The 144,179-nt window shown below is 45.1% G+C and overlaps 1 protein-coding gene across 1 annotated transcript; it reads right to left on the reverse strand.

Moving 5' to 3' along the window:
* Positions 1-545: 545 nt before the first annotated feature.
* On the reverse strand, positions 546-62,042 carry RRP15 (ribosomal RNA processing 15 homolog). The gene is made up of 5 exons (XM_030194645.1): positions 61,927-62,042; positions 46,638-46,909; positions 40,168-40,265; positions 39,103-39,304; positions 546-2,042 (listed from the first exon to the last, which is right to left on the reverse strand). Exons 1-5 carry the CDS (start codon positions 61,988-61,990, stop codon positions 1,926-1,928), a joined length of 753 nt encoding a protein of 250 aa, XP_030050505.1. The 5' UTR covers positions 61,991-62,042; the 3' UTR covers positions 546-1,925.
* Between the last annotated feature and the right edge of the window lie 82,137 nt (positions 62,043-144,179).

Genomic DNA, 144,179 nt, shown 5'->3' on the forward strand with positions numbered 1-144,179 from the left:
TGTATACTCGAAACTTGCAATATGTGATTTCTTTGGTTAGGTCATCAATCAAAGGGGGATAAGGGGGGAGGGGAAAGGTTGTAATAAATAGTTGGAAGGGGGAGGTATTTTAATATATAAATTTGATGACCATTACTGTGGATGTATACCGGTGATGTTTTTGATACAGCTGTTTTGTATGTGCCTTTGTGAAGTTGTATTTTTGAATTTTGTCATCAATAAAAACCGTTGAAATTTAAATTCTCATGCCTAAAAGCTGGGCATGGAACACAGTGCTATGCATTATCCTACAAACAGCGCCCAACTCGGAGCACAGTTTATCGAATAGCACTCGCACACATTTTTGAGACACCAAATTTTGGGCACCATTTACTGAATTCAGACCAAGGTGTCTGGGGAAAAAAAAAGCAGCAGCCCTATGCACTGTCAAATTTTTTATTTTTATTACATTTGTACCCCGCACTTTTCCACTCATGGCAGGCTCAATGCGGCTTACATATACAGGTACTTATTTGTACCTGGGGCAATGGAGGGTTAAGTGACTTGCCTAGAGTCACAAGGAGCTGCCTGCCTGAAGTGGGAATCAAACTCAGGTAGCAAGTATTGAATTCCTGTGTGAATTTTCTTTGCTCTAACCTCAGGGTGGTACCATAGTAAGTTGAGAAGCTCAAACAGTAGTGCCTGAAGTCAGTATCCCGTAGGACATAATGGGGGGGACAGTGTAAATAAGTAACTGTATAAGAAATTGGAGTTGCTCTGTGTTTTTAGATTGATATTTTGATTTAATAATGGATTAAATGTAAGCAATATTTTGTTACCAATTTCTTAAAAGTTTAAAACAAAAAAACTTCTTTGGGAAAAACATTCCAGTATATACACTGTCTTGAGTACTTTTTATGTGCCATTATAAATGGATGTGTGTGTCGATAATTACAAAAAGCACACAGACAGTGGGCTAGGGAGCTTCATTTGTACTGATCCCTTTCTTAGCTTGTACAGTTGTAGTATCATGTGACACAGCTTGGCTCCTTTTGGATTACCGCAGGACAGGAATCTGCCTGCCCAGCATTATATGGGCAGTACTACAGACACATATGTGAGAGGCTTTGGATAGCTATTTAGATTTTTACTCTGATCTTCTCACTGAAGAAATGTGATGACACATGGAGACAGAATACTCAAAGTAATAGGTCTCTCTCCCTCCTGCCCAAAACGTTGTAGGGGAAAACCAAAGGTTATATGAAAAAAACAAACAAACAAACAACGAAGCTTCCTGAACTGCATGTTTGAAGGGTAATAGTAGTCTTGGGGGGGGGGGGGTGGATTCTGTTTGATTTTATATACTTCAAAGGCCTGCAAAAGTTTCTTTTTTACAAATGGCATGGCATGCCTATAGTTTATGTTAAATTACCTTAACTGGTGTAAACTCCCATGTCATGTGACTTGACAGCTCAAAGTTCTAGAGTAGATTTAGCATCTTCTGGCCTCTTAATTTAATCTGAACCACAATGAAACTTGCTTTTTAATTTTGCCTTTTCTTTTATAAAGCAAGGGGGAAAACAAATTCATGTTTATTTTTCTTTTGCACATATCTATTCCCAGAATTAAACAAAAATAAAAGATGAAAAGTAAAACAAACACAAAAGAGAAGAAACCCATGTTCTATGGGAGTCTGTCAGGTGCTACTGCACCCTGACACAGAAAGTTGTTAAAAGAAAATTTGTCTGAAGTACTTGTGCTGGGCATTGATACAGTTTGATAGGAAAATAAATAGAAATTTTTTGGTGTGGACCCTTCCTCAGGCATGTGATTTGCTGCAAATTCCTTACTGAAAGGCTTTCATCACTTCTGCTCCATGCTTTGTCTTCCAAGAACACTTGGGGGTCCTGAGAGCTCACTCCAGGGCACTATTGGCTCAAGGAATATCATTGGCCTTCCTCATCATCGCTCTCTTTATCCCAGTCCTTCATGGTGGCTCCCATCATAAAGTCATCACGCAGAATGCGCCACTCAGGTTTGTCTCCTGATTCTGCCACACCTTGCTGTGAACACAAAAGGAAAGAAAACAATCCAGAGCTGAACAGGAATTTAACTAGTCCCCCACCCCCCTCTCCAAAAAAACAAAACAACAGTAGCCAGGAGTACACCAGAAAGAAACACCACTCACCAATGTAAATTTATCTAAAAGAGAAAGTCTATTTGTGCTTGATGCCAAGACGTCATGCACTGGCAGGAGTTTGAGCTAATCAGAAAACTGACTTTAAAATAAGGCAACTGAAAGAATAAGAAAGAAATATATTTTTCATGGACTGAATACACAACCTTATTTTTGGCATTCAAAGTAGCCCCATGATATCATTTATTAACCCCCAGGTGTTGCTTCATTAGAACACTTTCTGGCATATGCTAACACTGCAAATATGGATTTAATTAAAGTTTTTTCCTTGAACAGATCTAATGGCTAGCATTTTAAGTGACTAGAAAACCGAATCCCGAATCTCCCTTTATTGGCTCATTAACTCACTTTAGTGTGATATAGTATGAAGCCACCACTAAGGAGACAGCACTGCAAAAAAAAAAAAAAAAAAGTAACACCTATTATTCAGAATGGGCTAACTCTGAAGGAACACTTTAGAGAGACCTTTTTAAAAACACACAGAAACTAGCTTTAAATAAATTGACAAGAATGTGGAAAAAGATGGAAGCAAAGCACAGTGCAACATTGCCATCTTGTGGAAATACTGCTGCAACAATTTAGAGCCGAATTACTAGCAAAACAAAGAACTGAATTACATGCAAGCACTCATATTAAGATGAGAAGGTTCTGCTAATAGCAGTTGTTTTTTTTTTTAATATTGAAACTTTTAATTGCAGGCCAAGCAGAAGAATGGGCAACACCCCAGGCAGTCCAAGGGAGAGGAAGGCTAGGAAGATCTGATTATGTGGCCAGCCATCCTGGACTTCAAAGCTGTTTGCCAGCATGCAATGCTTGTGTTCTGACTGCTTAACACTTTGGCACCCTGGCGCAACTGCCCACTCTATGACCAATCCAACCATACTACCTGCACTTGCTCTTGTCCATTGCTATTCTTTTTTCTCTCAGAAGCATTTATTAAGGAAGTAATGTTTAAACCCCACAGCAGCTCACAGGGCCTCATGGTCAGCAGCTCCTGCCAAGCATATTTCCAGAAGGAAACCCCCCTGCACAGTTTCCCTTTGAAAATGCAGGGCTGACTGGTGTTGTGGCTGTGCAGTACCTGTGAACTTTACACTTACTCTAAAAGAAGGTACATAATTTGTGCCGAAAAGCACAGGCAGGGCTTTAAAAAAAATAAAATCTCTGCATGCTGTCTGATGGCTCTGCCCTCCACCTGCCTTTCCCTTTGCAGTGCAGACAGTTTTACTTACATAGGTGGAAGGCAAATGTCATCCGCACTCCCCCCCCCCCCCCCCCCCGCAAGTGGGGTTAGGGTGGTGGACTTTGGTCCTGGGGAACTGAGTTCGATTGCCACCTCAGGCACAGGCAGCTCCTTGTGACTCTGGGCAAGTCACTTAACCCTCCATTGCCCCATGTAAGCCACATTGAGCCTGCCGTGAGTGGGAAAGCGCGGGGTACAAATGTAACAAAAAAATTTTGCTCAGGTAAATGCTTAGCTACCCCAGAAATCTATTTTGGAAATCATCTAAGACCGCAAAAACTTTTCAGCACCAGAAACCACAGAACAGGGTATGGCTGGTGGATCCAGTGGTGAAAACTTTGAAAGGGCCAATTATAGTCTCTGCTCTCCTGAGCGCTTAGGATTACTGGGAAAATGACTGAAAAGCAAGAAGATAGGCGAGGAGGAAAGGACATGAAAGCTATAGAGAAAAGCAACCAACATGAACCCTATTCCTAGCTCTAACCATTTTCTCTGCTCTTCTTCCTTTTTCTTTTTTGCACCAGCTCTTATCACAGTAGCAGACTGTTCACACATGTTCTACTTTTTTGTTGTAGCATTATATCTAGTTACAATTGGTATTTCCCTCTTTCCAGAAAGTTTACAATCTAAGCTTCTACCTGAGGTAATGGAAAGTGAAGTGACTTTCCCAAGGTTACAAATACTGTTCGCGGATCTGAACACTGGCTTCCTGGGTTCTCAGGCTGCTACTATAATCTCTAGGCGTACTCTGTCCAGAATCAGTGTTTCTTCACACACAACTCTTTTCCCGCCCCTCAGAGGTAGTGTTAATAAACTAGAGACATTGACTTGATGTCTCTTGCTTCATTGCATCTTTTTTTCTGTGGGCGTAAGCGGGTTTGGAACATATCTCCCTGAAAGTGGTGGTATGAAGTACCTCCTGAAGTGCACATGTAAACTTCGCCCTTCAACTGTCAAGAGACGAAGCACAGATATATTAGTTTTCCAGGCATACAACATTCACAGGAAATATCCAGAATTCCATCATGTTAGGTTGATCTTATAACCCTGTCGTTTATCTCAGCCCTTCAAAAGTCTAGATAGTCTAGTGTGAATTCCTCTATTTGAGGATGTTGCTAAGAAAGAAGTTAAGACAGTGGCAAGTGGGGTCTTAAAGGGATAAATTCAGTTCCAAAAAAAAAAAAAAAAAAAGTTAAAATAATTCTCTCTGGATAAAATACACAAAGTACCCTTCTCTTAATGTTTACCAATTATCCTTGGCTCCCCTTAGTCTCCCATACTTTTTAATGTTTATATGATGTTTGGGGGGGGGGGGGGGGGGGGGGGATGGTCATCAGACATGACCATTCACTTTTATACATATGCAGTCAATATTTCATTTTATTACCAATTTCGGTATTTTCACACTGCAGAAATTTAGCCGACTATTCAGAAAAAGATCTAGGCATCATTGTTGATATGGTGAAATCCACAGCTCATTGTGCCGCGACAATCAAGAAAGTATATAAATCGCTCAAGTATGTAACTCACACACCCTAAATATATAGAAGTTGCATATTTATGCAAAAAGAAAAACCGATAAAACACGTCCACATACATATTGCACATATGTTTGGTAGAAGTGGCGTGCGTCTGGTGGCGCTATACAAATGCTAATAATAATAACAATACTGTCCGACATGTTCATCTGTTTCTTTTATTTCAGCGCAATTATTTACTGTCTGCACCCTTTCAGGAACCAAACACAAGTCCTATACTACTGACTTTAAATTAAAAGACATTGCCCGTGCACAGGAAACCAGCAACAGAGCAGCAGCCAGAGAATTTGAGGCTGGCGAAACCTCCGTTAAAAAAATGGAGGAAGGCAAAATCTGAACTGGAAAAAGATTAACTCACACAAATGCGCACACACACTGCAGTCCCAAAGAGAAATGGCCTCAATTGGAGAATGACTTGAAGGAATCGATTCTTGCTCAAAAGGAAAATGTTTTTCCACTGGGGCGATTCGGATGAAAGCCATGCATCTGGTGAATAAAAGCATCATCCAGCATTTTAAGGTTGGTTTTATATATTTCGGAAAATTTCTAAAAAGAAATTGTCTGTGAGAATACAAACCACTGAAGTTCAGCGGCTTCCAGATGACTGGGAGCAAAAGGCAACATACTTCAGAATGTTTGTAGCTGATGAGATATCTGAATTGGGAACATAGGAGCCGGCTCTTTGGTGCTTGAGCACCCCCAATATTGAGAACATTCCCTATATATGTCCGGGGGGGGGGGGGGGGGGGGGTTATTTCCACTGGGCTTAGCACCCCCAATAATTTTGAAAAGTTGGCTCCCATGATTGGGAATCATGCTCATGGATATTGTTAACATGAATGAGGTACCTATGGCATTTGACATACCTGTCACAAGAACAGTAGCAGTAGTGGGCAGTAAAACCGCTGCCATTTGTACTACAGGGCATGAAAGGACATGCTTTACAGTAGTCCTCACTTGCACTGCAAATGGTGTTCAACTGAAGCTGCTTGTAATTTTTAAGAGTCACCATGCCCCAAGAACCATTACCCAATGGTGTGGTGGTCCACTGCTATAAAAATTGATAGATGCATACTGATTTGATGAAGCTATGGCTAGAGAAATGCTTTTGAGAAAGACCGGGTGGCTTCTTTTCGAAGAAATCCTTGCTAGTGTTCGATTCTATGATGGTGCATAAAGAAAGAAAACAAAAAAACTATTCAGAAGATGATCGATTCTGCTGGGGTAAACACTGCTATTATTCCAAGAAGCCATGACACATACCATTTACGACATTTGCAGGGAAGAATGGATGCAGACAGGAATGAATACTGCCATGCTATCTGGGCACCTGGAAAGAGCTACATAAGCACAAGTATGCAAACAGGGGTCACGGCATGGAACAAAATAAAGCCGGAAACTAAAACGGATTTAAATGAGCAGGAATATCTGGCCAAAAGCAGTCGGATGATGACAGCAATGGTGTTAATGACAGCACTGATGACAATGCTGACCCTCTAGGCGGCAGTGTCATTACAGAAGAACATTTGTAGGCAGCACTTCAGTATTTTACTGATGACAGTGACAATGAAACTGACTTTAAAGGTTTTGAGGAGTCATCAGGTGAAGAGTCAGGATGATTAAGGATGTTATTTCAGCCTAAGTAGACTGACAAATATTTTAGATAAATATCGCCACTTGGTTATTTATAAAGTGGGTCTAAAGGTTGGTGCTATTACAATAAAATGTTCTCAAAAACATTTTGATTGTAACATTAATAGCTGGGCCTAGCACAGCAATAAATTTGTGTCAGGATTGTGGTAGTAGTATGGCTGATTTTTTTTTTTGCCCTGGAAAACACCATTATATGGTACGTTCTTCAAATATGCCTATGGTTATTAGTTCAGAATGGCAACTAATGATGGCAGACATTGTTTATACAGCCAGTTTTGAAAAAATATGAAATACGAAAAATGTAAAACCAACATGTAAGAATAAACTGGTACAGTATGCTCACGCATCAAATCTGTTTTTTCTGTTCTGTGATCTTGCCAGGTACTTGTGACCTGGATTGGCCACTGTTGGAAACAGGATACTGGGCTTGATGAACCTTCAGTCTGTCCCAGTATGGCAATGCTTATGTTCATATAACGCATACATTATGTGGTGAATTCTATATATGGTGCTGAAAAAAGCGCCATCTATAAGCCGTGCTTAAAGTTAGGCACGGTTAACAGAATAGTGCTTACACCCCGGAATCACACCTAACTTTAGGCATGTCCATTTGCACCAACTGAAGCGTGGTGCAAATATACGTGCCTAAATTAGGTGCATATCCCCCCAATTCTATAACAACACATGAAAATGATAGCAACGCCCCCATTCCCCTCCCATTTCCACACCCCCTTTTTACTTCCGCCTAAATTTACGTGCATAAATTCAAATTAAATCTAATTAGTGCTAATAATTTCTTGTTAAAAACCAATTATTGACACTAATTAGTGGTTAGGGTGGTGGACTCTGGTCCTGGGGAACTGAGTTTGATTCCCACTTCAGTCACAGGCGCAGCTCCTTGTGACTCTGGGCAAGACACTTAACCCTCCATTGCCCCAGGTACAAATAAGTGCCTGTATGTGTAAGCCGCATTGAGCATGCCATGAGTGGGAAAGCGCGGGGTACAAATGTAACTAAAATAAAATAAAATTTAAAAAAATTCAATCAAATTGAGCACGCAAATTGGGCACATGTGCAATTTTTGGGAACTTTTATAGAATTAAGAGGTATATGCATAAAAAGACAGTAAATAGAATATTGGGAACTATTAGAGAAGAAAAGGAGAATAAAACAAGATATCATAATGCCTCTGTATTGATCCACGATACGACTGCACCTTGAATATTGTGTACAGTTCTGGATATCATAGCTCAAAAAAAATTATAGCGGACTTAGAAAAGGTACAGAGAAAGGTGACCAAAATGATAAAGGGGATGAAACGAGGAAAGACTAAATATGTTAGAGCTTTTTAGCTCAGAGAAGAGATGGCTGAGGGGAGATCTGATAAAGATCTATAAAACAATGAGTTGTGTGGAATGAGTAGCCATGAATCCCTTTCCAAAAAGTACAAGAACTAGGGAGCACGCAATGAAGTTACTAAGTACTACGTTTAGAATAAATCAGAGAAAATATTTCTTCACTAAAAGTATAATTAAGTTTTGGAATTCATTGACAGAGAATATGGTAAAATCTGAGGATCAGAGTGAAATGAAGATTGTGCTGAAATAAGCTGATTACTTGTTCATTACTTGAGACAGCTGAAATAGCGAAACTCTGGCCATAGTTGGTGTGACCGATTCACTGAACCTTAAGAGCATCCTGTCTTTTTAAAGAAAAAGCTAGGTGTTTGATATAATTTTGTCACATTTATTTGGGTGGATCCAGTTAAAACTGAACGCGAGCGGAGTCTTAATAATTTTCTGTGAAAGGGTTTTTTATGCCTGTGAAGATAATTGACATTGTTTAAGTCCTTTTCACCTTGAAAGAATTCTAATTACGGATGGAGACAAGGATGCTGAGGCTTTTTCCCTTTCATATTTACTGTACTCCATGAGGGTGCACTCTACCCTTCAGGGCAGATAAAAAGAGACCACATACTCAAATATATACAGAGGAACACAGATAACATGCATGCACTCTTTTGTTTGATCTGTGAAATTAGGAAAAGGCAATATAAAAGTTATAGAATGGCCTGAACAAATAAAAATTAGAAAACAGGTTAAAAAGAGCTCCAAACTGGAAGAGCCCTGGCCCAGATGAAGTAACCAGTCTTTGGCTTAAACAGGTAACAGGTAATATCACTCTACAAAATCTTGGCAAATTGCAAAAATTGGTTGGTCAAGCAGCCACACTTAGCACCACCACCACAATGACTAATACACGGTTGCCCAACCTCGGTCCTCGAGGGCCACAATCTAGTCGGGTTTTCAGGCTTTCCCCAAAGAAAATTAAAAAAAAAAAAAAAAATATATATATATATATATATATATATATATATATATATATATATATATATATATATATATAACATACTGCATTTTCACAAAGTGTGCAAAGACTAATCCATATCACCACAAGAGAAAAGACAGATGTCACACAAATGCGCAACAAAACAGGACAAAAAGCTCCTCTGAAAACGAAGACAAAGTCTTATCACAAGAGAAATGCTAGAATCTAAACAAGGATTGAAGAAAGTTAAGTATCGCTGAAGCAGTTAAATACCATGTTGTGATAGCATAAAACAAACCAAAAAGAAGAAAACTGGCAATGAAACATTACTGAAAATGTATTTGTGTAGCAATGACCATGCAACCCTGTCAGGCTGCGCTTGTCAAATATATACTTTCGGGAGGGAACAATGAGGCTATAAAACCAATATCCAAATCGCAAAATCTTGCGGCTGAACACAGATGAACTTTGAAAAAAATATCAAAAGCAAGCACTGAAACTAACTATTGTAGCCCCTGGGACACTAATGTATGACATGTCCTGGAGCCCTTCCCCTCTCCACTAAATAGTGTCTGAACTGCCCTGCCAAGAGCAAAAAGGAAAACTAAGATGCCATCAACTGAGCAATGTTTGGCTGCATTGTGACCTGATAATTTGGTTCTACTGAAGAAATTTTTTGCAGCTGTCCCTCAAGATGAACTTCTGACTTGTTTTGTTGTGAGTTTACATAGGTAAATTAGCAGCAGAACTCTCATTTCAAAAGCCATCCCTCGTGGTTCTCTTCCTCCAATCCCTTTTCATCTGCATCCAAATATTTTTGTATAGTCATTGTCTTCTCTGGCTGAGACAGAGGGAGACGGGATCTTCCAGCCAACATAGTGAAATCCAAACCATCCAAGACTTTACAGCAACATTAATACAGAACAGTATTTGCAGTGATAAAATCAATGCCTTCAAGCAATGGAATATGTCAAAAGGAGAAACAAAAATGGTATTCCATCTGTTGAGACATTGTCATTCTGTCTCTACAGAGCTCCAATTACATCCCAATACTATTTCACTTGGAGCAGAATTACCTGGAACACTGTCAAGTTCACTTCACAAGGTGGTAAACAGCCAAGGCAAGCAACAGTATTTTCTGTCTGAAACCCTGCAATAATGCACTCAGCTCAGGCTATGAGTAGCACTTAAGTGAAATTAATGCTTTCCACCATCTTTTGGGTGCCAAATGGAAAGGCACTTAAATACTATTTTAATGAGAGAGTGCTCTTAATTTGTTTACATAGCAGAGTAGGCAGCAGGAAGTGTGTGTGTGTGTGGACGAGGGACACTATGAAGAGACATGAACAGAAGCTACAAAGTACATGAAAGATAAAGATGAAACCCTATCAATCACAGTTTAAAAACCCTTTAGTGTCCAATGTTCCCGTAATAAGCCATATGGGAACAGATTGATGGGAACATTGGACACTAAAGGGTTAACGGGACTGCTGCAGGGGGAATCAGAACACTGCTCTGGCTGTTGAGCTCAACTATCAGAACAGACCAAGCTGACGGTTCTGGTGGGAATATGCCCAAAGCCTGGGCCACTAAAAAGTCTGGAAAATTGGAAGGCTTTAACTCAAAAGCTACCTATTTATTTATTTGGATTTATTTACCGCCTTTTTGAAGGACTTCACTCAAGAATAAATCAAACATGAACAATAGGCAATTACAGCAGTAAAAATATTCGAAAACAATACAAAGCATGGCATGGTATACTAGCAATAATAAACACAATACGTAATAGAACATTATAACTGGTAGTGAAGGGTAAGGTAAAGTTGTAACATGTAGATGGGTAAGAAAGTAGAAAGAATTAGAAAGTAAGGTGACTGATTTGAAGAAAGTTGCACATGGAGGAGGGGATAAACATGTCCCGCTGCAGTATGTGCAGCCCAAGTCACTACAGAACTTGAAGGAAACTGCTTCTGCAGCAATACCACAGATAATACCCTGTTTCAGAACACAAACCACATGACCTGTTTGCATACACTAATGGAACATTTGCAATTGCACTAGTCTGTCTACCCCTTGCTGCTTTCCAACAGGGCTGACAAAAGCAGCGAGCAGCTCTCTGCATGTGATTCGCTTTGGCAATCGCTCTGTATTTCCAAATCGGTAATTTTTACCGATGTGGAAATAAAGAGAGATTCTTTAAGGTGAGCTTTGTGTGTCTGGTCCTCAGTGGCAGAACCAAAAAAGAGAATGAATAGCTGAACACATGAGTGGAACCAACTCTTGCAACCATATTTTGGTATCTGGCACTATCTGCATCACACTGTTAGGAACACGTCGAGGTTTCACTTTTGTTTTGTTTTTTTACTTTGCATACATACAAAATCAGCAGGGTCTGGCTTCACTTAGCTAATAAGTAAAGATTTTACAGCAAGTGACAATGAAACAGGAACCACATCTGAGTACATCTGAGCTACTGAATTAGAACTGACCTGCATGTAGCGCACATGACGAGTTGTCTGACACAGGCAAACTGTATAAAACCACTATCTTCAGAAACACACACTTAACTGTACCCTCTTACAGATCTAATCTGGAGGGTAATTTCATAGAAGGTAACCAAAGCATGAAAGCCAAATAGGCATCTATTTCAAGTTTATTTTATAAAAGCATAGTAACATAGTAGATGATAACAGATAAAGACCTATACGGTCCCATCCAGTCTGCCCAACAAGATAAACTCAGTATAAGGTATGATGTGATACTACATATGTATCTGTGTCTTTATAACATACTTGGGCAAAAGCAGTGGAAATTGTGCCTAGACTGATGCACTGGACATTTATACCTGCTTAGGAGCAAGAATAAACATTTATCAGTAATCATGACTCCATCCATGTTCCACCCAAAATCCACCCCTGAATATGCCTACACCCTAGTTGCATAAAGTGCTGAACATACTATGATCTACCTAATTCCCAGGGCAATTCTATAAGAGGCGGTTCATAAGTGAAAAATCCTTAATAAAATCCTCTCTCAACTAGAATACTGAGAGCATCCCTCTAAAAAGTTCTTGGCAATTTCCTCAATAGAATAGGAAGGAAAGAGGGTTGGGATCCAAGGAATCCATCTACGTCATAAGGTTCCTTAAGCAAAAGATTTAAAAAAAAAAGAAAGGGTAAAAAGTTTAAAACCTTTAGTCTAATCCAAGTCTTTGTTTTATTGGCTTTTCCTGAACTCTAGTTACCACAGGTTTTTTTTTTGAGGGGGTACTTGGGAGTACTGAGTACCGGCACCTTTTTCCATTGCCTGCCAAAATTGACCCACGGTCCTCAAGTTTTAATGAAAGAGCTCAGGCTCCACACACCAATTCTGCCTTGTCATAGACTCTGTGACTAGTTGCAGGGGGCCTGGCTACTGTGGGGCGAGTCCCTCAGTAATCAGCCCACCCCTGAAGGGTGGCCTGGCTTTTGAATACAGGCACCTTTTTTGTTACCATCAAAGTCCCATATGCAAATTGAATGCCCTCATTGAAAGTGTTCCTATCCTGCATTCACATTAGTAGAATTAGCACACAAGGTGGGAGATTCAGTCAATGAACGTTGATACTGAGGGGAATACAAGGACACCCAATACTGTGTGCGTGGAATCTCTTTTCCCACACTCTTCCTCTGATTTACAGTGGCAGCATACATGGTAGAAACGTGTAAAGTAATGTCGTATGCACACCCCACAGACTCAGATACACCACACTAAATACACTGAAGATCAGAATTCAGCAATAAAACCACTACACCAACGTGTGTTGGAATCAGGAGGGGGCAAAAAAAAGTTTAAAAAACACTTCATTCTTTCACAGCATTGTTAAACACTGGGCTGAAAAATCAATTTCCTCCAGCTGTTTGCATTTGAATATATTTATAAGAAAGGAAGACCTTTCACTGATCCTGCATAAAACCTAAGGAGTTTCAAAGGTTTACAAGTCCTGGCTCACAGATGCTGCCTCAGAGGCATAATTTTTAAAGTCCAGCTTTCCCTTCTTGGAGGTTTGGTGCTTTGCAGAATCTGGGACAATTTGATTTTGCTACAAACTATCCGGGAATTACTTCATACCCTTTCCCTACCCGCTCCTTCCCACTCAAAACAAATTCAGTCCATGTGCTCTTATACTAAGCATGGAAAGGAGGTGAGAGGTAAGTCAAGCGTGCAAACAGCACAAAGTTGTGAGAAAGAAGGAATTCTTCCTTCTCCCTGCTCAGTCTGGAAAACAACACAGACAAGGCACCGATGTTCTCCCTTCTTGGCACTGCCTAACAGTGCAGGCACCAAAAAAAGTCTTGGTAGCAAAGCACTGCAAACAAACCTGCATTCACTCCTACAAGAATTCAACTGCAAAGTGCACTGAAGATAGAAAAAAATAAACTCGTCAGTAGAACGAGAGGACATGAAATGAGATTGAAGGGGGGCAGACTCAAGAAAAATGTCAGGAAGTATTTTTTCACGGAGAGAGTAGTGGATGCTTGGAATGCCCTCCCGCGGGAGGTGGTGGAAATGAAAACGGTAACAGAATTCAAACACGCGTGGGATAAACATAAAGGAATCCTATTCAGAAGGAATGGATCCTAAGGAGCTTAGCCGAGATTGGGTGGCAGAGCCAGCCGGTGGTGGGAGGCGAGGATAGTGCTGGGCAGACTTATACAGTCTGTGCCAGAGCCAGTGGTGGGAGGCGGGGCTGGTGGTTGGGAGGCGGGGATAGTGCTGGACAGACTTATACGGTCTGTGCCCTGAAGAGGACAGGTACAAATCAAAGTAGGGTATACACAAAAAGTAGCACATATGAGTTTGTCTTGTTGGGCAGACTGGATGGACCATGCAGATCTTTTTCTGCCGTCATTTACTACGTTACTGCTCCTCTGGCTCCATTCTTGCTAAACAGAGATTACCCTACTTTTATTTTTTTTAATTTAATTATCGTAATAAGATAGTAGAACCTACAAATATTCCAGTCTTTGCCAAGGCTACTAGATGTATATAAGAATGAGCCACAGAGATTTGGCTCTCTGCAACAGTAGCTACTCCTAAGAGGGAGACAGTGCTCTGGAGTTCAGTTTCAGAGACACATGGTGTGAGAGCTCTGCAAAATAGAGATTGAGATTATTGACCCCCAGTACCTCCACTTTATCCCAGTAAGTTCTGCTCCTACCTCTTTGGAGATATTGGAGACTAAGACTACAAAGTCAAATCCACAGTATGTTGGTTTTTTGTGTCTGAAAAGGCACAAAACAGACCTGCCAACACTCAACAAGGTGCCAGCTAAGGAACGAAAGGCCCAACAGGATGCTATGATGGTGGAAATATAAATAGAAGCTATGACAGAGGTGCAGAGAGAGTTGGAAAATTTAAATAGGTGACTTTCTATCTCACAAAACAAAATGGAGGAGATGGCGGAACGTACAATGCAATTGGAATTCACTGCACAACCGACAGCCAAACACCGAAGCTACCTTCAGACTAAAACTAGGAGTGGAAGACCACTCTACCTGCACTCGTAGAAATAACATCTATATAATGAGTGTAATAGGAAGCACTGAAGTGCAGACACTATGGCTTTCTTGGTACCACTGTTATGCAGCATTTGGGTATCCTATTTACACAGCCCTTTGGGTTCGAAGGAACTTGGGTTCAATCAAGACCTGTGCCTAACATCAAAAATCCAAGGTTCGTAGTTGTCAAGGTTTTACAAAATCCTCTGGTGTCGCAAGTTTTGATGAAGGAGAAGCAGAACATACTGTATTATCAACGTTGCAGATTACGGATAGCCCCAGACCTACCTAAAATGATGCTGCAGAAGTGAAAAGGACATTTTGTATGAGCTATTTGTAAAGGATTCTAACACGTTTTGAGAAATTTTTCTGTTATGAGCAAGCTTAGTGGTATGTTACACCTACCACCATCTTTTGAAAGCTCTGACTTACCTTGACTCAAGATTCCATACAGATGTGATTATCTAAATGCTAAAGATTGTTTTGAAAACTTCACTTGGAACATAAAGAACAAAAAGCATGTTTCTTAACTTGAATCAGCATAATTTTTACAAAAAAAAAAAAAAAGTGTTTGGCTTCCTCAAATAACCTTAGTTTCTCCTACAATCCCAAGTCAAAGATTAATTTAAATCTTGTCAGCACAAAATTCCCCGAGAGCATAATATGTTTTCAGTTTACCATTCACCAGAGTTCACCATGGAGGAGATGCAACACAAAAGGATATTCACATGTGGACCGAGCTAGGGGTGGTTTTTATTTTATTTATTTATTTATTTGTATTTAGCTCATGACTTTCCAGTATTAGTTCAAGGTCAGTTATATTCAGATACACTAGGTATTTCTCTGTCCCTAGAGGGCTTACAACCTAAGGGAGTCCTTTTATTAAGCTGTAGGAAAAAGGGCCCTGTGGTAGCGGCAGGGGCTGTTTTCCCGCGTGCCAGGGCCATTTTTACCACAGCGGGTATAAAGCCATCCAAAAAAATAGCCGCCTCCCCCCCTTGCCGCTGCCCCCCTGCCACTTTTGACCCCCTCTCCGCTGCAACCACAAAATCCCCCCGCCACTTTGGACCCCTCCTGCCGCCGCAGCCCACGTCCGCCACTTTGGACCACCACCGCAACCACACCCCCCCCGGCTGCCGCCACTCGCTGGCCCCCCCTGCCGCATCAGGTACCTTGTTTGCTGGTGGGGGTCTCCAATCCCCGCCAGCCGAAGAGTTTTCTTCAGCGCCGGTCGACTCTGGCGCCTTCGTTGTGGGATCATCTGTTTCTGATGCCTTACGTCCTGCACGGGGCTAAATGCACAGTGCAGGACATAAGGCGTCAGAAACAGATGATCCCACAACGAAGGCGCCGGAGTCGACCGGTGCTGAAGAAAACTCTTCGGCTGGCAGGGTTTGGGGACCCCCGCCAGCAAACAAGGTACCTGATGCGACAGCGGGGCGGGGGGCAGACGAGTCAAATGTAGAGGGGGCCAGGGCGTAATCTGTGGGGGCCCATGCCCCCGTGGCTATACCCCTAGCTCATAGCCACAATAGCGTTTTCACTTCTGCAGCATCGTTTTAGCTAAGTCTGGAGCTATCAGTAATCTGCAACGTTGATATAGTATGTGCTGCTTCTCTTTAGCCTTCATCAAAACTTGCAACACCAGAGGATTTTGTAAAACCTTGGCAAAACACACAATTTATTAATATTTAGGTCACAGATTGCAACTGAATCAAGGCATGTCATATACATAACGACCAGTAGCAAATGACATCGTTCATACGATTAAGGAAGGTGCAGAGTTCAGCCACTAGCTTTCATAACAGAATTTGCATGAAAGAAAATGAAATACAAATCTGAATCAGTAGAAGCCAGGCCAGCAGAGATAAGGAGACACACTAATAATGTGAAACGTCTCATGGAATACTTACGCACACACACATGCTCAATTCAGAATGATTGGAATGTTTGTGACCAAGCGAGGATAGAAGGGAGGGGCGGTTTGAAAGGGGCAATTCTTTAACTTGTCTATTAGATTGTAAGCTCTTTGAGCAGGGACTGTCTGTCTCTCTTTGTTGTTAAATTGTACAGCGCTGCGTAACCCTAGTAGCGCTCTAGAAATGTTAAGTAGTAGTAGTAGTATGCTGCAGGTGCTAAGACCCTCTTAGCACCTGCAGCATAGAAACATTGACACTGGAAAACACTGTGGAACACCCTCTTCCACAGAAATGCACAGTCATTTTTTTTTGGGAGGAGGGGGCTTCATTTTGTTTCATTTAGCAGTATAGACTGTATTCTTGGGAACCAATAATAGGCCTGTCCAAGGCTGTGCATGTCAAAATTCTCTGGAACCCCTGGTTCGATCTGGCCCATTTCTAACTTGATGTGTCTTTTGCTCATTTGTTTCTACCATGCAAAATGTGGTCCCATTCTGTATTATGTTGCCCCCAGAGAAACAGACAGGCATTTTTGATCCCTTATGAACATTTTCTTTCCAACATATTACTGGGTTGGAAAGAATACAAAAGAAGTTATTGGAAAAGGATCATCATAAACTACTTAGCTAAAAGCAAAGAAATTGGAAAGAAAGAGGGGCAGTCAGCTTTTTTGAAATGTAGACAACTACAGCTGAATTAAATCCTATTACTAAGTGGCGGTAAACCCAACGCAGGCTTACCGCTTGCTATAACAGAAGTACCGCCAAGCTACCGCAGCAGCCGGCTGTTAGCCGGGTTAGCGTGGGAGCCCTTACCGCCACCTCAATGGGTGGCGGTAAGGGCTCCCCCCTCCCCTGAAATGGCCGCGTTGCAAGTGCTTTTACTTGCTGCCCAGCCATTTCCTGCAGGAAAGCGAGACCTTCCCTTTTACCAGCTGCAGTAAAAGGGAACCTTGGCCTGAAGCTCACTGTCCCTGCGAGCTGAAGTAACCACCACCAAAATCAAGACCTTCCAGATCAAGTACTTCAGATGACAGAAATCTAGCAGTTCAAATGGAGCTTTCACCAGCTGGGTAAGGAAGATGTTGAGGTCCCATGACACAGGCGGAGGTTTGAAAGGGGGCTTTGTCAAAAGCAAACCTCTTATGACGCGAACAACTAGAGGCTGTCCAGAGACGGGCTTACCTTCTACACAGTGATGGTAAGCTCTAATTGCAACAAAGTGAACCCTTATAGAATTGACCTTAAGACCAGACTCAGAGAGGTGTAGAAGGTATTCAAGCAGGGTCTGTGCAAGGCAAGAAATAGGATCTAGGGCCTGCCATCACACCAGACGGCAAACCTCCTCCATTTGAAAGAGTAACATCTCTTAGTGGAATCTTTTTCTGGAAGCCAGCAAGACCTTGGAAACACCCTCTAGAAGATGCAAGGAAGCAAATTCTACGTTCTCAACATCCAGGCGGTGAGGGCCAGAGACTGGAGGATGGATGGGATGCAGAAGAAATCCCTAGTTCTGCATGATGAGAGGCGGAAAACACTTCAATCTCCAAGGTTCTTCAGAAGATAACTCCAGAGGGAATCAGATCTATCTGGACCAATATGGGGTGATTAGGATTGTGGCTTCCTCGGTGTTGCCTGAGTTTCAGCAAAGTCTTCCCCACGAGAGACATACACAAACGTTTCTGGCAGACAAATTTATAAAACTTATTTCTGCATATAAACCACCATTTTACATTGTGAAGTGACACGAGAATTACCCTCTTAGGAGGGAATTCAATAGATGGTGCCGAATTTTCGGCGCTGGAAAAATTGAGTGCTAAGCGCTATTCTATACAGGGTGCTCGTCTTTACACTCCCCTGGCCATGCCCCCTTTTTCAGATACTCGTGATTGAAGTTAGGCGCCATGTTTTATAGAATAGCGTGCAGCGAGATGCACACACAAATGTTTAAGACTCACAATTAACATCAATAGTTGGTTGTTGGCACCCAATAATTGATGTTTCCGAGCTCATTTGCCAATTTATTTGCACGCGCATCTAACTGTGTGTGCATAAAGTTGTGTGTGACATATAGAATCCGAGTGTTTGTGATGATGCTTAAAACACTCAGGAAATCGTAGCTGTAATTCATAATACATTATTAGCTCTTCTGATTCAGACAAATGTGAGCTCATAGAAAGCATCTCATATACTGTGAAAATAAATTGCTTTAACTTGGTGGCTCGCTCTTCCCCTCTCCCTCATCCCTAGTGTGATGACTGTGAAATTCCTTGATGGTATGAGGAATTGGTTATTAATTTACTTTAAATACCTAATATACAGGCACTCCTGGCAGTGTTATCATTGGGTGATGACGTTTGAGTTACATTGCCAAAATATTTGAACCTTAGGATAGGTGTACTATCTATGATGCAATCACCCTTAAGGTCACAATTTCTTCAGTAAGGATCAGAAGCTTTCAGGGATGTTAGTATAATCGTTACAAAGGTTAAATACCATCCATACATAGTTTGGGATTGAATCTAGAAAAACAAGGGGGGGGGGGGTGGAGAGACATAATAGGCTCAAAGAGAAGTAAGATACAAGATTAACCCAAGGAACTATTTCTTCAGAGACAGGACGTTACATACATGGAACACCATGTACTCTCCCCTGGCCCAAACATCTTGCCCAGTACAAGATCTATAAGTTACAGAAGCCTGCATAAACTTAGCTGGAGAGCAGAAGTTTATTTTTAAACATGTCATTTCTACTGTGTATGAACTATTTATCCAGGTATAAGGTACTGATAATCACTCTCCAAGAGCCTGATTTACCAAACTTTAACCACTCCCCCCCCCCCCCCCGTCCCAACAACACACACAAAGACACAGAATGGGAGTAAATCTTAGTAAATCTGTCTCTAAGAGGCAGATGCACTAAAGCTAAATGAGCCTTTAATGACTCTCCAACGAGGAAAATTTGATCCGTTGCATGCATCAAAGGGCTTTTACCGAGGAAGCCAGCAGCTAACGAAAACGGAATGGAGATGAGCAATTAGTGTGAAAACCCCATTGAAACGACATGCACTAACCTTTTCCGATTGCCTTTACGCAGGAAAAAGGCAGGAAAACTAACGAGAGGTCTGGACCACTCGTTAGGTCAGCTCTGTGGCAGGAAAAATCATTAAGAGAAAAAATAAACAAACTTTGAGCCAATCCCAGCGCATTAGCAGAGCTAAAAGCGCTGTGATTGGTCCAAAGGACGTCAGAAAAACAAAAATAAATAAAAATAAAAAAAGGATCGGGAGGGGGCAAGGGCGCTCATCAGGAGCGTCCTGTACGGACGGCCTTGCCCCCCCCCCCCACTTTCCGCCGCTCCCCCCACCCCGAAAAAGCAAAATTCGAGCAGCCCCTGCCCCCCTCCCTCCCTTCCTCACTACTCTGTCACCTCAGCTCCGCCTCCCGACATCCTCCGTCCTGTGCCCCGCCCCCTTTTGGGGTCGTCGCCGCCATTCCCCTCTTCCATCGGGCCCCCCTCCCTCTTACCGGGCCCGTGCAGCGCCTCTCTCCTCTGTCCGAAGGCGCTGCACGGGCAAGAAGAAAGCTGATGGCTGCCTTCGCCCAGCTTCGATGGCGCGTCTTTCTCCTGCTGGGCCCGCCCCTGTCTGACGTCCCTACGTAGGTTACTGACGTCAGACAGGGGCGGGCCCAGCAGGAGAAAGACGCGCCATCGAAGCTGGGCGAAGGCAGCCATCAGCTTTCTTCTTGCCCGTGCAGCGCCTTCGGACAGAGGAGAGAGGCGCTGCACGGGCCCGGTAAGAGGGAGGGGGGCCCGATGGAAGAGGGGAATGGCGGCGACGACCCCAAAAGGGGGCGGGGCACAGGACGGAGGATGTCGGGAGGCGGAGCTGAGGTGACAGAGTAGTGAGGAAGGGAGGGGGACCGGGGCAGCTAGCATTTTGCTTTTTCGGGGTGGGGGGAGCGGCGGAAAGTGGCGAGCGCGGGGGGCAAGGCCGTCCGTACAGGACGCTCCTGATGAGCGCCCTTGCCCCCTCCCGACCCTTTTTTTTAATTTTTATTTTGATTTGGGAGCCATGTGCTTGTGATTTGACTGTGTTTTGACTGTTTGTGGCATGCGCAGAGCAGCTAACATAACGCTTGGCTGCTCTGCGCATGATTTGGGGGCCGATTAACGATGTGTATTGTGATTCTTTGGTACATTGTACGTTTCAATACCGATCTCAGCATGTGTGACTTTTTTTTTTGGTGCATTTTTCGTTATTTTAAAATCGTTAGGGACTTTAACGATTTAGATTTTTTTACGTTTGGTTGCTGCATCTGCCTCTAAATGTTTACTTTCATGACTTTTTCCACCCCTTTCCATTCCCTTAACAGAACTATCTGTAGTTTTATTTATTTATACAAAATTAACTGTAAATTCCTTAGACAAATATCTCTCTAAATATATTTTAGACATAACATTCACGTATTTTTCATTCTCCAAATTTTTATCACTTTATGTTAGCTACAAGCTTCACTCATTATTTCTTAGGCACCAATAAAAAATAAACACTCTATTATCTAGGCAAGCACCCAGAGTGAATACCGTAACTCAGGTGTGTCATACTCCAATCGTGGAAGGCTGTAAACTATTCTGAGCTGCAGGATATCCATATTGAATATGCAGGAGAAATATATTTGCATATAATGGAAGTTGTACATACAAATCTCTCTTGTGCACATTCATTAAAGATATCCTGCAAATCTGACTGGTTTGCAGCCCTCCGGGACTGCAGTCTGACACCCTTTCAAACCCGCTCAGCTTCAAATGGGATAAATAGAGAAAGCTACTTTACATATTCATACGGCTGAAAGTGTCCTGGAAGGTTCATTTTGAGAATACTAGCAAGTTTCAGTAAAATCAAGTAGAGGGGAAAAATATTAATAATGACAAACTCCCTTCCAAAGGGACACCACCTTGCTGTGGTGGAGGGGCTTTTGTATTTCAATGACAGAGGGCCATGCTGTAGGGTCACTCATATCAAACAGGCCTCCGAGGAGAAACCAGACAAAAAAGTGTGTCCCACCAGGGCAAGTTGGCTGACTGAGAACACGTGTGGCCGGCAGCTCCGTGGTGATCTGCTGTGTTAAACCACGCAGGAATAACATGGTGAAATGCAAATGAAAATATGCTCCTGTGTGTCTGCAGAAGCATTACCTTCAAACTTGGTTCATAAGACCCTGGAAAAAGCTTTGTTGCAATGGTAAGCAAGAAAGGAGCCAGAGGTAAGGAACTGGGTGAGGAAGGATCCTTTCCAGCAGTATTGGAAATCTCGCTGAGCCCTGGTCTATGTGAGACTCCCCCCAGACCAAGAAGAGGAGGAGGACTGTGGTGGATACCAAAGAGTGGTATCGTTCAAACTGGCATTTTCGTCTCTATGGAATGAGATCACAAAGCTTCTGCATTTCCCAACTTCTCTCGGGAAAGACAACTTAGGAGGAATGCCTTATGGTCCTTAGACCTCAGGTGGTAGCCCAAGGAGGGATCTTTTTCCTATAATATCCGTGTAAATATATTATTAAGTTTGGGGGTAAAACATGAAGAATTTTGTAGAAACCAGGTCTCAACCGATCCCTCTTATAGTGAATACACCTGTTAACTGAAGTCCACTTAAAAGCTTTATTTCTGCTATATTAAGAAATTACTTAGAAGTTATTATTTGGATTTTATTCTGATAGTGACTTCCAACTTTCCTTTTCTTGCACTTTATCTTAATTAATGGGGTTAGAACATAAGAACAACCATATTAGGTCAGCCCAATGGTCCATTTAGCCCTGTATCCTGCTTCCAGCAGTGACCAATCCAGGTCACAAGCACCTGGCAAAAACCCAGTTAGTAGCACCATTCCATGCTACCAATCCCATGGCAAGCAGTGGCTTCTCCGATGTCTATCTCAATAACAGACTATGGACGTTTCCTCCAGGAACTTGTCCAAACTTTTTTTCAACCCAGATATGCTGACCGTTGCTACCACATCCTCTGGCAGAGTTCAAGAGCTTAACTATTCTTCGAGTGAAAAAATATTCCCACCTATTTATTTTAAAAGTACTTCTATGCAATTTCATTGAGTGTCCCTCAGTCTTTGTACTTTTTGAATGAGTGAAAAATCGATTCAGCTCCACCCACTCCATACCACTCAGGATTTTGTAGACCTCAATGATATCCCCTCTCAGCCGTCTCTTTTCGAAGCTGGAGAGCCCTAACCTCTTTAACCTTTCCTCATATGAGAGCAATTCCATCCCCTCTTATAATTGGTCATTCTTCTTTGAACCTTTTCTAATTCTGCTATATCGCTGCCACGCGGCAACCAAAATTGAACACAATATTCAAGGTGAGGTCACACCATGGAGCGATACAGATGCATTATATTATTTTTGGTCTTATTTTGAATCTCTCTAATTCCTAGCATCCCGTTTGTTTTTTTGGCTGCTGCTACACACTGTACAGAAGATTTCCGTGTATTGTCTACAGTGACACTTAGGTCTTTTTTCTGTGTGTTGACTCCTAAAGTGGACCCTAGCATCAGATAACTATGATTCGGATTATTCTTCCCAATGTGCATTGCATTTATCTACATTAAATTTCATCTGCCATTTGGAAGCTCAAGCTCAGTCTTTCAGTTTCCTGAAGTCTTCCTACAATTTTTCACAATCCACATGCATTTTGACAACTTTGAATAGTTTCGTGTCATCTGCAAATTTAATCACCTCACTCGTCGTTCCGATTTCCAGATCATTTATAAATATGTTAAACAGCACCAGTCCCAGTACAGATCCCTGCGGCATTCCACTATTCACCCTCCTCCACTGAGAATTTTACCATTACCATAAAGTCACATACCCCTCACACCTTAAATTAGGTTAGGAGTGGATTACATTTAAGAACACAACCAGTTCAATAAAACTGGGAGCTTACAAAGCAAAGAGAACATACAATCACTAATAAATTTAATCAAATTAAACTTTATAATACTTTGTCATATATAATTTTCTTCACTATTGCAGTTGAATAGATGATGTGTTTTTCTTTTGCTTAGATTTATATACTCCTACTGATAGAATGCATTTTTTTTCAAGTTTTATACTTGTGGTAACACTGAATTCAAATATTAAAAAAAAAAATGACAAACTGACCAGGGAATGACAGGCCAACTGCTTTAACTCTTTCTTTCAGCTAAATTTTTGATACTCTTTACATCTTCTTTGTACATTAAGTAATGCTGAATATCCAAGGCAATATGAGCACATAATTTTAAAACAACAGTCTTGGTGATTTGTTTCACCCTTTATTTTCAGCTGGTCAACAGACAAATTTGTGTCTCCATAGAAGTTTTTAGATGTACACATGGTGGCTACCATCTACAACAATAATCAACAACAAACTACTGGAAGACGGGAGACTACCAAATTCAAGTTCACAAAAATAAAAATCTTAAGGGTCTAGGTTAGAATGGGATTACCACCCACTAATGAATTCTAAAAATAAAAGATCCTGCAGCCTCCTCATCTGCTAGTTTTGAAATACCAATAAAAGCAGAAAGACTATGACTGTTTCACGCACTGAGCACTGCTATACCCACCAACTATGAAGCAGCACTGCAGCAGGAAAGATGAGCACTGGTGAGGAGGAACAGAGCAACTGAAATATTTTACTGTACCATATCACCAGGGCACATTTATGAGCAATGCCAAATTATTTCTGTATTCAATTTATCTGTGGATTCAATTTTTTAACAATATTTTATTTTCAATGTGTTCATTTTTAATGTTTGTGTTTTTGAACAATAATGATCACCATGACTACTAAAGTACATTTAGCCATGCTCAATTAGGTCGGTCTGTTTATATATTCGTGATATTATTCTTTTAGTTTGACTTAATATGATTGTTTATCCATATGTTTATTATGTATATTTAAGATAACTGATGTCAAGTTGCATATCTGTCTTTTTATGTATATTTTTAATAATTTGTTATACATATTTTTAATACAATTTGTTACACATGTTGAATGTTATTGTTCATATTATGATGTTTTATATTTTAATTTATTATTTTCAACCAAGTTATATTGTACTGTATGTGTTTTATCAAGACCCCTGAGGCAGGCGTTGTTTATGCCGAAACACGGCCCGTGTCAGGTCTGATCTCAATAAAGGACTCCTGTTGTCTCTGTCTTGAAGGCCCAGTTGTGCTTATAGTATGCTTGTTTTGTATACTATATTACCCTCTCTAGGTGCTGTGTCCATATCAGCACAGAAAATAAGAACGAAGCACACAATGACACACCACAAAAGAAAGAGCGCCTATCACGTCAGACAACAGCAGAACTCAAGGGAAACGTTACAATCCCCCCCAATGTACTTGAAAAAGTCTTCATAGCCAGGGTGCCACTGCTCCAGAACAGTCTATAAATTCAATTAGGGCTGTTGGATGATTGAAAATGTTAAGCACAATTACTCTCACAATTAAAAAAAAATTAATCTCGAGTTAAATGTTATTACTTCAAGTCAACCTTCACACACCCTGCATGTATAGTAAGAACCAAATAACTAAACAAATAACTAAAATGCCTGTACAGCACACAATGCACTTGCTTAGAACACATACAGATTTTCAGAGAATGCTTATGTCTCTGACCCCCGAACCCCCCCACCCCCCCCCCTCCACACACACAGCAATCCGCCATCTCTTTCACTCTCTCTCTCTCTCCCTTCCCTCTTCCACATCCAGACGTTTTCTGAACTTGCATGGGTCCTGGGCAGCATCTGCAATGCAAGCAGACTTCCTCCACTAGCCCCAAGAGCTTTCCTGCAGCCTCATCCCACCCTCACCCGCATCAGAGGAGGTGAGACACAGCTGCAGGAAGGGGCAGACAGAAAAGCCTGCTTGCACTGTAAATGCTGCCCATGACCCAGGCAAGTTTAGAAAATGGCTGGAGGGGGAAGAGGGAAGGGAACAAGAGAACTGCCGGACTGCCGAAGGGAGGGGGGTATCTGAGATACAATGTCCAGTAAAATTAACAAGGCACCCAGACATAATAGCCCTGACAAAACAGCCTTGTGACAAAATAGCCCTTGACAAATCAGCTCCTAACAAAATAGCCCTTGACAAAATGCCCCCCCCCCACAAAAAAACCCTTGACACAACAGCCCCTATAAAAAAAAATTACACATCACAAAAAAGATGATAAACTACCAGTGAAATCTTCACTGATAAAGGCTCCTACCACTATTGCATTGGATAACGCATATATAAATAAATAAAATTCTATAGCTACCAACTGGTATTCATGATGCGTTCTGCTGTTTAAGGAAACTATTCTTCCATCAACATGCTAATTAAAAAAAATATGTGTCATTTTCATAGCCTTACCAACCTTATCCTGTTTGGCAAGGTAAGATTATTAGGAAAAAAAAATGCAGTGCCATATTCTGGCCAGCCTGATCAGGCCCTTTGGTCGGGGGGGGGGGGGGGGGGGGGGCTAATTTGTAAAGGACTATATTGAGGGCAGGCCCATTTTGACAGTGGTTATGTCATGTCAGGGGCTATTATGTCGGGGGCCATTTTGTCGGGGCTATTTTAACCGGGTACCATGGCAAGACTACAGCAATTTATAAGACAGCAAAATTAGAATATTAAACAGAGAAAGAGCTTGAAGACGAAGGATAAATATCACCTTCCCAGTTTGAAAAAACACGTTAACTTCACTTTACAAAAAAACCTTAAGCAGCAGTTGTGAAATCTGGTCCCATCATCAGTACTAGAAATCTGCATATGCTATAAAAATAACTCCTGCAGAACACAGAAAGGTATGCAGAAACCAACTGGACTGCCTCAAGAATGTTAGCGCCCACCCAGGTTGTTCACATTACTGAACAGAAATATTTCCACACCGCAGGTGTACTTTTATGGTACATTCCAAAGAGCTGAAGAGATATAATGCAAGCTGAAATTATGTCTCTCTTCATCTTGTGCTTGCTGATTAAAAATTTCATCTTCCCCTAGAGAGAATGCCTAGGTCCTAGATTATGACGGCATACCATTTTCTCAAGATAATGATTAAACAGAAATCAACAAAGGAAGAACAAAAAAAATGGAACAATCACACCGCCTGCAGGAGGTCCCAGCTGTCCTTACAGCAAGCAGGTAACTAGTCAGAAAGGTAAAATTATGTATCATACCTGATAATTTTCTTTCCATTAATCATAGCTGATCAATCCATAGACTGGTGGGTTGTGTCCATCTACCAGCAGGTGGAGATAGAGAGCAAACTTTTGCCTCCCTATATGTGGTCATGTGCTGCCGGAAACTCCTCAGTATGTCGATATCAAAGCTCCATCCGCAGGACTCAGCACTTAGAGAATTACACCCACAAAGGGACACTCTGCCCAGCTCACCACCGCCGAAACGGGGGAGGGGAATTAACCCAGCTCATCCCCACACAAGTGGGGGAGGGGAATCCGTCCACCTCATCCCCGCGGAGCGGGGGAGGGACACCACACCCGCCGATGCGGGGGGATCTGGCTTATCCTGCAACCGCAACCGCGGGAGGAGCTGACTGACCCTAACACCGCCGAAGCGGGAGGGGTACAAAGCTGCCCTACAGCCGCACGAAGCGGGAGGGAGTGCCGGCAGAATTTAAGTCTCAATCCAGCCCCGTAAAACGGAGGGGAGAGGAATGCAGCAGCTCACTGTAACACAAACTCGTCTCAACTCTTGAAGGATCCAAGTGAAAAAACTTGAACACGAAGTCCTCCTGAAGTAACTGAAGACTAAACTTGAACCTAAAATTCAACCAGAATATAAACAGTACAGATATCTGGGAGGGGCTATGGATTGATCAGCTATGATTAATGGAAAGAAAATTATCAGGTATGATACATAATTTTACCTTCCATATCATCATGCTGATCAATCCATAGACTGGTGGGATGTACCGAAGCAGTACTCACCCAGGGCGGGACATTGAAATCCCTGACCTCAACACTGAAGCCCCAAACCGGGCCTCCGCCCGAGCAGCCACAGTCAAGCGGTAATGCTTGGAGAATGTATGGGCTGATGCCCAAGTTGCCGCCTTGCATATCTCTGCCAAGGAGACGGACCCGGCCTCTGCCATCGAGGCCGCCTGAGCTCTAGTGGAGTGAGCCTTCAGCTGGATAGGCGGCACCTTCCCCGCGGCCACATAAGCCGCTGCAATGGCTTCCTTGACCCATCTTGCCACTGTAGGCTTAGCAGCCTGCAGACCCTTACAAGGACCTGCAAACAGGACAAACAGATGATCCGATTTCCGGAAATCATTGGTCACTTCCAAGTATCTGATGATAACTCGTCTCACATCCAGATATTTGAGAGCAGAGAATTCCTCTGGGTAGTCCTCCCTACGAAAGGAAGGGAGACAGAGCTGCTGATTCACATGGAAGCGAGAAACAATCTTGGGCAGGAAGGAAGGCACTGTGCGAATAGTCACTCCTGCCTCAGTGAACTGCAGAAAAGGCTCTCGACATGAGAGTGCCTGGAGCTCGGAAACTCTTCTGGCTGAAGTGATAGCCACCAAAAAGACTGCTTTCAACGTCAGGTCTTTCAGAGATGCCCTCGACAAGGGTTCAAAAGGCGGCTTCTGCAAAGCTCTTAGTACCAGGTTGAGATTCCACGCAGGCACCACAGAGTGCCGAGGAGGGCGCAGGTGATTAACTCCCTTGAGAAAACGCACCACATCTGGCTGCGAAGCCAGGGAAGCACCCTTCAGGCGGCCCCTGAAGCAAGCCAGGGCCGCTACCTGGACTTTAAGGGAACTGAGCGACAGGCCTTTCTCCAGACCTTCTTGCAGGAACGCCAACACTGAAGAAATTGGAGCAGTGAAGGGAGAAAGTGAGCCTGCGTCACACCACGCTGCAAAGGTACGCCAAACCCTGGCGTAAGCAGTAGAAGTAGAGCGCTTCCTCGCTCTCAGCATAGTGGCGATGACCTTGTCTGAGAAGCCCTTCTTCCTCAGACGCTGCCGCTCAATAGCCAGGCCGTAAGACCAAAGGGGGAGGGATCCTCCATCACCACGGGACCCTGATGCAACAGGCCCTGCTCCACTGGCAGCCGCAGAGGATCGTCGACTGAGAGCCTGATCAAGTCCGCATAGCAGGGACGTCTGGGCCAATCCGGACCCACCAGGATTATCCGGCCCGGATGCTTTGCCACCCGGTCTAGCACCCTGCCCAACATGGGCCAGGGCGGGAACACATAGAGAAACTCTTGTGTCAGCCACTGTTGGAGAAGAGCATCTACTCCCAGGGATCGAGGGTCCCGTCCCCTGCTGAAAAAGCGCAGCACTTGGCAATTGGCCGATGACGCCATCAGATCTAGGCTCGGCTGGCCCCAGCGCTTCGTGATGTCCAAGAACGCCTGAGCAGATAGCTGCCACTCTCCGGGCTCCAAGGTATGGCGACTGAGAAAGTCCGCCTTGACATTCATGACTCCGGCAATGTGGGCCGCTGACAGCTGTTCCAGGTTCGCTTCCGCCCACTGGCATAGATTCATGGCCTCCTTGGCTAGAGGGGCGCTCTTGGCGGTTGACATAGGCCACAGCCGTGGCATTGTCCGACAGGACCCGTACTGGCTTCAACGCCAGTACCGGGATGAACTCCAAAAGCACCAACCGAATGGCTCTGAGTTCCAGGAGGTTGATAGATCACTTTGCCTCTGCAGGAGACCAGAGCCCCTGCGCTGTCCTTCCCAAGCAGTGGGCTCCCCAGCCCGACAAAGAGGCGTCCGTCGTGACAACAATCCACTCCGGGGTCACCAGAGGCATTCCTGCAGACAACTTGTCTGTCTGCGTCCACCAGCTTAGCGCCTTGCGCACTACTGGGTCCAAGGGAAGGCGCACAGCATAATCCTCCGACATCAGAGTCCAGCGCTGCAGCAGAGAGTGTTGTAGTGGTCTCATATGAGCCCTGGCCCAGGGCACTACTTCCATCGTGGCCGTCATAGAGCCCAACAGCTGCACATAGTCCCAAGCCCGAAGAGGAGAGGCTAGTAGGAACTGGTCCACCTGCGCCTGAAGCTTGACAATCCGATTGTCTGGCAGGAACACTCTGCCCACTTGGGTGTCGAATCGAACTCCCAGATACTCCAGGGACTGAGTTGGGTGCAGCTGACTTTTCTCCCAGTTGATGATCCACCCCAGGGAGCTCAAAAGAGCAACCACCCGGTTCACAGCTTTGCCGCACTCTGCATAAGAGGGGGCTCGGATCAACCAGTCGTCCAGATAAGGATGGACTTGTACTCCTTCCTTCCTCAGGAAGGCCGCGATGACCACCATTACTTTGGAGAAGGTCCGCGGAGCAGTAGCCAACCCGAACGGGAGGGCTCTGAACTGGAAGTGTCGGCCCAGGACTGCAAAACGCAGAAAGCGTTCATGAGGAGGCCAGATGGGAATATGCAAGTACGCTTCCTTGATGTCCAAGGATGCCAGGTACTCCCCTGCCTTCACTGCCGCTATAACAGAGCGGAGAGTCTCCATGCGAAAGTGCCGAACTTTCAAGGCCCGATTGACCCCTTTGAGGTCGAGGATAGGCCGTACAGAACCTCCTTTCTTTGGTACCACAAAGTAAATGGAGTAACGCCCCTTGCCAAGCTGATTTTCTGGCACCGGAACGACCGCACCCAGGCGGATCAGATTGTCCAAGGTCTGCTGCACTGCCACAGCTTTGACCGGAGACTTGCAGGGAGAGAGTACAAACCCGTCTCTTAAGGGTCGGCAGAACTCTAGCTTGTAGCCGTCTCTGATGACTTCCAGCACCCAAGCGTCTGAAGTTATTGTGGTCCACTCGCCCAGAAACGAGGACAGCCGTCCTCCAATCTGCACTGGGGCGTGGACCAAGGCCCCGTCATTGGGTACGAGACCCTGGGGGAGGACCGGAGGGAGCACCTCCAGGACGGCGGTCCTCTGCGAAAGGAATGCTGCTTGGGGGAGAAGTTCCTCTTGAAGGAAGAGGGGGCAGAGGAGCCCGACCTGCCCGGCGGTACCGACGGGCTTCCTGAAACCGTCCTCTGGAGGTACCGGGGCGAGTACTAGCCCGAGCCCTGACCTCTGGTAACTTCTTGCCCTTAGACGTGCCGAGATCGGTCACGATTTTGTCCAGCTCGACCCCAAAGAGCAGCTTGCCTTTAAAAGGCAATCTAGCCAGGCGGGATTTAGAGGCGTGGTCAGCAGACCAATGCTTCAGCCAAAGCCACCGCCGCGCAGAGATTGTCTGAGCCATGCCTTTAGCTGAGGCCCTCAAGACATCATACAGCAAGTCTGCCAAATAGGCTAAGCCCGATTCCAGGGCCGGCCAATCAGCCCTCAAGGAATGATCCGAGGGGGAAGCCCGCTGCACCATAGTCAGGCACGCCCTGGCCACATAGGAGCCGCAAACTGAGGCCTGCAAACTTAAAGCAGCCGCCTCAAAGGACGACCTTAAGGCCGCCTCCAATCTTCTGTCTTGGGCGTCCTTTAGGGCCGTGCCACCTTCCACCGGCATTTTCTTAGTCACCGCAGTGATTAAAGAATCCACGGTAGGCCACAGATAGGCCTCACGTTCACTTTCAGGCAAAGGATAGAGGCGGGACATAGCCCTAGCCACTTTAAGGCTCGCTTCCGGGACATCCCATTGAGCCGAAATTAAGGTGTGCATGGCATCATGCACGTGGAAGGTTCTAGGCGGGCGCTTCGTCCCCAGCATAATGGCAGAGCCAACAGGGGCTGAGGGAGAGACGTCCTCCGGAGAGGAAATCTTCAAAATGCCCATGGCCTGCACTAACAGGTTGGGCAAATCCTCTGAGCTAAAGAGCCGCGCTGCAGAGGGGTCATCCGCTCCATCCGAGCGGGGATCCGTCTCCTCCAAGGAATCCGCAAAGGACCGTTGGGAGAACTCAGATACGCTGCCCTCATCTACATCGGAGGAGACAAAGTCCTCCAAGGCCTGGGAATCAACCCGAGGGCGTTTACCTCCGGGGGCCTCAACCTCTTTACCAGACGAGGGAGCAGGGGCAGCGTTTTGCATAAGGAAGGCCTGATGCAGCAGCAAAACAAACTCTGGGGAGAAACCCCCCAGACTGTGCACTTCCGCTGCCTGGGCTACAGCCCTAGACGCACCCTCAACCGGCGCTCGCAAGAGCGGGGGAGAGACATGCTGCGCATCCAAGATGGCGTCCGGCGCGACACTCCGCGAAGGAGCCGCGCGGGAAGAACGGCGCTTAACTTTAGCCGCTTTTGTGCCGTCGCCCAAATTAAGGGCGTTCATGGCATTAATGTCTCCTACCTCAAGGGCGGCCCAAGAAGAAGCCGTCCGAGCCGCGTGGCCAGCCAAGATGGCGGAGGCGAGCAGCGGGGGATGGGCATTTATGGCGGGAAAAAACGCCATACCGGAGGAAGGACCGGGACACTCATCGGTCACGAAACTGTCACCCAACAAGGGCGAATCAGGCTTTAAGACCCCCGCATCACCTCTAGAAGCGCCCAAGCGATCCGGGGAGCGACTCTTTGCGCCCTCGCCCTCCGACGCCATATGCCACGTGGAGATCAATCAGGGAACCCCATGCCCGCTATAAAAAGGTAAAAATTACCTGCTTTCCGCTCCGAGCTGTAACGACCTGGTGTCCCAGTGAGTAGCTGCAATAAACGTTTAAATAAACGTCGAAATAAACGCCTTTAAGGACGTTCAAAAATTTTTTTTTTTTTTTTAACGGAGCCAGCGGGAGGGGGGAGAAAAGGAGGGACCTGGCGCCACCAGGTTTGCACTTGCTCAAGAAGAGCCCTCAACCCCAGGCACTCAACAAAACCTAAAAATTAGGCTTGGAGGCCTAGCCAGAGCTGCTGCTGTGTGTGACCACCACCTGCTGAGATAGAGAACATACTGAGGAGTTTCCGGCAGCACATGACCACATATAGGGAGGCAAAAGTTTGCTCTCTATCTCCACCTGCTGGTAGATGGACACAACCCACCAGTCTATGGATTGATCAGCATGATGATATGGAATGAGCACTGTAAGAAGTCTAACTTTCTATCCTTAGGAGGGAATTTTCAAAACTTTTGTGAAACATGCATTATATATGGAAATAGTAAAATGGCTCTTACAAAAACCGGGCTTGAGCATACACAAGTGAAAAAAAAAAAAAAAAACAGCCAACTGCAAGTAGCACCTACTTTTATGTCATCTACCCTCCCAGAGGGCCCAATTAGTAAACAGGGTAGTTAATGTACGTATGTATTTTATAAAACACTAGTAACAAAGGCCCGTTTCAAATTGCAATGAAACGGGCGCTAGCAAGGCTCCCCTCCGTCCCTTTGTGTCTCTGGACCCCTACAGCCTCCTTGCGAATGTGCTGTGACCCTGGCCCTTTTGGCACGCCCCCCAGCATCCGTGACCGTTCCCTTCCCCCCGATGTGTCTGTTGCCAGTGCACCCCCTTCCACCCCCACCGATGTCGTCGCTGCCGGCGCTCCCCCCTCTCCGAAGGCCCCCTCCCCACCCCACTGACCTGCTGAAACAGAAGATTTCAGCGTCATGTGAATGCCCCTGCAGTAGGAACCGATAGAGTAACGTGTGCTCCGCCCTCGACGTCATCGCGTTTTGACGCGAGGGCGGAGCAGAGCTACAGTGCAATACAACGTTGGAGCTGAGAATGTGCTCCGCCCTCAACGTCATAACGTTTGACGTGAGGGCGGGGCCCACAGACTGTGATTTTGTGAGGCTTCAGAGCTTCGAACTTACGAACCTGGATCAGTGACGTCAGTGCAAATAGAACGTTGAGGGTGAGTTTTATATATATAGATTATTACACATATACCTTCTGATCGTATAAACTTGCGTGCACAATTTCATGCATAACACTGGATATCGTAGGGGGTTAATTGTTGGCACTAATTTGCAGTTATGAACGTTAACTGCTCTTGGTCGGTACTGTACAAATTGAGCACAAAAAATCCATAGTGAACAACTGCAAGAGAGGCATGATCTGCGAGGAGCATGGGGACGCCGCGAATTGGGTTTCTGCCAGGTACTTGTGACCTGGCTTGGCCACTGTTTGGAAAATAGGATACTGGGCTAGATGGACCATTGGTCTGACCCAGTATGGCTACTCTTATGTTCTTAGCACTATCCATGCGGGTTATAGAATACCAGCAACTGCTGTGGTGCACAGCCAAAGCGGTATTGCAGGGCGAGATTATAGCCTATACTGAAGCTAGACGTAAAAATGTAGCAACAAGCATACAACATTTAGAATGGGCATTACAAAAGGCAAAGCATAAATCCCTTGATCGCCCATCGCGTACTGCGAAGGAAACTTATCTAGCACTTCAGACAGCTTTGAATACTCTGCCTCCACCCCTGGCCCACCCCTAACGTAGCCAGTTGGAGGATGGCTGGTTAGTGGTGATAATTCTGTAGCACTAACTGGTTAAGTGCCGCTGAGTATCAGCTACCAGTTTGCACAGTGGTGTTTAATCAGGCTGGAGCCTCTCCTGCTTGGCTAAACCATTTTGAATAATCGACCCCTAGGTTTTTACTTCCATTCAAAGTGATCGAGGGATTGAGTTCCAAAGTAGGAGCACAGCGCAGAAAAAAGTGCTATGGAGAGTGAGTGCAATAAAATATTAACTGTGTGGTTTAGTTAACGTTTTACTTCTTTATATGAGCTTCAATAAAGGAAATCCATTTTAAAAACAGATTTCTAAAAATTGCTAAGCAAAGAAAGGAAAATATAAGCCTCTTTGTCTCTAATTGCCTTCCTAGGACAGACTGAAGGTCCATCAGACCCAGCATCCTGCTTACAACAGTGGCCAATCCATGTTACAAGTACCTGGCAAAATCCTAAAACAGTACAATACATTTTATGCTGCCTGTTGTAGAAATATAACAAAATATTTAAACACACATGAATACAAGTGTATTGCTTCTTCAGCTTATTGAGAGTGGAGTAGTCTCATATGTAACACACGATAGAGGTTATTTGATTTTTCACCCACTGACTGGGTGTATTATCTGTGTGTATTGTCTAATCATTGACTGAACCTCCACCACCCTTTGCTAATCTTATATATGAAGATATATTTCTATTTATCAATATGCTATCATCTAATTTTATACAGCACTTAGCTTGAACAAGTTGGTGCTCTTAAAACCCCGACGTACACTGGTATTGGAATATTTCCATATCAGTCCTAGAGTGATGAGTAGGCACCAAGTTTAACATTTTTTTTTTTTTTTTTTTTTTTTTTTCAATGTTTTTCAATTTTCTCCATTTCCTAATATATAGAAAAATCTTTTGATATGTTAAAACTTTTGCCACAAACAAATGGTTAATCAAGGAGTGCTTGCTCGAGACATACAAGATGAATATCAACAGTGGCAGTTTTCTATACTAGTCTTAGACAGGGCTTTTATTTAGTTAGAAGACTGTGTTAAGGACTTTTATTTTGAAGCTAGCTTCACAACCAGCTGGCATGGCTGAGCACTAACAAAAAGACGCCGTGGCCATTTTTGAGAGAGACAGAGTAATGCTGCAGTTGCACTTGAGACTGTTACTTGGTAAGCTAACAGCAATTTTATTTAGAATACAAGTAATTATACAACTAATATGCCTTTTAGAACTATTTTGTAAGTAACTTTGTGCTGCATCTTGTTTTTGGTTTTAGAACTGGTGACTCCCCCTTGAAAAAGTAGCCACGAAACGGGGACCTGTCGGGGTTTTAAGAGCACCAACTTGTTCAAGCTAAGTGCTGTATAAAATTAGATGATAGCATATTGATAAATAGAAATATATCTTCATATATAAGATTAGCAAAGGGTGGTGGAGGTTCAGTCAATGATTAGACAATACACACAGATAATACACCCAGTCAGTGGGTGAAAAATCAAATAACCTCTATCGTGTGTTACATATGAGACTACTCCACTCTCAATAAGCTGAAGAAGCAATACACTTGTATTCATGTGTGTTTAAATATTTTGTTATATTTTGATGCTCGACAGAGCATAGGCACAATTGTTTGTTGTAGAAATAAGCAGTGGATTTTCCCCAAGTCCATCTAAATAATGGCTTATGGACTTTTCTTTTAGGAACTTATCCAATCCTTTTTAAACCCCACTAAGTTAACTGCTTTTACAATTACAACATTACACGTTGAGTGAAGAAATATTTTCTCTGGTTTTAAATTTTCTACTTTGTAGCTTCATTGTGTGTCCCCTAGTCCTAATATTTTTGGAAAAAGTAAACAAGCATTTCACGTCTGCCTGTTCCACTCCACTCATTATTTTATAGACCTTTATCATTATCTCCCCTGAGCAGTCTTTCTCTAAACTGTTGAGCCCTAACCGCTTTAGCTTTTCCTCATAGGGAAGTCATCCCATCCCTTTTATCATTTTCGTTGCCCTTCTCTGCATCTTTTCTAAATCCACTATATCTTTTTTGAGATGCAGTGACCAGAATTGAACACAGTTTTTGAGATGCGAGCGCACCATGGAGCGATAAAAAGGCATTATAAAAGGTCCAAATTTTTGTTTTCCAATCCTTTCCTAATAATACCTAAAATTCTATTTGCTTTCTTAGCCGCCGCTGCGCACTGAACAGAGGGTTTCAACGTATAATCAACGATGACACCTAGATCACTTTCCTGGTTGGTGACTTCTAATGTGGAACCTTGCATCACGTAGCTATAGTTCGGGTTCCTCTTTCCCACATACATCACTTTGCACTTGCTCACATTAAACGTAATTTCTCAGACTTGTAAGGTCCTCTTGTAATTTTTCACAATCCTCTTGCGATTTAACAACTTTGAATGTTGCATCATCAGCAAATTTAATTACCTCACTAGTTACTCCCCTCTCTAGGTCATTTATAAATATGTTAAAAAGCAGTGGTCCCAGCACAGACCCCTGGGGAACCCCACTAACTACCTTTCTCCATTGAGAATACTAACCATTTAACCCTACTCTCTGTTTTCTATCTTTTAACCAGTTTTTAATCCACAATAGAACACTACCTCCTATCCCGACTCTCCGATTTCTTCTGGAGTCTTTCATGAAGTACTGTTGGTACAATCTTCAATTCCATGAAATCAAGCATTTTAGTGAACCGTATATCAAAATTAAATTTTTAGATTATCCATCCACTGCACCACCATTAACTTTTCAACCAATAGGTAAAATATTATGTCTAGCACAGATTTTAATTCTAATCACCAAACAACTTCAAAAAGAAACAATGGAAGAAAATTTGTGCTTTTTTTTTTTTTTTTTTAATTCTTTCAACCTCAACACATTGTTGGAAAGAAATTATACATAATGGGTCAAAAATATCTGTCCACCCATCCGGGCACAAAATAACTCTCCAAAATAGGACCAATTTTGGAATGGAAGAAAATGGGCCAAATCAGAGAGGGGTTTTATAGAACTAAAGCCAGCCAAAAGTGGCCCAATGCACTTCTATGAAAGAAGTAGTTCTAGATTAAGTAGCATAGAAACTTTGATAGAATGAAACAAAGGAGGTTGTTCCTTTCAAACTGTCTCTCCTCTCTTCTGTCCTCTGCTCTCCCGGGTAGACACACAAAAAGAAGACAGATACATACATATAAAGAAGGGCAAGTTCTGTATGCATTCTCCATCATCCCTGTCCCCTCTTGCCATACCCCAATCCCCATTTGGCTGACTTAATGATTCAGATGTGTTTTTATTTTGTTGCAAATTCTATTGTGAAACCTACTGACTGAACTATATTCCCTTATTAACAGTTGCTATATACAGTGACATCTAGTGACTGAACTGTATATATATATATATATATATATTTTTTTTTTAAACTATTATATTTACTGCCAGCTAGTGGTGGTAAAAGCACAGCTGCAAGTGTTGCCTTGTAACAGAATAAGGCCCAGTGTGTCACTATAAGGGTTATGCTCCTAAACAGATTATGCTCTTAATTTAAGAGCGTAAATTATGCTCATAAATTAGGAATATAAACCTTATAGAATAAGACCCATATTGGTTAAATGGTAAAATCCATTCTTTGAACTCTAATGACATCTAATGATTAAATACATTAATAAACTTCGTTTTGCTTTATTACTCTTTACAGAGTGGCTGGAAAGAATTCCATGAACCATACACCACATACTTTTTCCCCTATTTTTTTAAATTGCCCTACCAATTATCTTTATCAGTCTTTTAAAAACTCTACAAAATTGCTTCATATATTTTAAAATGATTTTAATAATTTTATGCCAATAAATCTAGGAATTTTAAAAGATCATGAGGACAGCAGCAAGGCAAGCAAATTTTGCTTTTGTGTTTTGAGTTTTAAAAAATAAGAACATCGACCCACATATTTTGAAATTGGGAGGTGTCCGGTATATTTTTTATGAACCTAATCTTGAGTGACTGCGGATCACTCTTGTCCATGCCAGCTCCAATCTCAAAATGGTTGAAGCACTATCGTGATACTGACATTGGAAGTCACGGCAACCATTTTGACTGCAGAAACAGCACGGACAAGAGCAACTGAAGACTACTCCGGTCCAGACGAGCCACTAGACCACCATGATGGTAAGGCAGCGGTGGTGACCTAAGGGTGGATCCAGGAAGAAGTGGCGACTCTCTCAGTTGGGGTGGGGGGGGGGGGGGGGCAGACGATCCAAGCCATGGGACATAAGCACAAAAAGTTTTGGTTTCAATCAAAAATGCACTTGTATTTTTGGCCAAAATCAAAACAAAGGCCAAATGCAGATTTCAGGCCAATTTCGGCACCAAAGCTGAAACAAATCAAAATTCAGTTGGTCTCTAAAATGGGTTTCCAGGACAACTACAAGAAACATTCATCAGCTATCTCTCAATGGTGCCTCACAGGTCCTACCGGCCAGCCACCCAACCCCTAACCCTTCCATTCTTATAAAAATGCAAGGCAGTCCTACTTTAAAGGTTCAAAAGTCAGCAATTTGACTAAGGCACAACACGAGTGCTTTGAAGATGATGCATCAAAGCACCAGGTACTGCAGGCTACCCAGGTCTGCTTCCACTATCACAGAGGCAGAGAAGACTGGAAAGGATACTACCAATTCCCTAAGCAGAGCTCTGCAGATGAAAGCAAAGACCCCTCCATCTACAAAGTTTTGGATCAAACTCCTCTAATGGGTATTTTGGGGAAAGAGAGCCCCAAAACACAAATGGCCTTTGCTTCTACCCTTCATGACTGAAACAAAAACAAACAAAACTACACCCGCCACTTGGCAAGGTAGGCTTCAGCTGACGACTGTCCCCTTGGCAGGTACTGCTTTCTGTTCTCTTCATTCAGTCTGTCAGACTGTCAGTTCACAGCCAACCAATACGATCAAATATCCATACAACTTCTTCTCTTCCCCCTCCACACACAAAGTTTTGCTTTACCTGACAAACTATTTTCTATTAGTTCTTATTCTATGGAGAGTCCAAGTCAAAACTCTAGACTTCTGTAGAGCAAGCAGTACAATGGAGACTTTATCCAGTTCCCAAAAATCTAGCACTGCCTGATAACTTACGGAGGCCAAGCTGGCACTCAGTGTGCCTTGTCCAGCCTTCACTATATGAAATCATCAGCTAACGATTCTAACTGTGGGCTTCAGAGCTAAGAGCACTGCTGGTTATGGGGTTGTCATACCTTTTTAGATTTTGAAAGTTTTTCTATTGCATTCTTCTCAGTCTTCTTTCCTTCCTGCCCTCTCAAAACGCTGATGAAGTCTCTCTTGGTGACAGATGACATGAGTTTGGCACGCCTCCTCTCCGAAGTGCCTGCTTCCTTGACTTTCTCATCCATATTGCTTTGGTGCTTACGCACAGCATTAAATAACTGCACAACCCCTCTACAGGAAGAGAAAAATAAAAAATGTTGGGTAAAGACCAGGGGAGATGAAAAGTTATGTATGAAAAAGAAGACGGAGGAGAATGAGAAAGGAGTGTTCTTGGGGAGACAGGCATCAGCCTTATGACAGGGTGCTGACAAAGGAGATGGCAAGGCAGGAATGAAAGTCTGGGGAGGATAAGGGAGAGAAGGAAGGGATTTAGGATGGTGTTTTGAGTTTGAATGTGAAAGCGTGGAGGATCAGCTGTTAAGTTCTGACACTGCAAAATGTTATTTATTTTACTTGTTGCATTTGTATCCCACAATTTCCCACCTATTTGCAGGCTTAATGTGGCTTACATAGTACCGTTGTGGCGAGCGCCAATGCCGGTATGACAAATACAGAGTGGTAGTTGTTTTAAACATGAGTTACAGAATGAATTAAGTGGTTAAAAGGAGAAATTAAGTGTCCTAGTTTAGTAGAAGTTTTGTTGTGTTGCGTGTTTTGGGTATTTAAGTGGGGAAAGGTATTTATGAGGGGGAAGGTGAGGAAAAGTGATCCTGGAAAGAAGAACTAAAACAGTGTTCAAAGGGTAAGGTGAGGGAGGATATACTAGAAAATGTTGAACGTTGAATATGATGGTACTGCACTGCTAGCGCTATGAAGGAACAACTAGGCACTGGCTTGTCTATGTTTTTTGTTGGAAACTAAAGACTTAATAAAACAAAAACACCGTGTACCCTTACTAGAAACATGCATGATTTAAGTTATTTGGCTCTCACCACTCATTTCTTTGCAACCTATGAATTCAGCTGGTATCCCAGCATACACATAAATTGTCATATTTTTATTCTTCAAAACTAAATTTATCAAACCACCTCTACCTTGTGGCAATCCTCTGAAGATTTCGCTCTGATTCTTTGTCTCTGACAACATCTGGCTTCACCCTGGACATCAGCTCCCACTGCCGCTTTTTATCGAGCTAAAACAGTAGGATATGTAAAAGAGATATTAATGATTTGAAAAGTTTATAACACTTAAAATTTGTTAAAAAAGCAAACATTAAAATTCATCTATAAAACATATGTTGCTGATAGTGATTAAACCCCGTTTACCAAGCTGTGCTAGCTGCTGCCACATGGCAATTCCAACACAGCCTGGCATTAGCACATGGCACACGCTAGCATGGCTTAGTAAACATTTGATTGCTTTTCCTCATCACAAATGTCACTGTAACAGACTTTGCCTTAACAGTGAAGTCATCCATAGTTGTTTAGGGTGAAAGATGACCACAGCTCCATCAAGCGAACCTTCTGATCGGTCACACCTCTCTACCTCCAACCCCACTTTCTCCCTGTGCTAATGCTGAAGAACATAAGCATTGCCATACTGAGTCAGACCTAAGGTCCATCAAGCCCAGCATCCAGTTTCCAACAGTGGACAATCCAGATCACAAGTACCTAGCAAGATCCCAAAAAAGAAAAAAAAAATGATGCTGCTTATTCCAGGAATAAGCAGTGGATTTTCCCAAATCCATCTTAATAATGGCTTATGGACTTCTCCTTTAGGAACTTGTCCAAACATTTTTTAAACCCTCCCAGCAACATCAGATGCCATCACCTCATTAACCCTACTTGCCAACAGTGAACACTCATAACTTGAACAGATGCAAGCTCTGTCTTATATTTGTGTAAGGTGTTACGTACATCTAAAAGCACTATAGAAATGATAAACAATAGTAGTAGTAGTGGTATGCCAAGATCTTTAACAGTGTTGGTATGATAAAAGAGGGGTCATTTTGATATAAAAATGTGGGGCTTTCTATTCATCGACATGTACTTTGGTATGTGACAAATCTGAAGAAAAATGCTTTATGGTACCCAGTTATACTATTTTTATATTGATATTTTTATTAAATAATGTTATGTTATTTTAATATAATTAAGGCTTCTGATTCTAAGGGCCCTTTTTACTAAGCCACGCTAGAGGCGCATTAACATGCGCTCTGTAGATGCCCATAATATTCCTATGGGTGTCTACAAAGTGAACACTAATTTTTAGCACACGCTAAAAACGCTAGTGCACCTTAGTAAACAGGGCCCTAAGTTTTAACCGATAAAAACACCAATTAACCCCCCTCAGTTTCCATGCAAATGTTCAATTATGTTGCAGGGTATTCAATATGCATTTTATGACCCTACTCAATTAGAGAAATTCTTTTCTGATCATTCTAAGCAATAGGACTCTGGATATTTTTGAAAGGCTAATCTACTATAGAACACCTTTGTTGTGACAAGGGTTATGTCTCTTCTTGATTACTGTTTGTATTTTTATCTCTTGGTTTATTTCTTCGTTCTCTCTGTGATGTGGGCTAGATATTAATATTTAATTATGTGTTTACTTTGATACGTGCCTCTATTGAGGCTAATTTCTGTTTTTGATTGTTGTATTATGCAATATATACAATAAAATTAAATAAATAAATAAAAACAACAATCCTCCTGCAAAAAAATAAAGTAAGTGTTCACTGGATACAAAGCGGGGAAAAAAAAAACACACACTTCCACTCCTCCCCCTGCCTGTCTTGGATCCTCTATTCTGTTTCTGTGCCTTTTCCAAACTGACAACACGTCGGCTGCGCAAAGTTGATTCATTGGAGAAAATACCCAGCAATGGCATGTGTGCTGCATCAACACTGATTTTTGATACTAAAAATCTATGGCCAGTCAGTACGTTTCAGCAGCAATACTAAATACATAGGTTTTATATACCATCAAAACAAAATGGCTCATTCATATCGAGGATAAAGTTTAAACTGGCCTGTTTGATTGTTAACTCTCCAATACTACTACTACTTAACATTTCTAGAGCGCTACTAGGGTTACGCAGCGCTGTATAGATTAACATAAACTGACATAAAGGACAGTCCCTGCTCCAAGGAGCTTACAATCTAAAGGGCGAAACGTCAAGTAGGGGCAGTCAAGGTTTCCTGAATAGAGGTATGATGGTTAGGTGCCGAAGGCGACATTGAAGAGGTGGGTTTTGAGCAAGGCTTTGAAGATGGGCAGGGAGGGGCCTAGCGTATGGGCTCAGGGAGATTATTCCAGGCATGGGGTGAGGCGAGGCAGAAAGGGCGGAGCCTGGAGTTGGCGGTGGTGGAAAAGGGCCGTTTAATTTATTATTTGGGTTTCCATCTGCTTTTTTGCTCAGCAAAGAACAGTGCAAATCTTTTTTACTACTACTACTTATCATTTCTAAAGCGCTACTAGACGTACGCAGCACTGTACACTTGAACACGGGAGTAACATTTTGTATTATAGATTTCCTTTAAAACAAATTTAACCTCTAATTCTATATAGTGCACTAGAAGCCTGGTGCCAGTTAGGTGCCTAACTGTCACACTACAATGGAACGGGGATGGGATTTGATATACTGCCTTTCTGTGGTTACAATATAAGCGGTTTACATATTATGTACAGGTACTTATTTTGTACCTGGAGCAGTGGAGGGTTAGGTATCTTACAAGGAGCGACAGTGGGAATCGAGCCTAGTTCCCCTGGTTCTCAGGCCATTGCACTTCCATTAGGCTACTTCTCCACAATGGCAGTTACGCACTAAAACAGTAGTGAAACAGCAGCTACACATAAATAGGCGCTTTTCTGTAACTTGGTGCCTAACTGCTCTAGCGTGTAACTGCAAGGGGGAAGGGGTATGAACGTTCCTACCATTCCAGCGTTTGCTTTATAAAATCATGTCAGTTGTGTGCGCTTATGGAGCCTCACTTAGGCACACACGTTTACGCCTGCTGTTGACGTAGTGTAAAACATTCACACCTAAATTTAGATGCGTCAGTGTCAGCTCGTTCTAAGGCAGTGCTTCTCAGCCCAGTCCTGGAGGCACACCTAGTCCCATCGGGGTTTTCAGGATATTCACACTGAATAAACAGGAGAGAGATTTGCATGCGCTGCCTCCTTTGTAAATCTATCTCTTGCAAATTCATTGTGAATATCCTGAAAACCTGATGGGTCAGGGTGTGTCTCGAGGACCGAGTTCAGAAGCACTGCTTTAAGGGATTGGGCATGCAAATTTCCGTTACAGAGTACTAGCTTAGTGTTTAGATTTTTGGCACTAACTTCTTTCTTTCTAGAATTGCCCCCCCCCCCCCCCCCCCCCCCCCCTCCTCAGTGTAATGAGGTGTTGTTGGTTTGAAAGCCAGAGCTTGGTCTTTGGCAGAACAGGAACATATTTGAAGAAGCTAGGTACTAATTTTTTGTTTTCCTTTTCTCGCCATTTTTTAAAATCTCTTCCCTTCTCCCTCCTATCCTGTAGCCTCTTCTCACTGCAGCCGGACAGCAGGGGTGTTCAGTGAGTGACCCAGCAACACGGGACTGACCTGGACTGCGTTTACTCCTCTGTGGAGCCTGCCTGCTGCTGCTGCTTTTCTCTTGAGTCAGCTCTGAGAGTAGCTGCAGCTGTTGGGTATTGCTCAGTGTTAAGTGCTAGGCAGTGAAGTTTAGGTTCCTGGGATTTTTTTCCAGCCTACTCATAGGTCCATCAGATCACATTAATTAGCCTTCCTTGTATTATATAGGTACCAATCAAGAAAAAGGGCTCTTGTGTAAGAGAGATGTAATCTGAGATTGCCATGTCTAGAAAACTATAAATTTATATGGTCCTAATAAAACAGGCACATTTTTTACCCCCGTTTACTACCTCTGTCCTCTTCCCCCACTTTGAAATATAACAGGTCTGAGCTTAACACCCGGTAACGGATGCAGTTGAACTTTAGGGTAAAGAAAGAGATCTTGCAGTATGGAACAGAACAACATTCAAAATCGAGGATTTCAAAAGCTACTGTGACTTGTGCCAGTAAAAATGGGAATTTGTACATGAGAGCAAACAGGTCTCGGTGTGTGGATTCAGATGACACACTTGCCTGCTAGGCAGCTTTCTGGTTTATGGGGAAGATAAGAATCCTGTGGCTTTGCAAGTGGAGCTGTTCTGATGTTATACTTGATTAGACACATCTGGATTTGTGAAGTGGAAGAGAATGGCCAGAGGTTCTTGTTAAAATGACCAGTTAGCTCTCCTTATATGGCATACTCATCCATTTCTTGTTTTGCCCTGGTTCATGTGTGGATTTGTCTAATTTGGGACTAAATGTTCACAGATGCAAGGTAGTAGCTATACTGCTAGATAGCGCATCACACACATATGAGACATTCCAGCACTTACAGGGGTCTTTTTACTAAGCTGCTCTAAAAGGTCCAGTTTTTATTTCTGTCATTAATGGCCACACACTGATTTCCAAATTAACACATGGCAATTACTATCTGAGCCCTTACCGCCTCCTGTGTAGTAGGTGATAAGGGCTCTCACACTCTACTTGTGCAGTAATTGCCCACATTGCCCGATTCTTCCAGGTACGCCTGCTTCCCACTCCCCGTGCTAGAAAATCTCAACAATATAAGTCCTACAGAATAGGAGAAATACTCCCATCACTTTATATAAAAAATAAAAATAGTTGCATACCTGTTACAGACAACAATCCTGCAATTGTTTTCTTTAAAGAAGTTTTAAGAGCCTTGTGAAAAGTAAAATATATCTTAGGGCCCTGTTTACTAAAGTGCGCTAGCATTTTTAGTGTGCTAAGCTAACTGTGTAGACGCCCATAAGAGTATGGGCATCTACACGGTTAGCATGCGCTAATACTTATCTCTTGTTTGTCCTGTTTGTCTGTCCTAATTAGATTGTAAGCTCTGTCGAGCAGGGACTCTCTCTTCATATTCAAGTGTACAACGCTCTGTACGTCTAGTAGCGCTTTAGAAATGATTAGTAGTAGTAGTATGGGCCTGGTTCCGCCTGCCTGAAGTGGACTGCACCCACTAAAATTGCTCCAGGGCTGTGATGGACCTGAGTATGACATCTGAGGCTGGCAATCATTAATTTTGAAAGATTTTTGAGGGTGGGAGGGGGTTAGTGACCACTGGGGGAGTAAGGGGAGGTCATCCCCGATTCTCTCCGGTGGTCATCTGGTCATTTCAGGCACCTTTTTTGTGCCTTGGTCATAAGAAAAACACAACCAGGTAAAGTCGTCCAAGAGTTCGTCAAGGACCTTGTTTCTTTCGATTATGTGTCAAAGACGTCCAAGTGTTAGGCACGCCCAAGTCCCGCCTTCACTACGCCTCCGATACGCCCCCGTGACAGAAAGCAGTTGGGGACGTCCAAAATCGGCTTTCGGTTATACCGATTTGGATGACCCTGGGAGGACGTCCATCTCCGATTTATGTCGAAAGATGAGCGTCCTTCTCGTTCGAAAATTAGCCCAATAGCCAGTTAGGCATTGATATTCAGTGCCAACCCAGCTATGTTTAGCAGTTAAAACAGGCCACATAAATAGCAGGCCTATCTTTAACTGCTAAAAAGTTAACCAGTTAGCACCGAATGTCGGCATAACTTTTTAACAATTAAAAAAACCCTGGATATTCAATGCTGACCGCCGGAAACAGCCCAGCATTGAATATCTGGGTTTAACACTGGCGGCAGACAGCAAAGGTACTGCCCAAAGCCGGCTGAATATTGCCAGTTTAAGTATGCAGTGCTAAGGTGATTTATTGAACAGACTAATTTTCAACACCAATTCACATACTATCAAAAAGTAAGATGGACAGTTCTAATACCTTAAGTTGTGGACTTTAAAGTCCCAAGGAAATGTCTATAGTTTATGCAGAATGACTGCCCAGTAAGTGATAACCAAGAGGGGCGCCACACAATTGGTAACATACCCTAGCCACTCTCCATGGCAGGCCAATGGAGTGGCAGATTAGCTTAAGATAATTTGCCTGTTTCTAAGAACCAAGAGGACCGCCAGTAATCACATGAACTGCTTGAGCTAAGTGCCCACGTCACAACAACTTTTGTTACAGGATGAAGTTAGTGTGTATGTGAATTTTAATTCTGCAGTTTAAACACACTTCGAGTATCTTGGTGAGGCGTCAAATACATTTGTTTTGTTTGGTGTCTGTGGCGAGGGGGGGGGGAATTATTTTACCTGCCTCCCCCCCCCCCCCCCCCCAATGTCCTACCTAATACAGATTTGTCAGCCCTGGTTCCTTTACCGCAGGAAGTAGCAGGGACTCCTCACCTGCCTGAGCCCGTCTCCTCTTCCAGGCATGAGTACCAGGTACAAAATTTCAGGCACTTAGGAAGCCTGGCACCTGAACGTCTTCCTAATTTGCTGACACTCCTATGTTCAACGAAAATTTGAATCCTATCACTTTTAGCTACCACCATCTTTACTATTAATCAATTCCAGGCATCCATTACCTTTCTCAGTAAAGCAACTGGAACGTACCTGTCTCTTTTCATCCAATCTTCTCTGTTTTTCTTTTCCTCTTTCCCTCTCCAGCTTTTTGTTTTTAAGCAGGATGATGGGCTTGCTTTCTGGGGTCTCTTTGCCAAGGATTCTTGCCATGGCATCTGCCCAGCCAGCGTTTTGATCTTTCCTGGATGCTGCTGTGTCTCCAGCCTCACTATCGTCTTTGTTCTTTCCATCACTGTCAGCCTCTCCTCTTTCGCCATCTGATGAAAAGCTGTCATCCGCGAAACCCAAACCGCTTTCAGAATCTAGAGAATGAAAGAAAAATAATTAATTTTAAAAATAGTGGAAATATGATTTCCACAGAGATTAATAGTAAGGACGTGTTTCCTAAAGTGCATGCAGTTAGCTCATGAGCATAACTGTTACAGCACAGTCATGACTGTTTTTTGTGTTACCTACATGCCTTGTTATAAGGGGGAAGGGGGAGTGGGTGGGTGGGTTCTTGGTAGAAAATGGACATGGAATGCATACTGCGGTAAAGTAAAGCAATGTGCAAACTGTCACTTGTGAAGTTAAGAGGCAACAAGTAGATCTGTGTTAATTGCAAACACACCAAACCAAACAAACAGAAAGGGTAACCAGCATACACAGAAATTACACAAACAAAAAAAGCAACACTGGGCCTTCAAGACTAAGACAACAGGAATATTTTATTGATAAACTAGGAAAAAATGCCCGTTTCTGAGCGGAATGAAACGGGCGCTAGCAAGGGGCCCTCTCCCTCCGTCCCTCGAAGCTACTTGCCTTGTTCGCTGTGGGCCGTTTCGGCCCTCGAGTGTCAATAGCTCCGCCCTCGACGTCATGACGTTTTGACGCGTCATGACGTTTTGACACGAGGGCGGTGCAGACACTCCAGGGCACACCGGATATCTTGGGCGCCTCAACTTCCGTGGAGGCTTCAGAACGTTGGGGTTGCCTTTTATATATATAGATGACCCGACATGGGCCATGTTTCAGGGTTTGAATGTAAATAGAATAAAATGTGTATGTATCCAATACCTCCGAATGTGAACGTAAAAAATCTTAAAACCATTTCTGTTCCATGCGTTTGGAAGAGCAGTTTGGGCTCGCCATCGCATTGCTGGTATTCGACTACCTCACCACCTGGATGAGCCAAATTCAAGACCCCTGATGACGCTTACACAGCGAAACATGAGCATGTTGGGTCCTGGTCGTATGGTGGAAAGATTATAAGGATATAAGAAAGTGAAACTTTAGAAAAGTGCTACAACGATTTAATGCACTATGGACAGTGAAGACGGGTTATGCCCGTAGCCTGGATGTGTATGACTGTTATCATCATTGACAATACAATGGTTTGCTGCAGGAAAGAATACTTTAACTTTACAAGTTGGTGACTCTGATCCATTGAACGCGATGTGAAAGAAGTTTGCTCTTGTGGGAGACTCCAATTCACTGGATATCTAAATGATTAAAGAGTAGTGACCATATGTTGTTGAGAAATTTTGATATGATGAGAAATTACCAGATATATGTCATTTAATTGTGTATTGAAAGAGTATTTTGGAAAAGTGTTTATGGTTTTAAGTGTGTTGGTGAATGAGAGTATGTATGTAGTGATTGATGTATAACAATGGGTTAAGGGAATGGATTTAATTTTAGTAAGGTTATATTAATTCATTAATAAAGATTTTTTTATAAATGTTAAACGGTTACTAGTGAGTAATTTGTAGTATAATGTGTAACCAATTATAGAGTATAGACCTTGATTGGGTTTGTGAAAACCATTTCTGTGAGACACGCTTGACTTTAAGATTTTTTTCCGTTCACATTCGGAGGTATTGGATACATACACATTTTATTCTATTTACATTCAAACCCTGACCCCTGAGGCAGGCGTTAACGCAGAAACACAGCCAGTGTCGGGTCATTTATCAATAAAATACTCATGTTGTCTTAGTCTTGAAGGCCCAGTGTTGCTTTTTTTGTTTAATTGCAAACACACAATGCGAAGTAAAGAACATTCCTGTATAATAGCTACATAAGGACAAGCTGGGAACATCCCCGGGAGTTAGTGCACAATTTTTCTGTTTAGTGCACATTAACTTTTACTTGTAACACGTAGTAAGTACTACTACTACTACTACTACACAAAACATTAATGCACGATATACAGCAGGCTTTTAAATTTCACAAACACAGCTTTTGAAAAACGTTTTGTCGCCAATGTAATAAACTGACGATTTGCAAATTATCAGAGTTAAAAAAAAAAACAAAAACAAAACCAACACCATCTATTTCCACACTTAGGGTTGATCCAGTCCTGGGCTTATCTCAATGCATGCAAGGACTTGTAGCCTGGCTTTTCTTAGGGAATCCAATGGGCTAATCAGAACCACAAGTCCCTGCATGCAATGGGGTAAGATCAGGATTGGATCAACCCTGTTGGTCGAATCTGGATCTAGTTGCCAATCCTATCCGCATTGGACTCTCTCTTCTTTTTCCTTTCCTGTCAGTATTCGAAACTCAAAGGAGATTGGCTCACGTACTAACAAAAGGGCATTAGGAGAAAAAAAAACAAAAACCTCCCCCCGAAAAAGGCTATGAAGTCTAAGGAACACTGAGCCAAAGAGCCCTTGAAACTGCAGCAATCCAGGGGATGATCAGCTACTTGGTCTCAGGTTAATGTCCAGTGGCATCCTCTTTGATAAATGGTAGCATCTGAACCCCAGAGGTGCCAGTGCCCAGTTAACAGTGCCTACCGAGAACAGCGAAGGTTGGAGGGGAAAGGGAAGGAGACCAAGGCCCACTTGGGCCAGCAGGGACTTTTTATTTTTTTTGACTACATCTAGTCACCTAAAGTGAAATGCTACATTTCACTTTAGAAGACCCTTTGGCTCCTGCACTAGAATCTTTCCTATAGATCTGGGACGTAACAAAAAGATTCAGTGCTAAAAGAAAAGTGAAAAAAAAAAAGTGCCAAAATTTAGCATCGTGCTTCACATTAGGACTAGTTTCTGATTTTGCCAGTTTGCAAGCCAACCATCCTACCCTTTAGTGTGGTGGTTTTTACTACAGATTTTTCTATGCTAAACCCTTACTACAACGGATTTAGGATTAGCATAGGAAAATCCACATTAGAATGCTATGCTAAAAGATAGCACAAACTTATTACAATGGCCCCCTTTATCCAGCAATGGTTCCACAAGCATTCATTCACAGTTACTTGGGAATTATAATTCTATTTTATCTCCCCTGCCTGCTCTCTCACTAGATGTTACTGCTGCACAATGCCCAAGACCACTTGCACTCCCACCACCACAGTGCTGTGAAACCTGTCTCAGAATACTCACCCAGGAATTGAACTCAGGTCTTCCATACCGTACTGGAGCCTAATGGTTAGCGAAGGGAACACAGAACATGGGGGACCGGGTTTCATTCCCATTCTAGCTCCTTTTGACCCTAAGCAAGCCACTTAACCCTCTCTTGCCCCAGGTACAAAAACTAGATTTGAGTCCAGGGACAGAAAAAGTGCCTGCATATGTAAACCACCAGTGAACCATCAGGTCACATCACAATCCACATACATTTTCAATATGTCTTAATATGGAAGAATTAAATCCTATCTGATAATTTTCTTTCCTTTAGTCATACCAGACCAATCCAGATGAATGGGTTATGTCCATCCAAAGAGGTTAGATTGAGAACAGGAGACGGTACGAGGCTATCTAGCCCATTTATGGACTGAAGCCAGTAGGCGTACCTTGCTGGCAGTAGGTGGAGTCACAAGTACACACAAAACAAAAGCAAATGCTATTGAAAGCAATAGGAAAAGATTATTGGAAATAATGGACTGCCTATGTGTGGTCCATCTGTAAAAAGTCAACAGCTGTTCCAATTGGAAAGGCAGTGCCTTAAAATGTGGAGGACAAAAGATTTTTTTTTAATTTTTACTTATTTGACAGCTTTTTAATTTATTTGAAAGTGTCCCATATGTAGATACAAATAAATGTCACTAAAACAGCTTCAAAAATTATTGTAGTTAGTATTTTGTAGGCTGTATTTTGTGCTCATTTTTCTACACTGTTCTATACAATACAGTAATACATGGGTAAATTTCAATGAGGGATGGGTTCATCTTAACTGTTGTTGCAATCTGCCTTGAAAATTCTGGTGTTATAAAGATTGGAAGTAAAATTAAACACTCTCCTTCATTGGGACATATGGAATCACATCTTTACCTCATCTCTTTTGTACAAATGGATTATTCTGTTTTGAGCATGTTTCAGGGACAAATGGTTTTCAGAAGTCAAAATAATGAAAATAAACATTTTCTTTCATGCAGGTCTCTCATTTGTTCAACTAAATGGGCTATTAACCCCCTAATGCAGACCATTGTTTTTCTTATATTTTTTTGTCCTTGTGATGACTGTGCCAAAACTGGAAATACAGTGAGACAGAATAATAGAATTCAGTAACATCCAAAACTTATTAATTAACATTATAAATGTGTTCGCATTTGGGTAATAACTGAGAAAATGTTGTTGAAAACCAGCTTGAAGAAATAAATATATATCACAGAACTGGAAAATATTGGCACATTTAGACTGACTCTGGATGTGAAGGTAGCTCTGCCCTCATTATTTAATATCTTCATCTTCTCTTTTAAATACTAGTAATAAACAACATTAAGTGCATTTTTATAATATATCACTGCATTCCACAAAACAAAAGGAGCAAGCTCCCACAAACCATCGGTTTTACTTGGGTTCAGGCAGTTTGTTGTGTTTAGCCCATTCTTGAATTGATGTTAGACAAGTGATCAGTTTATTCAAGGCTGTAGGTAAGTCAGGTTCAATGGGTATGAGTAGCCACACATCATCCGCATAGATGTAGAACTGAATGCCCATTGACCGAATCAGCTCAGCTAGTGGCTTGAGATAGATATTGAAAATGGAGATTCCTTGATGACAAGGAATCTCCATTTTCCCCAAACATCCCAGACAAGTCATTCAATTATTAATGTCAAAAGGATGTTGTCATTGGGCCTTTTATACCCACGGTACTTTATCACATTTCTGTTGCTCTTTTGTTTGTTTAAATTTTGGTCTAGTTTTATTTTGTTTTCCTCTTCTCCCAGCCTCTCTTTCCACCACTTCCACCCCTAATCCCTCTTCTCTTAGGGGCTCATTTTCAAAGCACTTAGACTTACAAAGTTCCATAGTAACTTAAGTGCTCTGAAAGTATGGTCCCACATGTTTCTCCCCATCTCTCCAGTCTCTCCCTGGACCATCCCAGCAGCAGCCACTACACCTCATTCTCCCATACCCCATCGCAATTTGCATCATCTGGCCTGCGACCCATCGGTATCTCTTACCACTATTAACAGCCTAGGAATTTTCCAGCCCTGCAAACTACATTTCTAAAATATCACTCTTCCTAGTTTTCAAATGTATTGAGTATCAATGTATTTTCCCCAAGATTGAACTTTTTTTGTTGTTGTTGCTTCTGGTGGGATTAGCAAATGTTTTTTTAGTAAGACACAATGTTTCAAACAGTGAAATAAACTTTTTAAATTAAAATAACTTGTGTTATACAAGGGCATAAAAAGCATTATCAACTTACAGCAGGGTCCAATGGCTTGTTTCTTTTATTAAAGCTGAAAGTACTCTTCCTTGGAAAAGATATCCTAGCATGATGTTAGCACTACAATACTGACATCTAGTGTTGTATGGAAAATCTCTAAAAATCAGGCTAATGGAAAAAAGGAATGCATCATTATTTATTAATTTGTTTCCTAGTACAGCTTGATTTCCTGTGCACCCTATCAAAAATGACCTTTTCAAAGTTGATGACATTTATTAGAAATGGCTTTTGAAACTCAAGGCTTTGTTCAATGATGTACCGCACTGTTACAAATTTGCACATTGAAGGATCACCCATTGCAAAAGCCTGCTTGCTTTTCATGCAGGATAAAAACAGCATGTTGCAACCACTTAAGCAGCACTACTACTACTACTTAACATTTCTAAAGCGCTACTAGGGTTACGCAGCGCTGTACAATTTAACATGGAAGGACAGTCCCTGCTCAAGGAGCTTACAATCTAAAAGACAGGTGTACAATCTAAAGACAAGTGTGGAGTCCGTCTGATAGGGAATACTATATTTCACAAAAGGTTAGGTGCCAAACGCAGCATTGAAGAGGTGAGTTTTAAGCAGAGATTTGAAAATGGGTAGGGAGGGAGCTTGGCGTAGGGGTTGAGGAAGATTGTTCCAGGCAAAGGGTGAGGCAAGGCAGAATGAGCGGAGCCTGGAGTTGGCAGTGGTGGAGAAGGGAACTGAAAGGAGGGATTTGTCCTGTGAGCGGAGGTTACGGGTGGGGAGTATAAAAGACCTTGCCAGGGACCAATAGAAGTGTAATGGTGCCATACTGGTTAACTTGACCATCATTCTTCAGATGTGTTGACTGGGAAAAGTCAAATTAAGAAAAGTCTTGCTATGAAATGGAAAAAAAAAACATTTTGACTCATGTTGTACAATGTAGACATCTTGTGCACACAGGCAGACCTACGTCCTCTAGTATTCACTTAAAAGACAGTAACATGGGGGGATTCCAAGATGGCCGCTGGCTTCCGCGACTAGCTGCAGCACTATCCCTTGCTCATGCCTAAAAGAAGAGGAAGGGCTGCTGCCCATGCCCCCCAGACCCCTTCCCAGATACCTGGACCGATTGATCGGTTTCTTTTGCTGCAGAGGGCTGGTGGAAGTGATCCCGGGACTCCCCCGAATTTAGACGCTGGCGATGGTGAGGAGCCTTCGGCGTCTTAAGGGCTCGAAACAACTCTGAGTCCCGAGGAGAGAGCTCCGCCCCCGCAACCAGTAGCAACGAGTTCCCCGTTCTTGGGGGCGACGGCGTCCTCCCGAAGGGGTTTCTCGACGTCGGAATCGCCGGAGACCCAAGAACAGCTTGCAACAGCGGAAGATAAGAGGTTTAACCCTCCTGAAGATCCTCGTTTGCCTGGAGAGATCTTGCGGGGAATGGAAGCGATAGGGGAGAAGAAAGCTGGACAAGGATTCACTTTTCCTGCTGACTTGACTATCAAACCGAAGGAGGTAACGTTAGATTCATTGTGGGACCTTATGTCCCAGCTGGGACAAATGTTTCTTTCCTATGTAACTACACAAACTCAGCAAATAACAGATATGGAACAGAAGATTGAAAAACTACTACATGGAAATGATTTAGAAAAATTTTCTTCTAGACTAGATACAATGGAACAAAAAATTCAAAAGATTGAGAATATACAACTGACTATTGTTAAAGATGTATCTAGCCTAAGAATTAAGACTAAGAACTTTGAAAACTATACCAGGAATCAAAATCTGCGCTTTGTAAATTTCCCTCAAGTACCTATGATAAAGCCTGGGGATATGTTAAGAAGATATTTACTTGAAAATCTTTGTATACCAGAAATTAATTTACCACCATTTTCAACTACCTTCCTCAAAAATTGCCTCAACAGAGTTTGAATGTAACAGCTCTTCTTGAGACATCGGATACTCAACAGGCTACGGCGGCAACTTTGGTTGCAACCGTGGCCTTAGCTCCTGACAAGGCATGGTTGTTCCAGATGTTTTTTAAGCATAGGGAGAAACCATTTCTTGGTTTTCGAATTTCCTTATTCCCGGATTTCTCAAGAGAGACTCAAAAGAAAAGGAAACAATTTCTCACAATGAAAATAGCAGTAACTCAAGCAGGAGGTACCTTTTTTTTGAGATACCCCTGCAAGTGTATAATAAGGTTTGATAATGTTAAATACGTGTTTACGGATCCGCCTCAGCTTTCAAAACTTATCGCTTCCAAGATCACATCTGGAGTTTCATAAATTTTGAATCACCAATCCCTTCGTGAAAGCTATTTTCTTCTATTTAAATTTTCCTTTTGATTTATCTCCTCTTTTTTCTTAAGATCTTGGAATCTTGTTTGTAGACTTGAGTGATAAAATTGGTAGATGATGATTATGTCTTAAGCATTATGTAAAAACATTTCCTTTAATTCTATCACTTTCTTTTCAAGAGGTTGTACTTGATTATAAATATTGTAAAGCAATTAAAAAAAAAAGTAACATAAGACTCAATATCACCCAGCCCAAAGGAATGTGGGTGGCCAGTTAAATGAATCAAAGGTAACACAGAATTTTATCAGTTATGCAAACAGCAAATAAAATATGCATAAATATGTTTAGCAGTTGGTCACCACATTGAGCCACTGCTTCCAAACATTTTATCAGATATGACCCCATTCTAAACACTTCTATTTTGTTTTCGTCATCTGGAGTCTTGAATTTTGATATCTACTTCCCTCATCCACTTCCTCTCCCCCAGCCAAAATAATAGCAAGGTTGGCAACAGTTAGCAGAGGACCTTGGTTTCAGTGTACAAACACTCACAGACCATGGGTTTCCAGTCTAACAAGACATGCTATATGATGCCTGCTACTACTGGAGGTCAAGAGGGAGAGGCAGCAGCCCTATTTCCATTGGGGTCTCCATCTACATTTTGTGAACAGTTATACTGAGTGCATACATTCAGCCACGCAAAGTCATGAACATGGTACTCAAGTGCAAAAGATCAGATTGTTCCCTTCTTGCTGCTGGATTGATTTATCTGTATTTATTTATGCATTTATTTGTTGCATTTGTATCCCACCTTATCCCACCTCTTTGCAGGCTCAAAGTGGCTTACAATACATCATGAGTAGTGGAGGAATGTTAGTAAATAAACATTTAGTATTACAGAGTATTGGTCAGCATGATGATAAGTAAACAAAGTTATAGTATTGTCAGGAAGCACCTCTCCGTGCTGTCCGCTCTCAACCCGCACCTCTCCGTGCTGTCTGTCTTCACCCACACAATTGGGGCTAATCCACCTCCTAAGAGGAACTGCTCCTGCTCACTTGCAAAAAGTAATTATTCACAGTACCAAATTTATCCTGCAGAGTACTTTATTACACCGCGGTACCAGTGGGAAAAACAGTATGTTCACTGTACCACAGCTGTTGGTCTCCGTGCACTTTGTTTCACTTTTCCAACACACCAAACAAACAACAGTTCAGTCTTAGAATTAGCTAAAGACTTGGGAAAACCTGTGGTTCAGTCTATTCCTCCGCTACTCTCTGCTACTGCCTAGGAGTTAGAGGCATTTTCACCACCCTCATTTGCCAGACACCAACACTCTGACAACCTCCCACAAATGTTCAGACTGACCTCCTTCAGGTAATTAATTCCCACAGTTCCATGAAGCCAGACCGCATCTAGGCAATGTCACTTAGCGGCCCCAAATCTCTGGCTTCTCTCTCTCTGCAGTCTCTTCCTTTTCCACCTCCCTTTGTCCTGAGCAAAATAACTCCATTTGCTCCTCACCAACCTCTTTCCTTTCGCTTTCCTCCCCTAGTTCAATCTCCTCCCACTCCATGGAGTCCTCACCCACCCTCTCTCCCAGGTGCTGCTCCTCCCCCTGATTATCCTCCATCTCCCAATCACCCCCTGACTCTACTACCTGCTGGGAGTTGTGGTACTGTTTCTCTTGTTCCCTCCTTCCTTGCAAGTGTTGCTGGGCTCTGTAGTTCTCTTCCCTTTTCATCAGTCTCCTACTCCCTTTTCCCCTCTGAGGGTTTTTCTTCTTTCCCCGCTTACTGTCCCTATCAGCTTTTCTCTGCCTTCCTTCTACCTCCTCCTTACAGTATACAAGCAGATATTTGAGAAACAGTTCTAAACATAGATAGGCGAGTTGTGCATATTCACATTGGTTGATCTTTGTGGTATGCTTTATTAAAGAAATGGGTCTTCAGTGTTATGCGGAAGTTCGTTCTTTCGTAGATCGATTTTAAGCTGCGCGGCAGTGCGTTCCATAACTGTGTGCTCAGGTAGCTAAAGTTTGATGCGTGCATTAGTTTGTATTTCATTCCTTTGCAGCTGGGGAAGTGTAGATCAAGGAATGTGCAGGATGATCTTTTGGCATTCCTAGGTGGTAGGTCTATCAAGTCAGACATATAAGCTGGTGCATCTCCATGGATGATTTTGTGAACTAGTGAGCATATTTTGAACGTGATGTGTTCCTTAAGTGGGAGCCAGTGTAGTTTTTCTCATAAAGGCTTGGCATTTTCAAATTTTGGTTTGCCAAATATGAGTCTAGCTGCAGTGTTCTGGGCTGTCTGTAGTTTCTTGATTATTTGTTCTTTGCAGCCGGCAAATAGTGCGTTGCAGTAGTCTAGATGACTGAGCACCATTGATTGTACCAGGTTGCAGAAAACACTCCTTGGGAAGAAAGGTCTTATTCTTTTTAGTTTCCACATTGAGTGGAACATCTTCTTGGTTGTGTTTTTCACGTGGCTCTCTAGAGTTAGGTGTCGATCAATGGTGACTCCAAGAATTTTTAGGGTTTCTGAAATAGGAAGGTTTAAAGTTGGTGTGTTAATGGCGGTAAATTCTTTCTTGTTGTGCTGGGAGGTGAGTATTAGGCACTGGGTTTTTTCTGCATTGAGTTTTAGCCGAAATGCGTCCGCCCAGGAATGCATGATATTGAGACTTTGGTTGATGTCATTGAAAATTTCTTTTAGGTCTTGTTTGAATGGGATGTAGATCGTTACGTCATCTGCATAAATGTATGGATTAAGGTTTTGATTTGAAAGTAATTTTGCCAAGGGTATCATCATCAAGTTGAATAGAGTTGGCGAAAGGGAGGATCCTTGTGGTACTCTGCATTCAGGTATCCACCCGGCTGAAATAGTCGAGTTGGATGTTACTTGGTATGATCTTGTGGTTAAGAATCCCTTGAACCAGTTGAGGACGTTGCCTCCGATTCCAAAGTATTCAAGAATATTTAATAAAATTCCGTGATCAACCATGTCGAAAGCGCTTGACATGTCAAATTGTAAAAGTAGTATGTTCTTCCCAGACACAATCGTTTGTTTGACTTTAGTCATGAGAGTTACTAATACTGTTTCGGTACTGTGGTTAGACCGAAATCCTGACTGGGAATCGTGAAGTATTGAAAATTTATCTAGATAATTTGTAAGTTGTTTGGTCACCAACCCTTCCGTTAATTTCATCGGGTTTCTAGAGAACTTTGAAACTGGGTATTCCTTCTTTGAAAAAGTTTGGTTTAAATCTATTCTCGAAGCCTCTTTTCCATGTGTTGGAGCTAGACTATGGAATAAACTTCCTTTAGATCTGAGATTTGCATTTTCTTTTTCCTCTTTTAGGCAACTGTTAAAGACCTATTTGTTTGACTAAAATTTTAAGTTAGCTTTTTTAAAAAATAAGTTTTTGCTTTTGATGACATTGTTGTTTGGATATTTGTTATTTTCTCAAGACCAAACATCCCAATAAAACAACCAAATTAAGGACCCCAATTACTAAGTTGCACTTTAGGCACGCTAATGCTAAAGACACCCACAGAAATATATGAGTCATTCCGTGTCAAGTGGACCAATTTTAAAGGTCGTCCCCACCTCACCATCTCAGATTTTGATGAAATTTGGTACATAGTTTCTTTATGATACAAAACTAAGCTGTGCAAAATTTTAGTTCAAAAGACTAAAAATTGGAGGTTCTAGGGGACCTCAAGTAAAGGGTTGCAAAATGTCGCCTGAGCAAAAATGACATTTTGGGCCAACTTCCAGAAGCTGTAAAACTGGAAGTTTTAGTAGTACAAGGGGGCTATTTGGAGAACCTGCACTACTTTTAGGGCTTAATGAACTGGCAAAACCCCATGTTCCTAGTCCTCTTACGTTTTGAATGGTTTAGGCTCAAACTTTGCCAAAAAAAACCCGGCAAAAATCAATTTACAGCGATGTTGAGGCTGCTGTAGTTTCTAAACTAGTTGGCCTTTCAGGTTGATTTTTGGTAGGTGTACTAAATGCACGGCTGTAATGAGGCATTTCAATTTGCAGCACTTTCCTTCAAGTGGTTGAAAAATTATAAGCGTTCAAAGTTGGTATAAAAAGCATTTTTGCCCATTTTGGGCTATCTTTGATGCCCAAAATTTAAATGAAATCACCAACGAGATCAACCAAAGCCTCCAAATAATGCACCCCTGGGCAGATGCATTCCAACTAAAACTTAATGCAGAAAAAACACAATGTCTTGTACTCACCTCACAACATAACACAAAAAACATCACCACCATAATCACACCATAATCACAAAACTTGAAAATTCTCGGAGTCACCACTGATCGAAACCCTACTCTTGATACCCACTTGAAAAACACAACGAAAAAGATGTTCTACACCAAGTGGAAACTTAAAAGAGTAAAACCTTTCTTTCCGAAATACATCTTCCGTACCCTGGTACAGTCAATGGTAATAAACCATATGGACTACTGCATTGCACTATACGCCGGCTGCAAAGAACAGACAATCAAAAAACTCCAAACTGCCCAGAATACAGCCGCCAGACTCATATTTGGAAAAACCAAATATGAAAGCGCAAAACCCCTAAAAGAGAAACTTCACTGGCTTCCATTTAAGGAACGCATTGCGCTCAAGATCTGCACGATTGTACACAAAATCATTCATGCAGATGCCCCAATCTACAAGCTAAACCTCGTGGACCTACCTCCCAGAAACGCCACAAGATCATCCCGCAAATTTCTCAACCTGCACTACCCCAGCTGCAAAGGACTTAAATACAAGCTGGTGCACACCACTACCTTCTCTTACAAGAGCACGCAGATATGGAATGCATTACCTACAGACCTGAAAACAATCAAAGAAACAACTATCTTTCAAAAATCTCTGAAAACATTCTTCTTCAACAAGGCCTACAATGAGAACCCATAACCTAACTAAGGCCACTCAATTATGAACGCATATCTTCTATAACTACTCTATCAACTCTCTTCCTTCTTCCCTCTCCCCTTCCTTAATCGCTAGACATTAATAACTGTATCCTATATCCTGTTATAACAAAGTTATCAAATCTATGTAAGCCACACTGAGCCTGCAAATAGGTGGGGGAATGTGGAATACAAATGCAATAAATAATAATAATATTAGCCGCCAAGTTCATACAAAGTTAATGCTCAATAGAAAATAAATCTGTTGACTGCCTATGTTTCATTATTGCTACCAAGTATTACATATTATGGACATTTGCTTTAAACTTTGATTGTTTTAATTTGTTTATCCAGACTTTACATGCACATGGTATTTGCTTGTTGAACCCAAAGGTGAAACATAAGGGTGGTTAAACAATTTGGTATAAACCGTTGTGCTGTAGAAGTTGTTGTTTACTTTTGCCATGTGTATGGATGCCTGTTCTGGTGTGTGCATGTGATAATATCTGAATAACTGTCTATACATATGGCTATGATTTCTTAACATTCGGCATCATTAAAAGGAACAGACTTTTAAATGCCCAATTGGGTATATATGCCAATCTCAACTTTGTTAAATGTTTCAGACGTATCCAGCGACCTGCTCCCATGATGTTACTGAATTCTATTATTCTGTCTCACTGTTATTGCCAAATGTAAGCCACATTAAGTGTGCTTTGGATAATGTGGGATATAAATGCCAAATTAAAAAAAAATCCTTTATCCTCCACCACTGCCTATCCAACTGGATGGTGATGGCAAGGAACGTAAGGGCCCTGTTTACTAAGCCGCGCTGTAGGAGCACAAACAATAGAGACACCCATTATATTCCTATAGGTGTCTCTATCGTTAGCGCACACTAAAATGTTTGTGCCTACAACGGTGGCTTAGTAAACAGGACCCTAAGTTTGGTACAGTGAAGACTAACTCAAAATAACCTGCTCCTTAGCTGGGCTCTAGTACTACCATATTGAAAATGTGACTGTAACATGCCTTTGTGGTTATGTTCCACTAATAATTAAAACATTAACTGCCTAGGATTATATAACCTTTGTATGCATGATTAGGAACAAAAACACACAATTATTTATGCAATATCATAATTCCTCATGTACAGCCACAAAACATCCTTTTAGGGTGGATAGTGATCACAGTGAGCTCCTTTTATCAACAACCAGACAGATAAAAGTTTTCAGTTCTGGCACAGCATGTCAGCACAAGAAAAAAAAAAAAAAAAAAGAAAACCAATGCACTGCATTGAGGGCTTATAACCCATTTAGTTACGTTTAAATAAATGAGAGAAATGCATGAAAAAAAATTATTTTGACTTATAAGCGTGCTCAAAACAGAATAATCCATTTGTGTATCTAAAATGTAAACTACAAAAGAGATGAAGTGAAGATGTGATTCCATGTGCCCCGAAAGGACATCTTAATTTTACTTCCATTTAATTTAAATGTATTCCATCTTTATAACACCAGGCTTCCCAAGGCAGATTACAGTAATAGTTATGAACCCATCAGAAAACAGGACATCCTCACTTACATTTAAGCCACGTATTACTGTGTTCTATAGAACAGTGTAGAAAATTAGCACAACAGTTTATTACTGCTGGTTCTACCAGCTACAATAATTTTTTTAACCTGTTTTAGTGAGACTCAATTGTATTTCATGATATGTATCTAGATATGAGAAGCTTTCAAATAAATAAAAAAAAAAAGATCCATTATCCTCCACCTTTCAAGGCACTGCCTATCCAATTGGAACAGCTTTAGACTTTTTACAAATGGACAACACATAAGCAGTTCGTTATTTCTAATAATCTTTTGCTATTGTTTTTTTTTTTTTAACAGCGTTTGATATTGTTTTGGGTGACCTAAAAATGACGGCAAACTCCGCCTGCCTTCCTCCCACATAATGGGCTAGATAGGCTCATGCCATCTCCTGTTCTCAATCCATCCTCCTAATGGGTGGGCCCCTAGAACCACGACCTCACCATCACCAATGTTTTGTCCAACACTGCAAGCATCAGCACTGCAGCTAAAGGGGGGGGGGGGGGGGGGGGGGGGGTACAACCAAAAAATGTGTTCTGCTGGGACAACCAAAAAATGTGTTCTGCTGACTCTGGGGAAAGACTTTAGTTTGCACAACTGAAATGTTGTTCAAGAATCCTCTAGAAACGGCGAAACTTTGCTCTAAATTCAGACGCACTATACAATCATAACAAGAGCTCAAAGATATTTTGCTCTATGGAATTTTTAACACTATCTATCTACTAGTGGTAGGGTGCCGGGGGTTCCTTCAGAGTCCTCCTAGTGCAAGGTAGTCCAGCACTGCAGCTACGAGACAGAGAGGAACGAGAACCCCGCAGACATCAAGCTGTTAGAGCCAAAGTGAAATAGACATGAAAGTGTCACATTACCGCTCCTACACCGGCGCGATCGGTTGCTGGAAGTTGCACGTGGAACCCTCGTGGGCGCTGCCATCTCCACCGGTCCGGAAATGGAATTCAGACGATCGGGAATGATGCGGCGAGCAGCTGTGTGGAGGCCGGAAAAGGAAGCGCAAACGGGGGATTCTGGGAAATGTAGTACGTCTGCCTGGGCTTGTCATTAGAATAAAGGGGACATGGGAGTTTAAAACTACAACATCCAGGGAGCACATTAGTGTTTGAGATTGAGAAATGTTGTAAAAAGGAAAAGGCCGCCAACGCCGATGATAAACCAGAGCGAGGAAAAAAATTATTTTACTGGGGAAGGGAGTGAGCGACTTTGTGGGATTATAGGTGATTGGGAAGTGATGTTTGTTTGGGGCATGTTTTTGTTTTTCTTTTTAACTCATTCTTGTTTATTTATGTTCCTAGTCTAGCTTTCTCCATTTATTAGCACTACAAGGCACCAAAGTACAGAGTGAGAGGTTAAAATACAATGTTGTGTTCATGGATGTAGCAGGCTATGGTGCTCATTTTCAAAGCACTTTGACTTAGAAAGTTACATATTTATTTTCAAAGCACTTTTACACATTTCCATAGTAACCTATGGAACTTTGTAATTCTAAGTGCTTTAAAATGAGCCCTATAGTAATCTATGGAACTTTCTAAGTATGCGCTTGGAAAATGAGCTCCTTACTGTAACTAGGGATGCATTTCTGAGATTCTTTAATATGTAACTTGTCAATTTGTATTTCTTATCTTATCATTATTTTTTATTCTTTAATTTATTTAGGGATGTATTTTGATCAAAATTTGTAAATGCCATTAGTCATAGGATTAAACGTAAAATTCAAGGTATGTTATTTACAGAGATGCCAAGGGTGGGCCATCCCAAGCTGGAAATTTAAAGCCAATGAGTGAGATTTCTCTCACAGGCCCCTGCCATGTATTAAACTAGCGCTAGCTAGAACAGACAAACAAGAGATAAGGGAATATTAAAGTGAGGATGATAAAATAAGGGTTCTGAACAAGTGAATAAGGGTTAGGAGTTAAAAGCAGCATCAAAAAGGTGGGCTTTTACCTTAGATTTGAAGACAGCCAGAAATGGAGCTTGACGTACCGGCTCAGGAAGTCTATTCCAGGCATATGGTGCAGCAAGATAAAAAGAACGGAGTCTGGAGTTAGCAGTGTAGGAGAAGGGAGCAGATAAGAGAAATTTACCCAGTGAATGGAGTTCCCGGGGAGGAATGTAGGGAGAGATGAGAATGGAGAGGTACTGAGGAGCTGCAGAGTAAATGCACTTATAGGTAAATAAGAAGAGTTTGAACTGTATGCGGAAACGGATAGGAAGCCAGTGAAGTGACTTGAGGAGAGGGCTAATATGAGCATAACGACGCTGGCGGAATATTAGTCGTGCAGCAGAATTTTGAACAGATTGAAGAGGAGAGAGATGGCTAAGTGGGAGACCTGTGAGAAGCAAGTTGCAATAGTCTAAGCGAGAGGTGATAAGTGTGGATGAGGGTTCTGGTAGTGTGCTATTTTTTTCTACCTTTGTTGTCTGGTAATTTTACTTTTCTAATCGTGTTGGTCTCAGTCTCTGGTTTCTGCTTTCTTCTGTCTTCTCTTAACTGTCTTACCAGGGTCTCCTTTTCCATTGGCACTTCTGTTCTCGCCATGTCCACCATCCCTTCTCTTGGTATCGCTATCCACCCTCCCAGCATCACCTCTGTGTCCTTGCCCCTATCTTGCTGCCACATTGAGCATCTCCTCCCTCTGTGTCCATATTCTTGCCCTGTCAGACATAACTTCTGTGTTCCTATGTCCACCCCACCCCATCATATCAGCATTTCTCCCTCCTGTCCCCTGTGAGGTCAGCATCTCTCCCTCTCTTCCCTCCTGCACACCCCTCCTCCCCCCAGAGTCCAGCAAGTGTTCCTCTCGCTTCCTTCACTCCTGTTCTGTCTCCCCTTTGGAGTTCCAGCACCTCTCCCTCTCTCCTCATCATCTTGGCATCTCTCTTTCTCTCCTCTCCCCCCCCCCCCCCCCTCCTCATCCTGGCATCTCTTTCTCCCTATCTCTTCCCCTCCTTCTTATCCTGGCATCTCTTTCTCTCTCCCACCCCCATCTTGGTATCTCTTTCTCTCTCCCCCCCCCCCTCCTCCTCATCCTGGCATCTCTTTCTGCCCCCCCCCCCCATCCTGGTATCTCTTTCTCTCCCCCTTTCTCATCCTGACATCTTTCTCTCTCCCTCCTCCCCCCCCCCCCCCAATCCTGATATTTCTTTCTCTCTTGCTCTCCCACCCCCACCATCCTGGCATCTTTTCCTTTACCCCCCCCCCCCCCCCCCGCCATTACCATCCAGGTGCCTTTTACCTTCCCCCTGATACTATCTCCCTTTCCTTTCCCTGCTCCTCAGAGGCCCAGCTGGCATCTCCCACTTGCCTGCTACTACGGTCTGCCGAACTTGCTTGACACCGCCAGTAGTGCTGAATAAACGTTGCTTCCAGCCAATGTGGGGCTTTCTGCCGCTTCTGCCTCCTCTAATGCTACTTCTGGTTTCTGGAGGCAGAAGCAGCAGAAGAAAGGCCCCGCGTTGGGTGGAAACAACGTCTATTCAGTGCTACTAGCAGTGCCAAGCAAGTTTGGGAGCCAGGAAAATGAGAGCGCTGGGCCAGGCTGCAAGAGTAGGGGCAGGAAGGGAAAAGGCAAGCAATGCATGAGACTTACACGGTTATACATGTGAGCTGAAGTCAGGGCCCAAATGTGTGTGTCACACGCCAAATGCGCGTGACTTGGTATATCTGTATTTAATTATTTTTGTTCCCACTGGAGCAGCTTGTGACACTGGGCAATGGAGGGTTAAGTAACTTGTCCAGAGTCACAAGGAACTGCAGTAGGAAAATAAATAAATAACATACCTTTAATCACAATTGAAATGTTTATTGAAATGCATCCCTAAGTAACCTATGTAACTTTGTAAGGCTATGTGCTTTGAAAATGAGGCTCCACATGTTTTAAATAAAAAAAAAAAGATGATAACTTATTTATCCTCTGAATAACAAGATTGGAGTGGTGTACTCGTTGTAGTCTGTGAATAGACAAAGGGACTCATTTTCAAAAGAGAAAAACGTCCAAAAAGTAGCATAAATCTGCATTTCGATATTTTTCTCACAAAAATGTCCAACTTGGTATTTTCAAAATCAATTTTTAGACATTTTTCTATGAAGTCCATCAGAAGTGTGTTTAAGGGGGGCATTTTAAGGGCACTATCAAGGCATTCCTAACACTTGAACATTTTTCCGCCATAATGGAACAAAACAAAAACATCCAGGGTTACAAGTTTTGGTCTAGACCTGTTTCATTAACGAATAAGCCACAAAAAAGTGCTCTAAATGACCACTGGAGGGAATCAGGGATGACCTCCCCTTACTGCCCCAGTGGTCACTAACCCCCTCCCACCCCCAAAAGTGGGATTAATAACAATACTTACCAGCATTTATGCCAGCCACAGGTTATACTCAGGTCCATTAGAGCAGCATGCAGGTCCCTGGAGTAGTCTACTGATGGGTTCTTTTTCTAGAATTGATATGTTTTGGATGGAAAAAGATCAGATACCTAAGGTTAAACTTTCGCCACAGAACCAGGAACTCCTTCAGACCACACGCCTTTCTGTTGCCTCTTACCCTTGGGAGTTGATCAGAGAGGTCGGCAATACTGGAAGTTCAATGATGCATTATTGGAGGATGACAATTTTAGAAAGCAGATTGGACAAACTAAGACTTTATGACTCTTACTAATGATGGAATAATTAGCTCAAGCACCCTATGAGAATGCTTAAAACCTGTTTTCAGGGGAAGACCTAGTTTGCCCCCTCCCCCAACTCCCCCTTCATTATCTCCTCAGACCCTTGCTGAATTCTTTCACGACAAGGTTCAAAAGATAAACCTTGAATTCTCTACCTCGCCACCTCTCCCTCCACTAGTCCGTTCCCCTCTCTCTCCTTCCCCTCATTCCTTTTCCTCCTTTCCTGAAGTTACTATAGAGAAAACTACATTTCTCCTTTCTTCCTCAAAATGTACCACCTGTTCCTCTGATCCCATTCCCACCCACCTTCTTAATGCCATCTCACCTGCTCTTATTCCTTTTATCTGTCACATTCTCAACCTCTCACTTTACACTGCAACTGTCCCTACTGCCTTTAAACATGCTGTGGTCACACCTCTCCTTAAGAAGCCTTCACTCGACCTTACTTGTCCCTCTAATTACCGACCCATCTCCCTCCTCCCTTTTTTCTCCAAATTACTTGAGTGTGCTGTTCACCACCGCTGCCTTGATTTTCTCTCCTCACATGCTATTCTTGACCCACTACAATCTGGTTTTCGCCCTCTCCACTCAACCAAAACTGTGCTTACTAAAGTCTCCAATGACCTATTACTGGCTAAATCCAGAGGTCAATATTCCATCCTCATTCTTCTTGATCTTTCCGCTGCTTTTGACACTGTCGATCACAGGGTGCGGAACAGAGAGGGTCTGTACTGCGCATTTCTGAGGGAGGGACACCGCCGTCTAACGCTCCCCCCACCCGAGTCGCCGCCGCCACCCACCTTCTACCCGGTCGGGCCCTCGCTCCACTATTGAAACAGCGAGGGTCCGGGAACGCAGCACTGAGCTCTGCTGAGCTGCTGACATCGCCCTTCCTTCTTCTTCTCTGCCTCTGTCCCGCCCTCAACGACGTTCCGTCACACGAGGGCGGGACAGGCAGAGAAGAAGAACGAAGGCCGACGTTGGCAGCTCAGCAGAGCTCAGTGCTGCGTTCCCGGACCCTCGCTGTTTCAATAGCGGAGCGAGGGCCCGGCCGGGTGGAAGGTGGGTGGTGACGGCTCGGGGGGGGGGGGGGGGGGCTCGAATTCGGAGGGGGAGGGGCAGCGGCGAACTCGGCGGCAGGGGCGGGCCTTTCAACCCCCCCTTCCTATAATAGCCCATTTTTACGGGCTCAAAGGCTAGTATATAATAGATGTGTAAGGGTTACAATAAAGGAGAGGGGGCTTGATAAATCTCAGATGATAGAATGAAAATTAAAGAGGCACAATTACTTGAGATCAGTCACAAACTAGAACAAATGAAACAATCTACTTTTGAATATAGAAATAGGGCAAGCCGCCTTTTTATACAGAAATTACAGCAGTTCCAGAAATGTAACTTTATTCACAAAATCTGTGATAGTGAGGGGAAAGAGATTAGAGATATGACATGTGGTGGAATTCTACACCAGCCACTATAATCTCAAGAAGGGGGCTGATGAGGCATGAATTGACTGCTAGTTTGCAGGGGTAACACTGCCAGAGGTGACCAATGCAGAGTGTAGTATACTGAATCAGCCCATTACTTACAGTCCTGCTATCCATTTGTTCCCTAAAGGAAGGCAAAATCCCTGAATTTGATGGATACACAGTCATCTTATGTAAACTCTGAGCTAAAACCCTGGTGCCCTTGTTAGTGCAGGTGTATAATGATTAGTTAGAAACTGGGGAGTTACCCTATACTATGCAGGTTGCTGGGATCACTGTATTACACAAGGAAGGGAAGGACCCACTGCTATGTGGACCTTATAGGCTTGTATCTCTTTTGGGAGTGAATTTTAAAATCTTTTCAAAAGTTTCAACTGCTAGATTGATGACAATTATGCCTAAACTTGTTCAACCCAGACAGGTTTTGTTCCAGGGATACCACGTGGCCGGTAATATTCAGAAAGTGCTTAACTTTATTTGGGGAGCGAGAACGGAATGCAGATCTGTTCTGCTTAGGCTGTGTATGTGGAAAAAAACATTTGACTAGGTATATTGGTCTTTTATGTTTAGGGTTGCCGAGAAGATGGGACTAGGGAACATTTTTTACGTTTGATTCGGGTGATCTATACTAAGCCTCTTTCCTATCTAAATAGCAGTGCTGATTACACAGAAAACTTTGAGTTGTAGAGGAGTCCTCCTTTTTATATTAACTATGGAACCTATGGCCGATAGAGGGTGAAAGATCAAACATATAAACAGCAAGTGACCGACTCACCTGCAAATGCGCAGTAGAGTCGGAACGCTGAGAGTGTAGAAGTCCAAGCCCCGCCTCCACCAGCAGTACAGCCCAATAGGGAGGAGGGCTTGGACATGGGCGTGGAAATCGGAGGAGGAGGGAGCAGGGAGGGAAGGAGGGGGCGGAACTGAGGGAAACAGACGCTGGGGGGAGGGCAGGGGAGAGAGCAGGGTTGGTGGACAGGGGGGGGGGGGGGGGGGAGGCCATAGAAAAACAAAAAACTAGCCCGTTGTTACGGGCTTAACGGCTAGTAATAATATAAAAGGGAATAGAGTGGGCCTACAGGCTAGTTACTCTTGGAGAGCCACCATCTTCCTTGTTTGCTTTAGAACAGGATCTTAAGGAATATGGGGAGGTTTCATGTTTTAAGATGAAAATCACAAAATCAGTGATACTAAATCTGACTGTATCTGCCTAGGACATATCAGAACTGAAGGCCAAATTTGGGTATACATGGGCTAAAGAACTTATCAAATATTTAGGTGTTAATTTACCAACACAGGTACCCAAGCTCTTCTGCAACTACCTACCCCTGTTGCAAAAGGTAGTTCAAGATTTGGTGTGGGAGATTAGTGGAGGTTAAAATGGTAATTCTGCTTTTCCTGTTTACCTTTTTAACATCCTACCTATTGAAGTACTCAGTAGAAGAGGGTGGGAGAATTTATATGATAGGGTAAGAAACCTAGAGTGGAGGAGTAGCCTAGTGGGTAGGGTGGTGGACTTTGGTCCTGGGGAACTGAGTTCAATTCCCACTTCAGGCACAAGCAGTTCCTTGTGACTCTGGGCAAGTCACTTAACCCTCCATTGCCCCATGTAAGCCACATTGAGCCTGCCATGAGTGGGAAAGCACAGGGTACAAATGTAACAAAAAAAATAGAGTACAACATATACTGTTGTACAGGACTAAAACTCAGGAGGGAGGGTGTCTAGCAATGCCCAATTTTACTAATTATTATGAGGTGCCCATTGAAGGCTTTACTAAATTGACAAGAAGCTGGAACAAGAGCAGGTGGGGCAGCCAGACTTCTGGCAGAGATTATGTGATCCCTTTGATAGGGGAGCAAGTATGAAAAATTATCAACTTTTTCACTAGGATAACATTCAGAATTTGGGGAAAATGTAAACTGGGAATGGTGGGGAAGGGGAAATATGTCTTTATCCTGTTAATTGGCAACACAATCTTTCTAGCTGGTACGCCTGACAAGGGTTTCAGGACATGGGTGGCAGAGGGCCTGCAATGTGTGGGACAATTTTTGGATGGGGAGCATCTTGTAGCTTTTGAAACATTCCAAATTAAATATCATTTTAAAATGACAGAGCGATATCAGTATCAAGAAGTATAGCATTTTCTACAACAAATAATAGGGAGACAAATAGGTATCTAAATGCGTGCTTGTGAAAAATGAAGAAAAAGCCCTCAGAAACCGTGGGTAAAATACCCAGGGTTTAGTGCGCGGTTATGTTATTTTTATAACACACGCCACGATTCTATCATAGGGCAAAAAACTTCATTTTTTGGTAAATTCACTGTTCAATAGCCTCTAATGTGGCTTATAGAATGTGCCTTTTCGTGAATATATTTTTTCTTTTTTTCAATAATTATTTAACAATCCAACATTGTCTGTTGTACTTAGCTTTGAGAGCTGGGCACTCTTCAATATCTGTTCAACGGGAACCCGTTTCGCCCAAAACCTGGCTTCATCGGGAACGGAGTGCTTTAAATGTGCTGAAAACAAAGTGCAATAGATGCAAAAAGTTGTTATTAAGGAAAGAAATATAACATTAGCACATTAAATTTCACCTCGCGATCAAACATACTTTAGTGAAAGCGTACAGCATTTCAAAAAATGGCGCCTCGGCGTTCCTATGCATTCAATCGCCTGAAATACTTGCGCCTGTGTTACGTACTGACGTCACTGTTGTGTGTATGTATTGCGCAATGACGTCAGTAAAAGTTGTGCCAATCTATGGAACTGTTAAGCCCATTTGGCTCTAAAGTGTCAAAGTCAAATATCCATCTAGTTTCCCTTCTCAACAAAGTGAGCTTGCGATTCCCTCCTCTATGATGAGCCTCTATATGATCTATTGCAAAACATTGAAGCTCCTCGAACTTGTGTTGGTAAGAAATACAATGTTCCACGATAGGTTCTTTGACAGCACCTCTACGAATGTTAGATCTGTGTTCTAGAATTCTGACCCGTAGAGGTCTCGTTGTCATGCCTATATAGAATTTTTTGCAAGGACAGCTTAGGATATACACCACATGATCAGATGAACAGTTCGTGAAATGCACTAATTTGTGAATTTTTTTGGTTCTGGGATTGATGACTTGTTTCATTTGTTTGGTTATTTTGCATATTTGGCAATGTCCACAACTATAATGCCCCTGTATTTTCCTTTCGCTGGTGGTTAAAGGTCTTACATCGGCGGGACTGATGATTTCTTTGATATTAGTTGTCCTTGCATATGCAATACGTAAATCAACATTTTCAAATGCACTGGTGGATTTCATAATGTCCCATCTATTTTTGATCAAATTCGAAAGGAGAGGACTATGTTCATTATGTTGCATAACCATTGTAAACATTGTTTCATCCGTTTGGTGTGCTGGTTTACTGGACATAAGTAAACTTCTGTCATTAAATTTCGCTCTGCGATATGCTTTTTTCAAAACGGACTTGGTATAGCCTCTCATAGATAGATCATTCATCAGTTGTTTAGCCTGAATTTTAAACATAGAAGTATCTGTACAAATGCGTCTCAGTCTTAACAATTGAGAAAACGGAAGACTGTTTTTGAGGTGCTTGGGGTGGCAACTGGAACTATGTAGAAATGTATTTCTGTCAGTATTTTTCTTATACACTTTAGTGATGAATTTTTTTGAGACGATATTAATCTCAACATCAAGAAAGTGTATATGATCTGGTGAGTGTTGTTCAGTGAATTGAATGTCATGATTACAGCTGTTGAGCCATATCATGAATTGTTGGAGGTTAACCAATGAACCCCCCCCAGAGCATGAAAATGTCGTCGATGAATCTCCACCAATGTATGATAACTTCTTGGAAAGGGGACTTTGTGATCCAAGACGATTCAAAGCTGGACATATATAAATTTGCTGTTGATGGGGCAAACGTGGCCCCCATCGCCACCCCACTTGTTTGCAGGTAGAATTTATCAAGAAACATGAAATGGTTTTCTTTCATGGCTATCCTTGCCAATGTCAACAAAAATTCTGTAGGTATTGTATGTGGTCTGGGTCTCTTATCAAGGACAGATTGTATTGTGTCTAAAGCCTCATCTTGTGGTATGGACGTATATAATGAACATACGTCCAATGTGACCATTAGAACATTGCTATATCTGTCAAGGTCCACATCTTGAAGTTTGCATAGGAAATGTGTAGTGTCTCTAATATACGATGGGTATTTAGGAACCTCTTCTCTAAGAAAGGTGTCGACGAAGATCGACAAGGGTTCGAGGACAGAATTCTTACCAGATAAAATTGGTCTGCCTGGTGGATTAATCAGTTGTTTGTGTACTTTCGGTAGGAAGTACATCACTGGAATGATTGGATGTTTTGAACAGAGAAATTTTTTGTCTTTGATGGTAATATAACCATCATTTAATGCTTTATTGGTTATTCTATTGATAAGAGATTGTAATCTTTTAGTTGGATTTAAAGGTATTCTTTTGTAGTACGGTATATCATTCAATTGTCTTAGTCCTTCATTAATGTAGTCTTGTCGATTTTGAAGGACGATTGCGCCACCTTTATCAGCTTTTTTAATGATGATTCCTTTGTCATTTTTCAATTCTTTTAATGCATTCATTTCTTCTGTGCTAATATTATAGTTCTTCCAATGTAACGGGCCACTCTTCTTTTTCAATTTATCCAGATCTTTAAGGATCATTGTTCTAAAAGTATGTATGGCCGGTATTGGTGGAACTGGTGGTTTCCAAATAGACTTGGGTCTAACGACTGTTCTGTCTGGAATGTCCTCGCAATTATGAAAAAATGATTTAAGTTCTAACTTCCTGATGAATTTTTCCAAGTCTATGTGAAATTGAAAATCATTGAAATGTGTTGACGGGACAAAAGAAAAACCTTTTGTAAGAATCGATTTCTCTGTGTGTGTTAATTCTCTGTCAGATAAATTAATGACAACGGACTCTATCTCTGAGACCTGGTCCACGGTCTGTTGCGTTGACCTATCTGTCCTCTGTTGTTTCCTTTTCCTTTGCGTTGAAATCTGTTTCCTAAAAAAGCTTGTTTGTTGAGCCCATCGGAGTCTCCACTTGTACTAATGGATGATGATGAATCATAATATGCAGTGCGTTTTTTATCAATAGGCAAATCGATTTCCTTATTGCTCATCCAAGAGTATACATTGTTTGTGGAGTAATCTCTCTCATCCCTTGCTAATTTCTTTAATTTCGTTTTTTTGATATTTTCTCGAAATTTCTCGATGCTTTCTTTGAGCTCAAGATGTTGTTTTTCAAAATCAGTTAACGCAATGTCACTTTTGATTTTGGTTAGCTCAGTATCTAATTCTGCTTTAAGATTGTTTAAACTATTCTGACTTTTCTCAATGATTAATAACATTAAATCAAGTGAGCACTTGTTTAGTATCTTATTCCATTTATCTACAAAATCTTTGTCATCAACAAAGCACTGTGGTGCCTTGTTGATCCGCAGACCGCGTGGAATTCTTTCTCTTTTGCAGTATTCAATCAATAAACCACTATTTAGATCTATTTTTGTAATATTCTTATATTTGAGGGTAATGTCATTCCAACCACCATTGGTAGGTATACCTAGTACACAATTTGATTGACTGCACTTTTTGTCCTTTAGATTGTAAGCTCCTTTCTCTGAGGACAAGCAGGCTGCTTGTTCTCACTGATGGGTGACGTCCACGGCAGCCCCTCCAATCGGAATCTTCACTAGCAAAAGCCTTTGCTAACCCTCGCGCGCCGATGCGCACCGCGCATGCGCGGCCGTCTTCCCGCCCGAAACCGGCTCATGCCGGCCAGTCTTCTTTTGTCTGCGCTCGGTACGGTCGTGTTACGCCGCTCGCGCCCCTTAAGTTGACCTCGCGCGTCTCTTTTGACTTTTCGCTACAAAAAAAAAAAAAAAAGAAAAGGATTTCGGAAGAAGACCTTTTCGGTCTTTTTCCCTTTCCTCTATTTTCAGTCTTTGCCCCGTTAAGTTTCTTTTCGTCTTCGGGGTAGGCCCTTTTGAGGCCTCGGGTCGTATTTTTTCTCCCCCTCTTTTTGGTGCCTACCGCAATTATGAGTTTTGATTTCGCCGGCGTGATTTTTCCGCCCATATCATCGAAGTCTCCCAGCGGCTTCAAGAAGTGCACCCAGTGCGCCAGGGTACTCTCGCTCACTAACAGGCACACGTCGTGTCTTCAGTGTCTGGGGGCTGGGCACCGCCCGCAGGCCTGTAGTCTGTGCGCCCTTTTACAAAAGCGGACTCAGGTAGCGAGATTGGCCCAATGGAACGTTTTGTTCTCGGGCTCTTCGTCGGCATCGGCACCGGGAGTATCGAGTGCATCGATGTCGACAGCGTCCAGACCTCCGTCCTCGGCCGCGAGTGCATCGAGGCATCGACCCTCTGCATCGGGGCTGAGACATCGGAAGGCTGCGTCGGTGGTACCGGGACCTCCACTTCTGCTGATGTCGTCGGACGGTGGTGCTTCGACTGGAGTGCAGGTGAGGGCTGTCCATTCCCCTGCTGGTGGGTCTCCCCCTACCCTGAGGGCTCCTGCGGTACAGCCCCCCCCCCCCCCCCCCCGAGACCGACCTTCTTCGGCCTCGGCCCCAAGGAAGCGACGGCTGGATTCTACGTCCTCCTCGTCGGTGCCGGGAAGCTCCGGTGACATGCTTCGTCCCAAAAAGTCGAAGAAGCATCGACACCGGTCCCCTTCCCGTATCGGCACCGAGAGCTCTGGGTCGCCGAGGGAGTCGGCACCCAGTAGGCATCGGCACCGAGAGGACCGCTCACCCTCTGTTCAAGAGGTGTCGATGCGCTCCACTATGGACAGCCCGGAACAGCCTCCACGCCCGGAACAGACTCTGACATCGACACCTGCATCGGCTTCCATGTCTTTCTCTACAGCCGCTCTGCACGAGAGACTCCGGGCCGTTCTCCCAGAGATCCTGGGAGAGCTGTTGCGCCCTTCTCCTCCGGTACCGGGGGTGCTTGCGCCTCCGGTACCGTCGAGTGAGGCGCCGGCTGGCCCCTTGCCCGGGGTGAGGTCTCCGACATCGGTGCCACTTGCGGTACCGACTGCGGTCGCCTCCCAGGAAGGCTCCCCGACGACGTCGGCGGAGGGAGCTTCGCCGGTGCGGGCGAGGGAGTCTACCTCTCGACGCCCACACCATGGACATGGTTCCACGGAGTCGAGCCGGGCACGGCTTCAGACACAGGTCCGTGAACTTGTGTCTGATACCGATGGTGAGGCCTCGTGGGAAGAGGAGGAGGACATCAGATATTTCTCTGACGAGGAGTCTGATGGCCTTCCTTCGGATCCCACTCCCTCCCCTGAAAGGCAGCTCTCTCCTCCCGAGAGCCTGTCTTTTGCGGCCTTTGTCCGGGAGATGTCTACGGCCATTCCCTTCCCGGTGGTTGTGGAGGACGAGCCCAGGGCTGAAATGTTTGAGCTCCTGGACTATCCTTCTCCGCCTAAGGAAGCGTCCACAGTACCCATGCATCATGTCCTAAAAAAGACATTGCTGGCGAACTGGACCAAGCCATTAAGTAATCCCCACATTCCCAAGAAGATTGAGTCCCAGTACCTGATCCATGGGGACCCAGAGCTGAGGCGCACCCAGTTGCCTCACGACTCTGGAGTTGTGGATTTGGCCCTAAAGAAGGCTAAGAGTTCTAGGGAGCATGCTTCGGCAGCCCCCGGGCAAGGACTCTAGAACCTTAGACTCCTTTGGGAGGAAGGCCTACCATTCTTCTATGCTCGTGGCCAAAATCCAGTCTTACCAGCTCTACACGAGCATACACATGCGGAACAATGTGCGACAGTTGGCGGGCTTGGTGGACAAGCTCCCCCCTGAGCAAGCCAAGCCATTTCAGGAGGTGGTCAGGCAGCTGAAGGCGTGCAGAAAATTCCTGGTCAGAGGGGTGTATGACACCTTTGATGTTGCGTCCAGGGCCGCTGCTCAGGGTGTGGTGATGCGCAGACTCTCATGGCTGCGTGCCTCCGACCTGGAGAATAGGATCCAGGAGCGGATTGCGGACTCGCCTTGCCGTGCGGATAACATTTTTGGAGAGAAAGTCGAACAGGTGGTAGAGCAGCTCCACCAGTGGGATACCACTTTCGACAAGTTCTCCCGCCGGCAGCCTTCAGCTTCTACCTCTACAGGTAGACGATTTTTTGGGGGAAGGAAGACTGTTCCCTACTCTTCTGGTAAGCGTAGGTACAATCCTCCTTCTCGACAGCCTGCGGCCCAGGCTAAGCCCCAGCGCGCTCGCTCTCGTCAGCAGCGTGCGCCTCAGCAAGGCCCCTCGGCTATCCAGCAAAAGCAAGGGACGAGCTTTTGACTGGCTCCAGCAGAGCATAGCCGACATCCAAGTGTCAGTGCCGGGCGACCTGCCGGTCGGAGGGAGGTTGAAAGTTTTTCACCAAAGGTGGCCTCTCATAACCTCCGATCAGTGGGTTCTCCAAATAGTCCGGCAAGGATACACCCTCAATTTGGCCTCAAAACCTCCAAATTGTCCACCGGGAGCTCAGTCTTACAGCTTCCAACACAGGCAGGTACTTGCAGAGGAACTCTCCGCCCTTCTCAGCGCCAATACGGTCGAGCCCGTGCCATCCGGGCAGGAAGGGCTGGGATTCTATTCCAGGTACTTCCTTGTGGAAAAGAAAACAGGGGGGATGCGTCCCATCCTAGACCTAAGGGCCCTGAACAAATATCTGGTCAAAGAAAAGTTCAGGATGCTTTCCCTGGGCACCCTTCTTCCCATGATTCAGGAAAACGATTGGCTATGCTCTCTGGACTTGAAGGACGCCTACACTCACATCCCGATACTGCCAGCTCACAGACAGTATCTGCGATTTCAGCTGGGCACACGTCACTTCTAGTACTGTGTGCTACCCTTTGGGCTCACCTCTGCGCCCAGAGTGTTCACGAAGTGCTTGGCTGTAGTAGCAGCGGCACTTCGCAGGCTGGGGGTACATGTGTTCCCATATCTCGACGATTGGCTGGTGAAGAACACGTCCGAGGCAGGAGCTCTACAGTCTATGCAGATGACTATTCGCCTCCTGGAGCTACTGGGGTTTGTGATAAATTATCCAAAGTCCCACTTTCTCCCAGTGCTGAAACTCGAATTCATAGGAGCTCTGCTGGATTCTCGGACGGCTCGTACCTATCTCACAGAGGCGAGAAAACAACTTGTTGTCCCTCGTCTCGCGGGTGCAAGCATCCCAGCAGATCACAGCTCGGCAGATGTTGAGATTGCTGGGCCACATAGCCTCCACAGTTCATGTGACTCCCATGGCACGCCTTCACATGAGATCTGCTCAATGGACCCTAGCTTCCCAGTGGTTTCAGGCTGCTGGGGATCTAGAAGACGTGATCCACCTGTCCATGAGTTTTCTCAAATCCCTGTATTGGTGGACGATTTGGTCCAATTTGACTCTGGGACGTCCTTTCCAAATTCCTCAGCCACAAAAAGTGCTGACTACGGATGCGTCTCTCCTGGGGTGGGGAGCTCATGTCGATGGGCTTCACACCCAGGGAAGCTGGTCCCTCCAGGAACGCGATCTACAGATCAATCTCCTGGAGTTACGAGCGGTCTGGAACGCTCTGAAGGCTTTCAGAGATCGGCTGTCCCACCAAATTATCCAAATTCAGACAGACAACCAGGTTGCCATGTATTACATCAACAAGCAGGGGGGCACCGGATCTCGCCCCCTGTGTCAGGAGGCCGTCAGCATGTGGCTCTGGGCTCGCCGTCACGGCATGGTGCTCCAAGCCACATATCTGGCAGGCGTAAACAACAGTCTGGCCGACAGGTTGAGCAGGATTATGCAACCTCACGAGTGGTCGCTCAATTCTCGTGTAGTGCGACAGATCTTCCAGGTGTGGGGCACCCCCTTGGTAGATTTCTTTGCATCTTGAGCCAACCACAAGGTCCCTCAGTTCTGTTCCAGGCTTCAGGCCCACGGCAAACTGGCATCGGATGCCTTCCTCCTGGACTGGGGGGAGGGTCTGCTGTATGCTTATCCTCCCATACCTCTGGTGGGGAAGACTTTGTTGAAACTCAAGCAAGACCGAGGCACCATGATTCTGATTGCTCCTTTTTGGCCGCGTCAGATCTGGTTCCCTCTTCTTCTGGAGTTGTCCTCCGAAGAACCGTGGAGATTGGAGTGTTTTCCGACCCTCATCACACAGGACGAAGGGGCGCTTCTGCATCCCAACCTCCGGTCTCTGGCTCTCACGGCCTGGATGTTGAGAGCGTAGACTTTGCCTCTTTGGGCCTCTCGGAGGGTGTCTCCCGTGTCTTGCTTCCAGGAAAGATTCCACTAAGAGGAGTTACTTCTTTCTATGGAGGAGGTTTGCCGTCTGGTGTGACAGCAAGGCCCTAGATCCTCGCTCTTTTCCTACACAGACCCTGCTTGAATACCTTCTGCACTTGTCTGAGTCGGGTCTCAAGACCAACTCTGTAAGGGTTCACCTTAGTGCAATCAGTGCATACCATTACCGTGTGGAAGGTAAGCCGATCTCAGGACAGCCTTTAGTTGTTCGCTTCATGAGAGGTTTGCTTTTGTCAAAGCCCCCTGTCAAGCCTACTATAGTGTCATGGGATCTCAATGTCGTTCTCACCCAGCTGATGAAACCTCCTTTTGAGCCACTGAACTCCTGCCATCTGAAGTACTTGACCTGGAAGGTCATTTTCTTGGTGGCAGTTACTTCAGCTCGTAGAGTCAGTGAGCTTCAGGCCCTGGTAGCCCAGGCCCCTTACACCAAATTTCATCATAACAGAGTAGTCCTCCGCACTCACCCTAAGTTCTTGCCGAAGGTTGTGTCGGAGTTCCATCTGAACTAGTCAATTGTCTTGCCAACATTCTTTCCCCGTCCTCATTCCTGCCCTGCTGAACGTCAGCTGCACACATTGGACTGCAAGAGAGCATTGGCCTTCTACCTGGAACGGACACAGCCCAACAGACAGTCCGCCCAATTGTTTGTTTCTTTTGATCCCAACAGGAGGGGAGTGGCTGTAGGGAAACGCACCATATCCAATTGGCTAGCAGATTGCATTTCCTTCACTTACGCCCAGGCTGGGCTGGCTCTTGAGGGTCATGTCACGGCTCATAATGTTAGAGCCATGGCAGCGTCGGTAGCCCTCTTGAAGTCAGCCACTATTGGAGAGATTTGCAAAGCTGCGACGTGGTCATCTGTCCACACATTCACATCTCATTACTGCCTGCAGTAGGATACCCGACGCGACAGTCGGTTCGGGCAGTCAGTGCTTCAGAATCTGTTCGGGGTTTAGAATCCAACTCCACCCCCCTAGGTCCATGTTTATTCTGTTCCAGGCTGCACTCTCAGTTAGTTGGATAAATTGTTAGGTCAATCTCAGTTATGTCCTCGCCGTTGCGAGGCCCAATTGACCATGGTTGTTGTTTTGAGTGAGCCTGGGGGCTAGGGATACCCCATCAGTGAGAACAAGCAGCCTGCTTGTCCTCGGAGAAAGCGAATGCTACATACCTGTAGAAGGTATTCTCCGAGGACAGCAGGCTGATTGTTCTCACAAACCCGCCCGCCTCCCCTTTTGGAGTTGTGTCTTCCCTTCTCTTTGTCTTGCTACATATGAGACTGGTTTCGGGCGGGAAGACGGCCGCGCATGCGCATCGACGCGCGAGGGCTAGCAAAGGCTTTTGCTAGTGAAGATTCCGATTGGAGGGGCTGCCGTGGACGTCACCCATCAGTGAGAACAATCAGCCTGCTGTCCTCGGAGAATACCTTCTACAGGTATGTAGCATTCGCTTTGAGCAGGGACTGTCCTCTGTGTTAAATTGTACAGCGCTGCGTAACCCTGGTAGCACTTTAGAAATGTTAAGTAGCAGTACACCCCTAGAGGATTGTTACAAAATTAGGTGTTCTAAAGGAGGAATTACTTGGTTCTATAATGCTTGGGTAGACCACCGTGAGTCCATGCCTAAGAGCATACAATGATGGAACGAAGATTTGGGGGTAACATGAGACCTGCCTCACTGCTCATTGGCGACAAGTATTTGACAATATGTCTAAGGGGATAGGATTTAGCAATATGTTGAAAAACAGCTATAAGATGCTCCTGAGATGGTATCCCTCCCCCCCCCCCCCCCCCATCTATGCAAAGATTCCACAGTGGTGGTAGGAATGTGACCAAATGAGGACTTAAATACACATATGGGACCAAATTCTATAAATAGCGCTGAAAAAGAATGAGCTACGCACTATCCTATAAATGGCGCTGAAATGTGCCATTTATAGAATACCCTTACCCCAAGAATCTATCACGCCTAGTGTTCTGCGCTGAAATCCAAGCATATTTTATAACAACGTGCATAACTTAATTGACTTAAGCTAATCAGCATTGATAACAGCACTTAAGCAATAATGAGCACTAATTGGCAATAATTAGAATTTACGCGCACAACTTGCTAAGCATATTCTGTAATGCAGACAGCCTAAATTCTAATGTGTGCAGCCAAAAATGGGCATGGTTATAGGTGGGGAAATGGGCATTTCGAGGGCATTCCAAAATTTACACACACTGTTATAGAATATGACCCTCTGTGTCTAAATCTATACACTGGTATTCACAACAAGTAAAATGTGGCCTAAATGGACACAACCAAATTTAGTCATGTGGAGAGGCACTTGGCATATTCTGTATACCATACAGAAATGGAAGCCTATTCCATAAATTTAAGCCTATTCCATACTAGACGTATTATTTTACCATGTGGATTTTTCAGGTGCCATGTATAGAATCTAGTCCTTAGCTCCTAACTTTAGACGTGAGGATTTATACCAAGTAAATGCTGGTGTAAATCCTCACGTCTAAATTACACACAGATCCCCCCTTATTCTGTAACAGTGTGTAGAAATTCTAGGAATGCCCCTGACAGGCCAATGACCCTCCCATGGCTGCGCCCATTTTTTGGAGCCATGTGTAAAATTTACATGCAGATCCCCACAAATAAAACAGCATGCGTAAATTTCTATTAAGGCCAATTAGTGCCAATAATTGATTATTAGCACCCAGTTATCAGCACTAATTGGCTTGTTATTCAATTAAACCACATACAAATTTGGTGTGTGCCCAAATTTGCGTGTGCAATTTTAAGCGCCATTTATAGAATTTGGGGGATGGTGGGAGTGCAAGTATTGCGGAAACGTTTTTGATTATCTAAGCCTAATGTTGGTGAAAGTTTTGAAACCCAGACCTAAGGTGGCTCTTTTGTGAGTGAGGGCTCTTTCCCTTACCACAGATGAGAATCAGCTGATGAGGCAAAGTATGATATGCTGCCTGAATGGCCATAGTGCAAGGCTGGAAGGTGGAAAAAAGCCCAGAGACAGTTATTCATTAGAAACTGATGACTATTTATCTGATATGAAGACTTACTGCCCTTAGAAGTAATAGAATAAAACATTTTGAGACAATATGGAAATCATTTAGGGGCCCTTTTACTAAGCCGCGTAAGTGTCTTTGTGTGCCCAACGCATGCCAAAATGCAGTTACCGCACAGCTATCACGTGGCTCTTGCAGTAATTTCATTTTTGGCTTGCGTCCGATATGCACGGCTGAAAAATAATTTTTTTTCTGACATATGCCAAGTGGCATTTGGTGCTTAGTCATTACTGCCTGGTTACCATGTGAGACTTTACCACTAGGTCAATGGCTGGCAGTAAGATCGGAGACCCAAAATGGATGCTCAGCAATTTTGATTTTGCCACACGTCAATTTCGGCAAAAATGTTAAAAAGGCCTTTTTTACAGGCACGCTGAAAAATGGATTGGCTTGCACCCAAAACCCACGCCTACACTACTGCAAGCCATTTTTTAGCGCATCTTAGTAAAAGGACCCCATATAGACTGACGAGAGAAAATAATATACAACAAAACAGAAGCACCCAGCTCTAGAGGAGGTTCCACATCTGTAGCGCTGTGTTGTCTTTGCTTATTCACCGATTTCATTTCTTCAGCATCATTCAATTCAACATAAATATCACTCAAGTTTCAGGCCCTCATATTTACTACATTAGTAGCCAATCTTAAGACGAGAATTAAGCTTAGGCAACAAAGTTTTAATTCTCCAATTTGACATGTCTAGTGCATTTGCTACAGGAGATCATAACATAATTTTAAACATACTTGACTATTATGGAATCTGTGGAACTGTCTTGAAATGGTTCTCTGGACTTTTTAAATCCAGGTCTTACCAAAATTAAGCAACTGAGTACTATCTCGTCATCGGTTTCTTGTAGTGGAGTGCCACAGGGTTCTCCTCTGTCACCTATTCTGTTTAACATTATGATGACTCCTTTAGGCCGTTTGCTAGAATGAAATGGGTTTTCAGCATTCATATATGCTGATGATGTGTGTGTGTGGTGTGGGGGGGGGGGTGAGTTAGAGGGGGTGGGGAGGGGCATCATGGAGGATAGGTGAAATATGGAATTAGCTTTGTATATTAGAGATATTATGATATCCTTAGAGTTATTATGATATCCTGGAAGGAGCAACAGGACTATGTTTATAAGATACTGTATTTTAGAAGTATTGTGTTCTCTAAAATTCAATTTTAAAAAAGGAGGTGTTCTTCTCCCTGCTGGGAGCAATATGTGCTGCATATAAATCCAACTCCATAATGAAATCTTTCATTTTTTATTTGCATTTGTTGGCCTATTTTTTATTGCAAATGGGGCTCTAAATCTTGCTTTTGGAAATGAGTAGAGCACTGTTTTGTGAGTGCATGTGTGCAAGAGAAGCTATCAATAACGTTAGTTATGAAAACCTGATCAGTAGTGTTTTTAGACCATTAGCCATTCAGCTTTATTTATGTCTCCTTCCAGGCAGGAGTGCAAGCCAGTGTTTAGAAGATAAAAGTTTGAGAAAGAAGTAATAGATGAGGGTCGTGCCATTCTTCATAATGGAAGCTTATTATTTTAAATGCACAAATCTTGCAGGGATGCACCTGCAAGGCCTTGATTATTGATCTGACGTAATTCTGTCAAGAGCTAGAAACACTTTGTTTACTACTGCTATTTTTAAAGTTTATTTACAGAACATAGTCATTGTACTCAGCACTGTACAAGATAAATCATGTTGTTACACGTTCCTTGTGCCAAAAGCCTCAATCTGAATTTTAACACCAGGATTAAAAGGCCTGATTTCAATTTTTATATGCTGCTATACTGGCTAGTAAAAGTATTCACACACTCAAAATATTTTTCATATTCTGCTGTCTAAAAATACACTTCAAAATGTATAAAGTTATTTTGATGATCTATCTTTGTACAAGAGGCATACTGAGGGCGGGGCGATGGGGGTGGTCCGCCCCAGGTGCAGGAGGGGTGCAGGGAGTAGCCACATGGTTGCTGGCTCCCTCTGCTTTTACTTCCTGTTCCGGGACAGAGGGAGCAGGGAACCCGCGGAGCCAACAGCTGTGCGGCTGCTTCCAGCACCCCAGTAGGTAAGATTGCACCTGGGGGAGAGGACTTGGAGGTGATGCGCCGGGGGGATGACATACTGCACTCGGGGGGGGGGGGGGGGGGGTCGTGCTGCACTCGGAGGTGGATGGATGGCACTGCACCCGGGGGGGGGGGTACGTAGTGGCAATCCGCCGCAGGTGGCAGCCGACCAAGGAACGCCACTGCTTTGTACTTCTTTGTCCATGCCTTATTGGGGACAAATTTAGACTGCTGTAGAACAAGAGGATATAAAATGGGATTTCAAAGGGGTAAGCTCAGGAGTAACATAGAAAATACATTGTAGGCCTTTTACAAAGCCACGCTACCGATTCTCGGTGTGGCAAATGAGAGGAAGCCCATTCAATTCCTATGGGCTTCCTCTCATTTGCCGCGCAGGAATCGCTAGCGCGGCTTTCTAGAAGAAGCCCATAGTAACATAGTAAGTGACAGCAGGTAAAGACCTGAACGGTCCATCCAGTCTGCCCAATAGTCACATTCATTATCAGTTCAAGATCAAAATCAACAATGAATGTGAGATTATGTACTTGATCATGGTCTTTCTTTGGTGTTTCTGGGACATATACCATAGAAGTCTATCCGGCTGTGTCCTTATGTTTCAGGTACTGGAGTTGCCATTGTAATGGGGGTCCGCTTCCTCCTCTTGGGTGGAGCCGGCAAGCCTGCGGGCTCCCAGGGTTCCAGGACAGAATACTGCTGATACTGGGACTTGGGCCAAAGTATTTTATTATCAAGGCAATTTCATTCGAAAAATCATAATATATTCCTCAAAACAAAAGGTACAGTCCTCATGGGTTAATCCTCAAAAGAAAAAGGTACAGTCCTCATAAGGTAATCCTTCAAAGAATAAGGTACAGTCCTCATAAGATAATCTTCAAAAGAAAAAGGTACAGTCCAGGTCCCAAATCCCTCCGCAAATGTTTAGCTCCTCACGAGTTCAGGCCCTCTACTAGGCTTTAGTGTTATGATTCTGTTGGAATTTCTGCTAGTCAGGGGAATGCTTGGGACCGCTCCTGATTGGTCCGTCAGGGGCTGGGCTGATGTCAGTCTGATCTACTTAAGCTCACCCCTCCCGTCAACCCCTGCTTTGGCGTTTTCTCCGATTCTGCTGAAGCCTTACCTGTGCTCTGTCTGAGCTATTTGCTCTGTGCTTGTGTGGAGTTGTTCTCCTATGCTGGCTTGCAGTTTCCTATTGTTCTGTCTCTACCTGTGTGTGTCTAATTACCCTTCTCACTACACCTGGGTTTCTCTCTTTGGCTCTGGTACCATGTGGTGAGTCCCTCCTCCTTCTGTTCCAGTCTGTTTGTTTTGCTTCCCTTCAGAGTTCCCTTCCTGCTGTGTTTGTTTCTGCTTGACAGGTCCTGCCCCTGGTTTCTCTCCATGGGGGTTGTTTGTTTGTTTTTTCATTGTTCTCCCGATTACCTGTTGTCTGCAGTATTCCCTTCCTCTAGTTACTGTCTGTATGCTGACTGTGGTTTAACCCTTTGTCTACAGAGCTTCTCTGCTTCTGGCAGTTCTGTTTACTGCAGCTCCTGGTGTGACTGGTTCAGTTCTTTCTTCGTTGTATTACCTCCTTTATTACAGAGCCCTGTCCCTTTCTGTGCTGGTGTGTGTGTTAGGCTCTGCACTCCGTTTTGCAGACTTTTCCCTGTCTGCTGAGGGACTCTGCCTACAGTATCTTATGACAGTCCCTCACTTTCTTTGTGTGTGGAGGGCTACGGCTTGACGAGTTTCTGTGTATGCTTCCCTTCCTGATTGCCCTATCTTCCCTTTTCTGTGGTGCAAGTTGGTTGCTGCGTGTGTGTGTGTGTACAGGGCTTGGTAGCTGGGATAGGTGCCTGCTCTGCCTTGGCCTAACCCCTACACTAGGCCTCGGCCGGGGCCCAAGGGCTCACAACCAGGAAATGATTTGTAGTAGTAGTAAGAGTCCAGCCCACTTCCCATAGGGCTCCTTAGTTCAGAAAAACTCTTCATTGACAGTCTTTGCACCTCAAATTAATACCCTAAATCACCTGCTTTTTTACACAGCACAGAGGGAACCCTGTCAAAAGCAGGGTTGGCAGTTTCTCCCACCTCTCAGCACCATGTCCAGTGTGGCCTCCTCCACTGCCTTCATGTGCTGGGCAGGGCAACCTTTGAATTCTCCCATTCCATGTTAGCTGGCTCCTCTCCCTTGGGCAGCTGTAGTGGCAGGCTACTTCCTTCCTCCACATACTCCATGGAATCTCTTTCTCCCTTCGTCTCTCCTCCCCCCTGGTGACCGAGAGCCTCCAGGAAATCATGCTCTCCCCTTCTCACAGCTGGGGGGGGGGATTATGTACTGATGGTGAAGCCAGGGAAACTGAGCTTCATCTTTCCCTCGCCCTCTAGTGGGGAAGGCAGTAACAGGCTCACCCTGCCTCGAGCCATTGCTCCCCCTGCTGGGACTGGGAATCCATTCTATCTTTTTAGGTCTACTCTCCTCACTCATTCTTGCAAGGACTTCTGGGACCCGTAGTTCTGGGCTCAACTGCTTCACTGGGGAGTCTCTGGGGCTTGCCTTGTCACACTGTCAAAGCCCACTCCAGCCTATCCGAATCTGTGATGCCATTCACAGGACACAGACCATAAATGTCTGCCCCACTGTCTTCACATTCCAAATTACTGGAGTCTCCGTCAAGCCGTCTCCAGCGCATCCTAAACTAGATTTCTATATGCGGGACATAGATCATACAAGCCGTCCCAGCACTGGCCTTAGTTTTTACAACCAGAGTTGCCGTCTAAGCACCACTTGACATACCATTCATAGAAAGTATGGAATAGCACTTAAGGGGAGGGAGTTGAGACAAGAATGGTAACAGAATTAATTTATTACCTAGGGACTGTTTCTCTTATTTGTTATATTGTCTATTGATTTAGAATTTTGCATATTAGACTGTTATATATTTATTGATTGACAAGGGTGCTGAATTAAAATAGGGGTAAATTGGTTTTAATTTTTTGCTTAGGGAATGTTTCTGTTATTGTTTTTTTACTATTTTTAGAATTTTGTGTTTTATGCTATTTGATAGTACAGTTAGAGCAGTGGTTCTCAACTCAGTCCTTGGGATACACCCAGCCAGTCAGGTTTTCAGGATCTCCAAAATGAACAGAACATAAGATCATAAGAATAACCATACTGGGTCAGACTGATGATCCATCTAGCCCAGTATCCTGCTTCCAGCAGTGGACAATCCAGGTCACAAGTACCTGGCAGAGACCCAATTAGTAGCAACATTCCATGCTAACAATCCCAGGGCAAGCAGTGACTTCCCCCATGTCCATCTCAATAACAGACTAGGACATTTCCTCCAGGAATTAGTCCAAATCTTTTTTAAACCCAGATATGCTAACCGCTGTTACCACATCCTCTGGCAACGAGTTCCAGAGCTTAACTATTCTTTGAGTGAAAAAATATTTCCTCCTATTTGTTTTAAAAGTATTTCCATGCAATTTCATTGAGTGTCCCCTGGTCTTTGTTCTTTTTGAATGAGTGAAAAATCAATTCACCTCCACCCGCTCCACACCACTCAGGATTTTGTAGACCTCAATCATATCACCCCACAGCCGTCTCTTTTCCAAGCTGAAGAGCCCTAACCTCTTTAGCCTTTCCTCATATGGGAGCAGTTCCATCCCCTCTATCATTTTGGTTGTTCTTCTTTGAACCTTTTCTAATTCCACTATATCTTTTTTGAGATATGGTGACCAGAATTGAACACAATACTCAATAAATATACATGAGAGGACAGGCTGACTGAATTTCAGTTTCAGTTTGGATTTGGCACTGAACAACCCAAGATCTGGATTTGGGTTTTGGTTGAAAAATGCTTGTGCATTTTCAGCTGAAACCCAACCCCCCATCACTCTCAACCACTGCCACTGCCACCCTTTCCCCTACTGGAAGAGAGCAGGTCTGCCCAGACCGGCCAGCCATCTGACCCCAACCCTTCTGCCCTTTCACTAGCTCCTGTGTATGCTGCTTCCAATCCCAAGATGGCCACCGGGAACTTCCATGGCTGTGTCATGAGGCTGCCACGGGATGTCCCAGCAGACAATTTGGCTGAGGAACCTACAGGGGCAAGAGCAACCGGGAATCGCTCTTGCCCATAAGAAGCCACTAGACCACCAGGCCATTTAAAAATAGGCCTGGGGAGAGTCTTTCGGTGTTAGGAGAGCAGAAGGGTTGGGGTTGGGTGGCTGACCGGCTGGCCCTCTTCTGGAAGGGGGGGGTGATCAAAGAGCCAGTGATCAAAGGAAGACCTGCAAGGTGCCATTTTCTATTTTGGCTCTGCTTCTAGCCAAAACCGAGCAGCAAATTTCAGCCACAAATTCGGTTTTGACCAGAACCAAAACACCAGTTTTGGTCATCTCTACATGAGAAAGATTTGCATGCAATGAAAGTAGTGCATGCAGATTTATCTCATGTACATTCATTGTGGATATTCTGAAAATCTGACTTACTAGGTGTGCCCCAAGAACTGGGTTGAGAATCCCTGATTTAGAGGATTATTTACTAACAATAACATTTGTGATTTGTTGCAGGGCCTATAGTATAAAAATGTTGACATTAGCTTGCATTGCTAGTAAATGATCCCCTTATTTTTATGTTGTGCCTTGCCTCAGACCTTGGGTGATTTGGTGAGTGAAAATTCTAAATAAATAATAACTTCAAGAGAGCATTTCATAAACTCAGATATTTCCCAGTTGTGAAGACATAAATGAAGAGCCAGTGATCAACTGGGGTCTATGGCACTGCACCAAGAACTAAGGGGCCCTTTTACAAAGTGTCAGTAAGCCCAACTCGGGCTTACCGCATGCTAACCCTGAACTACTGCCGGCCCAACGAGGCTGCTGGCGGTAGTTCTGTCTCAAGTGTACGCTATTTCTTGCATGCTGGAATTTTTTTTTTTATATATAGCGTGGCGCTAACCCGGAGTAAACAGGCATTGCCGTGAGCTGCCCGGTTACTGCTGGGTTACCACAGGAGTCCTTACCGCCACCTCAATGGGTGGCGGTAACTGCTCCACCCCGCATGGCCATACGGTAAGAGATTAGATGGGGCATATGGTCTTTCATATTTTTATTTACTTGTTTTGATTTATTAATCACTTGTATCACATACCTGCAGTGGTTTACAACAGAGAATTTAAAAGCAACATGAATACTGTGTCCCATCTTAAAAAGCATCACTCATCCATGCCCATTATCATAAAAACCCATCAATCACAAGTTACAATCATAATTTATATCTCCCCGACTCCATCCCAGTAAAAGCCTTCTCCCAATCTTCAACTCACCCCCTCCTTAATCACTACTATAACCTGGCCCCTACTATTCAGCACCAAGTGAATGTGTAGTTTACAGAATGCTAGCATGTACACACATCAGAGGCACCATTAATTGGCATTTATGTGCATAGATTCTAGACACTACTCTATGAAGTACAGCACGTAACTGCAAATGGGGTGTACAAGTGGGCGGAGCATGGGCAGTCCATGGACTTGGCGCCAAGTGACTTGCACAACTTAAAGAATACTATCAGTTGTGTTCATGCCAACTTACACCAGCTATCGGCCAGTCATAAGTGGGTGCATCTAAATCTTGGCATGCTAACATAGCTTTGCACTAGTATTTTATACCAGCTTAGGTGTGCCTTAGTGCTGTTATAGAATTGGCGCTAAGTGTTCCCCATTTTGGCACCTACATCTTGGAACCAAGTTATAGAATTGCCCCCTAAATCTAGCAGAGATCCATCCTTCTTATTCAGATGCATTCAGATGTTCTCCAGCTTATAGGCAAAGCACAGCTGTTTATAGGCAAAAACTGTCAAGTCATAGTGATATAGACATTGATTCCTTATTTCAGAAATACAGAAAGTGTTGGTCTCAAAAGATATTTAGACTTTCATGCTAGCACTGACTGGTCCATTAGTTGGTGGAACTTCCTGATGCCACCTCCTACGTGATCACTCAAGGCGGTTTACAGCAAAAATAAGTCAAACATAGGTCAAACATAAGGAACAGAGAATTACATCAGTAAAAATATTCAAATAACAATACAGAGTATGGTATAGTGTGCTCCATTACAATGTCAACAGTACGCAGTAAAACATTTTAATAGAGAGCATAGGGTGTAAGCAAAGATGAAACATACAGATAGATAAGCTAGAATAAAAGGGAGTAATTTAAAGAAAGTTGCACATGAGGTCAGAAAGGTGCTTGAATATTATCTTAGCTACAGTAGGAGCGGATAAACATGTCCTGCTATAGTATGTGTAGCCGGTGTGTGTGTGTGTGTGTATGTGTGTTACTTCTTCCATTAAAGGTCTGGTTGAAGAGCCAAGCTTTCACCTGCTTCCTGAAGAAGAGATAGTCTTGTGTTTAGCCTTTCAGGAAGCGCATTCCAGAGTGTGGGGTGGGACTACTCCGAAGAAGGCTTGCTGGCGGGTATCACATCATGTGATGCCCTTTGGAGAGGGTGTGGTTAGAGATGCTCCTTGGGAGGACCTTAGTGATCTTGGAGGTGTGTAGAGGGAGATCCTGTTTTTCAAGTACTTGAAGATCAGACATAGAGTTTTAAATATAGCCCTGTATTGTACTGGTAGCTAGTGAAGATTTTCCTAAAATGGTGTGATGTGATCATGTCACTTATCTTCTATTAATCTTGCCACAGCATTCTGAATCAGTTGGAGGTGGTGCAGCAGACCCTTTGTAGTCAGACCAGTGTAGAGTGCATTACAGTAATCCTGTTGTGATGTTATCATGCCATGCACAACCGAGACAAAACTTGACTTACTACTACTACTACTTAACATTTCTAGAGCGCTACTAGGGTTACGCAGCGCTGTACAAAATAAACAAAGAAGGACGGTCCCTGCTCAAAGGAGCTTACAATCTAAAGAACGAAATGTCAAGTTGGGGCAGTCTAGATTTCCTGGGTACAGGTGTAGAGGTTAGGTGCCGAAGGCGACATTGAAGAGGTGGACTTTAAGCAGAGATTTGAAGAGTGGATGAGAGTTTGGGTGGTGTGTTCAGAGAGGAAAGGGCGGATTTTGCTAATGTTATAGAGGAAGAAGAGACAGGTCTTGGCTATCTGCTGGATATGCGCAGAGAAGGAGAGGGAGGAGTCGAAGATGACACCGAGGTTGCGGTAACGTCAGTGCAATCCGTCACTCCATCAACACCATGGACTCAATCCCAATTCTTCATTTTTTGACTTCTCAATGTAAGGAGCGAGGCAGCGTATTTGTCGCAAATAAGCAGCTTTTGAAGGTTGCTTGAATTGGGGGGGGGGGGGATCTGTGCTTGGTTAGTACGGAAATTAAAGGAAAGAGTTAAAATTTTGTGCTTTAAGAAAATACAGAACTTAAAAATTAGCTTTCGAGCAGAACGTAGGTCTAGCTAACCACAAGCTTAATCATACTCCGGCTGATATTCAGCGTTTTTATGTCCGCTGCTGGCTGTGTTTCTGGATATTCAATGCTGGGCTATGTCCAGACACCAACATTAACTATCCGGTTGTATGTTGGCCACTGAAACTTATGTGGTTAAGTACAATATTGAGTTCTTAATCACATAAGATGAACCACATAAATATGCTGCTTTTTATGTGGCCCAATTTATGCAGTTATGTTATATGGTATATATTTTTTACATTTGTACACTGCGCTTTCCCACTCATGGCAGGCTCAATGCAGCAATGGAGGGTTAAGTGACTTGCCCAGAGTCACAAGCAGCTGCCTGTGCCTGGAGTGGGAATCAAACTCAGTTCCTCAGGACCAGAGTCCACCACCCTAACCACTAGGCCACTCCTCTTAACTGCATAAGTTCCAACTTCGCCCCTGGAATGCCAACAAGTTAGCTGGTTTTGGCTTAGGTACTAACCGCAGATATTCAGCAACGCTAACCAGTTAAGTGCTGCTGAATATTTGTGGTTAGCACTGGACAAGTGATTTAAATGGCCAGGAGACTTTCTGGTCTTGGAATATTGGGTGGGCTTTGTTATAATGGGATAAACTGTTTTCTGTAAAAACAAGAAATAATAAGATCTGCTGTTAAAGATAAGAAATGGTTGTGATCACACAGGAGGTGATATCAGGAAGTTCTACCAACTAGTGGACCAGTTGGTACCAGCATGAGAGTCTAGACATCTTTTGAGACCAACACCTGCTGTATTTCTCAGATAAGGAATCAGTATCTGTATCACTATGACTTGACAGTTTTTGCCTATAAACATCTGTGTTTTGATGCCTGTAAGCTGGAGAACATCTGCATGCAGGGGCCACTCTGCTGCACTGTATTGTGGTCTACCCGCACTGCTGGCAATTATTCATTATACACTATGGTAGATAACATAATCTTACTGATATCTTTATTAGGTAGTATTCTTTTTTAGTCTAAATCTTCATCAGTTATAAGCTTTGGGAATAAACCACATTGCATTGAAGTGGTTTGAATCATTTATTTCAATCAATTTAGAATGGGTTATAAATGGAAGCCTGTGTATTCAGGAGTCCCACAGGGCTCAGTCTTAGAGGGATCTGCATTTATTTCCATTTTGCTTCTCTTTGTGTGTAAACTTTTTACATGCATAAATTTGAATTAATTTCAACTCAAAATTTACAAGGAAATCACAGATCAGAACAGTGGGCAGCCATTTGTAAACTGAAAATGGTGTGTCGATTGAATTTTTCTTTCTCCTGTTAATATTAGAATGGCTGTGCAGACATTTGTGCTTTTAGTGATAAACTATTGTAATTCTGTCTGCCTAGGACTCCTTAATTCACTACATTTAATTCAATACACAGCTGCTTGCATGCCCACTAGTTATAGTTACCAAGATCATATTACTTGAGCTTTAAGTAGAATTCATTGCTAAGTATTTGGAGAGTTAAGTTCAAAATTGTCATGCTCATCTACAAAATGATAAATACGGGTGTGCAACAGAAGACTTGTGATTTCATTATTAGTTTTGTTTTGCCTTTTTGTATTTTATCTGAAGGGGGGGTCGAGTGATGAGGTGGTCAGTTGACAGAGACTGAGTACACAGCTGGAGAGTGTCGCAAATGAGAGCCGAATGGAATCCATTTGGAGAAATTGCCCCCCAAGAGACATAAACTAAGTAGGCCCAAAGGCCAAGCCTTAAGCACACATCTACACTATATAATCCACCACAAAATAATCCTCCACACAAATCTATACCACACCCTAAGGGTCCCTGGTTTTTGTAGGGCAGGCAGAACCATTGCAAACAAGCTAGAAGGAGGATGCTGTAACCACATGGTACACACCTTTCTTCACTGAGTTGGCATAGTCCATATTAGTGAGAATCCTGAAATGATTCTTACATCCTCCCTTTAATTTTTGCAAATATGGGATAATGTCAGATTTAAAGTAATAATAAGTACACTTGCATAAATTACACACAAATATTTCTTGAAGAGCACCGTCTACCCATTTCTGTTCATGGTGGGCCCTTACCACAAATAGGTTCAGCACCTGGTACCAGCACTAATTTGCACAGGTGACACAACTTTAATTATTGAAAAGTATTTGGTAAGCAACTTATTAAGCATTCTTTAAATAGCATAATCCTACCTCCTAGAACCAGTCTCTTTAAATCTCCTACCAATATTTCCTTGAGCACATTTCCATATCCTGAACTACTTCCATTTATGGTGAACTCCCCATGGACCTTTATTATATCGGTCTGTTACTACTCTCTTTCTATCTCTTCCTGTGATTGGGATCTGATGCTTCAGTCTTTAGCTGACACCTCAATTTGTTACCTTGACCTTTTGATCACTGGTGTCACATCCGTCGCTCCCTCCGGCTGCTCCTCTGCGGGACGCGGGAGCCGGTGTCCATTGTGGCGAGAGCCGGCCTTCTTGAGGCTGCGGCGGAGAGCCGGGGCTCGTCGCGGCAATGGCCGCCCAGTCCGGGGCTGAGGCCGTAGGCCGGCGATCGCAGCTTCCGGGGCCTCGATCGCCGGCTATGAGGTCCGTGCTTGCGCCAGCGGGGAGAATGGCGCCGAGACGCGATGGCCGGCGTCTCCTCCACTTTCGGGCACGGGAACCCGAAGCTCCGCCTCAGAGGAGACAGATTGGGAGGCCGGTGCTGTAGTCCTGCCTGGGAGGTTGGACGCAACCAATCAGAAGGATTTCGTCAGTAGCCGGGTCCCGATTGGCCGGCCTTGTCGGCTGGGGCTGGGCGGTTGAATGCTGACAGTATTTAAGGAGCGGGCCTGAGACAGGACATTGCTTCAGGTTCTGTTTCCCGAGGCCAGTCTCCGTGTGTTCTAGTTTTCAGTTCGTTTTCCTTGTTCTCCTGGTTTTGACCTTTGCATTGTTTCTGGACACCTCTGCTAGCCGCCTGCCTTGACCTATTGCCTGTTTTGACTATGCTGTGAGCTGCCTGCCCTGACCTTTTGCCTGTTTTGGACTCCTCTGTTTTCCTCCTGCCCTCTTGGCTCCTGGTTCCAGTATTGGGTCAGTTCGTCAACCCCGCGGTTCCGGAAGTCCCGTTGGCCGCCTGCAGCTGGGGGCTCAACCTTCGGTGAATGGCGGTCGCCGCGGGTGAAGACGGGGTTGCACGGCTGTCCTCTGAGGTCCTTCGGGGCCTTGCGGAACCTAAGGGCTCACCTTCTTTTCAGACAAGACAGGAACCTGAAGCCATGAGCTCGCCTACGCAACCCGATCTAGGGGACCTGGCTAAAATTCTCCAGCAGCAGCAGGAGCAGTTGAACGCCCTGTCGGGGGCCCTGCAGAATGTCTGCTCTCAGTTAACCACTGTCCAGGTTCAGAACCAGGCTGCTGCGGCACACCAGGCCTCTGCAGCGGCTACCCGTCCGGGAGGGTCCTTCCCGGGACCTCGGTTCCCTGAGCCTACTCGGTTTGATGGTGTCCCTGGAAGTTGCCGGGGGTTCCTCAACCAGTGCAACTTATACTTCAAGATGCAACCGGAGGCCTTTGCCTCAGACCAGGTAAAAGTGGCCTATGTTATTTCTTTGCTAACGGGACGAGCACTAGCCTGGGCGTCCCCGCTATGTGAACAACAAGATCCGCTTTTGGACAACTACGCGCAGTTTCAGCGCCGGTTCCGCATGGTGTTTGATCTTCCAGGAAGGCCGTCTTCCGCCGCCTCTGAGCTGCGGCGGATCCAACAGGGCGAAGGGACCGTGGCGGACTATGCTATCCGGTTTCGGACCCTGGCGACAGAGTTGGGCTGGAATCAAGAGTCCCTATCCGCTATCTTCCTGGAGGGGCTTCAGGATCGAATCAAGGACGAGCTGGCCGGTCGGGAGGTTCCGGGGCAGCTGGACGCCTTGATCTCGCTCTGTGTCCGGGTGGATACCCGTTTCCAGGAAAGGGCTAGAGCCCGTGCGGACCGGCGGAGGGGGTCTGGAGGCGGGTCCCGGCCTAGTCGGGTACTTTCCCCCCGACGGGGCTCCAGAGGGCCAAGGGAGACCTCCGAGGAACCCATGGTCATCGGCCGTCAACGATTAACCCGTCTGAGAGGACTCAACGCCTTCGGGGCGGCCTTTGCTTGTATTGCGGCGAGGCCGGTCACTTCATCAGCACTTGCCCCGCACGGCCGGGAAACGCCACTCCCAAGGCGCCCTGAGGGGAGGGGTCTTGGGGCACTCAAATCCCCTACCAGACAATCTGATTACTCTCCCGGTGACCCTGCGGTGGCAGGAGACGGTGGTTCACACCCGAGCGTTATTGGATTCCGGGGCAGGTGGAAATTTTATTTGTCAGGAACTCCTGCAGCAGATGGGATGGCCTATACTGCCCTATCGGCCCGCTTTGCAAGTGACGTCCATCCAGGGAACAGCATTACCCCAGCCTGTCACTGAGGTGACTCCATTTTTGGGGCTCCAGGTGGGGGAAGACCACCGAGAGGAGGCTCAATTCCTGATTTTGCCCCGTACCATTCATCCCGTGGTACTGGGCCTGCCCTGGTTACGGCGTCACACCCCTGTAATAAATTGGACTTTAGGGAAGATTCAAGCCTGGGGTGGCGCCTGCGCCGAGATCTGTTTGAATGGTCGGGAATCCAGCTGCTCCGCGGTAGTGGCCACTCCTAGAACTGTGCCAGTCTGTCAAGCTGCTCTGCCAGAAGAGTACCGGGATTTCGCTGATGTGTTCAATCCCGTGGAAGCGGACGTGCTACCTCCTCATCGGTCCTTTGATTGCACTATTAATTTGATGACCGGCAAGATGCCCCCACGGGGCCGACTCTATACGCTATCCCGAGAGGAATCAAAGGTCATGCAAACCTACATCCGGGAAAATCTTCAGAAAGGGTTCATTCGCTCCTCCACGTCCCCTGTCGGAGCAGGATTCTTTTTTGTGACCAAGAAGGATGGCTCCTTGAGGCCCTGTATCGACTACCGGGGGCTAAATGACATCACCGTAAAGGACCGATATCCTCTGCCCCTTATCCCGGAGTTGTTTGATCGCCTGCAGGGGGCCCAGATCTTTACCAAGTTGGACCTCCGTGAGGCCTACAACTTGGTCCGTATCCGGCAGGGGGACGAATGGAAAACTGCGTTTAATACGCATGAGGGGCACTTTGAATACCGGGTGATGCCCTTCGGCCTGTGCAACGCTCCAGCGGTATTCCAGAGGTTCACAAACTTCGCCCTTGAAGACCTGCTTTATTCTACAGTAATTGTATACCTACAGTGGGGGAAATAAGTATTTGATCCCTTGCTGATTTTGTAAGTTTGCCCACTGACAAAGACATGAGCAGCCCATAATTGAAGGGTAGGTTATTGGTAACAGTGAGAGATAGCACATCACAAATTAAATCCGGAAAATCACATTGTGGAAAGTATATGAATTTATTTGCATTCTGCAGAGGGAAATAAATATTTAATCCCTCTGGCAAACAAGACCTAATACTTGGTGGCAAAACCCTTGTTGGCAAGCACAGCGGTCAGACGTCTTCTGTAGTTGATGATGAGGTTTGCACACATGTCAGGAGGAATTTTGGTCCACTCCTCTTTGCAGATCATCTCTAAATCATTAAGAGTTCTGGGCTGTCGCTTGGCAACTCGCAGCTTCAGCTCCCTCCATAAGTTTTCAATGGGATTAAGGTCTGGTGACTGGCTAGGCCACTCCATGACCCTAATGTGCTTCTTCCTGAGCCACTCCTTTGTTGCCTTGGCTGTATGTTTTGGGTCATTGTCGTGCTGGAAGACCCAGCCACGACCCATTTTTAAGGCCCTGGCGGAGGGAAGGAGGTTGTCACTCAGAATTGTACGGTACATGGCCCCATCCATTCTCCCATTGATGCGGTGAAGTAGTCCTGTGCCCTTAGCAGAGAAACACCCCCAAAACATAACATTTCCACCTCCATGCTTGACAGTGGGGACGGTGTTCTTTGGGTCATAGGCAGCATTTCTCTTCCTCCAAACACGGCGAGTTGAGTTCATGCCAAAGAGCTCAATTTTTGTCTCATCTGACCACAGCACCTTCTCCCAATCACTCTCGGCATCATCCAGGTGTTCACTGGCAAACTTCAGACGGGCCGTCACATGTGCCTTCCGGAGCAGGGGGACCTTGCGGGCACTGCAGGATTGCAATCCGTTATGTCGTAATGTGTTACCAATGGTTTTCGTGGTGACAGTGGTCCCAGCTGCCTTGAGATCATTGACAAGTTCCCCCCTTGTAGTTGTAGGCTGATTTCTAACCTTCCTCATGATCAAGGATACCCCACGAGGTGAGATTTTGCGTGGAGCCCCAGATCTTTGTCGATTGACAGTCATTTTGTACTTCTTCCATTTTCTTACTATGGCACCAACAGTTGTCTCCTTCTCGCCCAGCGTCTTACTGATGGTTTTGTAGCCCATTCCAGCCTTGTGCAGGTGTATGATCTTGTCCCTGACATCCTTAGACAGCTCCTTGCTCTTGGCCATTTTGTAGAGGTTAGAGTCTGACTGATTCACTGAGTCTGTGGACAGGTGTCTTTCATACAGGTGACCATTGCCGACAGCTGTCTGTCATGCAGGTAACGAGTTGATTTGGAGCATCTACCTGGTCTGTTGGGGCCAGATCTCTTACTGGTTGGTGGGGGATCAAATACTTATTTCCCTCTGCAGAATGCAAATAAATTCATATACTTTCCACAATGTGATTTTCCGGATTTAATTTGTGATGTGCTATCTCTCACTGTTACCAATAACCTACCCTTCAATTATGGGCTGCTCATGTCTTTGTCAGTGGGCAAACTTACAAAATCAGCAAGGGATCAAATACTTATTTCCCCCACTGTAGATGATATCCTGATTTTTTCTAAAGATCCCCAGGAGCATGTGGCCCATGTTCGGACCGTCCTCCAGCGCTTACGGCAGTATCGCTTGTTTGCCAAACTCAGCAAATGCTTGTTTCACCAGCAGACTCTGCCTTTTTTAGGACATATCCTATTACCTGGGGGTCTGCAAATGGATCCAGACAAGCTCCGCACTATCCGGGAGTGGCCCCAACCCCAGGGCCTGAAGGCACTGCAACGGTTCCTGGGGTTTGCTAATTACTATCGCCAATTTATTCCCCATTATTCTCAACTGACAGCTCCGCTGACAGCGCTCACTAAGAAGCATGCGGATGTTAAGAACTGGCTGGCTGAGGCGCATACGGCGTTCAGTCAGTTGAAGAAAGCATTTGAATCCGCTCCCATCCTTCAGGCCCCGGATCCAGACAAACCTTTTCTGGTAGAGGTGGACGCCTCTGCCTTGGGTGCCGGGGCAGTCCTCTCTCAAGTCAACGCTAAGGGCCGGCGCCAACCTTGTTTCTTCTTCTCCCGAAAGTTTTCCCCAGCGGAACGCAATTATACTGTAGGGGATAGAGAGCTGCTAGCCTTGAAGTTAGCCCTGCAAGAGTGGAGACATCTGCTGGAAGGGGCAGAGCATCGATTTACAGTGATTACGGATCACAAGAATCTCTTGTATCTGCAGGAGGCCCAAAGGTTGAATCCGCGGCAGGCCCACTGGTCGTTGTTCTTCGCCAGGTTCCGTTTTCAACTTGTGTTCCGGTCGGCTGCGCAGAATACCCCTGCGGATTCCCTCTCCAGAGCCTTGGAAGTTCCAGAGGATATCGAGGAACCTCATCCTATGTTGGATCCGGCTTGCCTCTGTGCGGCCCCGGGTGGGGTCACCCCAACGCAGGAATTCGTGCCTCCGCAGGACCGGGAAAAAGTAACGCACTGGGGACACTCGTCTGTATAGGCCGGGCACTTTGGGTTTCAAAAAACCCTCCGTCTGATTTCTCGACAGTACCGATGGCCTCGTATGAACCAAGATATCCTTCAGTTTGTCACGACCTGCCCCACCTGTGCCTGGACCAAGTCGGTTGTGGGGCGCCCCTGGGGGGATCTGCAGCCCTTGCCCATTCCTGCAGCCCCCTGGGAGGAATTGTCTATGGATTTCATTACGGATCTTCCCCGCTCCCAGGGGCACACAGTGATTTGGGTGGTGGTAGACCGGTTCTCCCGGATGGCACACTTCGTTCCCCTGCCAGGGCTTCCGTCGGCAGCACTGTTAGCCCAGCAGTTCATCCAGCACATCTTCCGGCTCCATGGGCTACCAGTCAGGATCATCAGCGACCGGGAAGCCCAGTTCACTTCACGATTTTGGCGAGCCCTGTGTTCCGTCCTGGGGGTGGTCACCCATTTCTCCTCTGCCTACCATCCCCAGACCAACGGGATGGTTGAGAGGATTAACCAGACATTGAAGGGGTTCTTGCAGGCTTTTGTCAACAGCCGGCAAGACAACTGAGCATCTCTTCTCCCGTGGGCCGAGTTCGCCTATAACCACAGTGAACACTCTGCCTCTGGGCAATCCCCATTCTTCATTGTATATGGACAACATCCACGGCTTCCTCCGCCCATTCCCTCTGACTCCTCTACGCCCCTGGTTACTCAGACCCTTGCTGACCTGCGGGAAGTCTGGAACATGGCCCGAGAACAACTACAGAGAGCAGCTGCCAGGTATAAGTCGTTTGCAGACCAGCACCGACGCCCCGCCCCTGTTCTGCAGCCGGGGCAAAAGGTATGGCTGAGTACCAAATACCTGAGGCTCCGGGTGCCCTCTCGGAGGCTGGGACCACGGTACATCGGGCCATTTGTGATCCAGTCTCGGATCGGAGCTGTGACATACCGCCTGCGGTTACCTAGAACTCTGCGGATCCATAATGCCTTCCATGTTTCCCTGCTGAAGGTTTTTCGGGGGTCTAAGTTGCATCCACAGAATAAAGAGTCAGTTGTTCCAGAGGTTGACCCCGATCCCGAGTATGAAGTTGAAGAAATCGTAGACTCCAAGAGGCGCCAGGGAGGACAACTCCTGGGAGCCGGCTACCAATGTACGTGCCCCAGAGTTGGTACGGGCCTTCCATGAGCGCTATCCTCAAAAACCAGGACCTAGGAGGAAGGGGACATCCGGGGGGGATACTGTCACATCCGTTGCTCCCTCCGGCTGCTCCTCTGCGGGAGGCGGGAGCCGGTGTCCATTGCGGCGAGGGCCGGCCTTCTTGAGGCCGCGGTGATGGCCACCCAGTCCAGGGCCGAGGCCGTAGGCCAGCGATCGCAGCTTCCGGGGCCTCGATCGCCAGCTATGAGGTCCGTGCTTGCGCCAGCGGGGAGAATGGCGCCGAGACGCGATGGCCGGCGTCTCCTCCACTTTCGGGCGCGGGAATCCGAAGCTCCGCCTCAGAGGAGAGAGATTGGGAGGCCGGTGCTGTAGTCCCGCCTGGGAGGTCGGATGGAACCAATCAGAAGGATTTCGTCAGTAGCCGGGTCCCGATTGGCCAGCCTTGTCGGCTGGGGCTGGGCGGTTGAATGCTGACAGTATTTAAGGAGCGGGCCTGAGACAGGACATTGCTTCAGGTTCTGTTTCCCGAGGCCAGTCTCCGTTTGTTCGTTTTCAGTTCGTTTTCCTTGCGCTCCTGGTTTTGACCTTTGCATTGTTTCTGGACAACTCTGCTAGCCGCCTGCCTTGACCTATTGCCTGTTTTGACTACGCTGTGAGCTGCCTGCCCTGACCTGTTGCCTGTTTTGGACTCCTCTGTTTTCCTCCTGCCCTCTTGGCTCCTGGTTCCAGTATTGGGTCAGTTCGTCAACCCCGCGGTTCCGGAAGTCCCATTGGCCGCCTGCAGCTGGGGGCTTAACCCTCGGTGAACGGCGGTCGCCGCAGGTGAAGACTTGGGGTTGCACGGCTGTCCTCTGAGGTCCTTCGGGGCCTTGTAGGACCTAAGGGCTCACCTTCTTTTCAGACAAGACAACTGGTGACTTTAATGTATATGTAGATCAGCCCATTCAGCCACGATCCACCTCTTATCTGTCTTTTCTTGATGATATCGACTTGTATCAGTTAGTTCATTTCCCCACTCACTCGGGTGGGCACATTCTAGATCTTATTATGACTTCCTTCTTCACGTCCTCACGTCCTTTACGGTTACTGATCTTTGTTCTCATTCACTTTCTACTTACATGCTCACTGCTGTATTTTGATACAATCCTTTTTCTACACACTCCAACAATGGTGTGAGGAAAGACTAAGGAGGCTAGGGTTTTTCCAGCTTGGAGAAGAGACGGCTGAGGAGAGACATGATAGAGGTATATAAAATAATGAGTGGAGTGGAACAGGTGGATGTGAAGCGTCTGTTCACGCTTTCCAAAAATACTAGGGCTAGGGGGAAAGGATGCTGGGCTCGATAGACCTTTGGTCTTTTCCCAGTATGGCATTACTTATGTACTTATGTACCTCAGTATCCTCATCATCAAGGTTCATCTACTGCGACCCCGAAAACATTGTTGTCTTTTTCTAGGTACTTTTAACTCTTTTCCTTGAGGAAAAAAGCCTCTGTTGGAATTCAGCACTTGATACTTTCTTTACTTTCCCTGATTCTACTTCTGTAAAGAAAGTTCCTAATACTCACCAGGAACCTTGGTATCAGCCAGGTCTCTGCCTTCTGAATCATCAAACCCAAAGAACTGAGCAGCATATCTGGTGTAAATATTACTCTGCGAGTAACCTTAAATTTTTCATATCATGCATTAGATCATATAATTTTCATCTGAAAATTGTAAGAAAGATCTAGAGGAGTATTTTCAAAGCACTTAGACTTACAAAGTGTCATGTCCACTACCTACTTCTGTCTCTGCTGAATTTCTTCTTTTATGGGTTCCATTCTTTCACCTCTTTTATTTAATATTTTTGTCAGCCCCCTTGCAAGTTTAATCCAGACCGTTAACATCAGATTTTTCATCTACACTGATGATATTATTCTGATCTTTTCTACCTCCCCAATCCTCCCTGACTGCAATCTATTGCAGGCTTGTTTGGATGCACTTTTCAGTTGGTTATCATCTCGCAAACTTGTCTTAAATCCAGCAGAGACTACTACCTGATGGATTACTGGTCTTCATTCTAAACCAATTCTCTTCCCACAACTTTTTCAATTTACAAAGAAAACAGAGAAAAATGTAGGCAGATAAAGACCATATGCCCTATTCTGTCTGATAATCCATGCCATTTACTCTTCCTAACACTCAATTGGAGAAACTATGGCCCTGATATTCAGACCACAGGAGATGGCCAGGCTGTCTCCCGCAGTTGGCGCTAAACCTGGATATTCAATGCTGGTCTGTTTCCGGTGACCAGCATTGAATATCTGGTTTAACTTTGGCTGGTCCGATTTTAACCGGCCATGCTGATATTCAGCGCTTGCCACTTAAAATGAGACTGGCCAGAGTTATTCCACCTATTGTGTCAGCCAAATATGGCCACAAAACTTAGCCGCTCTCACCTTAAAATTTGGTGGATAGCCGGTTATATCACCCGATATAACCAGCTATCTTTAAGCTGCTAAGTGGCGATAATGAGTGCCGGAGAGCCAGCTGTCTGGCACTGAATATCGTCAGATAGCCGCTTAAGTGCCGTTTAACGGCCATTTTGCTTTGAATATTGGGCAGTCTGAGATCCAAGATGGCTGCCTGAGAGAGTACACAGGGAAGCTTCGCTCTGAACTTCCCTATTGTTAATATGGCGAAGAAGTACATAAGTACATACAGTAAGTAGTGCCATACTGGGAAAGACCAAAGGTCCATCTAGCCCAGCATCCTGTCACCGACAGTGGCCAATCCAGGTCAAGGGCACCTGGCACGCTCCCCAAACGTAAAAACATTCCAGACAAGTTATACCTAAAAATGCGGAATTTTTCCAAGTCCATTTAATAGCGGTCTATGGACTTGTCCTTTAGGAATCTATCTAACCCCTTTTTAAACTCCGTCAAGCTAACCGCCCGTACCACGTTCTCCGGCAACGAATTCCAGAGTCTAATTACACGTTGGGTGAAGAAAAATTTTCTCCGATTCGTTTTAAATTTACCACACTGTAGCTTCAACTCATGCCCTCTAGTCCTAGTATTTTTGGATAGCGTGAACAGTCGCTTCACATCCACCCGATCCATTCCACTCATTATTTTATACACTTCTATCATATCTCCCCTCAGCCGTCTCTTCTCCAAGCTGAAAAGCCCTAGCCTTCTCAGCCTCTCTTCATAGGAAAGTCGTCCATCCCCACTATCATTTTCGTCGCCCTTCGCTGTACCTTTTCCAATTCTACTATATCTTTTTTGAGATACGGAGACCAGTACTGAACACAATACTCCAGGTGCGGTCGCACCATGGAGCGATACAACGGCATTATAACATCCGCACACCTGGACTCCATACCCTTCCTAATAACACCCAACATTCTATTCGCTTTCCTAGCCGCAGCAGCACACTGAGCAGAAGGTTTCAGCGTATCATCGACGACGACACCCAGATCCCTTTCTTGATCCGTAACTCCTAACGCGGAACCTTGCAAGACGTAGCTATAATTCGGGTTCCTCTTACCCACATGCATCACTTTGCACTTGTCAACATTGAACTTCATCTGCCACTTGCACGCCCATTCTCCCAGTCTCGCAAGGTCCTCCTGTAATCGTTCACATTCCTCCTGCGACTTGACGACCCTGAATAATTTTGTGTCATCGGCGAATTTAATTACCTCACTAGTTATTCCCATCTCTAGGTCATTTATAAATACATTAAAAAGCAACGGACCCAGCACAGACCCCTGCGGGACCCCACTAACTACCCTCCTCCACTGAGAATACTGGCCACGCAATCCTACTCTCTGCTTCCTATCTTTCAACCAGTTCTTAATCCATAATAATACCCTACCTCCGATTCCATGACTCTGCAATTTCTTCAGGAGTCTTTCGTGCGGCACTTTGTCAAACGCCTTCTGAAAATCCAGATATACAATATCAACCGGCTCCCCATTGTCCACATGTTTGCTTACCCCCTCAAAAAAATGCATTAGATTGGTGAGGCAAGACTTCCCTTCACTAAATCCGTGCTGACTTTGTCTCATCAGTCCATGTTTTTGTATATGCTCTGCAATTTTATTCTTAATAATAGCCTCCACCATCTTGCCCGGCACCGACGTCAGACTCACCGGTCTATAATTTCCCGGATCTCCTCTGGAACCCTTCTTAAAAATCGGAGTAACATTGGCTACCCTCCAGTCTTCCGGTACTACACTCGATTTTAGGGACAGATTGCATATTTCTAACAGTAGCTCCGCAAGTTCATTTTTTAGTTCTATTAATACTCTGGGAAGCGCAAAGGGAAGCCTAGAGATTTTCCTGTTGAATCTCAAGTGAGTTCCCCTTACTAGTAGGCTACGATCATGGAAGTTTTCACCTCAAGAATGCTGATTTCTCCTGCTGAGCTGCAAGAAACAAAGGCTATGGGAGATGCTGATGTCAGCTTGAGCCCAGATCTGCATTCTGCTTCTGCTCCCCACCTGTTGGCACTCGGAGCCAGAGAAGGGCTGCAGTTGCTTGCACTGCAGGTTGATGCTGCTGCTGCTGTAGCAATGAGCCCTCAGTTTTCTGAATTGTCTGGGACTATCTCAGGGGAAGGAGTTCCTTCTGCCCAGCTGCATCAAGTTAGGAAAGTTTTATCTCAGGCTCTTTTACAAGCGGTTCCTTAAAGACTGTACAACTGCTGGAGAAACCGGAGAAGTTAACACTTGATTTGGTCTGGAAGGCTTGACTTCTTTGAATGAAGCTGTTTCCTCATTAAAGAGTGCTGTGTCGATTATCAGTTCTTCAGTAATGAAGGCTGAGAATGTTTTACCTACATTGCAGAGTCAATTTCAAAAATTGTCTGGTGAATCTTTAGAATCATGGAAGTTCAGACTGCCCTGATTAAAGATAAAGTTTATATGGCTAGAAAAGTTGAAAATCTAGAGAATTCTATGAGTTATTTGAATTTGAGACTGTTGAATTTCCGAAAGCATCCAGATTTTTTCTTCATTACATTTATTGAAAACCTATTTTGAGGAAATTCTTTTATTCCCAAAAGAAGCTTTTCCACCAACTGCTAAGGCATACTAGATTTCTAATCTAAGATATTACCTCAACAGGATAAACACCTAGGGGCTGCTCAGTTTCTGCTTCGATCTGACTGCTTATCTGGAAAAATCTGATTCTGAGACTGTGATTCATTAATAGTGACTTTCTTATTTCCTCAAGACCGTGACCATATTTTGAAGTTATATTTTCATCACAGACAAAAACTTTTTATGGGTCAGAAGATATGGATGTTTCCTGATTTAACCAAAAGTACAAAAGTGAGTGGAGGAGTGGCCTAGTGGTTAGGGTGGTGGACTTTGGTCCTGGAGAACTGAGTTCAATTCCCACTTCAGGCACAGGCAGCTCCTTGTGACTCTGGGCAAGCCACTTTACCCTCCATTGCCCCAGGTACAAATAAGTACCTATATGCAATATGTAAGCTGCATTGAGCCTGCCATGAGTGGGAAAGCATGGGGTACAAATGTAACAAAAAAGAAATGTCCTAGAAAGTTATTTCTTCAGGTGCAGCAATTGGTGCTAAGTTTATTTTGAGATTTCCTTGCAAATGTTGTGTGACTCTGGGTTCTCAGAAATGTATCTTTTTATTTATTTAATTTATTTATTTATGACATTTTTGCCCCACAGTAACCCGAGAGTGACTCAGGTTCAATGTGGCTTATATAATCAACAATTAAATGAATGATACATATTAAAAATTACATAAACAGATTAAAAAGTACAATAAATAATGCTATAACATTAGCTATGTAAAACAAATATAACATATGTGGTGAATTAACCAGGATGCAACTGTTCTTAAGGGTAGATGGAAAACTAAGGAACCCTTTACTAAAGCCTAGTGTGCTCTAACAGAATTAGCACATGCTAAATGCTGCATGTCCTATTTTATACCTATGGGCCACATGGAACTTGGCACATGCTAATGTCCACTAGCTCGTGCTAAGCTTTAGTAGTAGGACCCCTAAATAAATAATGTACTCGTTGATATTCCTATAGCTAACATGCAAATACAGTAAAATTTATTATTTATCTTTTGAATATTCATTTGGTTTATATCTTTTTCTCACTCAGTTTAGCTGGAAAGGAGAACATTTTTCTCTAGATCTTTCTGATAGTTATTTTCTGCTCGGGAGATTTCTGATGTATGGTTACCATTTTCATGGTAGCCCTGAAGCAATGGCCCAATCCCATCGCACTCAAGGATCTGTGATCCTGGGATTTGACATGCCAGCAAAGAGGCCATTTCCAGTACATCACTGAAGCCACAAAGGCGGCACGAACTGCAGCAGTCACTCTCCAGAGACTTCACCGTTCACGTTTCACAAGCCTAAGGAAAGATAAAGAGAAAAATAGGGTATCAAGACATATTCTCTGCACACTGTATCACCAGTTTACCTGAAAAAAGAAATCATGTGCCTTCAAGGACCTAATTTAGAAATACATTTTTTTCTTCCCATTTTTTGCCTGTATGAAAACATTTTACAAATTTGACCTTCAATTTTTTTTCTAGAATGAACTCTCTGGATATCTCTTAGTGCAACATACAGCTAGATAAAGTGTGAAGGAAATCATGAGACTATTAAGGCAACTGTCAGTCCTAGTTGACTGAAAGTTTTTCCTTAGCTAGATCAGAGCAAGCAGTGAGACATGCAAGCTGACTCATGACCCATGACCCATCGATTATGTGGCCCATTATCCATGACCCATCCATAATATATTGAATATAATTAATGACAATGAATTCTATAATTGTTTAACATGGAGAACACTATTCCCAAGCATTCTGCCACTTTGCTAATCATGAGAATGTTCTCTATAATAGATAACTGTGAAGAAATATTTTAAATTGAGCTTGAATATGTAGACCTCTACATTTAAAAAGATGAATATGCATGACTCATCTGACCCATCCATTTTCCCTGACCTATTTGACCCATTGCTTACTCTGCAGGGCTTCCCAAAACTGTTCTGGAGATCCCACAACCATCTGGGTTTTCAGGATATGCACAATGAATATGCATGAGATGCATTTGCATTCATTGAAGACTCAGTAGGGGTAATTTTATAACAGGGCACCTAAGTTAACTGAGCAGTAATACTCTTCTTTTGACCTAATTTTATAAAGACACACAGAGGGGCATTTTCGATATGATGTCTGAGTCCGATTTGAGACATTTTACTAAAAACATCTAATAATAGAGTGACAAATGGAGTAATTTTTGAACCAAAAAAAGAATCTTATCTTTTTGGTTCAAAAATCACTATTTTCTAGATGTTTTTGTTCCCAGTTTGTCTTTCTTTAGGTACCATTGAAAAAAAAAGTCCTAGGGGAAAATACACAAAAACAAGCCATTGGGATGTCTAGGGGCCAGCATTTTTAGTAGACTGGCCAAACTGACATCCCAGTAGTGCAGTGGGGCAGCCTGGGTGGCAGCAATGCACTTCACATAAAAAGTCCCAGGTATAACTCTCACTGTAACTACTACTACTTATCATTTCTATAGCACTACTTACGAGCCCTCCAGGAACAGAAAAAACCTACTGTACCTCACTATAAACCACTATATTAGCCCTCAAGCCTGCAGGTGTCACTTATATGTAGGTACACAAGTATTAAGTGATTTTTGGAGGCCTCACAATTTTCACCACAAGTATGCTACTTAGAGTTGGATATGGCTCTGAGTCCCCTTCTGTACAGTCCACTGCACCTACCACTCTGCTACTCCTAGGACCTGCTTGCTGCGCTAATGGGAATGGCCATCATATCTGAAGCTGTCACAGAGCCTAGTATATTCTGTTGCTTTCACATCTTAGGGGAGTGGGAGAGTGTCATGACCACTTATGATGCCTTTGTATTGCTCCATGGTGTGACTGCACTTTGAATACTGTGTGCAATTCTGGTCACCGCATCTCAAAAAAGATATAGTGGAATTAGAAAATGTACAGAGAAGGGCAACGCAAATGATGAAGGGGATGGGATGACTTCCCTATGAGGAAAGTCTAAAGTGGCTAGGGCTCTTCAGTTTGGAGAAAAGATGGCTGAGGGGAGATATGATAGAGGTCTACAAAATAACGAGTGGAGTGGAATGGGTAGACGTGAATCACTTGTTTACTCGTTCCAAAAATACTAGGACTAGGGGGCATGCAATAAAGCTACAAAGTAGTAAATTTAAAATGAAGTGGAGAAATTTTTCTTCACTCAACGTGTAAGTAAACCTTGTAATTCGTTGCCAGAGAATGTAGTAAAAGCAGTTAGCTTAGCGGGGTTTAAAAAGGTTTGAATGTCTCCCTAAAGGAAATATCCATAGACCATTATTAAAATGGACTTAGGGAAAATCCACTGCTTATTTCTAGGATACTGTAAAAAGGATTAGGCGTTCTACTTATTAAGTTATCAAAACTCAACAACCAAAAACGAAAAGTAGAAAATAGATAAGTGTGTGTCACATAGTATGATATAACTTAAATTTTTGGGGATGTCTCATAGATAATAGTTTGGCTGTATGTTATGACAAAATATTTTTGTCTGGCAGCCGTAACAGTTTTTAATCATTGACTACCCCCTCCATCCAAAATATGATAAATTGTAATAAAGATGAATATCATGTAAAAAGTACTTAGAGCACACACTTATAATGGTAGGAAGAAAACTATTTGTACAACCACCAATCAATCAACAAAATAACTTATCTTGTGTATTTTGTGAATATAATAAGGAGCAACCAGGAACCTTCGTTATCCCGACAGGACCTGTTTCGCCAAATTGCTTTGTCAAGGGATAATCCTGCAAAGCCATCAATATATAACAAAGAATTAATTAAACAAATTACACCAAGAATGTTAATACATGTGTCATCTCTAAATGAAATCCTCCTAGAAAACTAAGCTCAAGACTTACGGTTCCAGCTTCCTGGTATATCTTATGCTCACTCTATCTTAATGCAAAGATGGCGGCGGCGTTCTTTTCTATATAAAGAGTCAGCACCGGAACTGCTAAGTGCTTCCCGTGCGTCATTAATGCCGTAAACGTCATCTGTGAATCGGCTAAACGTGATACGCTGCAACCTAGGATAAGCAGCATAAAATGTATTGTACTTTTTTGGGATCTTGCCAGGTACTTGTGACCTGGATTGGTCACTGTTGGAAACAGGATGCTGGGCATGATGGACCTTTGGTGTGTTCCAATATGGCAATACTTACGTACTTATGGCTATCTCCTGTTGAATATTCGCGGATAGCCACTTAAGTGCTATTTAACCGACCCTGAGCCGTTCCTGGCCAGTTAAGTAACGCTGAATATTGGGAGGATTGTATAATTTGAAGTATACTGGTGTGTTTGAGTAATTTTAGCCTAACTCTTCTATAACTGAATAGTGTAAGATTCTATGTGGCGGTGTATATATTGTTTATGCTTGTGTCCGTTGTTTGTGAGCTGCCTTGTTGTTGATGTTAAAGTCAGTATGTCAAATAAATAAACCTAATCTGTACCCAAAATTCAAAAGGAATGAGCTGCTCTGATGCAAAAGTATGCAAAGGAGCTGATCAATTTTGCATTTAGCAAAAACCAGCACATGAAAATGTCTTTGCACGCCGGTCTTCCTAGGAAAGATACACTTTAATGACGTGTAACTATAACTTTTGAGCCATTCCTGGAGCAAGAGCTGGTATACAATTTTTGCTGCCCAGTTCACTTGCATTAGTAGCGTAGTTATATTAAGATAACCACAATCAGCAGGAAATCTGGCAGCAAAAAGTAGCTCCATTGATGAGCAACACTGTGTTTTATCTCTGTACATTCACAGGGCAGTATTTTAGTGTAATCAATTTTTGATTTTTTTTTTTTTTGGGGGGGGGGGGGGGGGATGAAACCTTAAGACCATAAAATACTGAAATGTCTATGCCTGAAAACAGGTCCAGTCTGTAACTTCTGCCAACTCCCTGCCCGCTTAGCTTCAGTTTACTGCACGTGACTCCAAGCTCACTGACCTCAACATACCGTAGGTTCATTTTCTTAATAGATCCCAAACTATTCTTCTTAATGTATCCTTGGATTTTAATCTATTAGCAGTCAGCCTTTTGCTCCTGTGCTTGCCTAGTGAAAATGACACCTATTTTTAATTTCAACTTCTAAGGGATCCAAGATGTGATAAATATATGTAAAATACATTGTTTTTTTTCAGTTGGAAAGTATATGACTAATTCATGGCACAGACTGGACAGTTCAGTCTTACTCCTTTTCACGGCCCCATTCCTGCATGTCTGCACAGGAAAGTGGGAAAGGGAGCAACAGCATGTACAATGCATAGGTACCAGCTCTGTGGGTGCCATGGGTACTTGAGCATTCCTAATACTGAGCATACTCCTTGACGGTGTCCATGGAGGGGTAACTTCCATTGGATTTAGAACTCCCAATGATTTTGAAAAGTTGGCTCATGTGGTACAATGTGCGCTTTTAGACACCCTTTTAATAAGGTGCGCTGAAAAATGGCCTGTGGTAGTGTAGACGCATGTTTTGGGTGCGCACAGAATTATTTTTCAGTTCACATGTAAAAATGCCTTGTTAAAAATGTTTGCAGAAAATTGAATTGCGTCAAAATGAAAATTGCCGTGCATCCATTTTGGGTCTGAGACCTTACCGCCAGTCATTGACCTAGCAGTAAGGTCTCGTGCGTAACCAGGTGGTAATGGTCTATGTGCATAAAATGCCGATTACTGCCTGCCAGAAACTAAAAATATTTTCTGAGGCGCATATCAGACGTGTGTCAAAAATGAAATTACCGCAAGGGCCACGCGGTGGCTGAGCAGTAACTCAAAATTGGCACATGTTGGGTGCGCGTAGGTACCAATGTGGCTTAGTAAAAGGGTCCCGTAGTGATTAAAGCCTGGACAGAATGTTTTGGTTTGTTTTTAGACTTTAATTTGGATCCCGACTGAAATACAGAGATGAGTCACCTAGTCCTTCTCGGTAGAATAATTTTAATTTCTAATTGAATGTTGAGATCAAAGTTTAAGTTTATAAGAAAGGAAAACAAGTGCAGATAAATAATTATCATGACATACTTATGAAAATTCATGACCTGCAGCTTTATCAGGAGCCTTTTAAGAATTCTAATTGTAAAACATGCACGGCAATTAAGCGACGTGACTGCTTTGGTCTCCTGATAAGAAACGAGTTAAATAATTGTCCTGTTTAACTTGTGCTTGTTAACCTTTAAGGTCAACTAGTTTGAACATACGTTTAATGAAATCCTGAAGCCAGAATTTATAATACTGCAGCTGAATGTTAAATTGGACAATTTACATAAGCAGGACATTAACCTTCTGAGCACTAAATAGCATTTTAGCACTTAGCCGCTGGGGACAATAAGGGACATGTTCTATATATTTGTGATTAGCTTGCCTGGAACTTCTTGTGATGACCAATTGCCCTACCAGCTTGAGCAGTATAATTAAATGAATGGACTCAGTCTAAGTAAATTATCAGCCCTGTGTACAGTATATCATTATAATCCTCAGGAAAAAAATATGAATAATTTAGTATTACGTAACCAATTTATCAATGCTATGTGACGGCGAGGAGGCTCTTTGTAGTTCGTTGTTTTAAATGTGATGTTTGATTTACAACTAGTGTGATTAAACTTGAACCCATTCCTTTTCTTTTATCAGAAATTTATGATACTGGCTGATTCTTTTCTTTTTCTTCTCGTGTTAATGGATTTATTTATTTATTTATTTTTACTTTTGATGTTAATAGCAAATTCAAAGTGTCCCTCCGCTGCCAAACATGTAATTAAACAATAAGTTAGCACAAGGCCAATGCTAAATTCCTTTGTGCACAGAATTGGAAGTAATGATCTCAGTATGCACACCTGAAGATGTCTGACCTTGTCCTGCAGAAGAGTAACAATTTTAGAAGCAAATGAGAAAGTGTCTGGGAGAAATCATGAAGAGTTTTGCCAATCTGAACAGTATGATTACCAACTGAATCCAATTTAAGGGCAATTCTATAAATTAGACACCCACAGTAATCTGTGTAAGTGTTTAGAATACTAGCATTTCTCCGAGGACAAGCAGGCTGCTTGTTCTCACTGATGGGTGACGTCCACGGCAGCCCCTCCAATCGGAAACTTCACTAGCAAAGTCCTTTGCTAGCCCTCGCGCGCCCCCGCGCATGCGCGGCCGTCTTCCCGCCCGAAACCGGCTCGAGCCGGCCAGTCTTCTTTTGTCCGCACTCGGTACGGTCGTGTTTCGCCGTGTCGGGCCCCGGAAAGTTGACCTCGCGCGTCCAAATTGTTTTTTGAGCGTGTTTTTTCTTCGGAAAAGCTTTTTCTAAAGTCGGGAAGTGCTCCGGAAACCCTCCACCGGGTTTCGTGTCAATCCTCCCCGTACTTCCAGCTTTTTGCCCCGGTAAGTTTTCTTTCGTCGTCGGGGTAGGCCTCTTTTTGGCCTCGGTCGAGATTTTTCTCCCTCTAAATTTTGGTGCTTCAATTTTCGCCATTTCGGCTTTTGATTTCGCCGGCGTGATTTTTCCGCCCATGACATCGAAGCCTTCCAGCGGCTTCAAGAAGTGCACCCAGTGCGCCCGGGTTATCTCGCTCACTGATCGACACTCGTCGTGTCTGGGGGCCGAGCACCGCCCTCAGAACTGCAGTCTGTGTTCCCTGCTTCAAAGGCGGACTCAGGTAGCGAGACTAGCCCAGTGGAACGTGTTGTTCTCGGGCTCTTCGTCGGCATCGGCACCGGGATCTTCGAGTGCATCGACGTCGTCAGCGTCCAGACCATCTTCCTCGGCCGCCCTTGCATCGAGCGCATCGAGGCATCGGGCCTCTGCATCGGCGCCGAGACATCGGATAGCTGCATCGACGTCGGTGGTACCAGGACCTCGTCTGCTGATGTCGTCGGACGGTGGTGCATCGGGTGGAGTGCAGGTGAGGGCTGTCCATTCCCCTGCTGGTGGCGGTGAGCCCTCGGGTGGGTCTCCTCCTACCCTGAGGGCTCCTGCGGTACAGCCCCCCCGAGATCGACCCTCTTCGGTCTCGGCCCCGAGGAAGCGATGGGTGGATTCGACGTCCTCCTCGTCGGTGCCGGGGAGCTCCGGTGACATGCTTCGGAAGAAGTCGAAGAAGCATCGACACCGGTCCCCTCCCCGCGTCGGCACCGAGAGCTCTGGGTCGCCGAGGGAGTCGGCACCCAGCAGGCATCGGCACCGAGAGGACCGCTCACCCTCTGTTCAGGAGGTGTCGATGCGCTCCGCTCTGGACAGCCCGGAACAGCCTCCACGCCCGGAACAGGTACTGACGTCGACGCCTGCATCGACCTCCATGCCTTTCTCTGCAGCCGCTCTGAACGAGAGCCTCCGGGCCGTTCTCCCAGAGATTCTGGGGGAGCTGTTGCGCCCTACCCCTCCGGTACCGGCGGTGCTTGCGCCTCCGGTACCGTCGAGCGTGGCGCCGGCTGGCCCATCGCCCGGGGTGAGGTCCCCGACGTCGGTACCGCGTGCGGTGCCGACTGCGGCCACCTCCCAGGAGGGGTCCCCGACTACGTCGGCGGAGGGAGCTTCGCCGATGCGGGCGAGGGAGTCTACCTCTCGACGCCCCCATCGTGGACGTGGCTCCACGGAGTCGAGCCGGGCCCGGTTGCAGACGCAGGTCCGTGAACTTGTGTCTGACACCGAGGGTGAGGCCTCGTGGGAAGAAGAAGAAGATCCCAGATATTTCTCTGACGAGGAGTCTGAGGGTCTTCCTTCTGATCCCACTCCCTCTCCTGAAAGACAGCTTTCTCCTCCTGAGAGTCTGTCTTTTGCTTCCTTTGTCCGGGAGATGTCTACGGCCATCCCCTTCCCAGTGGTTGTGGAGGACGAGCCCAGGGCTGAAATGTTTGAGCTCCTGGACTATCCTTCTCCACCTAAGGAAGCGTCCACTGTTCCCTTGCATCATGTCCTAAAAAAGACATTGCTTGCGAACTGGACGAAACCTCTAACTAATCCCCACATCCCCAAGAAGATCGAGTCCCAGTACCGGATCCATGGGGACCCAGAGCTGATGCGCACCCAGTTGCCTCACGACTCTGGAGTTGTGGATCTGGCCCTAAAGAAGGCTAAGAGTTCTAGAGAGCATGCTTCGGCGCCCCCGGGCAAAGACTCTAGAACCTTAGACTCCTTTGGGAGGAAGGCCTACCATTCCTCTATGCTCGTGTCCAAGATCCAGTCTTACCAGCTCTACACGAGCATCCACATGCGGAACAATGTGCGGCAGTTGGCGGGCTTGGTTGATGCTCTTCCCCCTGAGCAAGCCAAGCCTTTTCAGGAGGTGGTCAGGCAGCTGAAGGCGTGCAGAAAATTCCTGGCCAGAGGAGTTTATGACACTTTTGATGTTGCGTCCAGGGCCGCTGCTCAAGGTGTGGTGATGCGCAGGCTCTCATGGCTGCGTGCCGCCGACCTGGAGAATAGAATCCAGCAGCGGATTGCGGACTCGCCTTGCCGTGCGGATAACATTTTTGGCGAAAAAGTCGAACAGGTGGTAGAGTCTCTCCACCAGCGGGACACCGCATTCGACAAATTCGCCCGCCGGCAGCCTTCAGCTTCTACCTCTACAGGTAGACGATTTTTCGGGGGAAGGAAGACTGTTCCCTATACTTCTGGCAAGCGTAGGTACAATCCTCCTTCCCGACAGCCTGCGGCCCAGGCTAAGCCCCAGCGCGCTCGCTCTCGTCAGCAGCGTGCGACTCAGCAAGGCCCCGCGGCTCCCCAGCAAAAGCAAGGGGCGAGCTTTTGACTGGCTCCAGCAGAGCATAGCCGACATCCGAGTGTCAGTGCCGGGCGACCTGCCAGTCGGGGGGAGGTTGAAAGCTTTTCACCAAAGGTGGCCTCTCATAACCTCCGATCTGTGGGTTCTCCAAATAGTCCGGCAAGGATACACCCTCAATTTGGCCTCAAAACCTCCAAATTGTCCACCGGGAGCTCAGTCTTACAGCTTCTAGCACAAGCAGGTACTTGCAGAGGAACTCTCCGCCCTTCTCAGCGCCAATGCGGTCGAGCCCGTGCCATCCGGGCAAGAAGGGCTGGGATTCTATTCCAGGTACTTCCTTGTGGAAAAGAAAACAGGGGGGATGCGTCCCATCCTAGACCTAAGGGCCCTGAACAAGTATCTCGTAAAAGAAAAGTTCAGGATGCTTTCCCTGGGCACCCTTCTCCCCATGATTCAGCAAAACGATTGGCTATGCTCTCTGGACTTGAAGGATGCCTATACACACATCCCGATACTGCCAGCTCACAGACAGTATCTGCGATTTCAGCTGGGCACACGCCACTTCCAGTACTGTGTGCTACCCTTTGGGCTCGCCTCTGCGCCCAGGGTGTTCACACAGTGCCTAGCTGTGGTAGCAGTGGCGCTTCGCAGGCTGGGGGTGCACGTGTTCCCATATCTCGACGATTGGCTGGTGAAGAACACATCCGAGGCAGGAGCCCTGCAGTCCATGCAGATGACTATTCGCCTCCTGGAGCTACTGGGGTTTGTGATAAATTACCCAAAGTCCCATCTTCTCCCAGTGCAGAAACTCGAATTCATCGGAGCCCTGCTGGATTCTCGGACGGCTCGCGCCTATCTCCCAGAGACGAGAGCCAACAACTTGTTGTCCCTCGTCTCGCGGGTGCGAGCGTCCCAGCAGATCACAGCTCGGCAGATGTTGAGATTGCTGGGCCACATGGCCTCCACAGTTCATGTGACTCCCATGGCCCGCCTTCACATGAGATCTGCTCAATGGACCCTAGCCTCCCAGTGGTATCAGGCCGCTGGGGGTCTAGAGGACGTGATCCACCTGTCCACGAGTTTTCTCGAATCCCTGTTTTGGTGGACGATTTGCTCCAATTTGACTCTGGGACGTCCCTTCCAAATTCCTCAGCCACAAAAAGTGCTGACCACGGATGCGTCTCTCCTGGGATGGGGAGCTCATGTCGATGGGCTTCACACCCAAGGAAGTTGGTCCCTCCAAGAACGCGATCTACAGATCAATCTTCTGGAGTTGCGAGCGATCTGGAACGCTCTGAAGGCTTTCAGAGATCGGCTGTCCCACCAAATTATCCAAATTCAGACAGACAATCAGGTTGCCATGTACTATGTCAACAAGCAGGGGGGCACCGGATCTCGCCCCCTGTGTCAGGAAGCCGTCAGCATGTGGCTCTGGGCTCGCCGTCAGGGCATGGTGCTCCAAGCCACATATCTGGCAGGCGTAAACAACAGTCTGGCCGACAGGTTGAGCAGGATTATGCAACCTCACGAGTGGTCGCTCAATTCCCGTGTGGTGCGACAGATCTTCCAGGCGTGGGGCACCCCCCTGGTGGATCTCTTCGCATCTCAAGTGAACCACAAGGTCCCTCAGTTCTGTTCCAGGCTTCAGGCCCACGGCAGACTGGCGTCGGATGCCTTCCTCCTGGATTGGGGGGAAGGTCTGCTGTATGCTTATCCTCCCATACCTCTGGTGGGGAAGACTTTGTTGAAACTCAAGCAAGACCGAGGCACCATGATTCTGATTGCTCCCTTTTGGCCGCGTCAGATCTGGTTCCCTCTTCTTCTGGAGTTATCCTCCGAAGAACCGTGGAGATTGGAGTGTTTTCCGACCCTCATCACGCAGGACGACGGGGCTCTTCTGCATCCCAACCTCCAGTCCCTGGCTCTCACGGCCTGGATGTTGAGGGCGTAGACTTTGCCTCTTTGGGTCTGCCAGAGGGTGTCTCCCGCATCTTGCTTGCTTCCAGGAAAGACTCCACTAAGAGAAGTTACTTCTTTCATTGGAGGAGGTTTGCCGTCTGGTGTGACAGCAAGGCCCTAGATCCTCGCTCTTGTCCTACACAGACCCTGCTTGAATACCTTCTGCACTTGTCTGAGTCTGGTCTCAAGACCAACTCCGTAAGGGTTCACCTTAGTGCAATCAGTGCATACCATTACCAAGTGGAAGGTAAGCCGATCTCAGGACAGCCTTTAGTTGTTCGCTTCATGAGAGGTTTGCTTTTGTCAAAGCCCCCTGTCAAGCCTCCTACAGTGTCATGGGATCTCAATGTCGTTCTCACCCAGCTGATGAAACCTCCTTTTGAGCCACTGAATTCCTGCCATCCGAAGTACTTGACCTGGAAGGTCATTTTCTTGGTGGCAGTTACTTCGGCTCATAGAGTCAGCGAGCTTCAGGCCCTGGTAGCCCAGGCCCCTTACACCAAATTTCATCACAACAGAGTAGTCCTCCGCACTCACCCTAAGTTTCTGCCAAAGGTCGTGTCGGAGTTCCATCTGAACCAGTCAATTGTCTTGCCAACATTCTTTCCCCGTCCTCATTCCTGCCCTGCTGAACGTCAGCTGCACACATTGGACTGCAAGAGAGCATTGGCCTTCTACCTGGAGCGGACACAGCCCACCAGACAGTCCGCCCAATTGTTTGTTTCTTTTGACCCCAATAGGAGGGGAGTGGCTGTAGGGAAACGCACCATATCTAATTGGCTAGCAGATTGCATTTCCTTCACTTACGCCCAGGCGGGGCTGGCTCTTGAGGGTCATGTCACGGCTCATAATGTCAGAGCCATGGCTGCGTCGGTAGCCCACTTGAAGTCAGCCTCCATTGAAGAAATTTGCAAAGCTGCGACGTGGTCATCTGTCCACACATTCACATCTCATTACTGCCTGCAGCAGGATACCCGACGCGACAGTCGGTTCGGGCAGTCAGTTCTTCAGAACCTGTTTGGGCTTTAGGATCCAACTCCACCCCCCGAGGGCCCTGTTTGTTCTGTTCCAGGCTGCACTCTCAGTTAGTTGGTAAATTTTTTAGGTCAATCTCAGTTATGTCCTCGCCGTTGCGAGGTCCAATTGACCATGGTTTTTGTTTTGAGTGAGCCTGGGGGCTAGGGATACCCTATCAGTGAGAACAAGCAGCCTGCTTGTCCTCGGAGAAAGCGAATGCTACATACCTGTAGAAGGTATTCTCCGAGGACAGCAGGCTGATTGTTCTCACAAACCCGCCCGCCTCCCCTTTGGAGTTGTGTCTTCCCTTGAAGTGTATTGTCTTGCTACATACTGGACTGGCCGGCTCGAGCCGGTTTCGGGCGGGAAGACGGCCGCGCATGCGCGGTGCGCGGGGGCGCGCGAGGGCTAGCAAAGGACTTTGCTAGTGAAGTTTCCGATTGGAGGGGCTGCCGTGGACGTCACCCATCAGTGAGAACAATCAGCCTGCTGTCCTCGGAGAATACCTTCTACAGGTATGTAGCATTCGCTTTATACGCATGTACCCAGTGGCGTAGGAAGGGCGGGGCGATGGGGGTGGTCCGCCCCGGGTGTCAGCAGGTGGGGGGTGCTCCGGACAGCCCTCGTCTCCTGCCATCACCCTTTGTTTTGTTTTTAATCCGTTGCAGCGACGCAGGCAGCGCTTCGCATCTGCCCTGCGTGTGCTGTGAAGAGAGAAAATCACCTCACTGGCATCGGGTCTTCCCTCGTTGTGTCCTGCCCTCGAGGAAATAGGAAGTTACCTCAGAAGAGGGCGGGCACAACGAGGGAAGGCCTGACGCCAGCGAGGTGATTTTCTCTCTTCACAGCACATGCAGGGCAGACGCGAAGCGCTGCCTGCGTTGCTGCAATAGATTAAAAAAAAACGAACAGTGTTGGCAGGAGATGAGGGCTCTGGGGACGGGACCGGGTCGGGGAGTGCTCAGATGGGAGAAGGGGTGGGGGTGTTCAGAGGGGAGAAGGGGATTGGGGAGGTGGGGGAGCCCAGATGGATGCTCAGAGGGGAGAAGGGGATTGAGGAGGGTGGGGGAGCCCAGATGGGTGTTCAGAGGGGAGAAGGGAATTGGGGAGGGTGGGGGAGCTCAGAGGGGAGAAGGGGATTGGGGAGGGAGGGTGGGGGAGCCCAGAGGGGTGCTCAGATGGGTGCTCAGAGGAGAAGGGGATTGGGGAGGGTGGGGGAGCCCAGATGGGTGCCAGGAGGGGAGAAGGGGATTGGGAAGGGGTGGGGGAGCTCAGAGGGGTGCTCAGAGGGAAGAAGGGGATTGGGAAGGGGTGGGGATGCTCAGATGGGAGAAGGGGTCTGAAGCTAGAACTGGGGTCTGACAAGGAGCAGGAGGGAAAATGGGTCCATGCCTGGGGCAGGTGGGAGAATGGGTCTGAGGCTGAAAAGGGGGGGATGCAAGGCATGTGGTGGATGAAGGGCTGGAACTGGGGGCTGAAAAGGGGACAGGGAGAAGTGGCTGGGGGGCTGAAGCTCAGAACTAATGGAAGAAAAGGGCTGGGGACTGGTGGGATAGTGGGGCTGAAAAGGGGGGCAGGTGGGAGATGTGGGCTGGGGCTGGAACTAGGGGCAGGTGGAATAAGGGGGCTGGAACTGGGGGCTGAAAAGAGGGGGCAGAGAGAGAGGGGACAGACCCTGGATGGAAGGAGGGAGTGTGAAGGAGGGCAGACCCTGGATGGATGGGAGAGGGAGGGCAGACGGATTGAAGGAGTAGAGAGAAAGGGCAGATGGTGAGTGGAAGGGGGAGAGAGAAAGAGGGCAGACTGGGGCAAATGGTGGATGGAAGGGACAGAGATAGAGGGCAGATGTGGATGGAAGGGAGAGAGAGGGCAGATGTTGATGGAAGGAGAGAGAGAGATGGCAGACTGGGGCAGATGGTGGATGGAAGGGGCAGAAATAGAGGGCAGATGTGGATGGAAGGAGGAGAGAGGGCAGACAGTGGATGAAAGGGGCAGAGAGAGAGGGCAGACAGTGGATGGAAGGGACATTAGAGAGGGCAGACACTGGATGGCAGAGGGAGAGCGAAGACAGATGCTGGATGGAAGGAAGACAGTGAAAAGAAGATGAGGAGAGCAGAAACCAGAGACAACAAACTGTAAATAAAATACATATTTTTATTTTTTTGCTTTAACATGTAAATAAGGTAATCTTTTTATTGGACTACCGTATTTTTCGGACTATAAGACGCACTTTTTTCCCCCAAAATTTGGGAGGAAAATGGGGGGTACGTCTTATAGTCCGAAGGTAGCGATTTCCCTCCCTCCCGCCCTCCCCCCGGCCCTGTCACCACTTCTCCCTACTCACGTCACGCGATCTTCCCTGGTGGTCTAGTGACGTCGGGGCAGGAAAGAGCCCCCTCTTTCCTGCCCAGCGCGCTGCTCTCCGTCCTCCTGTATGCAGCCTGATGGTCTCGGCAAGATTCAAAATGGCCGCCGAGACTTCAATTCTCGGCGACCATTTTGAATCTCGCCGAGACCGTCAGGCAGCATACAGGAGGACGGAGAGCAGCGCGCTGGGCAGGAAAGAGGGGGCTCTTTCCTGCCCCGACGTCACTAGACCACCAGGGAAGATCGCGTGACGTGAGTAGGGAGAAATGGTGACAGGGCCGGGGGGAGGGCGATCCCGAACTCGGACAAGACGCACCGGAGCACCTAGGTTTTAGAGGAGGGAAAAAGGAAATTTTTTTTTCTTATTTCCCTCCTCTAAAACCTAGGTGCGTCTTATGGTCCGGTGCGTCTTATAGTCCGAAAAATACGGTAATTTTAATACATTTTGACTTAACTTTCAGAGAACAAAACCCCCTTCCTCAGGTCAGGATAGGATACTGTAACAGCACTATACTGTATTGACCTGAGGAAGGAGATTTTGGCCTCTGGAAGCTAAATGTATTAGTCCAATAAAATGGTATTTTATTTTCTGTATTTGTTTTATTTCTATTTGTTAATTTGTAAAGTGGTGATTGGTATTTGTTAGTTTTTTCAAATTTACATCTGCTGTCTTTATATTTTGCACAGTACTAGGGGACATTTTCTGTTTCTGTGGTGTTGCATTGTATGCAGAGTCTGGCATCGGGGGTTCAGTTTAATTTTTGTCTAAATAGAAAGTTTATTATTACTTTTTCTATAGTGGATTAGGGTGTATCTGTGTTTGTGAAAAAGACATGGCTTTCGGTTGGCATTGACTGCAGGATCGACGATCTGTACTAATCTGTCTGTTTTCGTTTTACAATAGGTGAATTGATGTTCTAGTGTTCACTGTAGTGTTTAAGATGCTTTCCTTTTCCTTGTGTGACTCATACAAATTACTGCTTATGGTATGGTATAATTGCTCTATATATAGGTCCTGAGTGTTTTGTATTCTCGGTATGTCTAGTACTGGATTTGGGGGGGGGGGTGTTAAAAAATGACTGGCCCCGGGTGTCAACCACCCTAGCTATGCCACTGCATGTACCCACCTAGATGTTAGCAGGGTGCCTAGGCACTATTCTGCAAATACCTGCTTACAGGCAATTCTGTTACTGGGTGTCCACATTTGCACGCTGCTTGTGAGCGTAAATGTATAGAATCCTAGCACTATTGTGAGTAAATGGCAGGAATGCAACTAAGCACCATTCTAAGGGAGCACATAAATGGTATACTACTAATCATTTCTATAGCGCTACTAGACATATACAGCGCTGTACACATTATGGAGCCCTTTTACCAAGCTGTGGAAAAAAGGGCCCTGCGCTGGCAGTAGAGGCCGTTTTTCCCATGTGCCCGGGCCCTTTTTACTGCAACAGATAAAAAAAAGTCCCCAGTACACATGGCCATGGGGAAATGGAGGGTTAAGGGGTCCTTTTACAGAGCGGTGGTAAGTCCAACAAAGGCTTACTGCTTGCTCTTTTGGTACTGCTGCCAGCCCAACATGGCTGCTGGTGGTAGTCCTGCCCCAAGCGCGTGCCATTTCCGGGGAAAAAGAAAAGCCCTGGAAATGGATTGCACGGCGGTAACCTGGTGGTAACTGGGCATCACCACACGCTGCCCATTTACCGCCGGGTTAGCACGGGAACCCTTATTGCCATCTCAATGGGTGGCAGTAAGGGCTCCTTGTCGCATGGCCATGCGGTAAGACTTCTTTTACCACATGACCATGTGTGCTGAGGTTTTTTTTAACCTGCTGCAGTAAAAAGGGCCCTGGCACACGGTAAAAACAGCCCCTGCTGCCAGCGCAGGACCCTTTTTCCCGCAGCTTGGTAAAAGGGTCCCTAAGTGACTTGCCCAAGATCACAAGGAGCTACAGTGGGAGTCAAAACCAGGTCACCAGGATCAAAGCCTGCTACACTAACCATTAGGCCACTCCTCCACTTTATGAATTCTATAAATCACGCCAACCCCCCCCCCCCCACACACACACACTTAAGCGGTAGTCTATCAACCGCGCCTAAAGTTCAGTGTGTTTTATAAAATAACACTTAAGTGGAGAGGTCGTGTGTAAATTTAGGCACCACCATTTGCACCAACAAAAACACGGTGCAAATGCCTGCACCTAAATTTCTGAACAGAGCCCCAGTATTCTATAATTATGCACGTAATTCAAAACCACAACCCTGATCCACTCCAAAATGCCCATCATCCTCCCATTTCCGCGCCCCTTTTTTCAGGCCACGTGTACATTTTCGGCGTTAATCCCACACCTACATTCACATGCACATGTTCCAATCAAATCTAATTAGTGCCAATAATTTCTTCTTAAAAAAACAATTATTGGCACTAATTGACTTGTTATACTGTTATATTGTGCATATGAATTGGGTGCACACTGAAATTTCTGCATACAATTTTTGTCAGCTTTTATAGAATCAGGGGGATAGTGTGGAAATGCAAGAGGGCATTCACATGGGCGGAACACAGGTGGGACATGGGCATGTCTCCCACTTACATTAGTAACCTATAGAATATTGTAAATTATGTATGCCCTTGTCACATTTAGGGGTCCTTTTACAAAGCTTTGTAAGCCCAATGTGGGCTTACCGCTTGCTAAAATGGAAGTACCCCAGCGTGCACCCAGCAGTAATCGGGCAGTGCGATAAAAGGGGGCCTCGGAGAGTGTCACAAACACACGCCAGCGCAGGCCCCCTTTTGCCGCAGCTTCGTAAAAGACCCCTTAGGTCCTCACAGTTACACCAAGCTTAAGTCTGTGGTTGGTGTAAATGTGGGCAGCTAGATTTTAAGCGTGCTGATGCCGGGCTAAGCTAGTATTTTATAATAGAATCTGGGTGCCCAGATACTATTGTAAAAAAAATGCTTTCACTGTGTAGCATCAAGGCACCTAAAAGGAGGTGTCCTCTTATAGAATTGGCCCCTTAACTTGCATAGGACTAGATTCTGTATATGTAACCTGAAAATTCTGAGTGGAGAAAAAAATATGCCTAGGCATATTCACTACAGCACACCTAAATATTATAGAATAGGCTTAAAGTTCTATGCGGTATATTGAATAATATTGAACACCTTTCCACCCTACCAAATTTGTTTACATAAGTATTGCTATACTGGGACAGACTGAAGGTCCATCAAGCCCAGCCTCCTGTTTCCAACAGTGCCCAATCCAGGTTACAAGTACCTGGCAAGATCCCAAAACAGTACAATACATTTTATGCTGCTTAAGCAGTGGAGTTTCCCCAAGTCCATTTTAATAATGGCTTATGGACTTTTCTTTTAGAAAGCTATCCAAATTTTGACTTGGACATAATACTCCATCAGTGTCTTGAAATATTAGCAATTTTGATAAACACACATGATACCACTAGGCGATAAAGACATTATCCCCTGGATTCTAAATATGGTGCCCAGATTTAGGCACCTAAATGTTGGGCTCATTTCCGAGATGTGCATGCAACTTAATTGGGTAACGAACCATTAACAAGTAATAATTGACTGGTAACAACCAATTATTCATGTTAATTGTCAGCAATTAGGATTTGCATGTGCATCTGGCTGCACAATATTCAATAATACATGGTGGCTCCATTGCATACTACTCAAAAGGAGGTGTGGCCATGGGAAGGGCATGGGCATGTCAGGGGCATTCCAAAAAGTTGCATGCTTTGTTACAGAATACTGGGTCTCTGCACCCAACTTGGGCACCAGCATTTACACTAGATTTCAACAGGCATAAGTCTGGCGCCCAAAGTAAAGACACAGGAATCAGAGCTAACATTTTTGAGTGTCATTTATAGAATCCGGCCCTATCCTCCAGATACTGTATAGTCGACTTACATTGTGCGTGCAATTACAGTCATATTCTGTATTTGTCCGTGCAACTTAATTAGTTAACAAGCTAATCAGCACTGATAATTGCTAATTAACAAGCAATTATTGTCACTAAATGGCATTAATTAGAATTCACATGCAAAACTGTCTAAGCGTATTCCATAACGTGCTGCGCCTAAATTCTAAGTCGCATAGTTGAAGAGTGGGCTTGGCTATGGGCAGGTCATGGGCATTTCTAAAATCTATGCGCATTGTTATAGAATACATCTGATCTGCACGCCTAATTTAGGCATCAGGATTTATATCAAGTTTTACTTGGCGTAACTGCCTGCAACTAAATTTAGTCATGCGGACCAGCACTCGACTTATTCTACGTACCACATGAAAATTTAGGCTTATTTAAAGTATACCTAAATTAAGGAGTACTTTATAGAATACGCTTAGGCAAATTCATTTTGGCGCTGATTTTTTTAGGCGTGATGTATAGAATCCAGTCCAATGTGTCTTCTAGGACAATAAATAGCTTCGATGTTGATTAGATACATTATAAACCCCTATGGAAGACTGAGCATGCAGGTTTAATTTGAATCTAAATCATAATTGGAGAGGATTTGATCAAAGCCAGACCACGTGGAAGGTATGAATTCAGCACAAAGCAGTTCTCCCCCATAACTATGAATGCATTTTTGAAATCATGTCATGAATGCATTTGTCTACTACTTTCAATCATTCTGAGTATAATTCTGCCAACAAAAACACATGCACCATAGAGCAATTTCTTGCACCCATGATAGCTTTTTGCTTCCATAAGGGCCTAAGATTTCTGTTTTATATATTGTACTTGCATGATAATGTTCACACATGAATTAATGAGATTTTGTATTACGCTCGCTATTTATTTGTTTGTTAGGCTTGGGGGGGGGGGGTTAATAGTTGCTTTTATTATGTTACTTTCTTGAAATTGTGTAATTCCTGATGTTTTTGTCAGTTTTTTTAAATTTTAAATTGACTGTAACTCGCCTTGAATCTTATATTAGAGAGTTGGTGAGAGATAAATCTCTCATAATATAACAAAATTCATCAGAGCAATAATTACATACACATATGAAAGTGCTGTAAGATTTGAGGGATAGGAGGACCACAGAGGTATGATTTTGGGTGACAGCATTGTGATAATCTCAGGTCATCATTTTTTTCCACTTTGAATAAGGTATAATGTATTTTCTTTCCAACAAATATTTTTCATGCAAAAGCTATAGTTATAATCACTTAAAACCATGATCCTTATTCTGTGAAATTTGAAAGTATACTAAAAATAACGCATGCATTTGAAATCAATGGAGCATAAAGAGCTATGGAGTTCTGTGGGGTCATGTACTGAAGGAGCATCTAATTTATAGAAGTACTCTAGACATGATTTAGATCATACACTTGCTGTTTGATGCTTGCTTTTGCCCATCAACCCTGCCATGACAGCAAAATTGTTACAACAAACAGCAACTTGACCTCATTGAGTCCAAACCAAGAAGAGATCCTTCTTGGTCACTGCAATATACAAAAAGTTACAGCATGCGTCAAAATGTTCTAGCCATTACAACCCCTCCACTGAAAAATTAGGAGATATCTTCAAAACTGTAACGGCAGAAAGGTTTTGATTTAAGATTCAAGACAGTATAGCAGGGTTTTCATTAAAAATATATCTAACATTTCTGGCTCAGAGTCTGTTGTAAATTTGGGTCTTTCAAGAGGAAGCACAATGTATGACTTCTATTTTCCACTCCATGAATTGCATGCTTATATTTCCAGAAAGAAATACTCTAATACTTCCCTTCCCAAATGTACATTGAAGGTTTGAGGATTCATTGATTAGTTTATATGCCTAATTAGTGTCAGAACAAAAATTTATGGCTTTTCTTTGTATATATCAGGAGCTGAACCTTTTTGACTATTGGGCTCAAAATTTCTCTATTTGGACTTATATGCAAATAATACCAGTGGAAATATTTGTATGCAAAATTTAACTATGGAATATCTCACCTTCCTCCCCCCCCAAAGAGAAAAGTTCAAGTGTATATAGTTTTTTGTCTGCCATACAAATTGTATGCATAGTTTTGCTATGCACTTATAGCTAATAAGCTGCTTCGTTTGTTTTAACATCACAGCAACTAATTAATTATATAATGAAATTTTACTCCTTGTAAATGAGACAAATTTTACAAATAGCACTTTGCATGCCAAAATACTTAACACACTGCACCATTGCAAACAACATGCACTATTTTCCATTTTAGAAAGTCATTTCAGAAGGTTTGGGTTCCATTTGCCCATGTAAAATGCTGATCTACCCATGTAATTATTGTGTATGCTAGTAGGATGCAGTTTTGAAGAGGGCTTGTCATAAATGAAGTTTGTATGGACTTGAAAAAAATGTGTATTTTCTATTAGACATGCACCTATAAAAATGCACCTGTTGGCATTTATATCAGCTCCCATACATGCATATGGAGTCTGGAGAAGTTATTGAAGGAGGATTTACACCTTCTTCTCTTGCATTTAAAACCACCTCAGAAATCAAAAAATGTGAGTTTTGAGCTTGGTTCGTCAATTGATTCCTCTTGGATGTGCTGTTTAACAAAAGGTTCTCTGCTCAGTGAGCTTTTTGCAAAATACACTGCATATTGTGAATGCTGGACTTGGCCATCTCATTTCTTACCTAGGCAAGTGAAAGGAGAAGGAGTGGCCTAGTGGTTAGGGTGGTAGACTTTGGTCCTGAGGAACTGAGCTCAATTCCCAGCACAGGCAGCTCCTTGTGACTCTGGGCAAGTCACTTAACCCTCCATTGCCCACCACATTGAGCCTGCCATGAGTGGGAAAGCACAGGGTACAAATGTAATAAAAAAAAACCCCAGATTCTTATTCCACTGGTCAAGCTGCTGTAAGTAGAAAAATGTTTTATTTTTTTTAACTGCATATGTGTCAGTGTACTAAATAGTCTCTGATGTGAACCATATTTTCACACCTCTGAGCTTTTTGAGAAATTTGATATCCATTCAAAAATGCAGTAATGTTCTGAAAAGAAAAAAAATCACACCATCAATATTTAAGTTAAATCAATATATCATTGAAAAAAATTGTCAAATGACATAGGGGCATGCTTACTAAAGTGTGGTACAAACAGAAAACTAGCACAGCAAGTGTACTGGCCACAGGGAGGACAAGAGAAACAATGATGTTGATTCAAACTCAAACAAGGAAGCAGAATTTTGTTGACTGAAAGACCCAATACAGACCATGTGTCAGTGAGTTGCATGCATTGAGGATTAGACTTTCACTTTTGAAGCATGAATGATTATTGCTGTGGGCAATGTTTTTGAGTGTGGCTTTCAGATTAGAATAAGAACACTCAAATTTAGACTCTCAGGTATAAGGCTGAAGTCCAGATTCTCCAGGGTCGCATTTTCAGAGATGCTTCCTGTTCCACGTGCAGGACCCAAAAGGCAGGCAGAGCTCTGAAGTCTCAATGCGTGGTTTAGACGATGGTGCAGGGATGAGGGATTTAGGTTTGTTAGGAACTGGGTGACATTCTGGGAAAGAGGGAGACTGTTCTGAAAGGATGGGCTCCACCTTAACCGGGATGGAACCAGGCTGCTGGTGCTAACTTTTAAAAAGGAGATAGAACAGCCTTTAAACTACATAAGTACATAAGTACATAAGTAGTGCCATACTGGGAAAGACCAAAGGTCCATCTAGCCCAGCATCCTGTCACCGACAGTGGCCAATCCAGGTCAAGGGCACCTGGCACGCTCCCCAAACGTAAAAACATTCCAGACAAGTTATACCTAAAAATGCGGAATTTTTCCAAGTCCATTTAATAGCGGTCTATGGACTTGTCCTTTAGGAATCTATCTAACCCCTTTTTAAACTCCGTCAAGCTAACCGCCCGTACCACGTTCTCCGGCAACGAATTCCAGAGTCTAATTACACGTTGGGTGAAGAAAAATTTTCTCCGATTCGTTTTAAATTTACCACACTGTAGCTTCAACTCATGCCCTCTAGTCCTAGTATTTTTGGATAGCGTGAACAGTCGCTTCACATCCACCCGATCCATTCCACTCATTATTTTATACACTTCTATCATATCTCCCCTCAGCCGTCTCTTCTCCAAGCTGAAAAGCCCTAGCCTTCTCAGCCTCTCTTCGTAGGAAAGTCGTCCCATCCCCACTATCATTTTCGTCGCCCTTCGCTGTACCTTTTCCAATTCCTCTATATCTTTTTTGAGATACGGAGACCAGTACTGAACACAATACTCCAGGTGCGGTCGCACCATGGAGCGATACAACGGCATTATAACATCCGCACACCTGGACTCCATACCCTTCCTAATAACACCCAACATTCTATTCGCTTTCCTAGCCGCAGCAGCACACTGAGCAGAAGGTTTCAGCGTATCATCGACGACGACACCCAGATCCCTTTCTTGATCCGTAACTCCTAACGCGGAACCTTGCAAGACGTAGCTATAATTCGGGTTCCTCTTACCCACATGCATCACTTTGCACTTGTCAACATTGAACTTCATCTGCCACTTGCACGCCCATTCTCCCAGTCTCGCAAGGTCCTCCTGTAATCGTTCACATTCCTCCTGCGACTTGACGACCCTGAATAATTTTGTGTCATCGGCGAATTTAATTACCTCACTAGTTATTCCCATCTCTAGGTCATTTATAAATACATTAAAAAGCAACGGACCCAGCACAGACCCCTGCGGGACCCCACTAACTACCCTCCTCCACTGAGAATACTGGCCACGCAATCCTACTCTCTGCTTCCTATCTTTCAACCAGTTCTTAATCCATAATAATACCCTACCTCCGATTCCATGACTCTGCAATTTCTTCAGGAGTCTTTCGTGCGGCACTTTGTCAAACGCCTTCTGAAAATCCAGATATACAATATCAACCGGCTCCCCATTGTCCACATGTTTGCTTACCCCCTCAAAAAAATGCATTAGATTGGTGAGGCAAGACTTCCCTTCACTAAATCCGTGCTGACTTTGTCTCATCAGTCCATGTTTTTGTATATGCTCTGCAATTTTATTCTTAATAATAGCCTCCACCATCTTGCCCGGCACCGACGTCAGACTCACCGGTCTATAATTTCCCGGATCTCCTCTGGAACCCTTCTTAAAAATCGGAGTAACATTGGCTACCCTCCAGTCTTCCGGTACTACACTCGATTTTAGGGACAGATTGCATATTTCTAACAGTAGCTCCGCAAGTTCATTTTTTAGTTCTATTAATACTCTGGGATGAATACCATCAGGTCCCGGTGATTTACTACTCTTCAGCTTGCTGAACTGACCCATTACATCCTCCAAGGTTACAGAGAATTTGTTTAGTTTCTCCGACTCCCCCGCTTCAAATATTCTTTCCGGCACCGGTGTCCCCCCCAAATCCTCCTCGGTGAAGACCGAAGCAAAGAATTCATTTAATTTCTCCGCTACGGCTTTGTCCTCCTTGATCGCCCCTTTAACACCATTTTCGTCCAGCGGCCCAACCGACTCTTTGGCCGGTTTCCTGCTTTTAATGTATCTAAAAAAATTTTTACTATGTATTTTTGCTTCCAACGCTAATTTCTTCTCAAAGTCCTTTTTTGCCCTCCTTATCTCCGCTTTGCATTTGGCTTGGCATTCCTTATGATCTATCCTGTTACTTTCAGTTGGTTCTCTTCTCCACTTTCTGAAGGATTGTTTTTTGGCTCTAATGATTTCCTTTATCTTACTGTTTAGCCACGCCGGCTGACGTTTAGTCTTTTTTCCCTTTTTTCTAATACGTGGAATATATTTGTTCTGAACCTCCAGGATGGTGTTTTTAAACAGCATCCACGCCTGATGCAAGTTTTTTACTCTGCGAGCTGCTCCTTTCAGTCTTTTTTTCACCATTTTTCTCATTTTGTCGTAATCACCTTTTCTATAGTTAAACGCTAGCGTACTTGATTTCCTAGTTTCACTTCCTTCAATGCCAATATCAAAACCGATCATATTATGATCACTGTTATCAAGCGGCCCTCGTATCGTTACCCCCTGCACTAGATCATGAGCACCACTAAGGACTAAGTCTAGTATTTTTCCTTCTCTTGTCGGCTCCTGAACTAGCTGTTCCATGAAGCTGTCCTTGATTTCATCAAGAAATCTTATGTCCCTTGCATGTACAGATGTTACATTAACCCAGTCTATATGCGGGTAATTGAAATACCCATTATTATTGTGTTGCCCAGTTTGTTTGCGTCCCTGATTTCCTTTAACATTTCCGCATCCGTCTGTTCGTCCTGGCCAGGCGGACGGTAGTACACTCCTATCACTATCCTTTTCCCCTTTGCACATGGAATTTCAATCCACAGTGATTCCAAGGAGTGTTTTGTTTCCTGCAGAATTTTCAATCTATTTGATTCAAGGCTCTCGTTAATATACAATGCTACCCCTCCACCAATCCGATTCACCCTATCACTACGATATAATTTGTACCCCGGTATGACAGTGTCCCACTGGTTATCCTCCTTCCACCAGGTCTCAGAGATGCCTATTATATCTAATTTTTCATTTAGTGCAATATATTCCAACTCCCCCATCTTATTTCTTAGGCTCCTGGCATTCGCATATAGACATTTCAAACTATGTTTGTTGTTCCTAAGTACATCATGCTTAGTACTTGACAGTATTAATTGGCAATCTTTTGTCTGATTTTTATTGTTATTTAAAGATACCCGATCTACTACAATCTCTTTTGCAACCTCACTATCAGGATACTCTATCTTCCCTGTTATGGTGATATCTTTGAAAGATACCTTATCCCGAACCATGCTCTTTTGAGCGACTGTCGGCTAACATGGTAACATGGTAACATAGTAAATGATGGCAGATAAAGACCTGTACGGTCCATCCAGTCTGCTGAGGTGGAAGGAGGTGTTTCAGAGAGCTCTGCAGACTTCCAGTGGGAGGAGAGTGAGGCCTAACTCCCTCCCCAAGGATGTGGAGGGCCTCTGGGGAGCGTTCCCCAGGACAGGCCCAGGCCATGGGGCCTCTTGGGCTCAGGGACCAGAGGGTCAGGAAAAGCGGTCTCCTCCCTTGCAGTGCCGCAGGGAGGAGGGAAAGGAGCCCTGTGGATAGAAGAGGGCCAGACTCCAAGGGAGGAAGCCGGACTGGTACCCCCCTCGTGGCCGCACGACGTCCAGCAGGTGAGGGGGAGAGAGAGCTGGCGGAGACCCTAGAGAAGAGCTGGTCTGAGAAGGAAAGAGTGGTAATGGAGATCTGTCAAGAGGCCCTGCCGGAGGTGGAGGAGGAAAGCAGTGAGGATAGTGACGATCTAGAGGAGGAAGAGCTTGTGGACTACTGCCAGGATCCAGAGGACCCGGCCAGTGGCATAATTAAAGTGGTGAAGAGAATTAAAAGTACGGAGAAGGAGGTGGTGGACCTGGGGAAGCGAGTCAAAATGGCAAAAGCCCTGAGCAAGCTGGCCCCAGCAGAGCATCGCAAAACCTATATGAAAGAGGAAACCAGGCTGCTTAGGCTTCTCCAGAGAAAAGAACAGCTGCTGAGGGCCCTGAGGAAAGGCCCTGGAAATCCTCTGAGAGAACTCTATATCAACAGAGACAGGATGGCCTCGGGGGGACAGGCCCCGTCAGCCTCGGTACAGTGGAAGCAACAAACAGAGCAGGAAGGAATCAGCCCAGGCTTTGGACCCCAGAACATTGAAGCATCAGGGGAGCTGCCAGGAACTAGCACCCAAAATACATTGAAATTCATGCAATACCTTGCTAGTCAGTCAGGGCCTCTGCAGGCAGCTTCTGGAGTAAGCAGGACTGAAGGTGGGGCTGTGGAAGCCTCATTGAGAGCACCTGAGTGTGGGAGAGCAGAACAGGAAAAAAACTTTAACACTAAGACTTTTCACATTGTTGAAACAGAGGCTGCAATTTCAGGAGAGAAACCTTTTTCCACAGAAGTGGTGGTGGAAGTTGAAACAGAGAACTTACCTGGAGAAGAGGAGGTTGTCCTGTTCCCATTGCCTGTAGTAAAAGCAGACGGCAAGGAAAAAATGCCTGGGAGGCCTCACCCACAAAGCTCTGAGGAGCAGGATGTTCCAGCCAATCAGCCTGCAGCAGGGCTAAGGACTGAAAGTGGAGATGTTCCTGCAGGGAGCTGCCTCTTAAAGGAGAATGCAGGAAGAAAGGCAGGTGAAGACAAGGAGTGGTTTTCCATAGAGAAAGCACAGGAGGCCACACAGTGTTCCCCACATAAAGGTTCAGAATGGCAAAGAACTGCGCTGCCGGGTGGCGGGATGCCATGCCCGCCCAGCACATTGGAGCAGGAGGCGCCAGCCAATCGGGCTGGAGGAGCAGGGATGGCCGCAGAGGAGAATGCTACAGCGCAGGAGGATTCCCCATGTTTGGGAGAGCGAGTGGTGCTGGAGTGCGGGAAGCCACTCTTACTTTGCAAAACGGCAGAGCAGGAAGTCCCAACGAAGCAGGACGCCAGAGGGGAGACCAGTTCCCAGGAAAACAGCGGGCCCGCACAGGGAAAGCTGGAGCAGCACGTTGCAAGGAGGGACCCAGCACAGAGAGCAGGTTCCGGGGGGGAAGGAGGGGGGGAGGAGCGGGAGGTGTTTGCCTTGCAGTGTGCGCCAGAAGGAAACTTGACTGGTACCTTTGACTTTGCAGTTGGCCAGGCTGCAGGGGTGCGAGCCAGGGGGGAGTGTTCGGGCCTGGAGGGGAGGGTTGGCTCGGTGGGCGGGGGAGGGGGTCAGGGGCATTGGGAGGGGAACAAGTATTTAGGGGAACCTGCTCTCACTGTCTCTAGCGAACGTTTTGAAGGGGACAATGGCAGGTTTTTTGCTGCAGGGGAAATGGTACAGAAGCACACTGTGAAGGCAGGGGATGTGCAAAGTCTGCTGACAGAAGGGAGAGAAGGGAGGGAGGCTGAGAGGGGAGGCAAGAGAGAGAGGGGGGGTACGGCGCAGCAGGAGCAGGGGGGTCTCAGTGCAGGAGATGGAGGAGGGGGACGGTGGGGGGGTGCTCCATCCTTTGCGGCGGTAGTAGGTGGGAGGGGCGGGCGCAGGGGGAATGGGGGGGCAGGAAGCATTGGGGAAGGATGGGGGGGAGGGTGGGGGGGCCAGGTTCCCAAAAGGAGGAATGTGATTCAGTTAAGGTGGGTGGGGGAGGGGGGATGCCAAGTAGGGATGAGGCCCTGAAGTTGGTCTTGGGTTTAGGATTTCTCCCAGAGGACCTCTATGCCTGTATCCACCCGGTGAATATCCCAGAGTATGATGTTAGTTTTCTGACCCAGCGAGGCATGGAGGTCTTCTGGGAGAAATACGAGGGGGTAAGGGGGAAAGGGGATTGGAGAAACTTTAGGGCCGTACCGATCAGCAGACCTGACCTGGTGCAGGTAACCCTGCTGGTCCGAAATGAATCCATTTCAGGGGCGGACCTGGCCTTCTGGCTACAGCGGTACGCAGAATTGCGTACCCCCTTGTCCAAACTCCCTGACCCCAGTAGGGTGTGGGCGGGAGGATGGTGTGCGCAGGTTAGGCTGAAGCAGGCAGGACACGTGACCCAGCACATTCCCTCCGCGGCGTTCATTGGCAGGGATCGGATCCTCTGCTTTTACAAGGGGCAGCCGCGGCAATGTCACAAGTGCGGGTCATTCAGACATTTTAGTATGTCGTGCCCAGTACGGCAGTGTGGGAAGTGCGGGTCTAAGGAGCATCCTACGGAGTCTTGTGCATCTATCCGGTGTAATTTGTGTGGGGGTCTGGGGCATGCATTCAGAGCTTGCCCTTGGGCCTCCCATAACGGGGGAGAGGAGGACATGGGAGGGGGCGGTCCAGTTCAGAGGGAGAGGGGGGGAGTGAATGTAGGGCGAGATCAGGTTCCCGGGGTGGGGGGGAAAGGAGCTGCGGAGGGACAGGGAGTGGGAGGTGGGGAAGGGTTGGGGGAAGGGCGGAAGCGGCAGGACGGGGCAGATGAGGGTTGGACGCGGGTGTCAAAAAAACAACGGAAGGTGACGGGGGTACGGGAGGAAGGGGGAGGGGAGGCAGGAATGGGGATAGAAGTAGAGAACAGATTTAGGGGATTGGAAGATGAGGGAGGGGGTGACGAACTGGCAGGAGAGGAAGGAGAGGATGGGATGAGCCGGCAGGATGGGTTGGAAAGCATGGCAGACGCTGGAAAGGGAACAGCGGGTAAAAGGAAGAAGAAGAAGAGGGAGAAGGTTTTGAGGGACGAAGAGGAGGAAATGGTAGTGGAGGAGGTCGGGGAGGTGGGGGGCAGATTGGGGGGGGCTGAAGGGAGGGTGGGGGAGAAAAGGAGGGTAGGACAGGAGGCAGGGATGAAGGCAAGAGAGGAGAGGGAGGATGGGCTGGAGGCAGGATTGATGGAGGGGGTCGAAGAAGGGGCAGAAGGGGCGGGAGAGGAGGCAGGGGGGGGAGGGTCAGTGGACGACTCCCAAGAAGGGAGGGAGGTGGGCGAAGAAAAGAGGAAGAAGGGGAGGAAGAAAGTAAGGAAAGGGGGGGGGCTTTTTGAGCTAGGGGTCCGGGACTGGGCGGACGAGGAAGGGGAGGGTGAAGGGGAAGGGATCCCTGGAGGTAGTATGGAGCAGAGGGAAGGTAGCCAGGAGGGCGGGGGGTATGGAACGGCACAATGATGGCTGGACTGCTGTTAACATTCGCCACACTTAATGTGGCTAGTGTCGCCTCCCAGAGGGCGAGATGCTTGGCGTTCGATGGCCTCTCTGCCGTGGCGGTGGACTGTTTTCTTCTGCAGGAGACCAGGCTGCGAACGCTGGAGGAGGTTCGGCGGGCAAAGCAGGCCTGGAGATGGGGGCCCTCTATTTGGGGTCTGGCAGGGGAACGGTATGGGGGGATAGGCATCCTCTTCAAAACATTTAAAGTAGAGATCCAGAGGGTGGTGGAGCTGGGAATTGGGAGGTGTCTGGTGTTAGATGTGAGATTGCGGGGGGTGGCTTTGCGGGTGATTAACATCTACGGGCCGCAAAGCAAACGGGGAAGGGCAGCACTGTTTGGGAAAATTCGGCCGTACCTTTACACCTCACGGCAGCTAGTTTGGGGGGGGGATTTTAACACAGTCCTGAGGAAGGAGGATAGGGGGAGGAGGGCGGCGCAAGTAGGTTACGATGGGGTACGGCTAGCAGGGATCATGAAGGGAGCGGGATTGGTGGACGCGCACATAGAGTTTGGTGGTGGGACGCAGGGTTTCACTTTTGCCCGGGGCACTTGTAGAAGTAGAATCGACCGGTTTTTAGTTCGGGGAGGGGCATGTGGGAAGGCACCAAGGGTGGTAGAGGTTGATTTCTCAGACCACAAGATGGTGCTGGTCGAGCTGGGGGGAGGGGGGATTCACGGATTGGGGAAAGGATTGTGGCGTTTAAATCAGAAATGGTTGAGGGAGGGGGTGTTGTACCAGGAGTATCTGGAGTTTCTGGCAGACCAGGTATCCATTCAGGGTGTCTTCCCTTCCCTAGGGGACTGGTGGGAAGTTTTGAAACACCGCACCAGGGGGTTCTTTCTCCGTCAGGCGAGGAGGCAGGGGAGGGAGGTCACCCGGCTAGGAACTGCTCTGAGGAAGCGAAGGGACAATTTGATTTCCAGGGGAGGGAAGAGGGAGGACATTGAGGCCTTGCAGCAGGAGGTGGAACGGGTACAATACAATCGGTACTCTTCCCTCGTCTATGAGCGGGACTTTGGGAAGCTGCTCAGCCCGAACCCTTATGACTGCTGTAAGGAAAGAAGGGAGAGGAGGGTGGTAGAGGGGTTAAGGGATGAGGGGGGGACGCTCCAGCAGTCTAGGGAAGGTATCTTGCAGGTGGTGGGGACCCACTTTGGGCGGGCCTTTTTGGACCAACGGTTGGGGGAGGAGGCCATGGCGAGGTACATTGAGGAAACCCCAGGGGTGGGTAAGGGGGGGCCTCATCTTCAGGCCTTGCTGCGGCCGTGGACGCTGCGGGAGGTACAGGAGGCCATTGGGGCCTTGCGGCGCAGGACAGCGCCGGGGCCAGACGGACTCCCGGCAGAGTTCTACCAGCAGTTTAGGGATCAGTTGGCGCCAGTCTTGTTGGCAATCTGGGAGGCGGCACGAACAGGGGGATCCTTGCCTGAGTCGATGGGGGCATCAGCTTTGGTCCTTCTTAGCAAAGGCAAGGACCCCCAGGATGTGGCAAATTGGCGGCCGATTGCACTTCTGAACACCGACCGGAAGATCTTCGCTCACATGCTCCTTGCCCGCATGAGGAAGATCTCCGGGGAAGTGCTGGCAGCCCCGCAGGGGTGTGGGGTCCCGGGAAGGGGGGTGCTAGAGGCAGTGGCCTGGGTGAGGGAGGGCCTGGAACGTAGTCGGGTGGGAGAGGGCAGGCTGGTCGTGGCCTTGGACCAGGACAAGGCTTTCGACCGAGTGCAGTGGGGTTTTTTATGGAAGGTCCTAGACCACTATGGATTCCCGGGGGAATGGATCGCGCAACTTCAGTTATTGTATGCGGGGGCGCGATTCTTTCCCCTGGTGAATGGATGGAGGGGGGCGGAGGTGGGGATCTCGGCGGGGGTGCGGCAGGGGTGCCCGTTGAGCCCCCTGCTGTACGCTTTCGCCATTGATCCCCTGGTGAGGAGGCTGGAAGGGGGGGGGGAGGACGGGCTCAGAGGAGTGGAAGTAGGCAAAGGGAATGTGTTGCGAGTCATCGCCTATGCGGACGATATCACCGTCTGGGTGGCGGATCGCAGGGAGGGGAGGAGGCTGCAGGAGACCCTTGCAGCATACTCCCAGGCTTCGGGGTCTCGGGTAAACCTGGGCAAGAGCACCAGCTTGTGGGTGGGGCCAGAGGGACGGCGGTTTAATTTAGGTGGAGGGTTCCCGGATGGGATAGAGAAAATGAGGGTTTTGGGAGTGTATTTTGGGGGAGGGGATTACGGGCGGGAAAATTGGGAACAAAGGATAGCGGAGGCGAGGGAGAAGGTGGACCGCTGGAAGGGGTGGCGGATGCCCATGGAGGACCGGGTCCGGTTGCTGAAGAGCCAGGTGGTCCCCATGTTCCTGTTCCTGAGCTACATCTGTCTCCTGCCGGAACGCTGTTTCACGGCAATTTACAGCGTGTTCTTTCAACTCCTGTGGGGGAACAGGATGAACCCAGTTCGACGTAATTTCACTTACCGGTCGCGGGAGGAAGGGGGGGTGGGAATGGTAAACCCAGTCTTGCTATTCTCCTCCCTCTTCATCCAGTTTAACCTGGGGCGGGCGGGGGGTCTGAATGCCCCAGGATGGGTACACAGTGTTGTCCAGTGGTGGGAGGGATTTTGGGGTCCTTGGTTGGGGGGAGGTAGGGTGGGACGGTTGCGGAAAGGGTTCCCGGAGGGGGTAGGCTACTATAAATCTTTGGTAAAGCTGGTTCGGCTGTGGGACATTACATGGGAGGAAGTTAGGGCAGGACAGAGGGAGATCTGGGTGGAGCGGGTTCGCTCCCAACGCTTCTCCTCTCCCCTGGCTCTTAGGGATGCTCCGGAGCCCGTGCTGAGGCAGGGCCTGCGGTTTATTTCATCCAAACGCATCCCACACAAGTACAGGGACATTGCTTGGCTGTCCCTACATGGCAGGTTGTATGTTAGGGCAAACCTTCGGTGTAGGAACCAGCAGGACCGAGACTGCCCGAGGGGGGAGTGTGCTGGCCGGCTGGAGACCATGGACCACTTCCTGAAGGAGTGTCCATTCTCCATAGCGGTTTGCCGGAGAGTGGCTGCCTTGCTGGCCATCCCCAGCTTCACGTCTTACACCTATGCGGACTGGGTGTATGGGAGGCAGGGGGAGACGGGGCGGCTAGAGCCAGGTACCGCCTTTCTAATCTCAGTTATCATCAGATACTGCCTATGGATGGCTCGCTGCGGGGTGTCCCTGGGCCAGGAGTGCAGGTCTGCTGAGCAGGTCTCCTGGGACGTTGTCCGAGCTGTCCAGGTAGTGGCCCGATGGGAACGGGTGGAGGTGGGGGTAAAGACCTTTGGGGTTTGGTGGAAGCATGTACGCTTGAAGTTGAGTTGAATGTTTGGGGGGGGGGTTGGGGGGGACGGTTTTTTGTGTAAAATTTGCATTTTTGTATAAAAGTATAGAGGGGCTGGCTTTATAACTGCACAGTGTAATGTATTGAAATTTGATTTTCCGCTTTCATTTAATAAAGGAATTCTCCAGTCTGCCCAACAAGATAACAGAACCGGACAAGTGCTGAAACTGTAGAGCAGATGACTCATCTGAGCTCATAGTCTTCCTCTGCCCCTTCATCCAGCAGGGCCATGTCAACATATATGTCCTGGTCCTCCTTCTCTTCCTCTGCCTCCTGCAGCCTAGGCCCCTGTGTTGAGGCGTGGGGAACCTCCCACAGGCCAGGCTCCTCCAAAACCCACTGTACCCACATCTAGGTACCCCCCTTCAGCCATAAGTGCTATGGTAATGGTGTAGAGTTGTGGGCAGTGGGTTTGGGGGGGGGGGTTGGGGGGCTCAGCACCCAAGGGAGCTATGGACTTGGGAGGTATTTTAATTTTTTTTTGTAATTGTTACAAGTGCCCCCTAGGGTGCCTGGTTCGTGTCCTGGCATATGAGGTGGACCAGTGCACTACGAATCCTGGCCCCTCCCACAGCCAAATGCCTTGGATTTGTTCGTTTTTGAGCTGGGCACCTTTGGTTTCCATTATCGCTGAAAAACGATAACGCCCAGCTCAAATCTTCCCAAATCCGATGCATTTGCCCGGCACAAACTGTATTATCGAAAAAAAAGATGGACGCCCATCTTTTTCAAAAATACGGTCTGGCCCGCCCCTTCACGTACCTGTCCTTGGAGATAGACGCCCATGGAGATGGGCATTCGCGTTCGATTATGCCCCTCTAGGTGGCCTACATCACTTTGGACTTCACAATGGCATGTACATTCTGTGTGAGCTCCAGTGTCTGAGTGCCTGCTTTGTGGGTGGCAACTTGTGCTGTGAGTGCCTTGTGTGGCCACTGTGCTGTCTTCCTTGAACATTTCCTTTCAGTTGTGTACATGGTTTAGTGTAGTGGTTGAGGCTGTGAACTCTGTATACGTGGGGAGAGGGTTTGAGTCCAACTGCAGCTCCTTATGATTACTATTTCTTATCGCCACCATAGTTGCTGCAATGTGCTAGGTAGCTATATGTGACATGCTGAGCACCTTCCGGTCGCTATTTAAAACTATGTAACTGACCAGGAACAGCTCCTGGCCAGTTAAATAGCCTAAAGCCAGATAAGCGCTAATATTTAGTGCAAGATAGCCGGCTATCTTGGCTGAATATCACCGCTTAGTAGCTAGCCCAGTCACTGTCTATGTTGCACAACAATACTGGTTAGTGCCAATATTCATTGGCTGACTGGACAAGTTTAGCGGCCAGGTATAGTTGCATAAATAGAAGGTCTATCTTTGTTTTTTGTTTTTTTAAAGAATGTTATTAACTTTAAAATACATTTACACAAATAAAATAAGAAATATATCAGTCCACATAAGCAACATAAGAATAAATGACAAAAATCAAGAAGATGTTACATAAAATATATGAATAATGAATATCAAAATAATATAACTTTAATCACAATTATGTCATTAAGAGCCTCTTTTAACCACTTTAGTGATCCTCGCATGGCAAATACGAAGCAGTCCATTCAAAATGAATGGGCTACGGTGTATTTGCCCTGCCAGCAATGACTAGCGTGGTTTAGTAAAAGAGATCCTAAAACACCAATCTCCTAAAAAACGAAAACAAATTCATGAACATTTAAAAAAATGAAATAAGACACATATCTAATCAAGCTTATACTTGGCTAAAAATTGAAGGCACAGAATTTTAGCATTTGAATGCACATAAAAGCTCTTATGGATAAAAACTAGAACAAAAATATATAGAAAATGCAAACATATAATATGCAGTATACATTGGAAATATACTCCAAAGAAAACAAAGACATATAGTAAGAACCAACACTATATTGTTAAGCTTATTAAATGAAAAAAGAAGTCAAAATCAAGTGAAACCTTTAACAAAAAGTTTTCAATAGGGGCACTGTACTCAAAGATAATCTGTGTGTGCAACATAAGTAGCCACCCAAATGCAAATTATGAAGATATATCAAAACAAGGATGAAGCTTAGAGATTAGAGGAGAATGAAGTAAATTAATGAATGGAAGCACATAACTTCTTTGAATATATAAAACTTTTATGTATTGTGTAACCCGATTTAAAAAAAAATTAATTAGCCGAACGAACCAGGTATATGTATTGAACAGAACCTATGAAGAGTGAATATAAAAGAACAGTTGTGCCAGTTGTAAATATTGAACTGTTACAAAAAAGACCAGTGAATTTTTAAATGGAGAAAGCTAAGGGGCCCTTTTACTAAGCCGAGTAAGCGTCTACGTGCGCCCAATGCACGCCAAAATGGAGTTACCACCCAGCTAACGTGTGGCTCATGCGGTAATTTCATTTTTGGTGTGCATCCGATACGCGAGTCTGAAAAATTATTTTCGGATGCGCATATTGGGCGTTCTCCAAGTGGCATTTGACGCGCATAGGTCATTACCACCCAGCTACCATGCGAGTCTTTACCGCTAGATCAATGGCTGGCGGTAAGGACTCAGACCCAAAATGGATGTGGGGCAATTTTCATTTTGTCGCATGTCCATTTTCGGCAAAAATTAAAAAAAAAAAGGCATTTGTTACAGGTGAGCTGAAAAACACGCCCAAAACACACATCCACACTACCGCAGGTCATTTTTCAGTGCGCCTTTGTAAAAGGGACCCTGACAGCTGTCTGTGTAGGATGCAGTAGATGGAAACAGAGATACACCAAATCAGCTTTTCATATAAAAAAGAGAGCTAATGCCACAGTAACAGAAATGATTATCAACAAGTAAATGCATAAATGGGTCTCTTAAAAAAAATGCCCTATCAACCCTCAAAAATCGTGTGCAAAAAGCTATCACTTACCAAAGACAGCTTAGTAGTTCCCAAAAATGCCACCAACGAAATGGGAATCGAATGCCATTGGTCCACCCCTACTCTTTTTTTCTTTTTTGCCTGTGTATGTCCCTAGGAGTTGTCTCTCCTTTTTTTTTGTTCTGATTTCTTACATGAATTAGCACCATCAGGGAAATTCTCTATTGATAAAGACATTATGAGATTTCAACTATGTTTGGGCTGATAATTCAATCCTGCAGATAAAAATCCAAAACAATCAGAATAAATCCTGTTTAAAAGGAACAAAAATCCCAATGGCATTCAAATTAGATCCAAGCCAATTCTGATATGTTAGTAGATTGCAGTCAAGTATTCACAGACCTGCATCTGGATTCAGATCAGTTCAGAAGAGGTTCCCCATCTAAAAATAAAAGGATGGGGCAGCCAGAAAAATTTTGCTTTTTTTTTTTTTTGTCTGTTTCTGTTGTTGTTGTTCTATGAAGAAAGACTAAGGAGGCTAGGGCTTTTCAGCTTGGAGAAGAGACGGCTGAGGGGAGACATGATAGAGGTATATAAAATAATGAGTGGAGTGGAACAGGTGGATGTGAAGCGTCTGTTCACGCTTTCCAAAAATACTAGGACTAGGGGGCATGCGATGAAACTACAGTGTAGTAAATTTAAAACAAATCGGAGAAACTTTTTCTTCACCCAACGCATAATTAAACTCTGGAATTCGTTGCTGGAGAACGTGGTGAAGGCGGTTAGCTTGGCAGCATTTAAAAAGGGGTTAGATGGTTTCCTAAAGGACAAGTCCATAGACCGCTACTAAATAAACTTGGGAAAAATCCACAATTCCAGGAATAACATGTTTAGAATGTTTGTACGTTTGGGAAGCTTGCCAGGTGCCCTTGGCCTGGATTGGCCGCTGTCGTGGACAGGATGCTGGGCTCGATGGACCCTTGGTCTTTTCCCAGTGTGGCATTACTTATGTACTTATAATGAATATAAGGGTCATTTTACTAAGGTGCGCTGAAAAATGGGCTGCGCTAGTGTAGGCGCGTCTTTTGGGCTGGCACAGATCCATTTTTCAGCGCACCTGTAAAAAAGGCCTTTTTAATATTTTTGCCAAAAATGAATGTGTGGCAAAATAAAAATTGGCGCACATCCATTTTGGGTCTACTCTGAGACCTTACCACCACCCATTGACTTAGCGGTAAGGTCTCATGCGGTAACCGTGCGGTAATCATCTACGCACATGGAATGATGATTACTGCCCGGTTTCCGCTGCACGCCGGAAAATTATTTTCCGGCGTTCATAGTGGATGTGCATAAAAAACAAAATTACCACCTGGGCCACAAAGAAGGGCATTTTCGAAAGGGATGTCCAAATTGCGATTTGGACGTCCTTGCAAAACGGTGAAATCCAGGGGCGGGGAAACCCATATTTTCGAAACAAGATTGACGTCTATCTTTCGTTTCGAAAATACCATCAGGGACGTACAAATCCTTAAATTTGGATGTCCCTAGATTTGGTGTTCCCTAGACATGGATGTTTCTGACTTTCGGCGATTTTCGAAACCAAAGGCATCCATGTCAAAAACGGCCCAATGCAAGCCATTTGGTCATGGGAGGAGCCAGCATTTCTAGTGCACTGGTCCCCCTGACATGCCAGGACAACAACCGGGCACCCTAGGGGGCACTGCAGTGGACTTCATAAATTGCTCCCAGGTACATAGCTCCCTTACCTTGTGTGCTGAGCCCCCAAACCCCACTACCCACAACTGTACATCACTACCATAGCCCTTACGGGTGAAGGGGGCACCTATAAATGGGTACAGTGGGTTTGTGGTGGGTTTTGGAGAGCTCACTGTTTCCTTCACAAATGTAACAGGTGGGGGGGGGGGGTATGGACCTGGGTCCGCCTGTCTGAAGTGCACTGCAGTACCCACTAAAACTACTCCAGGGATCTGCATGTGCTGTCACGGACCTGAGTATGACATCTGAGGCTGGCACAACATATTTTTAAAGATGTTTTTTGAGGGTGGGAGGGGGTTAGTGACCACTGGGGGGGTAAGGGGAGGTCATCCCTGATTCTGTCCAGTGGTCATCTGGTCATTTCAGGCAACTTTTTGTGCCTTAGTCGTAATAAAAACAGGTCCGGGTGAAAACGTCCAAGTGTTCGTTAGGGACATCCTTGGTTTTTTCGATTATGGGTCAAGGACATCCAAGTATTAGGCACGCCCAAGTCCCGCCTTTGCTACGCCTCCGACACGCCCCCTTAAACTTTGGCCATCCTTGCGACAGAGTGCAGTTGGAGGCATCCTAAATCGGGTTTCGATTATACTGATTTGAACATCCCTGGGAGAAGGACGTCCATCTTCCAATTTATGTTGAAAGATGGACGTCTTTCTCGTTCGAAAATGAGCCCCATAGGCGCCTATGCGGCTTAGTAAAAGGGCCCCATAGTTAAATAATACACTCTTCTCTTAAATATTGAGCACTATTTGCACACAGTGCACAAGACTGTTATCTGCAAACGATATTGATTTCAAACGATAGCCCATTCCTACTAAAAGCCTAATTTAAAAAAAAACATTATTAAACTGCTGTAGTTCTTGACAAAATCATAGCAAACTTTAAACCCATCTGTATTTATAGAATAGTTAAATCTCACCAGTGTACTGAGCTCAATTATATTCTAAGGCCTTCTTTTACAAAGCGGTGTTACCGATTAGCATGCGCTGAATGCGAAGAAGCCCATGGGAATTAAACGGGCTTCTCTGCATAACGTGCCCCGCTAATTGGTAGCACCACTTTCTAAAGGAGCCCTAAGGGGACCTTTTACTAAGTTGCTGCAAAAGGGGCTTTGCACTAGTGGCATTGCGTCAGGGCTCCTTTTACCACAGAGAGTGAAAATAACCAAGGGGACCTTTTACGAAAGGGTTGCCAGTGGCAACCCAGAATTACTGCCGGCCCAACAAGGGTGCCGGTGGTAGCTCCACCCCCAGCATGCACCATTCCCAGTGCTAGCGGCAATATTGGAAAAATATTTACGCTGGGGGTTACCCAGTGGTAATCGGGCAGCATCACACACTGCCCAGTTATCGCCAAGTTAGTGCGGAAAACCTTACCACCACCTCAATGGGTGGTAATAAGTGCTGCCCCCCCAAAATGGCCACGCGGCAAGTGTGAACTTACCGCACGGCCATTTAATTTTTGATTTTTTTCAGCCGCTGCGGTAAAAGGGGCCCTGGCACGCGACAAAAATGGCAGCTTAGTAAAAGGGCCCCCAAAAATGAAAGGCCATGTGGCCATTTCAGGGGGAGCACTTACCACCACCCATTGAGGTGGCGGTCAGGGCTTCTGCATTAACCTGGTGGTAACCAGGCAGTGCATGATGCTGCCCGATTACCACCAGGAAACCACATGTGGAAATATTTTTTCAATATTTCTGCTAGTGCCAGAAATGGCATACGCTGGGGGTTGAACTACTACCAGTACCCACATTGGGCTGGCGGTAGTTTCAAGTTGCCGAGCAGCAGCCCTTTAGTAAAAGGGCCTCGAAGTGTCTGCAAAACTAATTTTTAGCAATGGTGGAGATTCTACTGTAACGTTTTAAAGAGGTAGGATACCAACATTCTTGAAAAACCAGAGACTATAAGACAATTCCCTATTATCATTTTCTAACTATGGTAATCCATTTCCTTCAAATCTGAGTAGTCTGTAAAAGCAGGTAAATAAATCACTTGACAGAATCCTCTGTTTCCTAAGCAAGAAGAAATTCTAAAACCTGTGTAACCTCAAAAAATACATCACTGCATCTACACGTATTCTAAAATCCCTCATAAACAAGCTTCCTTTCATATTTTGACAAAAAGGAAAACTCTGGCATGTTTTCCACTTGGGCACTTTTCAATTTAATCCTTTCTGTCGCTTTGGTGTATCACTCACACTGGCAGGTACCAGT

Source organism: Microcaecilia unicolor, chromosome 3, assembly GCF_901765095.1.
Source record: "Microcaecilia unicolor chromosome 3, aMicUni1.1, whole genome shotgun sequence".
Lineage (NCBI taxonomy): Eukaryota > Metazoa > Chordata > Amphibia > Gymnophiona > Siphonopidae > Microcaecilia > Microcaecilia unicolor.

Bases quoted from the DNA above. Each gene is read 5' to 3' on its own strand.
- RRP15 (XM_030194645.1), bottom strand. From the start codon at position 61,990: ATGGCAGCGCCCACGAGGGTTCCACGTGCAACTTCCAGCAACCGATCG. The intron at 40,266-46,637 runs GTACGTTCCAGT...CTACTGTTTTAG, and splicing joins GATTGGATGAAAAGAGACAG to CTCGATAAAAAGCGGCAGTG. The intron at 2,043-39,102 runs GTATGACAACCC...TTGTGTTCACAG, and splicing joins AACTTTCAAAATCTAAAAAG to CAAGGTGTGGCAGAATCAGG.